The following is a 144,179-nucleotide window of genomic DNA, read 5'->3' on the forward strand; positions in this document are numbered from 1 at the left end:
AGTTTTGAGTGAAATACAATCGCTAGAAGTATGGAATACACCAACCACTCCAATTCGGAACGAACTGTCGTTGAACTTGAATTGTCGAATTTCTCACACCTATTGATTTCGGATGGAACTCCAAACTTGTGCAACATCATAATATGGTGGGAGGAGTCATTTGGAGAGTTTTGAGTGAAATCCAATCGCTAGAAGTATGGAATACACCAACAACTCCAATTAGGAACGAACTGCCGTTGAACTTAAATTGTCCAATTTCTCCCAAATATTGTGTTCGGATCGAGCCCAAAACTTGGGCAACATCATAATATGGTGGGAGGAGTCATTTGGTGAGTTTTGAGTGAAATCCAATCGCTAGAAGTATGGAATACACCAACCACTCCATTTAGGAATGAACTGCCGTTGAACTTGAATTGTCCAATTTGGAACACCTATTGATTTCGGATCGAGCCCAAAACTTGGTCAACATCATAATATGGTGGGAGGAGTCATTTGGTGAGTTTTGAGTGAAATCCAATCACTAGAAGTATGGAATACAACAACCACTCCAATTAGGAATGAACTGCCGTTGAACTTGAATTGTCCAATTTGGAACACCTATTGATTTCGGATCGAGCCCAAAACTTGGGCAACATCATAATGTGGTGGGAGGAGTCATTTGGTGAGTTTTGAGTGAAATCCAATCGCTAGAAGTATGGAATACACCAACCACTCCAATTAGGAACGAACTGCCGTTGAACTTGAATTGTCCAATTTCTCACACCTATTGATTTCGGATCCAGCGCAAAACTTGGGCAACATCATAATATGGTGGGAGGAGTCATTTGGTGAGTTTTGAGTGAAATCCAATCGCCAGAAGTATGGAATACACCAACCACTCCAATTAGGAACGAACTGCCATTGAACTTGAATTGTCCAATTTCTCACACCTATTGATTACGGATCGAGCCCAAAACTTGGGCAACATCATAATATGGTGGGAGGACTCATTTGGTGAGTTTTGAGTGAAATCCAATCGCTAGAAGTACAGAATACACCAACCACTCCAATTAGGAACGAACTGCCGTTGAACTTGAATTGTCCAATTTCTCACACCTATTGATTTCGGATCGAGCGCAAAACTTGGGCAACATCATAATATGGTGGGAGGAGTCATTTGGTGAGTTTTGAGTGAAATCCAATCGCTAGAAGTATGGAATACATCAACCACTCGAATTAGGAACGAACTGCCGTTGAACTTGAATTGTCCAATTTCTCACACCTATTGATTTCGGATCGAGCCCAAAACTTGGGCAACATCATAATATGGTGGGAGGAGTCATTTGGTGAGTTTTGAGTGAAATCCAATCGCTAGAAGTATGGAATACACCAACAACTCCAATTAGGAACGAACTGCCGTTGAACTTAAATTGTCCAATTTGGAACACCTATTGAGTTCGGATCGAGCCCAAAACTTGGGCAACATCATAATATGGTGGGAGGAATCATTTGGTGAGTTTTGAGTGAAATCCAATCGCTAGAAGTATGGAATACACCAACCACTCCAATTAGGAACGAACTGCCGTTGAACATGAATTGTCTAATTTGGAACACCTATTGATTTCGGATCGAGCCCCAAACTTGGGCAACAACATAATATGGTGGGAGGAGTCATTTGGTGAGTTTTGAGTGAAATCCAATCGCTAGAAGTACGGAATACACCAACCACTCCAATTAGGAACGAACTGCCGTTGAACTTGAATTGTCCAATTTCTCACACCTATTGATTTCGGATCGACACCAAAACTTGGGAAACATCATAATATGGTGGGAGGAGTCATTTGGTGAGTTTTGAGTGAAATCCAATCGCTAGAAGTATGGAACACACCAACCACTCCAATTAGGAACGAACTGCCGTTGAACTTAAATTGTCCAATTTGGAACACCTATTGAGTTCGGATCGAGCCCAAAACTTGGGCAACATCATAATATGGTGGGAGGAGTCATTTGGTGAGTTTTGATTGAAATCCAATCGCTAGAAGTATGGAATACACCAACCACTCCAATTAGGAACGAACTGCCGTTGAACTTGAATTGTCCAATTTCTCACACCTATTGATTTCGGATCGAGACCAAAACTTGGGAAACATCATAATATGGTGGGAGGAGTCATTTGGTGAGTTTTGAGTGAAATCGAATCGCTAGAAGTATGGAATACACCAACCACTCCAATTAGGAACGAAGTGCCGTTGAACTTGAATTGTCCAATTTCTTACACCTATTGATTTCGGATGGAACCCCAAACTTGTGCAACATCATAATATGGTGGGAGGAGTCATTTGGTGAGTTTTCAGTGAAATCCAATCGCTAGAAGTATGGAATACCCCAACCACTCCAATTAGGAACTAACTGTCGTTGAACTTGAATTGTCTAATTTGGAACACCTATTGATTTCGGATCGAGGCCAAAACTTGGGCAACATCATAATGTGGTGGGAGTAGTCATTTGGTGAGTTTTAAGTGAAATCCAATAGCGAGAAGTATGGAATACACCAACCACTCCAATTAGGAACGAACTGTCGTTGAACTTGAATTGTCTAATTTGGAACACCTATTGATTTCGGTTCGAGACCAAAACTTGGGCAACATCATAATATGGTGGGAGGGGTCACTTGGTGAGTTTTGAGTGAAATCGAATCGCTAGAAGTATGGAATACACCAACCACTCCAATTAGGAACGAACTGCCGTTGAACTTGAATTGTCCAATTTCTCACACCTATTGATTTCGGATCGAGCCGAAAACTTGGGCAACATCATAATATGTTGGGAGGCGTCATTTGGTGAGTTTTGAGTGAAATCCAATCGCTAGAAGTATGGAACACACCAACCACTCCAATTAGGAACGAAGTGCCGTTGAACTTGAATTGTCCAATTTCTTACACCTATTGATTTCTGATGGAACCCCAAACTTGTGCAACATCATAATATGGTGGGAGGAGTCATTTGGTGAGTTTTCAGTGAAATCCAATCGCTAGAAGTATGGAATACCCCAACCACTCCAATTAGGAACTAACTGTCGTTGAACTTGAATTGTCTAATTTGGAACACCTATTGATTTCGGATCGAGACCAAAACTTGGGCAACATCATAATATGGTGGGAGGAATTATTTAGTGAGTTTTGAGTGAAATCCAATCGCTAGAAGTATGGAATACACCAACCACTCCAATTAGGAACGAACTACCGTTGAACTTGAATTGTCTAATTTGGAACACCTATTGATTTCGGTTCGAGACCAAAACTTGGGCAACATCATAATATGGTGGGAGGAGTCACTTGGTGAGTTTTGAGTGAAATCCAATCGCTAGAAGTATTGAATACACCAACCACTCCAATTAGGAACGAACTTCCGTTGAACTTCAATTGTCCAATTTTTCACACCTATTGATTTCGGATCGAGGCCAAAACTTGGGCAACACCATAATATGGGTGGGAGGAGTCATTTGGTGAGTTTTGAGTGAAATCCAATCGCTAGAAGTATGGAATACACCAACCACTCCAATTAGGAACGAACTGCCGTTGAACTTGAATTGTCCAATTTCTCACACCTATTGATTTCGGATCGAGCCCAAAACTTGGGCAACATCATAATATGGTGGGAGGAGTCATTTGGTGAGTTTTGAGTGAAATCCAATCGCTAGAAGTATGGAATACACCAACCACTCCAATTAGGAACGAACTGCCATTGAACTTGAATTGTCCAATTTCTCACACCTATTGAGTTCGGATCGAGCCCAAAACTTGGGCAACATCATAATATGGTGGGAGGAGTCATTTGGTGAGTTTTGATTGAAATCCAATCGGTAGAAGTATGGAATACACCAACCACTCCAATTAGGAACGAACTGCCGTTGAACTTGAATTGTCCAATTTGGAACACCTATTGATTTCGGATCGAACCCAAAACTTGGGCAACATCACAATATGGTGGGAGGAGTCATTTGGTGAGTTTTGAGTGAAATCCAATCGCTAGAAGTATGGAATACACCAACAACTCCAATTAGGAACGAACTGCCGTTGAACTTAAATTGTCCAATTTGGAACACCTATTGAGTTCGGATCGAGCCCAAAACTTGGGCAACATCATGATATGGTGGGAGGAATCATTTGGAGAGTTTTGAGTGAAATCCAATCGCTAGAAGTATGGAATACACCAACCACTCCAATTAGGAACGAACTGCCGTTGAACATGAATTGTCTAATTTGGAACACCTAATGATTTCGGATCGAGCCCCAAACTTGGGCAACAACATAATATGGTGGGAGGAGTCATTTAGTGAGTTTTGAGTGAAATCCAAGCGCTAGAAGTATGGAATACACCAACCACTCGAATTAGGAAAGAACTGCCGTTGAACATGAATTGTCCAATTTCTCACACCTATTGATTTCGGATCGAGCCCCAAACTTGGGCAACATCATAATATGGTGGGAGGGGTCACTTGGTGAGTTTTGAGTGAAATCGAATCGCTAGAAGTATGGAATACACCAACCACTCCAATTAGGAACGAACTGCCGTTGAACTTGAATTGTCTAATTTGGAACACCTATTGATTTCGGTTCGAGACCAAAACTTGGGCAACATCATAATATGGTGGGAGGAGTCACTTGGTGAGTTTTGAGTGAAATCCAATCGCTAGAAGTATGGAATACACCAACCACTCCAATTAGGAACGAACTGCCGTTGAACTTCAATTGTCCAATTTCTCACACCTATTGATTTCGGATCGAGCCCAAAACTTGGGCAACACCATAATATGGTGGGAGGAGTCATTTGGTTAGTTTTGAGTGAAATCCAATCGCTAGAAGTATGGAATACACCAACCACTCCAATTAGGAACGAACTGCCGTTGAACTTGAATTGTCCAATTTCTCACACCTATTGATTTCGGATCGAGCCCAAAACTTGGGCAACATCCTAATATGGTGGGAGGAGTCATTTGGTGAGTTTTGAGTGAAATCCAATCGCTAGAAGTATGGAATACACCAACCACTCCAATTAGGAACGAACTGCCGTTGAACTTGAATTGTCCAATTTCTCACACCTATTGATTTCGGATCGAGCCCAAAACTTGGGCAACATCATAATATGGTGGGAGGAGTCATTTGGTGAGTTTTGAGTGAAATCGAATCGCTAGAAGTATGGAATACACCAACCACTCCAACTAGGAACGAACTGCCGTTGAACTTGAATTGTCCAATTTCTCACATCTATTGATTTCGGATCGAGCCCCAAACTTGGGCAACATCATAATATGGCGGGAGGAGTCATTTGGTGAGTTTTGAGTGAAATCCAATCGCTAGAAGTATGGAATACACCGACCACTCCAATTAGGAACGAACTGCCGTTGAACTTGAATTGTCCAATTTCGCACACCTATTCATTTCATATCGAGCCCAAAACTTGGGCAACATCATAGTATGGTGGGAGGAGTCATTTGGTGAGTTTTCAGTGAAATCCAATCGCTAGAAGTATGGAATACACCAATCACTCCAATTAGGAACGAACTGTCGTTGAACTTGAATTGTCTAATTTGGAACACCTATTGATTTCGGATCGAGACCAAAACTTGGGCAACATCATAATATGGTGGGAGGAGTCATTCAGTGAGTTTTGAGTGAAATCGAATCGCTAGAAGTATGGAATACACCAACCACTCCAACTAGGAACGAACTGCCGTTGAACTTGAATTGTCCAATTTCTCACCCCTATTGATTTCGGATCGAGCCCCAAACTTGGGCAACGTCATAATATGGTGGGCGGAGTCATTTGGTGAGTTTTGAGTGAAATCCAATCGCTAGAAGTATGGAATACACCAACCACTCCAATTAGGAACGAACTGCCGTTGAACTTGAATTGTCCAATTTGGAACACCTATTGATTTCGGATCGAGCCGAAAACTTGGTTAACATCATAATATGGTGGGAGGAGTCATTTGGTGAGTTTTGGGTGAAATCCAATCGCTAGAAGTATGGCATACACCAACCAGTCCAATTTGGAACGAACTGCCGTTGAACTTGAATTGTCCAATTTGGAACACCTATTGATTTCGGATCGAGCCGAAAACTTGGTTAACATCATAATATGGTGGGAGGAGTCATTTGGTGAGTTTTGGGTGAAATCCAATCGCTAGAAGTATGGAATACACCAACCACTCCAATTAGGAACGAAATGCCGTTGAACTTGAATTGTCCAATTTGGAACACCTATTGATTTCGGATCGAACCCAAACTTGGGCCACATCATAATATGGTGGGAGGACTCATTTGGTGAGTTTTGAGGGAAATCCAATCGCTAGAGGTATGGAATACACCAACCACTCCCATTAGGAACGAACTCCCGCTGAACTTGAATTGTCCAATTTCTCACACCTGTTGATTTCGGATCGAACCCCAAACTTGTGCAACATCATAATATGGTGGGAGGAGTCATTTGGTGAGTTTTGAGTGAAATCCAATCGCTAGAAGTATGGATACCAACCACTCCAATTAGGAACGAACTGCCGTTGAACTTGAATTGTCCAATTTGGAACACCTATTGATTTCGGATCGAGCCCAAACCTTGGGCAACATGATAATATGGTGGGAGGAGTCATTTGGTGAGTTTTGAGTGAAATCCAATCGCTAGAAGTATGGAATACACCAACCACTCCAATTAGGAACGAACTGCCGTTGAACTTGAATTGTCCAATTTGGAACACCTATTGATTTCGGATCGAGCCCAAAACTTGGGCAACATCATAATATGGTGGGAGGAGTCATTTGGTGAGTTTTGAGTGAAATCCAATCGCTAGAAGTATGGAATACACTAACCAATCCCATTAGGAACGAACTGCCGTTGAACTTGAATTGTGCAATTTCTCACACCTACTGATATCGGATCGAACCCCAAACTTGTGCAACATCATAATATGGTGGGAGGAGTCATTTGGTGAGTTTTGAGTGAAATCCAATCGCTAGAAGTATGGAATACACCAACCACTCCAATTAGGAACGAACTGCCGTTGAACTTGAATTGTCCAATTTGGAACACCTATTGATTTGGATCGAGCCCAAAACTTGGGCAACATCATAATATGGTGGGAGGAGTCATTGGGTGATTTTTGAGTGAAATCCAATCGCTAGAAGTATGGAATACACCAACCAGTCCAATTAGGAACGAACTGCCGTTGAAATTGAATTGTCCAATTTCTCACACCTATTGATTTCGGATCGAGCCCAAAACTTGGGCAACATGATAGTATGGTGGGAGGAGTCATTTGGTGAGTTTTGAGTGAAATCCAATCGCAAGAAGTATGGAATACACCAACCACTCCAATTAGGACCAAAATGCCGTTGAACTTTAATTGTCCAATTTCTCACACCTATTGATTTCGGATCGAGCCCAAAACTTGGGCAACAACATAATATGGTGGGAGGAGTCATTTGGTGAGTTTTGAGTGAAATCCAATCGCTATAAGTATGGAATACACCAACCACTCCAATTAGGAACGAACTGCCGTTGAACTTGAATTGTCCAATTTATCACACCTATTGATTTCGGATCGATCCCAAAACTTGGGCAACATCATAATATGCTGGGAGGACTCATTTGGTGAGTTTTGAGGGAAATCCAATGGCTAGAGGTATGGAATACACCAACCACTCCCATTAGGAACGAACTGCCGTTGAACTTGAATTGTCCAATTTGGAAGACCTATTGATTTCGGATCGAGCCCAAAACTTGGGCAACGTGGTAATATGGTGGGAGGAGTCATTTGGTGAGTTTTGAGCGAAATCCAATCGCTAGAAGTATGGAATACACCAACCACTCCAATTAGGAACGACATGCTGTTGAACTTGAATTGTCCAATTTGGAACACCTATTGATTTCGGATTGAGCCCAAAACTTGGGCAACATCATAATATGTTGGGAGGAGTCATTTGGTGAGTTTTGAGTGACATCCAATCGATAGAAGTATGGAATACACCCACCACTCCAATTAGGAACGAACTGCCGTTGAACTTGAATTGTCCAATTTCTCACACCTGTTGATTTCGGATCGAACCCCAAACTTGTGCAACATCATAATATGGTGGGTGGAGTCATTTGGTGAGTTTTGAGTGAAATCCAATCGCTAGAAGTATGGAATACACCAACCACTCCAATTAGGAACGAACTGCCGTTGAACTTGAATTGTCCAATTTCTCACACCTATTGATTTCGGATCGAGCCCAAAACGTGGGGAACATTATAATATGGTGGGACGAGTCATTTGGTGAGTTTTGAGTGAAATTCATTCGCTAGAAGTATGGAATACACCAACCACTCCAATTAGGAACGAACTGCCGTTGAACTTGAATTGTCCAATTTGGAACACCTATTGATTTCGGATCGAGACCAAAACTTGGGCAACATCATAATATGGGGGGAGGAGTCATTTAGTGAGTTTTGAGTGAAATCCAATCGCTAGAAGTATGGAATATACCAACCACTCCAATTAGGAACGAACTGCCGTTGAACTTGAATTGTCCAATTTGGAACACCTATTGATTTCGGATCGAGACCAAAACTTGGGCAACAACATAATATGGTGGGAGGAGTCATTTAGTGAGTTTTGAGTGAATTCCAATCGCTAGAAGTATGGAATACACCAACCACTCCAATTAGGAACGAACTGCCGTTGAACTTGAATTGTCCAATTTGGAACACCTATTGATTTCGGATAGCGCCCAAAACGTGGGCTGTATAATATGTTGGGAGGAGTCATTTGGTGAGTTTTGAGTGAAATCGAATCGCTAGAAGTATGGAATACACCAACCACTCCAACTAGGAACGAACTGCCGTTGAACTTGAATTGTCCAATTTCTCACATCTATTGATTTCGGATCGAGCCCCAAACTTGGGCAACATCATAATATGGCGGGAGGAGTCATTTGGTGAGTTTTGAGTGAAATCCGATCGCTAGAAGTATGGAATACACCGACCACTCCAATTAGGAACGAACTGCCGTTGAACTTGAATTGTCCAATTTCGCACACCTATTCATTTCATATCGAGCCCAAAACTTGGGCAACATCATAGTATGGTGGGAGGAGTCATTTGGTGAGTTTTCAGTGAAATCCAATCGCTAGAAGTATGGAATACACCAATCACTCCAATTAGGAACGAACTGTCGTTGAACTTGAATTGTCTAATTTGGAACACCTATTGATTTCGGATCGAGACCAAAACTTGGGCAACATCATAATATGGTGGGAGGAGTCATTCAGTGAGTTTTGAGTGAAATCGAATCGCTAGAAGTATGGAATACACCAACCACTCCAACTAGGAACGAACTGCCGTTGAACTTGAATTGTCCAATTTCTCACCCCTATTGATTTCGGATCGAGCCCCAAACTTGGGCAACGTCATAATATGGTGGGCGGAGTCATTTGGTGAGTTTTGAGTGAAATCCAATCGCTAGAAGTATGGAATACACCAACCACTCCAATTAGGAACGAAATGCCGTTGAACTTGAATTGTCCAATTTCTCACACCTATTGATTTCGGATCGAGCCCCAAACTTGGGCAACATCATAATATGGTGGGAGGAGTCATTTGGTGAGTTGTGAGTGAAATCCAATCGCTAGAAGTATGGAATACACCAACCACTCCAATTAGGAACGAACTGCCGTTGAACTTGAATTGTCCAATTTGGAACACCTATTGATTTCGGATCGAGCCGAAAACTTGGTTAACATCATAATATGGTGGGAGGAGTCATTTGGTGAGTTTTGAGAGAAATCCAATCGCTAGAAGTATGGCATACACCAACCACTCCAATTAGGAACGAAATGCCGTTGAACTTGAATTGTCCAATTTGGAACACCTATTGATTTCGGATCGAACCCAAACTTGGGCCACATCATAATATGGTGGGAGGACTCATTTGGTGAGTTTTGAGGGAAATCCAATCGCTAGAGGTATGGAATACACCAACCACTCCCATTAGGAACGAACTCCCGCTGAACTTGAATTGTCCAATTTCTCACACCTGTTGATTTCGGATCGAACCCCAAACTTGTGCAACATCATAATATGGTGGGAGGAGTCATTTGGTGAGTTTTGAGTGAAATCCAATCGCTAGAAGTATGGATACCAACCACTCCAATTAGGAACGAACTGCCGTTGAACTTGAATTGTCCAATTTGGAACACCTATTGATTTCGGATCGAGCCCAAAACTTGGGCAACATGATAATATGGTGGGAGGAGTCATTTGGTGAGTTTTGAGTGAAATCCAATCGCTAGAAGTATGGAATACACCAACCACTCCAATTAGGAACGAACTGCCGTTGAACTTGAATTGTCCAATTTGGAACACCTATTGATTTCGGATCGAGCCCAAAACTTGGGCAACATCATAATATGGTGGGAGGAGTCATTTGGTGAGTTTTGAGTGAAATCCAATCGCTAGAAGTATGGAATACACTAACCAATCCCATTAGGAACGAACTGCCGTTGAACTTGAATTGTGCAATTTCTCACACCTATTGATATCGGATCGAACCCCAAACTTGTGCAACATCATAATATGGTGGGAGGAGTCATTTGGTGAGTTTTGAGTGAAATCCAATCGCTAGAAGTATGGAATACACCAACCACTCCAATTAGGAACGAACTGCCGTTGAACTTGAATTGTCCAATTTGGAACACCTATTGATTTGGATCGAGCCCAAAACTTGGGCAACATCATAATATGGTGGGAGGAGTCATTGGGTGATTTTTGAGTGAAATCCAATCGCTAGAAGTATGGAATACACCTACCAGTCCAATTAGGAACGAACTGCCGTTGAAATTGAATTGTCCAATTTCTCACACCTATTGATTTCGGATCGAGCCCAAAACTTGGGCAACATGATAGTATGGTGGGAGGAGTCATTTGGTGAGTTTTGAGTGAAATCCAATCGCAAGAAGTATGGAATACACCAACCACTCCAATTAGGACCAAAATGCCGTTGAACTTTAATTGTCCAATTTCTCACACCTATTGATTTCGGATCGAGCCCAAAACTTGGGCAACAACATAATATGGTGGGAGGAGTCATTTGGTGAGTTTTGAGTGAAATCCAATCGCTATAAGTATGGAATACACCAACCACTCCAATTAGGAACGAACTGCCGTTGAACTTGAATTGTCCAATTTATCACACCTATTGATTTCGGATCGATCCCAAAACTTGGGCAACATCATAATATGCTGGGAGGACTCATTTGGTGAGTTTTGAGGGAAATCCAATGGCTAGAGGTATGGAATACACCAACCACTCCCATTTGGAACGAACTGCCGTTGAACTTGAATTGTCCAATTTGGAAGACCTATTGATTTCGGATCGAGCCCAAAACTTGGGCAACGTGGTAATATGGTGGGAGGAGTCATTTGGTGAGTTTTGAGCGAAATCCAATCGCTAGAAGTATGGAATACACCAACCACTCCAATTAGGAACGACATGCTGTTGAACTTGAATTGTCCAATTTGGAACACCTATTGATTTCGGATTGAGCCCAAAACTAGGGCAACATCATAATATGTTGGGAGGAGTCATTTGGTGAGTTTTGAGTGACATCCAATCGATAGAAGTATGGAATACACCAACCACTCCAATTAGGAACGAACTGCCGTTGAACTTGAATTGTCCAATTTCTCACACCTGTTGATTTCCGATCGAACCCCAAACTTGTGCAACATCATAATATGGTGGGTGGAGTCATTTGGTGAGTTTTGAGTGAAATCCAATCGCTAGAAGTATGGAATACACCAACCACTCCAATTAGGAACGAACTGCCGTTGAACTTGAATTGTCCAATTTCTCACACCTATTGATTTCGGATCGAGCCCAAAACGTGGGGAACATTATAATATGGTGGGACGAGTCATTTGGTGAGTTTTGAGTGAAATTCATTCGCTAGAAGTATGGAATACACCAACCACTCCAATTAGGAACGAACTGCCGTTGAACTTGAATTGTCCAATTTGGAACACCTATTGATTTCGGATCGAGACCAAAACTTGGGCAACATCATAATATGGGGGGAGGAGTCATTTAGTGAGTTTTGAGTGAAATCCAATCGCTAGAAGTATGGAATATACCAACCACTCCAATTAGGAACGAACTGCCGTTGAACTTGAATTGTCCAATTTGGAACACCTATTGATTTCGGATCGAGACCAAAACTTGGGCAACAACATAATATGGTGGGAGGAGTCATTTAGTGAGTTTTGAGTGAATTCCAATCGCTAGAAGTATGGAATACACCAACCACTCCAATTAGGAACGAACTGCCGTTGAACTTGAATTGTCCAATTTGGAACACCTATTGATTTCGGATAGCGCCCAAAACGTGGGCTGTATAATATGTTGGGAGGAGTCATTTGGTGAGTTTTGAGTGAAATCTAATCGCTAAAAGTATGGAATACACCAACCACTCCAATTAGGAACGAACTGCCGTTGAACTTGAATTGTCCAATTTCTCACACCTATTGAGTTCGGATCGAGCCCAAAACTTGGGCAACATCATAATATGGGGGGAGGAGTCATTTGGTGAGTTTTGAGTGAAATCCAATTGCTAGAAGTACGGAATACACCAACCACCCCAATTAGGAACGAACTGCCGTTGAACTTGAATTGTCCAATTTGGAACACCTATTGATTTCGGATCGAAACCAAAACTTGGGCAACATCATAATATGGGGGGAGGTGTCATTTAGTGAGTTTTGAGTGAAATCCAATCGCTAGAAGTATGGAATACACCAACCACTCCAATTAGGAACGAACTGCCGTTGAACTTGAATTGTCTAATTTGGAACACCTATTGATTTCGGATCGAGACCAAAACTTGGGCAACATCATAATATAATGGGAGGGGTCATGCAGTGAGTTTTGAGTGAAATCCAATCGCTAGAAGTATGGAATACACCAACCACTCCAATTAGGAACGAGCTGCCGTTGAACTTAAATTGTCCAATTTCTCACACCTATTGATTTCGGATCGAGCCCAAAACTTGGGCAACATCATAATATGGTGGGAGGAGTCATTTGGATAGTTTAGAGTGAAATCCAATCGCTAGAAGTATGGAATACACCAACCACTCCAATTAGGAACGAACTGCCGTTGAACTTGAATTGTCCAATTTCTCACACCTATTGATTTCGGATCGAGCCCAAAACTTGGGCAACATCATAATATGGTGGGAGGAGTCATTTGGTGAGTTTTGAGAGAAATCCAATCGCTAGAAGTATGGAATACACCAACCACTCCAATTAGGAACGAACTGCCGTTGAACTTGAATTGTCCAATTTGAAACACCTATTGATTTCGGATCGAGCCCAAAACTTGGGCAACATCATAATATGGTGGGAGGAGTCATTTGGTGAGTTTTGAGTGAAATCCAATCGCTAGAAGTATGGAATACACCAACCACTCCAATTAGGAACGAACTGCCGTTGAACTTGAATTGTCTAATTTGGAACACCTATTGATTTCGGATCGAGACCAAAACTTGGGCAACATCATAATATAGTGGGAGGGGTCATGCAGTGAGTTTTGAGTGAAATCCAATCGCTAGAAGTATGGAATACACCAACCACTCCAATTAGGAACGAGCTGCCGTTGAACTTAAATTGTCCAATTTCTCACACCTATTGATTTCGGATCGAGCCCAAAACTTGGGCAACATCATAATATGGTGGGAGGAGTCATTTGGATAGTTTAGAGTGAAATCCAAACGCTAGAAGTATGGAATACACCAACCACTCCAATTAGGAACGAACTGCCGTTGAACTTGAATTGTCCAATTTCTCACACCTATTGATTTCGGATCGAGCCCAAAACTTGGGTAACATCATAATATGGTGGGAGGAGTCATTTGGTGAGTTTTGAGAGAAATCCAATCGCTAGAAGTATGGAATACACCAACCACTCCAATTAGGAACGAACTGCCGTTGAACTTGAATTGTCCAATTTGAAACACCTATTGATTTCGGATCGAGCCCAAAACTTGGGCAACATCATAATATGGTGGGAGGAGTCATTTGGTGAGTTTTGAGTGAAATCCAATCGCTAGAAGTATGGAATACACCAACCACTCCAATTAGGAACGAACTGCCGTTGAACTTGAATTGTCTAATTTGGAACACCTATTGATTTCGGATCGAGACCAAAGTTGGGCAACATCATAATATGGTGGGAGGAGTCAGGTAGTGAGTTTTGAGTGAAATCCAATCGCTAGAAGTATGGAATACACCAACCACTCCAACTAGGAACGAACTGCCGTTGAACTTGAATTGTCCAATTTCTCACACCTATTGATTTCGGATCGAGCCGAAAACTTGGGCAACATCATAATATGGTGGGAGGAGTCATTTGGTGACATTTGAGTGAAATCCAATCGCTAGAAGTATGGAATACACCAACCACTCCAATTAGGAACGAACTGCCGTTGAACTGGAATTGTCCAATTTCTCACACCTATTGATTTCGGATAGAGCCCAAAACTTGGGCAACATCATAATATGGTGGGAGGAGTCATTTGGTGAGTTTTGAGTGAAATCCAATCGCTAGAAGTGTGGAATACACCAACCACTCCAATTAGGAACGAACTGCCGTTGAACTTGAATTGTCCAATTTGAAACACCTATTCATTTCGGATCGAGACCAAAACTTGGGCAACATCATAATATGGTGGGAGGAGTCATATAGTTAGTTTTGAGTGGAATCCAATCGCTAGAAGTATGTTATACACCAACCACTCCAATTAGGATAGAACTGCCGTTGAACTTAAATTGTCCAATTTCTCACACCTATTGAGTTCGGATCGAGCCCAAAACCTGGGCAACATCATAATATGGTGGGAGGAGTCATGCAGTGAGTTTTGAGTGAAATCCAATCGCTAGAAGTATGGAATACACCAACCACTCCAATTAAGAACGAACTGCCGTTGAACTTGAATTGTCCAATTTGGAACACCTATTGATTTCGGATCGAGCCCAAAACTTGGGCAACATCATAATATGGTGGGAGGAGTCATTTGGTGAGTTTTGAGTGAAATCCAATCGCTAGAAGTATGTAATACACCAACCACTCCAATTAGGAACGAACTGCCGTTGAACTTGAATTGTCCAATTTCTCACACCTATTGATTTCGGATCATGCCCCTAACTTGGGCAACATCATAATATGGTGGGAGGAGTCATTTGGTGAGTTTTGAGTGAAATCCAATCGCTACTAGTGTGGAATAAAACAACCACTTCAATTAGGAAGGAACTGCCGTTGCACTTGAATTGTCCAATTTCTCACACCTATTGATTTCGAATCGAGCCCAAAACTTGGGCAACATCATAATATGGTGGGAGGAGTCATTTGGTGAGTTTTGAGTGAAATCCAATCGCTAGAAGTATGGAATACACCAACCACTCCAATTAGGAACGAACTGCCGTTGAACCTGAATTGTCCAATTCCTCACACCTATTGATTTCGTATGGAACCCCAAACTTGTGCAACATCATAATATGATGGGAGGAGTCATTTCGTGAGTTTTGAGTGAAATCCAATCGCTAGAAGTATGGAATACACCAACCAATACAATTAGCAACGAACTGCCGTTGAACTTAAATTGTCCAATTTCTCACACCTATTGATTTCGGATCGAGCCGAAAACATGAGCAACATCATAATATGGTGGGAGGAGTCATTTGGTGAGTTTTGAGTGAAATCCAATCTCTAGAAGTATGGAATACACCAACCACTCCAATTAGGAACGAACTGCCGTTGAACTTGAATTGTCCAATTTCTCACACCTATTGATTTCGGATTAAGCCCAAAACTTGGGCAACATCATAATATGGTGGGAGGAGTGATTTGGTGAGTTTTGAGTGAAATCCAATCGCTAGAAGTTTGAAATACACCAACCACTCCAATTAGGAACGAACTGCCGTTGAACTTGAATTGTCCAATTTCTCACACCTATTGATTTCGGATCGAGCCCAAAACTTGGGCAACATCTTAATATGGTGGCAGGAGTCATTTGGTGAGTTTTGAGTGAAATCCAATCGCTAGAAGTATGTAATACACCAACCACTCCAATTAGGAACGAACTGCCGTTCAACTTGAATTGTCCAATTTCTCACACCTATTGATTTCGGATCGAGCCCAAAACTTGGGCAACATCATAATATGGTGGGAGGAGTCATTTGGTGAGTTTTGAGTGAAATCCAATTGCTAGAAGTGTGGAATACTCCAACCACTCCAATTAGGAATGAACTGCCGTTGAACTTGAATTGTCTAATTTGGAACACCTATTGATATCGGATCGAGCCCAAAACTTGGGAAACATCATAATATGGTGGGAGGAGTCATTTGGTGGGTTTTGAGTGAAATCCAATCGCTAGAAGTATAGAATACACAAACCACTCTAATTAGGAACGAACTGCCGTTGAACTTGAATTGTCCAATTTCTCACACCTATTGATTTCGGATCGAGCCCAAAACTTGGGCAACATCATAATATGGTGGGAGGAGTCATTTGGTGAGTTTTGAGTGAAATCCAATCGCTAGAAGTATGGAATACACCAACCACTCCAATTAGGAACGAACTGCCGTTGAACTTGAATTGTCCAATTTCTCACTCCTATTGATTTCGGATCGAGCCCAAAACTTGGGCAACATCATAATATGGTGGGAGGAGTCATTTGGTGAGTTTTGAGTGAAATCCAATCACTAGAAGTATGGAACAAACCAACCACTCCAATTAGGAACGAACTGCCGTTGAACTTGAATTGTCCAATTTGGAACACATATTGATTTCGGATCGAGCCCAAAACTTGGGCAACATCATAATGTGGTGGGAGGAGTCATTTGGTGAGTTTTGAGTGAAATCCAGTCGCTAGAAGTATGGAATACACCAACCACTCCAATTAGGAACGAACTGCCGTTGAACTTGAATTGTCCAATTTCTCACACCTATTGATTTCGGATCGAACCCCTAACTTGGGCAACATCATAATATGGTGGGAGGAGTCATTTGGTGAGTTTTGAGTGAAATCCAATTGCTAGAAGTATGGAATACACCAAATACTCCAATTAGGAACGAACTGCCGTTGAACTTGAATTGTCCAATTTGGAACACCTATTGATTTCGGATCGAGCCCAAAACTTGGGCAACATCATAATATGGTGGGAGGAGTCATTTGGTGAGTTTTGAGTGAAATCCAATCGCTAGAAGTATGGAATACACCAACCACTCCAATTAGGAACGAACTGCCGTTGAACCTGAATTGTCCAATTCCTCACACCTATTGATTTCGTATGGAACCCCAAACTTGTGCAACATCATAATATGATGGGAGGAGTCATTTCGTGAGTTTTGAGTGAAATCCAATCGCTAGAAGTATGGAATACACCAACCAATACAATTAGCAACGAACTGCCGTTGAACTTAAATTGTCCAATTTCTCACACCTATTGATTTCGGATCGAGCCGAAAACATGAGCAACATCATAATATGGTGGGAGGAGTCATTTGGTGAGTTTTGAGTGAAATCCAATCTCTAGAAGTATGGAATACACCAACCACTCCAATTAGGAACGAACTGCCGTTGAACTTGAATTGTCCAATTTCTCACACCTATTGATTTCGGATTAAGCCCAAAACTTGGGCAACATCATAATATGGTGGGAGGAGTGATTTGGTGAGTTTTGAGTGAAATCCAATCGCTAGAAGTTTGAAATACACCAACCACTCCAATTAGGAACGAACTGCCGTTGAACTTGAATTGTCCAATTTCTCACACCTATTGATTTCGGATCGAGCCCAAAACTTGGGCAACATCTTAATATGGTGGCAGGAGTCATTTGGTGAGTTTTGAGTGAAATCCAATCGCTAGAATGGAATACACCAACCACTCCAATTAGGAACGAACTGCCGTTGAACTTGAATTCTCCAATTTGGAACACGTATTGATTTCGGATCGAGCCCAAAACTTGGGCAACATCATAATATGGTGGGAGGAGTCATGTGGTGAGTTTTGAGTGAAATCCAATCGCTAGAAGTATGGAATACACCAACCACTCCAATTAGGAACGAACTGCCGTTGAACTTGAATTCTCAAATTTGGAACACCTATTGATTTCGGATCGAGCCCAAAACTTGGGCAACATCATAATATGGTGGGAGGAGTCATTTGGTGAGTTTTGAGTGAAATCCAATCGCTAGAAGTATGGAATACACCAACCACTCCCCAATTAGGAACGAACTGCCGTTGAACTTGAATTGTCCAATTTCTCACACCTATTGATTTCGGATCGAACCCAAAACTTGGGCAACATCATAATATGGTGGGAGGAGTCATTTGGTGAGTTTTGAGTGAAATCCAATCGCTAGAAGTATGTAATACACCAACCACTCCAATTAGGAACGAACTGCCGTTGAACTTGAATTGTCCAATTTCTCACACCTATTGATTTCGGATCGAGCCCAAAACTTGGGCAACATCATAATATGGTGGGAGGAGTCATTTGGTGAATTTTGAGTGAAATCCAATCTCTAGAAGTATGGAATACACCAACCACTCCAATTTGGAACGAACTGCCGTTGAACTTGAATTGTCCAATTTCTCACACCTATTGATTTCGGATCGAGCCCAAAACTTGGGCAACACCATAATATGGTGGGAGGAGTCATTTGGTGAGTTTTGAGTGAAATCCAATCACTAGAAGTATGGAATACACCAACCACTCCAATTAGGAACGAACTGCCATTGAACTTGAATTGTCCAATTTCTCACACCTATTGATTTCGGATCGAGCCCAAAACTTGGGCAACATCATAATATGGTGGGAGGAGTCATTTGGTGAGTTTTGAGTGAAATCCAATCGCTAGAATTATGGAATACATAAACAACTCCAATTAGGAACGAACTGCCGTTGAACTTAAATTGTCCAATTTCTCACACCTATTGTGTTCGGATCGAGCCCAAAACCTGGGCAACAACATAATCTGGTGGGAGGAGTCATTTGGTGAGTTTTGAGTGAAATCCAATCGCTAGAAGTATGGAATACAACAACCACTCCAATTAGGAACGAACTGCCGTTGAACTTGAATTGTCCAATTTGGAACACCTATTGATTTTGGATCGAGCCCAAAACTTGGGCAACATCATATATGGTGGGAGGAGTCATTTGGTGAGTTTTGAGTGAAATCCAATCACTAGAAGTATGTAATACACGAACCACTCCAATTAGGAACGAACTGCCGTTGAACTTGAATTGTCCAATTTGGAACACCTATTGATTTCGGATCGAGCCCAAAACTTGGGCAACATCGTAATATGGTGGGAGGAGTCATTTGGTGAGTTTTGAGTGAAATCCAATCGCTAGAAGTATGGAATACACCAACCACTCCAATTAGGAACGAACTGCCGTTGAACTTGAATTGTTCAATTTCTCACACCTATTGATTTCGGATCGAGCCCAAAACTTGGGCAACATCATAATATGGTGGGAGGAGTCATTTGGTGAGTTTTTAGTGAAATCCAATCGCTAGAAGTATGGAATACACCCACCACTCCAATTAGGAACGAACTGCCGTAGAACTTAAATTGTCCGATTTCCCACACCTATTGAGTTCGGATCGAGCCCAAAACTTGTGCAACATCATAATATGATGGGAGGAGTCATTTGGTGAGTTTTGAGTGAAATCCAATCGCTAGAAGTATGGAATACACCAACCACTCCAATTAGGAACGAACTGCCGTTGAACTTGAATTGTCCAATTTGGAACACCTATTGATTTCGTATCGAGCCCAAAACTTGGGCAACATCATAATATGGTGGGAGGAGTCATTTGGTGAGTTTTGAGTGAAATCCAATCGCTAGAAGTATGTAATACACGAACCACTCCAATTAGGAACGAACTGCCGTTGAACTTGAATTGTCCAATTTGGAACACCTATGGATTTCGGATCGAGCCCAAAACTTGGGCAACATCATAATGTGGCGGGAGGAGTCATTTGGTGAGTTTTAAGTGAAATCCAATGGCGAGAAGTATTGAATACACCAACCACTCCAATTTGGAACGAACTGCCGTTGAACTTGAATTGTCCAATTTGGAACACCTATTGATTTCGGATCGAGCCCAAAACTTGGGCAACATCGTAATATGGTGGGAGGAGTCATTTGGTGAGTTTTGAGTGAAATCCAATCGCTAGAAGTATGGAATACACCAACCACTCCAATTAGGAACGAACTGCCGTTGAACTTGAATTGTCTAATTTGGAACACCTACTGATTTCGGATCGAGACCAAAACTTGGGCAACATCATAATATGGTGGGAGGAGTCATGCAGTGAGTTTTGAGTGAAATCCAATCGCTAGAAGTATGGAATACACCAACCACTCCAATTAGGAACGAACTGCCGTTGAACTTGAATTGTCTAATTTGAAACACCTACTGATTTCGGATCGAGACCAAACCTTGGGCAACATCATAATATGGTGGGAGGAGTCTTGCAGTGAGTTTTGAGTGAAATCCAATCGCTAGAAGTATGGAATACACCAACCACTCCAATTAGGAACGAACTGCCGTTGAACTTCAATTGTCCAATTTCTCACACCTATTGATTTCGGATCGAGCCCAAAACTTGGGCAACATCATAATATGGTGGGAGGAGTCATTTGGTGAGTTTTGAGTGAAATCCAATCTTTAGAAGTATGGAATACACCAACCACTCCAATTAGGAACGAACTGCCGTTGAACTTGAATTGTCCAATTTGGAACACCTATTGATTTCGGATGGAACCCAAAACTTGGGCAACATCATAATATGGTGGGAGGAGTCATTTGGTGAGTTTTGAGTGAAATCCAATTGCTAGAAGTATGGAATACACCAACCACTCCAATTAGGAACGAACTGCCGTTGAACTTGAATTGTCCAATTTCTCGCACCTATTGATTTCAGATCGAGCCCAAAACTTGGGCAACATCATAATATGTTGGGAGGAGTCATTTGGTGAGTTTTGAGTGAAATCCAATCGCTAGAAGTATGGAATACACCAACCACTCCAATTAGGAACGAACTGCCGTTGAACTGGAATTGTCCAATTTCTCACACCTATTGATTTCGGATCGAGCCCAAAACTTGGGCAACATCATAATATGGTTGGAGGAGTCATTTGGTGAGTTTTGAGTGAAATCCAATCGCTAGAACTATGGAATACACCAACCACTCCAATTAGGAACGAACTGCCGTTGAACTTGAATTGTCCAATTTGGAACACCTATTGATTTCGGATCGAGCCCAAAACTTGGGCAACATCATAATATGGTGGGAGGAGTCATTTGGTGAGTTTTGAGTGAAATCCAATTGCTAGAAGTGTGGAATACTCCAACCACTCCAATTAGGAATGAACTGCCGTTGAACTTGAATTGTCTAATTTGGAACACCTATTGATATCGGATCGAGCCCAAAACTTGGGAAACATCATAATATGGTGGGAGGAGTCATTTGGTGGGTTTTGAGTGAAATCCAATCGCTAGAAGTATAGAATACACAAACCACTCCAATTAGGAACGAACTGCCGTTGAACTTGAATTGTCCAATTTCTCACACCTATTGATTTCGGATCGAGCCCCAAACTTGGGCAACATCATAATATGGTGGGAGAAGTCATTTGGTGAGTTTTGAGTGAAATCCAATCACTAGAAGTATGGAATACACCAACCACTCCAATTGGGAAAGACCTGCCATTGAACTTGAATTGTCCAATTTGGAACACCTATTCATTTCGGATCGAGCCCAAAACTTGGGCAACATCATAATATGGTGGGAGGAGTCATTTGGTGAGTTTTGAGTGAAATCCAATCGCTAGAAGTATGGAATACACCAATCACTCCAATTAGGAACGAACTGCAGTTGAACTTGAATTGTCCAATTTCCCACACCTATTGATTTCGGATCAAACCCCAAACCGGTTCAACATCATAATACTGTGGGAGGAGTCATTTGGTGAGTTTTGAGTGAAATCCAATTGCTAGAAGTGTGGAATACACAACCCCTCCAATTAGGAACGAACTGCCGTTGAACTTGAATTGTCCAATTTCGAACAACTATTGATTTCGTATCGAGACCAAAACTTGGGCAACATCATAATATGGTGGGAGGAGTCATTTGGTGAGTTTTGAGTGAAATCCAATTGTTAGAAGTATGGAATACACCAACCACTCCAATTAGGAACGAACTGCCGTTGAACTTGAATTGTCCAATTTCTCACACCTATTGAGTTCGAATCGAAGCCAAAACTTGGGCAACATCATAATATGGTGGGAGGAGTCATTTGGAGAGTTTTGAGTGAAATCCAATAGCTAGAAGTATGGAATACACGAACCACTCCAATTAGGAACGAACTGCCGTTGAACTTGAATTGTCCAATTTCTCACACTTATTGATTTCGGATCGAGCCCCAAACATGGGCAACATCATAATATGGTGGGAGGAGTCATTTGGTGAGTTTTGAGTGCAATCCAATCGCTAGAAGTATGGAATACACCAACCACTCCAATTAGGAATGAACTGCCGTTGAACTTAAATTGTCCAATTTCTCACACCTATTGAGTTCGGATCGAACCCAAAATTTGGGCAACATCGTAATATGGTGGGAGGAGTCATGTGGTGAGTTTTGAGTGAAATCCAATTGCTAGAAGTATGGAATACACCAACCACTCCAATTAGGAACGAACTGCCGTTGAACTTGAATTGTCCAATTTCTCACACCTATTGATTTCGGATGGAACCCCAAATTTGTGCAACATCATAATACGGTGGGAGGAGTCATTTGGTGAGTTTTGAGTGAAATCCAATCGCTAGAAGTATGGAATACACCAACCACTCCAATTAGGAACGAACTGCAGTTGAACTTGAATTGTCCAATTTCCCACACCTATTGATTTCGGATCAAACCCCAAACCGGTGCAACATCATAATACTGTGGGAGGAGTCATTTGGTGAGTTTTGAGTGAAACCCAATTGCTAGAAGTGTGGAATACACCAACCACTCCAATTAGGAACGAACTGCCGTTGAACTTGAATTGTCCAATTTGGAACACCTATTAATTTCGGATCGAGCGCCCAAAACTTGGGCAACATCATAATAAGGTGGGAGGAGTCATTTGGTGAGTTTTGAGTGAAATCCAATTGTTAGAAGTATGGAATACACCAACCACTCCAATTAGGAACGAACTGCCGTTGAACTTGAATTGTCCAATTTCTCACACCTATTGATTACGGATGGAACCCCAAACTTGTGCAACATCATAATATGGTGGGAGGAGTCATTTGGTGAGTTTTGAGTGAAATCCAATCGTTAGAAGTATGGAATACACCAACCACTCCAATTAGGAACGAACTGCCGTTGAACTTAAATTGTTCAATTTCTGACACCTATTGAGTTGGGATCGAGCCCAAACCTTGGGCAACATCATAATATGGTGGGAGGAGTCATTTGTTGAGTTTTGAGTGAAATCCAGTCGCTAGAAGTATGGAATACACCAACCACTCCACTTAGGAACGAACTGCCGTTGAACTTGAATTGTCCAATTTCTCACACCTATTGATTTCGGATGGAAACCCAAACTTTGGCAACATCATAATACGGTGGGAGGAGTCATTTGGTGAGTTTTGAGTGAAATCCAATCGCTAGAAGTATGGAATACACCAACCACTCCAATTAGGAACGAACTGCAGTTGAACTTGAATTGTCCAATTTCCCACACCTATTGATTTCGGATCAAACCCCAAACCGGTGCAACATCATAATACTGTGGGAGGAGTCATTTGGTGAGTTTTGAGTGAAATCCAATTGCTAGAAGTATGGAATACACCAACCACTCCAATTAGGAACGAACTGCCGTTGAACTTGAATTGTCCAATTTCTCACACCTATTGATTTCGGATGGAACCCCAAATTTGTGCAACATCATAATACGGTGGGAGGAGTCATTTGGTGAGTTTTGAGTGAAATCCAATCGCTAGAAGTATGGAATACACCAACCACTCCAATTAGGAACGAACTGCAGTTGAACTTGAATTGTCCAATTTCCCACATCTATTGATTTCGGATGGAACCCCAAATTTGTGCAACATCATAATACGGTGGGAGGAGTCATTTGGTGAGTTTTGAGTGAAATCCAATCGCTAGAAGTATGGAATACACCAACCACTCCAATTAGGAACGAACTGCAGTTGAACTTGAATTGTCCAATTTCCCACACCTATTGATTTCGGATCAAACCCCAAACCGGTGCAACATCATAATACTGTGGGAGGAGTCATTTGGTGAGTTTTGAGTGAAATCCAATTGCTAGAAGTGTGGAATACACAACCACTCCAATTAGGAACGAACTGCCGTTGAACTTGAATTGTCCAATTTCGAACAACTATTGATTTCGTATCGAGACCAAAACTTGGGCAACATCATAATATGGTGGGAGGAGTCATTTGGTGGGTTTTGAGTGAAATCCAATCGCTAGAAGTATGGAATACACCAACCACTCCAATTATGAACGAACTGCCGGTGAACTTGAATTGTCCAATTTGGAACACCTATTGATTTCGGATCGAGACCAAAACTTGGGCAACATCATAATATGGTGGGAGGAGTCAATTGGGGAGTTTTGAGTGAAATCCGATCGCTAGAAGTGTGGAATACACAAACCACTCCAATTAGGAACGAACTGCCGTTGAACTTGAATTGTCCAATTTCTCACACCTAGTGATTTCGGATCGAGCCCCAAACTTGGGCAACATCATAATATGGTGGGAGGAGTCATTTGGAGAGTTTTGAGTGAAATCCAATCGCTAGAAGTATGGAATACACCAACCACTCCAATTAGGAACGAACTGCCGTTGAACTTGAATTGTCCACTTTGGAACACCTATTGATTTCGGATCGAGCCCAAAACTTGGGCAACATCATAATATGGTGGGAGGAGTCATTTGGTGAGTTTTGAGTGAAATCCAATCGCTAGAAGTATGGAATACACCAACCACTCCAATTAGGAACGAACTGCCGTTGAACTTGAATTGTCCAATTTGGAACACCTATTGATTTCGGATCGAGCCCAAAACTTGGGCAACATCATAATATGGTGGGAGGAGTCATTTGGAGAATTTTGAGTGGAATCCAATCGCTAGAAGTATGGAATACACCAACCACTCCAATTAGGAACGAACTGCCGTTGAACTTGAATTGTCCAATGTCTCACACCTATTGATTTCGGATCGAGCCGAAAACTTGGGCAACATCATAATATGGTGGGAGGAGTCATTTGGTGAGTTTTGCGTGAAATCCAATCGCTAGAAGTATGGAATACACCAACCACTCCAATTAGGAACGAACTGTCGTTGAACTTGAATTGTCCAATTTCTAACACCTATTGATTTCGGATCGAGCCCAAAACTTGCTCAACATCATAATATGGTGGGAGGAGTCATTTGGTGAGTTTTGAGTGAAATCCAATCGTTAGAAGTATGGAATACACCAACCACTCCAATTAGGAACGAACTGCCGTTGAACTTGAATTGTCCAATTTGGAACACCTATTGATTTCGGATGGAACCCCAAACTTGTGCAACATCGTAATATGATGGGAGGAGTCATTTGGTGAGTTTTGAGTGAAATCCAATCACTACAAGTATGGAATACACCAACCACTCCAATTAGGAACGAACTGCCGTTGAACTTAAATTGTCCAATTTCTGACACCTATTGAGTTTGGATAGAGCCCAAAACTTGGGCAACATCATAATATGTTGGGAGGAGTCATTTGGTGAGTTTTGAGTGAAATCCAGTCGCTAGAAGTATGGAATACACCAACCACTCCACTTAGGAACGAACTGCCGTTGAACTTGAATTGTCCAATTTCTCACACCTATTGATTTCGGATGGAACCCCAAACTTGGGCAACATCATAATACGGTGGGAGGAGTCAATTGGGGAGTTTTGAGTGAAATCCAATTGCTAGAAGTATGGAATACACCAACCACTCCAATTAGGAACGAACTGCCGTGGAACTTGAATTGTCCAATTTCTCACACCTTTTGAGTTCGGATCGAGCCCAAAACTTGGGCAACATCATAATATGGTGGGAGGAGTCATTTGGTGAGTTTTGAGTGAAATCCAATCGCTAGAAGTATGGAATACACCAACCACTCCAATTAGGAACGAACTGCCGTTAAACTTGAATTGTCCAATTTCTCACACGTATTGATTTCGGATCGAGCCCAAAACTTGGGCAACATCATAATATGGTGGGAGGAGTCATTTGGTGAGTTTTGAGAGAAATCCAATCGCTAGAAGTATGGAATACACCAACCACTCCAATTAGGAACGAACTGCCGTTGAACTTGAATTGTCCAATTTCTCACAACTATTGATTTCGGATCGAGCCCAAAACTTGGGCAACATCATAATATGGTGGGAGGAGTGATTTGGTGAGTTTTGAGTGAAATCCAATCGCTAGAAGTATGAAATACACCAACCACACCAATTAGGAACGAACTGTCGTTGAAATTGAATTGACCAATTTCTCACACCAATTGATTTCGGATCGAGCCCAAAACTTGGGCAACATCATAATATGGTGGGCGGAGTCATTTGGTGAGTTTTGAGTGGAGTCCAATCGCTAGAAGTATGGAATGCACCAAGCACTCGAATTAGGAACGAACTGCCGTTGAACTTGAATCGTCCAATTTCGAACACCTATTGATTTCGGATTGAGCCCAAAACTTGGGCAACATGATAATATGGTGGGAGGAGTCATTTGGTGAGTTTTGAGTGAAATCCAATCGCTAGAAGTATGGAATACACCAACCACTCCAATTAGGAACGAACTGCCGTTGAACTTGAATTGTCCAATTTGGAACACCTATTGATTTCGGATCGAGCCCAAAACTTGGGCAACATCATAATATGGTGGGAGGAGTCCTTTGGTGAGTTTTGAGTGAAATCCAATCGCTAGAAGTATGGAATACACCAACCACTCCAATTAGGAACGAACTGCCGTTGAACTTGAATTGTCCAATTTCGAACACGTATTGATTTCGGATCGAGCCCCAAACATGGGCAACATCATAATATGGTGGGAGGTATCATTTGGTGAGTTTTGAGTGAAATCCAATCGCTAGAAGTATGGAGTACACCAACCACTCCAATTAGGAACGAACTGCCGTTGAACTTCAATTGTCCAATTTCTCACACCTATTGATTTCGGATCGAGCCCAAAACTTGGGCAACTTCATAATATGGTGGGAGAAGTCATTTGGTGAGTTTTGAGTGAAATCCAATCGCTAGAAGTATGGAATACACCAACCACTCCAATTAGGAACGAACTGCCGTTGAACTTGAATTGTCCAATTTGGAACACCTATTGATTTCGGATCGAGCCCAAAACTTGGGCAACATCATAATATTGTGGAAGGAGTCATTTGCTGAGTTTTGAGAGAAATACAATCGCTAGAAATATGGAATACACGAACCACTCCAATAAGTTACGAACTGCCGTTGAACTTAAATTACTCAATTTTTCACACCTATTGATTTCGGATCGAGCCCAAAACTTGGGCAACATTATAATATGTTGGGAGGAGTCATTTGGTGAGTTTTGACTGAAATCCAATCGCTAGAAGTATGGAATACACCAACCACTCCAATTAGGAACGAACTGCCGTCGAACTTGAATTCCCAAATTGCTCACACCTATTGATTTCGGATGGAACCCCAAACTTGTGCAACATCATAAAATGGTGGGCGGAGTCATTTGGTGAGTTTTGAGTGAAATCCAATCGCTAGAAGTATGGAATACACCAACCACTTCAATTAGGAACGAACTGCCGTTGAACTTAAATTGTCTAATTTCTCACACCTATTGATTTCGGATCGAGCCCAAAACTTGGGCAATATCATAATATCTTGGGAGGAGTCATTCGGTGAGTTTTCAGTGAAATCAAATCGCTAGAAGTATGGAATACGCCAACCACTCCAATTAGGAACGAACTACAGTTGAACTTGAATTGTAAAATTTCTCACACCTGTTGATTTTGGATCGAGCCCAAAACTTGGGCAACATCATAATATGGTGGGAGGAGTCATTTGGTGAGTTTTGAGTGAAATCCAATCGCTAGAAGTATGGAATACACCAACCACTCCAATTAGGAACGAACTGCAGTTGAACTTGAATTGTCCAATTTGGAACACCTATTGATTTCGGATCAAGCCCAAAACTTGGGCAACATCATAATATGGTGGGGGAAGTCATTTGGTGGGTTTTGAGTGAAATCCAATTGCTAGAAGTATGAAATACACCAACCACTCGAATTAGGAACGAACTGCCGTTGAACTTGAATTGTCCAATTTGGAACACCTATTGATTTCGGATCGAGCCCCAAACTTGGGCAACATCATAATATGGTGGGAGGAGTCATTTGGTGAGTTTTGAGTGAAATCCAATCGCTAGAAGTGTGGAATACACCAACCACTCCAATTAGGAACGAATTGCCGTTGAACTTGAATTGTCCAATTTCTCACACCTATTGATTTCGGATCGAGCCCAAAACTTGGGCAACATCATAATATGGTGGGAGGAGTCATTGGGTGAGTTTTGAGTGAAATCCAATCGCTAGTAGTATGGAATACACCAACCACTCCAATTAGGAACGAACTGCCGTTGAAATTGAATTGTCAAATTTCTCACACCTATTGATTTTGGATCGAGCCCAAAACTTGGGCAACATCATAATATGGTGGGAGGAGTCATTTGGTGAGTTTTGATTGAAATCCAATCGCTAGAAGTATGGAATACACTAACCACTCCCATTGGGAACGAACTGCCGTTGAACTTGAATTGTGTAATTCTCACACCTATTGATTTCGGATCGAACCCCAAACTTGTGCAACAACATAATGTGGTGGGAGGAGGCATTTGGTGAGTTTTGAGTGAAATCCAATCGCTAGAAGTATGGAATACACCAACCACTCCAATTAGGAACGAACTGCCGTTGAACTTGAATTGTCCAATTTGGAACACCTATGGATTTCGGATCGAGCCCAAAACTTGGGTAACATCATAATATGGTGGGAGGAGTCATTTGGTGAGTTTTGAGTGAAATCCAATCGCTAGAAGTATGGAATAGACCAACCACTCCAATTAGGAACGAACTGCCGTTGAACTTGAATTGTCCAATTTCTCACACCTATTGATTTCGGATCGAGCCCAAAACTTGGGCAACATCATAATATGGTGTGAGGAGTCATTTGGTTAGTTTTGAGTGAAATCCAATCGCTAGAAGTATGGAATACACCAACCACTCCAATTAGAAACGAACTGCCGTTGAACTTGAATTGTCCAATTTCTCACACCTATTGATTTCGGATCGACCCCAAAACTTGGGCAACATCATAATATGGTGGGAGGTGTCATTTGGTGAGTTTTGAGTGAAATCCAATCGCTAGAAGTATGGAATACACCAACCACTCCAATTAGGAACGAACTGCCGTTGAACTTGAATTCCCAAATTGCTCACACCTATTGATTTCGGATGGAACCCCAAACTTGTGCAACATCATAAAATGGTGGGCGGAGTCATTTGGTGAGTTTTGAGTGAAATCCAATCGCTAGAAGTATGGAATACACCAACCACTTCAATTAGGAACGAACTGCCGTTGAACTTAAATTGTCTAATTTCTCACACCTATTGATTTCGGATCGAGCCCAAAACTTGGGCAACATCATAATATCTTGGGAGGAGTCATTCGGTGAGTTTTCAGTGAAATCAAATCGCTAGAAGTATGGAATACGCCAACCACTCCAATTACGAACGAACTACCGTTGAACTTGAATTGTAAAATTTCTCACACCTGTTGATTTTGGATCGAGCCCAAAACTTGGGCAACATCATAATATGGTGGGAGGAGTCATTTGGTGAGTTTTGAGTGAAATCCAATCGCTAGAAGTATGGAATACACCAACCACTCCAATTAGGAACGAACTGCCGTTGAACTTGAATTGTCCAATTTCTCACACCTTTTGATTTCGGATCGAGCCCAAAACTTGGGCAACATCATAATATGGTGTGAGGAGTCATTTGGTGAGTTTTGAGTGAAATCCAATCGCTAGAAGTATGGAATACACCAACCACTCCAATTAGGAACGAACTGCCGTTGAAATTGAATTGTCCAATTTCTCACACCTATTGATTTCGGATCGAGCCCAAAACTTGGGCAACATCATAATATGGTGGGAGGAGTCATTTGGTCAGTTTTGAGTGAAATCCAATCGCTAGAAGTATGGAATACACCAACCACTCCAATTAGGAACGAACTGCCGTGGAACTTGAATTGTCAAATTTGGAACACCTATTGATTTCTGATCGAGCCCAAAACTTGGGCAACATCATAATATGGTGGGAGGAGTCATTTGGTGAGTTTTGAGTGAAATCCAATCGCTAGAAGTATGGAATACTCCAACCACTCCAATTAGGAACGAACTGCCGTTGAACTTGAATTGTCCAATTTGGAACACCTATTGGTTTCGGATCGAGCCCCAAACTTGGGCAACATCATCATATGGTGGCAGGAGTCATTTGGTGAGTTTTGAGTGAAATCCAATCGCTAGAAGTATGGAATACACCAACCGCTCCAATTAGGAACGAACTGCCGTTGAACTCGAATTGTCCAATTTCTCACACCTATTGATTTCGGATCGAGCCCAAAACTTGGGCAACATCATAATATGGTGGGAGTAGTCATTTGGTGAGTTTTGAGTGAAATCCAATCGCTAGAGGTATGGAATACACCAACCACACCAATTTGGAACGAACTGCCGTTGAACTTGAATTGTCCAATTTCTCACACCAATTGATTTCGGACCAAGCCCAAAACTTGGGCAACATCATAACAAGGTTTGAGGAGTCATTTGGTGAGTTTTGAGTGAAATCCAATCGCTAGACGTATGGAATACACCAACCACTCCAATTTGGAACGAATTGTCGTTGAACTTGAATTGTCCAAATTCTCACAACTATTGATTTCGGATCGAGCCCAAAACTTTGGCAACATCATAATATGGTGGGAGGAGTCATATGGTGAGTTTTGTGTGAAATCCAACCGCTAGAAGTATGGAATACACCAACAACTCCAATTAGGAAAGAACTGCCGTTCAACTTGAATTGTCCAATTTCTCACACCTATTGATTTCGGATCGAGCCCAAAACTTGGGCAACAACATAATATGGTGGGAGGAGTCATTTGGTGAGTTTTGAGTGAAATCCAATCGCTAGAAGTATGGAATACACCAACAACTCCAATTAGGAACGAACTGTCGTTGAACTTGAATTGTCCAATTTCTAACACCTATTGATTTCGGATCGAGCCCAAAACTTGGGCAACATCATAATATGGTGGGAGGAGTCATTTGGTGAGTTTTGAGTGAAATCCAATCGCTAGAAGTATGGAATACACCAACCACTCCAATGAGGAACGAACTGCCGTTGAACTTGAATTGTCCATTTTGGAACACCTATTCATTTCGGATCGAGCCCAAAACTTGGGCAACATCATAATATGGTGGGAGGAGTCAATGGTGAGTTTTGTGTGAAATCCAATCCCTAGAAGTATGGAATACACCAACCACCGCAAGTAGGAACGAATTGCCGTTGAAATTGAATTGTCCAATTTGGAACACCTATTGATTTTGGATCGAGCCCAAAAGTTGTGCAACATTAGAATACGGTGGACGGAGTCATTTGGTGAGTTTTGAGTGAAATCCAATCGCTAGAAGTATGGAATACACCAACCACTCCCATTGGGAACGAACTGCCGTTGAACTTGTATTGTCCAATTTCTCACACCTATTGATTTCGGATCGAGCCCAAAACTTGGGCAACATCATAATATGATGGGAGGAGTCATTGGTGAGTTTTGAGTGAAATCCAATCGCTAGAAGTATGGAATACACCAACCACTCCAAGTAGGAACGAGCCGCCGTTGAACTTGTATTGTCCAATTTCAAACACCTATTGAGTTCGGATCGGGCCCAAAACTTGGGCAACATCATAACATGGTGGGTGGAGTCCTTTGGTGAGTTTTGAGTGAAATCCAATCGCTGGAAGTATGGAATACACCAACCACTCCAATTAGGAACGAACTGCCGTTGAACTTGAATTGTCCAATTTCGAACACCTATTAATTTCGGATCGAGCCCAAAACTTGGGCAACATCATAATATGGTGTGAGGAGTCATTTGGTGAGTTTTGAGTGAAATCCAATCGCTAGAAGTATGGAATACACCAACCACTCCAATAAGGAACGAACTACCGTTGAGCTTGAATTGTCCAATTTGGAACACCTATTGATTTCGGATCGAGCCCAAAACATGGGCAACATCATAATATGGTGGGAGGAGTCATTTGGTGAGTTTTGAGTGAAATCCAATCGCCACACCAACCACACCAATTAGGAACGAACTGCCGTCGAACTTGAATTGTCCAATTTCTCACACCTATTGATTTCGGATCGAGCCCAAAACTTGGGCAACATCATAATATGGTTGGAGGAGTCATTGTGTGAGTTTTGAGTGAAATCCAATCGCTAGAAGTATGGAATACACCAACCACTCCAATTAGGAGCGAACTGCCGTTGAACTTGAATTGTCCAATTTCTCACACCTATTGATTTCGGATCGAGCCCAAAACTTGGGCAACATCATAATATGGTGGGAGGAGTCGTTTGGTGAGTTTTGAGTGACATCCAATCGCTAGAAGTATGGAATACACCAACCACTCCAATTAGGAACGAACTGCCGTTGAACTTGAATTGTCCAATTTGGAACACCTATTGATTTCAGATCGAGCCCAAAACTTGGGCAACAGCATAATATGGTGGGAGGAGTCATTGGGTGAGTTTTGAGTGAAATCCAATCGCTAGAAGTATGGAATACACCAACCACTCCAATTAGGAACGAACTGCCGTTGAAATTGTATTGTCCAATTTCTCAAACCTATTGATTTCGGATCGAGCCCAAAACTTGGGCAACATCATAATATGGTGGGAGGAGTCGTTTGGTGAGTTTTGAGTGACATCCAATCGCTAGAAGTATGGAATACACCAACCACTCCAATTAGGAACGAACTGCCGTTGAACTTGAATTGTCCAATTTGGAAGACCTATTGATTTCGGATCGAGCCCAAAACTTGGGCAACAAGATAATATGGTGGGAGGAGTCATTTGGTGAGTTTTGAGTGAAATCCAATCGCTAGAAGTATGGAATACACTAACCACTCCCATTAGGAACGAACTGCCGTTGAACTTGAATTGTGCAATTTCTCACACCTATTGATTTCGGATCGAACCCCAAACTTGTGCAACACCGTAATATGGTGGGAGGAGTCATTTGGTGAGTTTTGAGTGAAATCCAATCGCTAGAAGTATGGAATACACCAACCACTCCAATTAGGAACGAACTGCCGTTGAACTTGAATTGTCCAATTTCTCACACCTATTGATTTTGGATCGAGACCAAAACTTGGGCAACATCATAATATGGTGGGAGGAGTCATTTGGTGAGTTTTGAGTGAAATCCAATCGCAAGAAGTATGGAATACACCAACCACACCACTTAGGAACGAACTGCCGTTGAACTTGAATTGTGCAATTTCTCACACCTATTGATTTCGGATCGAGCCCAAACTTGGGCAACATCATAATATGGTGGGAGGACTCATTTGGTGAGTTTTGAGGGAAATCCAATCGCTAGAGGTATGGAATACACCAACCACTCCCATTAGGAACGAACTGCCGTTGAACTTGAATTGTCCAATTTCTCACACCTATTGATTTCGGATTGAGCTCAAAACTTGGGCAACATCATAATATGGTGTGAGGAGTCATTTGGTGAGTTTTGAGTGAAATCCAATAGCTAGAAGTATGGAATACACCAACCACTCCAATTAGGAACGAACTGCCGTTGAACTTGAATTGTCCAATTTCTCACACCTATTGATTTCGGATCGAGCCCAAAACTTGGGCAACATCATAATATGGTGGGAGGAGTCATTTGGTGAGTTTTGAGTGAAATCCAATAGCTAGAAGTATGGAATACACCAACCACTCCAATTAGGAACGAACTGCCATTGAACTTGAATTGTCCAATTTCTCACACCTATTGATTTCGGATCGAGCCCAAAACTTGGGCAACATAATAATATGGCGGGAGGACTCATTTGGTGAGTTTTGAGGGAAATCCAATCGGTAGAGGTATGGAATACACCAACCTCTCCAATTTGGAACGAAATGCCGTTGAACTTGAATTGTCCAATTTGGTACACCTATTGATTTCGGATCGAGCCCAAAACTTGGGCAACATCATAATATGGTGGGAGGAGTCATTTGGTGAGTTTTGAGTGAAATCCAGTAGGTAGAAGTATGGAATACACCAACCACTCCGATTAGGAACGAACTGCCGTTGAACTTGAATTGTGCAATTTCTCACACCTATTGATTTTGGATCGAACCCCAAACTTGTGCAACATCATAATATGGTTGGAGGAGTCATTTGGTGAGTTTTGAGTGAAATCCAATCGCTAGAAGTATGGAATAAACCAACCCCTCCAATTAGGAACGAACTGCCGTTGAACTTGAATTGTCCAATTTCTCACACCTATTGACTTCGGATCGAGCCCAAAACTTGGGCAACATCATAATATGGTGGGAGGAGTCATTTGGTGAGTTTTGAGTGAAATCCAATCGCTAGAAGTATGGAATACACCAACCACTCCAATTAGGAACGAACTGCCGTTGAACTTGAATTGTCCAATTTGGAACACCTATTGATTTCGGATCGAGCCCAAAACTTGGGCAACATCATAATATGGCCGGAGGAGTCATTTGGTGAGTTTTGAGTGAAATCCAATCGCTAGAAGTATGGAAAACACCCACCACTCCAATTAAGAACGAACTGCCGTTGAACCTGAATTGTCCAATTTCTCACACCTATTGATTTCGTATGGAACCCCAAACTTGTGCAACATCATTATATGATGGGAGGAGTCATTTGGTGAGTTTTGAGTGAAATCCAATCGCTAGAAGTATGGAATACACCAACCATTCCAATTAGGAACGAACTGCCGTTGAACCTGAATTGTCCAATTTCTCATACCTATGGATTTCGTATGGAACCCCAAACTTGTGCAACATCATAATATGATGGGAGGAGTCATTTCGTGAGTTTTGAGTTTAATCCAATCGCTAGAAGTATGGAATACACCCACCACTCCAATTAGGAACGAACTGCCGTTGAACTTGAATTGTCCAATTTCACACACCTATTGATTTCGCATCGAACCCAAAACTTGGGCAACATCATAATATGGTGGGAGGAGTCATTTGGTGAGTTTTGAGTGAAATCCAATCGCTAGAAGTATGGAATACACCAACCACTCCAATTAGGAACGAACTGCCGTTGAACTTGAATTGTCCAATTTGGAACACCTATTGATTTCGGATCGAGCCCAAAACTTGGGCAACATCATAATATGGCGGGAGGAGTCATTTGGTGAGTTTTGAGTGAAATCCAATCGCTAGAAGTATGGAATACACCAACCACTCCAATTAGGAACGAACTGCCGTTGAACTTGAATTGTCCAATTTCTCACACCTATTGATTCCAGATCGAGCCCAAAATTTGGGCAACAACATAATATGGTGGGAGGAGTCATTTGGTGAGTTTTGAGTGAAATCCAATCGCTAGAAGTATGGAATACATCAACCCTTCCAATTAGGAACGAACTGCCGTCGAACTTGAATTGTCCAATTTGGAACACCTATTGATTTCGGATCGAGCCCAAAACTTGGGCAACATCATAATATGGTGGGAGGAGTCATTCGGTGAGTTTTGAGTGAAATCCAATCGCTAGAAGTATGGGATACACCAACTACTCCATTTAGGAACGAACTCCCGTTGAACTTGAATTGTCCAATTTCTCACACCTATTGATTTCGGATCGATCCCAAAACTTGGGCAACAACATAATATGGTGGGAGGAGTCATTTGGTGAGTTTTGAGTGAAATCCAATCGCTAGAAGTATGGAGTACACCAACCCTTCCAATTAGGAACGAACTGCCGTTGAACTTGAATTGTCCAATTTGGAACAACTATTGATTTCGGATCGAGCCCAAAACTTGGGAAACAACATAATATGGTGGGAGGAGTCATTTGGTGAGTTTTGAATGAAATCCAATCGCTAGAAGTATGGAATACACCAACCACTCCAATTAGGAGCGAACTGCCGTTGAACTTGAATTGTCCAATTTCTCACACCTATTGATTTCGGATCGAGCCCAAAACTTGGGCAACATCATAATATGGTGGGAGGAGTCATTTGGTGAGTTTTGACTGAAATTCAATCGCTAGAAGTATGGAATACACCAACCACTCCAATTAGGAACGAACTGCCGTTGAACTTGAATTGTCCAATTTGGAACACCTATTGATTTTGGATCGAGACCAAAACTTGGGCAACATCATAATATGGTGGGAGGAGTCATTTAGTGAGTTTTGAGTGAAATCCAATCGCTAGAAGTATGGAATACACCAACCACTCCAATTAGGAACGAACTGCCGTTGAACTTGAATTGTCCAATTTCTCACACCTATTGATTTCGGATCGAGCCCCTAACTTGGGCAACATCATAATATGGTGGGAGGAGTCATTTGGTGAGTTTTGAGTGAAATCCAATCGTTAGAAGTATGGAATACACCAACCACTCCAATTAGGAACGAACTGCCGTTGAACTTGAATTGTCCAATTTGGAACACCTATTGATTTCGGATCGAGCCCAAAACTTGGGCAACATCATAATATGGTGGGAGGAGTCATTCGGTGAGTTTTGAGTGAAATCCAATCGCTAGAAGTATGGAATACACCAACCACTCCAATTAGGAACGAACTGCCGTTGAACCTGAATTGTCCAATTTCTCACACCTATTGATTTCGGATCGAGCCCCTAACTTGGGCAACATCATAATATGGTGGGAGGAGTCATTTGGTGAGTTTTGAGTGAAATCCAATCGCTAGAAGTATGGAATACACCAACCACTCCAATTAGGAACGAACTGCCGTTGAACTTGAATTGTCCAATTTGGAACACCTATTGATTTCGGATCGAGCCCAAAACTTGGGCAACATCATAATATGGCGGGAGGAGTCATTTCGTGAGTTTTGAGTGAAATCCGATCGCTAGAAGTATGGAAAACACCCACCACTCCAATTAAGAACGAACTGCCGTTGAACCTGAATTGTCCAATTTCTCACACCTATTGATTTCGTGTGGAACCCCAAACTTGTGCAACATCATTATATGATGGGAGGAGTCATTTGGTGAGTTTTGAGTGAAATCCAATCGCTAGAAGTATGGAATACACCAACCATTCCAATTAGGAACGAACTGCCGTTGAACCTGAATTGTCCAATTTCTCATACCTATGGATTTCGTATGGAACCCCAAACTTGTGCAACATCATAATATGACGGGAGGAGTCATTTCTTGAGTTTTGAGTGAAATCCAATCGCTAGAAATATGGAATACACCCACCACTCCAATTAGGAACGAACTGCCGTTGAACTTGAATTGTCCAATTTCACACACCTATTGATTTCGCATCGAGCCCAAAACTTGGGCAACATCATAATATGGTGGGAGGAGTCATTCGGTGAGTTTTGAGTGAAATCCAATCGCTAGAAGTATGGAGTACACCAACCCTTCCAATTAGGAACGAACTGCCGTTGAACTTGAATTGTCCAATTTGGAACAACTATTGATTTCGGATCGAGCCCAAAACTTGGGAAACAACATAATATGGTGGGAGGAGTCATTTGGTGAGTTTTGAGTGAAATCCAATCGCTAGAAGTATGGAATACACCAACCACTCCAATTAGGAACAAACTGCCGTTGAACTTGAATTGCCCAATTTGGAACACCTATTGATTTCGGATCGAGCCCAAAACTTGGGCAACATCATAATATGGTGGGAGGAGTCATTTGGTGAGTTTTGAGTGAAATCCAATCGCTAGAAGTAGGGGATACACCAACTACTCCAATTAGGAACGAACTGCCGTTGAACTTGAATTCTCCAATTTCTCACACCTATTGATTTCGGATCGAGCCCAAAACTTGGGCAACATCATAATATGGTGGGAGGAGTCATTTGGAGAGTTTTGAGTGAAATCCAATCGCTAGAAGTATGGAATACACCAACCACTCCAATTAGGAACGAACTGCCGTTGAACTTGAATTGTCCAATTTCTCACACCTATTGATTTTCGGATCGAGCCCAAAACTTGGGCAACATCATAATATGGTGGGAGGAGTCATTTGGTGAGTTTTGAGTGAAATCCAATCGCTAGAAGTACGGAATACACCAACCACTCAAATTAGGAACGAACTGCCGTTGAACTTGAATTGTGCAATTTGGAACACCTATTGATTTCGGATCGAGCCCAAACCTTGGGCAACATCATAATATGGTGGTCGGAGTCATTTGGTGAGTTTTGAGTGAAATCCAATCGCTAGAAGAATGGAATACACCTACCACTCCAATGAGGAACGAACTGCCGTTGAACTTGAATTGTCCAATTTCTCACACCTATTGATTTCGGATCGAGCCCAAAACTTGGGCAACAACATAATTTGGTGGAAGGAGTCATTTGGTGAGTTTTGAGTGAAATCCAATCACTAGAAGTATGGAATACACCAACCACTCCCATTAGGAACGAACTGCCGTTGAACTTGAATTGTCCAATTTCTCACACCTATTGATTTCGGATCGAACCCCAAACTTGTGCAACATCATATTATGGTGGGAGGAGTCGTTTGGTGAGTTTTGAGTGAAATCCAATCGCTAGAAGTATGGAATACACCAACCACTCCAATTAGGAACGAACTGCCGTTGAACTTGAATTGTCCAATTTCTCACACCTATTGACTTCGGATCGAGCCCCAAACTTGGGCAACATCATAATATGGTGGGAGGAGTCGTTTGGTGAGTTTTGAGTGAAATCCAATCGCTAGAAGTATGGAATACACCAACCACTCCAATTAGGAACGAACTGCCGTTGAACTTGAATTGTCCAATTTCTCACACCTATTGACTTCGGATCGAGCCCCAAACTTGGGCAACATCATAATATGGTGGGAGGAGTCATTTGGTGAGTTTTGAGTGAAATCCAATCGCTAGAAGTATGGAATACACCAACCACTCCAATTAGGAACGAACTGCCGTTGAACTTGAATTGTCCAATTTCTCACACCTATTGATTTCGGATGGAACCCCAAACTTGTGCAACATCATAATATGGTGGGAGGAGTCATTTGGTGAGTTTTGAGTGAAATCCAATCGCTAGAAGTATGGAATACACCAACCCTTCCAATTAGGAACGAACTGCCGTTGAACTTAAATTGTCCAATTTCTCACACCTAATCGCTAGAAGTATGCATCCATGCTCGACCTAATCGCTTCAAGGGGGAGCATTTCAATCCTTTCTCTTCTTTGAATTCTGTTTATTTCTGTTTGTTTTTTTTGCCTTTTGGTCCGCGTTGGGTTCTTTGTTTTTCTGTGCTGAATCCAACCATAAAGAACGTGAAATTTGGACTTGCGGTTGGAAAGTTATGGCCTAAAAACTGAACACAGGTCGAAGCTGAAAAACAGAGAAACGAATCTGTCCAAATGGTGATAAATAGGTGATAGAAAGTGTTGTTTGTGTTTTTCTTTGGTTTCTTGGTTTGTTTCTTTTAGTACAACAATTTATTTCGTTTGTTTGAGTTTGTTTAGAGTACTTAGTTCATTTTCATTTATGGTTTGTTGTTTCATTTTATCTTAATTTGTTTTTGTTTTTTTTTTATCTTAAAAATTTAAAAAAGATTTTTCATATGAGCTGACTTATGGTAACCCCAGTGAGCACTTCTGTCAATACAGTGTCTAGGAGTTCTTTAGGCAACACCTTCGGTGTCTAAGAAGTTTGGGTTTTAAGCGGGACCATTGTGACCCCTCCAACCTTCCCGGATCCCCTGGCTGTGTTTTCTGAGGCCCTTAACTGGTCATCCGTGAGTTGCTTGTATATTCGTGTGTTTTTAAATTAAGTTTTTTTTATATTTTCTTTGTTATCTTTTCTGTTGAGTATTTGTTTTTGTTTTTGTTTTGTTAAGTTAGTTTATGTATTTTATTTACGTGGTATGGTTAGTTAGTTTATTTCTGAGTGTTAAAACACATTTTTATTTTATTTCAAACTCTGCATTAAAAACAAAAAAACAAAAAACAAAAAACAAAAAACAAAAAAAAAAAAACAAAAAAAAAAAAAAAAAACTTCTTCTTCTTCTTCATCTTCTTTATCTTCATCTTCATCATCATCATGGCTTGCCTCTATTGTCTCGCACTTGTAGAATCTGCAGCAGCTCTACATGGTCCTCATTCTTTCTCTGCAGTGCTTCCACATGCTGATTGGCACAGTAAAGCTGCTTCTGCAAATCTGCCACCATAGCCTTCAAGGAAGCCACTTCCTCGTTCAGCGCTGTGCACTCCCGCATCCTCGCCAGTAATCGCATGCCCAAATTGGTAGCCGAGACCGCATGGAGCACAGATAAAGAGTGGGACTCATCCACTGCCATCTTGTCAGACCTACGTGCCACATGCAGATGATCTGCCGGTGTGAGTATACTGCCAATCATGCCACCCAACAGCACTGCTCTGTTCGGCATTGCCTCAGCAAAGTTCGGTATTGCCTCAGCAAAGTTTGAGGCCGTGCCGTGATGATATGTGGAGTTTGGGAAGACAGGAGTTGGAGGAGCCCTTATTTGGGCATTCGGTGGTGCAAGTGAGAGCTCAAGGTTTAGATCATCAAGGTGAGTACATGAGGATGCCATTTGTTTTGCTTCTGAATTTTTTGATGTTTTTCCTTGAGTTTGCAGGAAGAAATGCTGGGTATCATCCGCTTGCAGAGGTGTGGTTTAAATAGACATATGCTGATGAGAGAGAGCCAACACCATTTCGGATTTCCCGGGCATGCTCGACCTAATCGCTTCAAGGGGGAGCACATTAACTTTCACTTTACTTTTCTTTTTTCCGTGTTTTCTGGTGTTTTGTGTTTTTGCCCATTACTTTCATTTTATAGAGCTTTGTGTTTTTGCTTTTCCCTTTCGGCTATCATCTTTATTTTATTTTAGTTAGGGAACTGTGCTTTCTTTTCCGTTTTCTTTTTCCTTCTGCAACTTTACTTTTATTTCCAAAATAAAATAACGAAATTACAAAAACAACAAAATAAAATAAAAACAACAATAATGCAGTAGGAAATCATTTCTTCACAGTGCTCGGTGTCTCGACCATTGGAGCTTTGAGTTTGGCCCTCTGGCTGTCCTCTTCCTGGGCTTCATGCACAGCCTCTTGGGGCTCACCACTTGAGCTCCCAAAGATCGCAATCTTAGCTTGAGCGTAACTACTCTCACGATCTGCTTGCTTGCGTTTACCCGGTCGGTCTAGGTCCTCCAGCTGTTTTCGCATGTCGCGAGAGTACAACTCTACCATTTTTGATAGGTTTTTATTCTCGTCCCGCAATACTTCTAGCTGGTGTCGATTCACCTCCACTATTCTTGCCCTCTCCCTTTTCAAGCTTTTTATAGCACTCTGGCACTCTTCAACCATACTTCGCTCCGCCGCCAACTGACCTTTTAGCACCTCTACCTCATGGGACTTCGCAAGTAGGCGATGACCCAAACTTGCCACTGTTGCCGTACTCTGCACGCTCAGTGCCAGGGCATCGCTCACGACCCGGTTGTCATCTCTTGTCCTAAACACACGTATATCTTTAGGAGTCACCAGATTTCTGCCCACTCCAATGGCAACATCGTTGTCCAGGAGTATTGAGTCAGTTACTGTCACAGGCCCCCGTGCGGAAGCAAAGTAGGGCATCCATACTGGTGCTGCTGCTTGGCCCCGTGTCTGAGTCGGTGGAGCTAGGTTGAGATCCAACGAAAAAGGGTAGGAAGAGGCCATTTGATTTCTCACTCTTTGTTCTTCTTTCTTTTCTGTTTTGTGTGTTTCTGAGTTTGTGTTTTTCACCCGTTCTTTTTACCTTTTTATAGACTTAGTCTGCTAAACCCTAGCCGTTGCAGTTCTGAGTTCTGTGCGGCCCTTACGGCTTATCTCTACATATCGCCGCACCCGTTTCCCAACCCCCCTTAATTGCTTTTTCACCTTTCACAACCTTCAAAGTGAAAAAGTCATCCCGCTTCACCCAAGAGGCCAATAATTCTGGCTTGGGGGATGTGAAAGCGGCCTCTGCGCGCCGACACGTCCCTCACCTCTTTTGCCCGTGACCTCACAGGAGCCGAGACATCATGGACCACATTCTCTCTTTTCAAAAATCCCGTCTTTGCACTCCCAATTCACGTTTCATTAAATTAAAAATAAATAAAATAATAATAAAAAACGTGTGGACTTCGGATTTCATTGTGGGTCGGGTTTTCACCGTTCTTTAGGTTTCAAAGTGGGCTAACTTTCTTTTGGGTTGAGCTTTCAATCGTTTGGGTTCTTGTTTGCGTAAGACTGTCTGTTTAGGGCTTACTGTTTTGAGTGTTTTCATTTCTTTTTATTTGTTTGTTTGTTTTGTAATTTTTATTTTGTAATTATTTTCTTTTATTTTATTTTTGTATTTTGTTATTTTTATTTGCTTTAATACCTTCATTTGTTGTTATGACATTACTTGTGGCTAATTTTTAAACATTGAGGACAATGTTCATTTCTAGGTTTGGGGGTATTGGAGTTTAGCATGTAAATTTGGTTTTTCCTTAATTTAATTTAATTTTTTTATTTGCTTGTTTTTTTTTTTTTTTAATTTTATTTTGTTTGAGTCTTGCTTTGATTTTGATTTTATTTTGATTTTTATTTTATTTCACTTTCCGAACACATTTGATGAGATTGTGATAAATGTTTGCATGACTTAAATGAAATTGAATTTTTTTATTATTATTTATTTATTTATTTGTAAATTTTTATTGTAAAAAAAAAAAACTTAAAAATTTTAATTAAAATAAATAAAAAAATTTGGCATCGTTCTAGCATGATATGTTCAAAACCTTCTTTGCACTTGCCATTTGTTTCATAATTTTCCAATTAAAGGATTTGCATGACCCAAAGAATTGTATCAAGCATAAATTAGACTTATATAACCATATAATGTGAGCTTTTGAGCCTTGTTCTTCATTTCATCAGTGTTATACACATACTCTTATTTTCTTGTCATCAAAGTTGTTGTTTGATCTCATTATTCATTGATTTGGTTGAACACTTAAAAGTCATTCATTCTTTTGCAATTTGATTTCATGACATTTAAGAAATGATATTAAGGCCCTCTTTGGATCGTTTGTGCCTTTCAAGCTAACCTTATGCATGCTTAAGCATGATTTTCCATTGTTAACCATTTTGAGCCTACATGTAAACCTTTTCTTTCATTTTACCAATTATATTTCCTCACCTTAGCCCGAAAAACAAATATTTACCTTTCTAAGGAACTCATGAGCTCTAATTCGGATGTGTTTTTCATGCTAAGTTTGGGAAGGGATATTACATAAAGAAAAAAAAAAGAAAAAAAAAAAGAAGGGAAATTCACACAATTGGTGAAAGAAAAGAAGAAAAAAAAAAGTTGTGATTAAGTGGTGGTTGATTGAAAATTCATTTTTGGGCCTTCAAAAATAATTGTTGTTTGGAAAGGAGTGTAAACCATTGTAAATGAAGGTATAAGGAGTTTTGATCATGTAAAAGAAAAAATCTAATCGTGATGATTCGAAGTCTTGTAAACTATTATTTTATGCTCTTACATTTTGAGTTCCTTGGACTTTGTATTATCCATACCTTTCATTTCTTACTCACCTTACACCCTTGGCCCCATTACAACCTATAATAAAGACCTAAATTGATCTTAAATGTCATATGGTTGAATTGCATTCATTTTTCTACTTTTAAGTGTTTGGCATCCTTCTTGAGATCATATTAATGCAAGTTCTTCATCTTCCTATTTTTGAGTTAAGTCCCTTATGATTTAACTCTAATCTCATGTTTATAATTGAGTGTTGCATTGTAGCCCTCTTCTGAGTGATTCATTTGTGAGAGGACAACTTTGGTGAGATTTGAAGTTGCATTTGTGTTTGGTATGATTTTTGAAATTGTGTAAAAACTAAGATTGGGGAATTTGTTGCATTTGGCTATCACACTACTACACTTTGAGCATGTTGTGTTTTGAACTTTGCCACCTTGTAAATATTGTCTAAAAACTGAGCTTTTATTTTTGAGTCATGCGCATGAGTCATCTCTCTTCAGAAAATGTTTGGAAAGATTGTTTTGAGTTTACTTTTTACATTATTTATTTATTTATTTATTTATTTTGGTTTTGTAATTATTTTTATTTTGGTTTTTGTGTTTATTTTATTTTGCTTAAGGACTAACAAATCTAATAAGTTTTCTAACCACCTTGTTTTGTAGAGTTAGTAAAACGTTTGTGGGTATCGTTTCTGTTAAACCCTCAGGAGACACAACTCCTCCTACTAGGGATGCCTAGAGGTTTAAAGGCTTGTTGCAAATGCTCAATGCAATCGAGTTACCTGCGGAAGTGGTTTACTTAACTTCTTGTTTTGTTTTTATCTTTGTTTTCCTTTTGTTTTGCTCGAGGACTAGCAAAATCTAGGTTTGGGGGTATTTGATCGGTTCATAATTGTATATCATTTTGTACCCTTTTAGCTTATGATTTGGTTATGTTATTGAGTTAAACTTGTGCTTTTAATCCATTTTCTGTTTTGATAAGTCCATAATTTCATACACTTGCTTGCCTTCTTTACTTAGTGATTTTGCTTAGTTTCTCTTTATTTTGAGTCACTTACCTCTATTTGTGTGTTTTGTAGGTTAACATATGTGGAGTCCTTAGCCCGTCCAACACTGAACCATGCTCAGGAGGATTTGCAACTGCCAGCTTTGAGCCTTGTCTCCTCCTTTAAGCCATGTGCCTCACCCATGCTGCAACTGACTTTGGATCCAACATAATGAGTGAAGTGGGGAGGCATTCCAGCTATGAAATTCTAAAGGAGCAAGTTGGTACATGCTGGAGCTATTATAGAGAAAGCATGTGCATGCATGTAAAGCAAAGAAATGAAATGAAGTCAATTCCAGTCTCTGTTCGGCTGCCAACTTGCAAGGCCCAAAACGCACACTTCTACTGCTCCGATGGGAATACTTTCTTCATAGAAGTTGTTCCAATGGGTGTCTAGTATAACATATCCAAATTTGAGCACCATTGGATACGTTTTGAAACCTCTGGCCTTCCTACACCAAGACTGGTTCAGAAAACTCGTTTTTCAGCAACCAAAAGGCAACCACATGGGTTGGCAACCAAAAGGCAACCACATGGGTTGGCAGCAAAGGCAGCCACAACTGATCACCTTTGAACCCATGTGAAGATGCTTGAGGTGCAGCAAAAGATGAAGGATGGTGTGGGAGTTCATCATGATGTTCCTCCCTCTTAGCCCTATAAATAGAGAAGCCTTCAAGCTTCAAAACACACCCCAAGGGGGGAGCTCTCAAACACTTCTCTAGAGCTCCCTTCCCTTCTCTCCCTCAAATTCTCTTAGTTTCTCTTTCTAAGTTTTCAATTGTTGTAATGAAATTCTGAAATTCTGATTAAGTTTTTCTTAGTTTCACTTTACTTTTCATTGTAATGTACATTCTTTCTTAAGTTTCAAGTTTAATTAGTTTCCAAGTTTCAATTATGGTTTTTGTTCTTATTCATTATGCTTATAAGTTAATAGGCTAGTTTGAATGATTGATCACCATTTAGGCTTGCATGTTAGCTATCTTGGTTTGAATTAAGAGTAGACACCATGCTTTAATTCGAATTGAACTATGAATAAGAAGAGTATGTATGGACATTCCACAACAGGGATTAGATACATGCTTGGTTGTTTAAATTGTTCTTCTATGCTTAATGGGTTCCTAATGCTTATTTTTAGGTTAGACAACAAATGATCAAATTAGGGAATTAGGAACACAAGGTTATGACCACACACCATGGCTTAATCATACTTTAGCTAGAATCAATCCATTAATCTAATTGAGCTTGGGAACTTATTTGCTTGAGTCATTTCCTTTGTTCTTGTTTTATTTATTTTCTTTTTCATTTCTGTTTTGTGTAGGAGAAATGAATTGGATCATTCAATCACCAATCCTCGTGGGATCGACCTCGCACTTACATATGCTATACTACCAAACGGCTCGTGCACTTGCGAGTATCACAAGTTGAGGATGCAGCTGAATCCATTTTGATGCAGCTGAATCGAAGCAACATCCAATTTCTCACACCTATTGATTTCGTATCGAGCCCCTAACTTGGGCAACATCATAATATGGTGGGAGGAGTCATTTGGTGAGTTTTGAGTGAAATCCAATCGCTAGAAGTACGGAATACACCAACCACTCCAATTAGAAACGAACTGCCGTTGAACTTGAGTTGTCCAATTTGGAACACCTATTGATTTCGGATCAAGCCCAAAACTTGGGCAACATCATAATATGGTGGGAGGAGTCATTTAGTGAGTTTTGAGTGAAATCCAATCGCTAGAAGTATGGAATACACCAACCACTCCAATTAGGAACGAACTGCCGTTGAACTTGAATTGTTCAATTTGGAACACCTATTGATTTCGGATCGAGCCCAAAACTTGGGCAACATCATAATATGGTGGGAGGAGTCATTTGGTGAGTTTTGAGTGAAATCCAATCGCTTGAAGTATGGAATACACCAACCACTCCAATTAGGAACGAACTGCCATTGAACCTGAATTGTCCAATTTCTCACACCTATTGATTTCGTATGGAACCGCAAACTTGTGCAACATCATAATATGATGGGAGGAGTCATTTCGTGAGTTTTGAGTGAAATCCAATCGCTAGAAGTATGGAATACACCAACCACTCCAATTAGGAACGAACGGTCGTTGAACTTGAATTGTCCAATTTGGAACACCTATTGATTTCGGATCGAGCCCAAAACTTGGGCAACATCGTAATATGGTGGGAGGAGTCATTTGGTGAGTTTTGAGTGAAATCCAATCGCTAGAAGTATGGAATACATCAACCACTACAATTAGGAACGAACTGCCGTTGAACTTGAGTTGTTCAATTTCTCACACCTATTGATTTCGGATCGAGCCCAAAACTTGTGCAACATCGTAATATGTTGGGAGGAGTCATTTGGTGAGTTTTGAGTGAAATCCAATCGCGAGAAGTATGGAATACACCAACCACTCCAATTAGGAACGAACTACCGTTGAACTTGAATTGTCCAATTTGGAACACCTATTGATTTCGGATCGAGCCCAAAACTTGGGCAACATCGTAATATGGTGGGAGGAGTCATTTGGTGAGTTTTGAGTGAAATCCAATCGCTAGAAGTATGGAATACACCAACCACTACAATTAGGAACGAACTGCCGTTGAACTTGAATTGTTCAACTTCTCACACCTATTGATTTCGGATCGGGCCCAAAACTTGGGCAACAACATAATATGTTGGGAGGAGTCATTTGGTGAGTTTTGAGTGAAATCCAATCGCTAGAAGTATGGAATTGACCCACCACTCCAATTAGGAACGAACTGCCGTTGAACTTGAATTGTCCAATTTCTCACACCTATTGATTTCGGATCGAGCCCAAAACTTGGGCAACATCATAATATGGTGGGAAGAGTCATTTGGTGAGTTTTGAGTGAAATCCAATCGCTAGAAGTATGGAATACACCAACCACTCCAATTAGGAACGAACTGCCGTTGAACTTGAATTGTTCAATTTCACACACCTATTGATTTCGGATCGAGCCCAAAACTTGGGCAACATCGTAATATGTTGGGAGGAGTCATTTGGTGAGTTTTGAGTGAAATCCAATCGCGAGAAGTATGGAATACACCAACCACTCCAATTAGGAACGAACTGCCGTTGAACTTGAGTTGTCCAATTTCTCACACCTATTGATTTCGGATCGAGACCAAAACTTGGTCAACATCATAATATGGTGGGAGGAGTCATTTAGTGAGTTTTGAGTGAAATCCAATCGCTAGAAGTATGGAATACACCAACCACTCCAATTAGGAACGAACTGCCGTTGAACTTGAATTGTCCAATTTGGAACACCTATTGATTTCGGATCGAGACCAAAACTTGGGCAATATCATAATATGGTGGGAGGAGTCATTTAGTGAGTTTTGAGTGAAATCCAATCGCTAGAAGTGTGGAATACACCAACCACTCCAATTAGGAACGAACTGCCGTTGATTTTGAATTGTCCAATTTCTCACACCTATTGATTTCGGATCGAGCCCCTAACTTGGGCAACATCATAATATGGTGGGAGGAGTCATTTGGGGAGTTTTGAGTGAAATCCAATCGCTAGAAGTATGGAATACACCAACCACTCCAATTAGGAACGAACTGCCGTTGAACCTGAATTGTCCAATTTGGAACACCTATTGATTTCGTATGGAACCCCAAACTTGTGCAACATCATAATATGATGGGAGGAGTCATTTCGTGAGCTTTGAGTGAAATCCAATCGCTAGAAGTATGGAATACACCAACCACTCCAATTAGGAACGAACTGCCGTTGAACTTGAATTGTCCAATTTCTCACACCTATTGATTTCGTATCGAGCCCCTAACTTGGGCAACATCATAATATGGTGGGAGGAGTCATTTGGTGAGTTTTGAGTGAAATCCAATCGCTAGAAGTATGGAATACACCAACCACTCCAATTAGGAACGAACTGCCGTTGAACTTGAATTGTCCAATTTGGAACACCTATTGATTTCGGATCGAGCCCCAAACTTGGGCAACATCATAATATAGTGGGAGTAGTCATTTGGTGAGGTTTGAGTGAAATCCAATCGGTAGAAGTATGGAATATACCAACCATCCCAATTAGGAACGAACTGCCGTTGAACTTGAATTGTCCAATTTCTCACAATTATTGATTTCAGATCGAGCCCAAAACTTGGGCAACATCATAATATGGTGGGCGGAGTCATTTGGTGAGTTTTGAGTGAAATCCAATCGCTTGACGTATGGAATACACCAACCACTCCAATTAGGAACGAACTGCCATTGAACTTGAATTGTCCAATTTCTCACACCTATTGATTTCGTATCGAGCCCCTAACTTGGGCAACATCATAATATGGTGGGAGGAGTCATTTGGTGAGTTTTGAGTGAAATCCAATCGCTAGAAGTATGGAATACACCAACCACTCCAATTAGGAACGAACTGCCGTTGAACTTGAATTGTCCAATTTGGAACACCTATTGATTTCGGATCAAGCCCAAAACTTGGGCAACACCATAATATGGTGGTAGGAGTCATTTGGTGAGTTTTAAGTGAAATCCAATCGCGAGAAGTATGGAATACACCAACCACTCCAATTAGGAACGAACTGCCGTTGAACTTGAATTGTCCAATTTGGAACACCTATTGATTTCGGATCGAGCCCAAAACTTGGGCAACATCATAATATGATGGGAGGAGTCATTTGGTGAGTTTTGAGTGAAATCCAATCGCTAGAAGTAAGGAATTCACCAACCACTCCAATTAGGAACGAACTGCCGTTGAACTTGAATTGTTCAATTTCTCACACCTATTGATTTCGTATCGAGCCCAAAACTTGGGCAACATCATAATATGTTCGGAGGAGTCATTCGGTGAGTTTTGAGTGAAATCCAATCGTTAGAAGTGTGGAATACACCAACCATTCCAATTAGGAACGAACTGCCGTTGAACTTGAATTGTACAATTTCTCACACCTATTGATTTCGGATCGAGCCCCTAACTTGGGCAACATCATAATATGGTGGGAGGAGTCATTTGGTGAGTTTTGAGAGAAATCCAATCGCTAGAAGTATGGAATACACCAACCACTCCAATTAGGAACGAACTGCCGTTGAACTTGAATTGTCCAATTTCTCACACCTATTGATTTCGTATCGAGCCCCTAACTTGGGCAACATCATAATATGGTGGGAGGAGTCATTTGGTGAGTTTTGGGTGAAATCCAATCGCTAGAAGTACGGAATACACCAACCACTCCAATTAGGAACGAACTGCCGTTGAACTTGAATTGTCCAATTTGGAACACCTATTGATTTCGGATCAAGCCCAAAACTTGGGCAACACCATAATATGGTGGTAGGAGTCATTTGGTGAGTTTGAAGTGAAATCCAATCGCGAGAAGTATGGAATACACCAACCACTCCAATTAGGAACGAACTGCCGTTGAACTTGAATTGTCCAATTTGGAACACCTATTGATTTCGGATCGAGCCCAAAACTTGGGCAACATCATAATATGATGGGAGGAGTCATTTGGTGAGTTTTGAGTGAAATCCAATCGCTAGAAGTAAGGAATACACCAACCACTCCAATTAGGAACGAACTGCCGTTGAACTTGAATTGTTCAATTTCTCACACCTATTGATTTCGTATCGAGCCCAAAACTTGGGCAACATCATAATATGTTGGGAGGAGTCATTTGGTGAGTTTTGAGTGAAATCCAATCGTTAGAAGTGTGGAATACACCAACCATTCCAATTAGGAACGAACTGCCGTTGAACTTGTATTGTCAAATTTCTCACACCTATTGATTTCGGATCGAGCCCAAAACTTGGGCAACATCATAATATGGTGGGAGGAGTCATTTGGTGAGTTTTGAGTGATATCCAATCGCTAGAAGTATGGAATTCACCAACCACTCCAATTAGGAACGAACTGCCGTTGAACTTGAATTGTCCAATTTGGAACACCTATTGATTTCGGATCGAGACCAAAACTTGGGCAACATCATAATATGGTGGGAGGAGTCATTTAGTGAGTTTTGAGTGAAATCCAATCGCTAGAAGTATGGAATACACCAACCACTCCAATTAGGAACGAACTGCCGTTGAACTTGAATTGTCCAATTTCTCACACCTATTGATTTTGGGTCGAGGCCAAAACTTGGGCAACATCATAATTTGGTGGGAGGAGTCATTTGGTGAGTTTTGAGTGAAATCCAATCGCTAGAAGTATGGAATACACCAACCACTCCAATTAGGAACGAACTGCCGTTGAACTTGAATTGTTCAATTTCTCACACCTATTGATTTCGGATCGAGCCCAAAACTTGGAAAACATCATAATATTTGGGGAGGAGTCATTTGGTGAGTTTTGAGTGAAACCCAATCGCTAGAAGTGTGGAATACACCAACCATTTCAATTAGGAACGAACTGCCGTTGAACTTGAATTGTCCAATTTCCCACACCTATTGATTTCGGATCGAGCCCAAAACTTGGGCAACATCATAATATGGTGGGAGGAGTCATTTGGTGAGTTTTGAGTGAAATCCAATCGCTAGAAGTATGGAATACACCAACCACTCCAATTAGGAACGAACTGCCGTTGAACTTGAATTGTCCAATTTGGAACACCTATTGATTTCGGATCAAGCCCAAAACTTGGGCAACACCATAATATGGTGGTAGGAGTCATTTGGTGAGTTTTAAGTGAAATCCAATCGCGAGAAGTATGGAATACACCAACCACACCAATTAGGAACGAACTGCCGTTGAACTTGAATTGTCCAATTTGGAACACCTATTGATTTCGGATCGAGCCCAAAACTTGGGCAACATCATAATATGATGGGAGGAGTCATTTGGTGAGTTTTGAGTGAAATCCAATCGCTAGAAGTAAGGAATTCACCAACCACTCCAATTAGGAACGAACTGCCGTTGAACTTGAATTGTTCAATTTCTCACACCTATTGATTTCGTATCGAGCCCAAAACTTGGGCAACATCATAATATGTTCGGAGGAGTCATTCGGTGAGTTTTGAGTGAAATCCAATCGTTAGAAGTGTGGAATACACCAACCATTCCAATTAGGAACGAACTGCCGTTGAACTTGAATTGTCCAATTTCTCACACCTATTGATTTCGGATCGAGCCCCTAACTTGGGCAACATCATAATATGGTGGGAGGAGTCATTTGGTGAGTTTTGAGAGAAATCCAATCGCTAGAAGTATGGAATACACCAACCACTCCAATTAGGAACGAACTGCCGTTGAACTTGAATTGTCCAATTTCTCACACCTATTGATTTCGTATCGAGCCCCTAACTTGGGCAACATCATAATATGGTGGGAGGAGTCATTTGGTGAGTTTTGGGTGAAATCCAATCGCTAGAAGTACGGAATACACCAACCACTCCAATTAGGAACGAACTGCCGTTGAACTTGAATTGTCCTATTTGGAACACCTATTGATTTCGGATCAAGCCCAAAACTTGGGCAACACCATAATATGGTGGTAGGAGTCATTTGGTGAGTTTGAAGTGAAATCCAATCGCGAGAAGTATGGAATACACCAACCACTCCAATTAGGAACGAACTGCCGTTGAACTTGAATTGTCCAATTTCTCACACCTATTGATTTCGGATCGAGCCCAAAACTTGGGCAACATCATAATATGGTGGGAGGAGTCATTTGGTGAGTTTTGAGTGAAATCCAATCGCTAGAAGTATGGAATACACCAACCACTCCAATTAGGAACGAACTGCCGTTGAACTTGAATTGTTCAATTTCTCACACCTATTGATTTCGGATCGAGCCCAAAACTTGGAAAACATCATAATATTTGGGGAGGAGTCATTTGGTGAGTTTTGAGTGAAACCCAATCGCTAGAAGTGTGGAATACACCAACCATTTCAATTAGGAACGAACTGCCGTTGAACTTGAATTGTCCAATTTCCCACACCTATTGATTTCGGATCGAGCCCAAAACTTGGGCAACATCATAATATGGTGGGAGGAGTCATTTGGTGAGTTTTGAGTGAAATCCAATCGCTAGAAGTATGGAATACACCAACCACTCCAATTAGGAACGAACTGCCGTTGAACTTGAATTGTCCAATTTGGAACACCTATTGATTTCGGATCAAGCCCAAAACTTGGGCAACACCATAATATGGTGGTAGGAGTCATTTGGTGAGTTTTAAGTGAAATCCAATCGCGAGAAGTATGGAATACACCAACCACACCAATTAGGAACGAACTTCCGTTGAACTTGAATTGTCCAATTTGGAACACCTATTGATTTCGGATCGAGCCCAAAACTTGGGCAACATCATAATATGATGGGAGGAGTCATTTGGTGAGTTTTGAGTGAAATCCAATCGCTAGAAGTAAGGAATTCACCAACCACTCCAATTAGGAACGAACTGCCGTTGAACTTGAATTGTTCAATTTCTCACACCTATTGATTTCGTATCGAGCCCAAAACTTGGGCAACATCATAATATGTTCGGAGGAGTCATTCGGTGAGTTTTGAGTGAAATCCAATCGTTAGAAGTGTGGAATACACCAACCATTCCAATTAGGAACGAACTGCCGTTGAACTTGAATTGTCCAATTTCTCACACCTATTGATTTCGGATCGAGCCCCTAACTTGGGCAACATCATAATATGGTGGGAGGAGTCATTTGGTGAGTTTTGAGAGAAATCCAATCGCTAGAAGTATGGAATACACCAACCACTCCAATTAGGAACGAACTGCCGTTGAACTTGAATTGTCCAATTTCTCACACCTATTGATTTCGTATCGAGCCCCTAACTTGGGCAACATCATAATATGGTGGGAGGAGTCATTTGGTGAGTTTTGGGTGAAATCCAATCGCTAGAAGTACGGAATACACCAACCACTCCAATTAGGAACGAACTGCCGTTGAACTTGAATTGTCCAATTTGGAACACCTATTGATTTCGGATCAAGCCCAAAACTTGGGCAACACCATAATATGGTGGTAGGAGTCATTTGGTGAGTTTGAAGTGAAATCCAATCGCGAGAAGTATGGAATACACCAACCACTCCAATTAGGAACGAACTGCCGTTGAACTTGAATTGTCCAATTTGGAACACCTATTGATTTCGGATCGAGCCCAAAACTTGGGCAACATCATAATATGATGGGAGGAGTCATTTGGTGAGTTTTGAGTGAAATCCAATCGCTAGAAGTATGGAATACACCAACCACTCCAATTAGGAACGAACTGCCGTTGAACTTGAATTGTTCAATTTCTCACACCTATTGATTTCGTATCGAGCCCAAAACTTGGGCAACATCATAATATGTTGGGAGGAGTCATTTGGTGAGTTTTGAGTGAAATCCAATCGTTAGAAGTGTGGAATACACCAACCATTCCAATTAGGAACGAACTGCCGTTGAACTTGTATTGTCAAATTTCTCACACCTATTGATTTCGGATCGAGCCCAAAACTTGGGCAACATCATAATATGGTGGGAGGAGTCATTTGGTGAGTTTTGAGTGATATCCAATCGCTAGAAGTATGGAATTCACCAACCACTCCAATTAGGAACGAACTGCCGTTGAACTTGAATTGTCCAATTTGGAACACCTATTGATTTCGGATCGAGACCAAAACTTGGGCAACATCATAATATGGTGGGAGGAGTCATTTAGTGAGTTTTGAGTGAAATCCAATCGCTAGAAGTATGGAATACACCAACCACTCCAATTAGGAACGAACTGCCCTTGAACTTGAATTGTCCAATTTCTCACACCTATTGATTTTGGGTCGAGGCCAAAACTTGGGCAACATCATAATTTGGTGGGAGGAGTCATTTGGTGAGTTTTGAGTGAAATCCAATCGCTAGAAGTATGGAATACACCAACCACTCCAATTAGGAACGAACTGCCGTTGAACTTGAATTGTTCAATTTCTCACACCTATTGATTTCGGATCGAGCCCAAAACTTGGGCAACATCATAATATTTGGGGAGGAGTCATTTGGTGAGTTTTGAGTGAAACCCAATCGCTAGAAGTGTGGAATACACCAACCATTTCAATTAGGAACGAACTGCCGTTGAACTTGAATTGTCCAATTTCCCACACCTATTGATTTCGGATCGAGCCCAAAACTTGGGCAACATCATAATATGGTGGGAGGAGTCATTTGGTGAGTTTTGAGTGAAATCCAATCGCTAGAAGTATGGAATACACCAACCACTCCAATTAGGAACGAACTGCCGTTGAACTTGAATTGTCCAATTTCTCACACCTATTGATTTCGGATCGAGCCCAAAACTTGGGCAACATCATAATATGGTGGGAGGAGTCATTTGGTGAGTTTTGAGTGAAATCCAATCGCTAGAAGTATGGAATACACCAACCACTCCAATTAGGAACGAACTGCCGTTGAACTTGAATTGTCCAATTTGGAACACCAATTGATTTCGGATCGAGACCAAAACTTGGGCAACATCATAATAATGTGGGAGGAGTCATTTCGTGAGTTTTGAGTGAAATCCAATCGCTAGAAGTATGGAATACACAAACCACTCCAATTAGGAACGAACTGCCGTTGAACTTGAATTGTCCAATTTGGAACACCTATTGATTTCGGATCGAGCCCAAAACTTGGGCAACATTATAATATGGTGGGAGGAGTCATTTCGTGAGTTTTGAGTGAAATCCAATCGCTAGAAGTATGGAATACACCAACCACTCCAATTAGGAACGAACTGCCGTTGAACTTGAATTGTCCAATTTCTCACACCTATTGATTTCGGATCGAGCCCAAAACTTGGGCAACATCATAATATGGTGGGAGGAGTCATTTGGTGAGTTTTGAGTGAAATCCAATCGCTAGAAGTATGGAATACACCAACCACTCCAATTAGGAACGAGCTGCCGTTGAACTTGAATTGTCCAATTTGGAACACCTACTGATTTCGGATCGAGCCCAAATCTGGTTAACATCATAATATGGTGGGAGGAGTCATTTGGTGAGTTTTGAGTGAAATCCGATCGCTAGAAGTATGGAATACACCACCCACTCCAATTAGGAACGAACTGCCGTTGAACTTGAATTGTCCAATTTGGATCACCTATTGATTTCGGATCGAGACCAAAACTTGGTCAACATCATAATATGGTGGGAGGATTCATTTAGTGAGTTTTGAGTGAAATCCAATCGCTAGAAGTATGGAATACACCAACCACTCCAATTAGGAACGAACTGCCGTTGAACTTGAATTGTCCAATTTGGAACACCTATTGATTTAGGATCGAGACCAAAACTTGGGCAACATCATAATAATGTGGGAGGAGTCATTTCGTGAGTTTTGAGTGAAATCCAATCGCTAGAAGTATGGAATACACAAACCACTCCAATTAGGAACGAACTGCCGTTGAACTTGAATTGTCCAATTTTGAACACCTATTGATTTCGGATCGAGCCCAAAACTTGGGCAACATTATAATATGGTGGGAGGAGTCATTTCGTGAGTTTTGAGTGAAATCCAATCGCTAGAAGTATGGAATACACCAACCACTCCAATTAGGAACGAACTGCCGTTGAACTTGAATTGTCCAATTTCTCACACCTATTGATTTCGGATCGAGCCCAAAACTTGGGCAACATCATAATATGGTGGGAGGAGTCATTTGGTGAGTTTTGAGTGAAATCCAATCGCTAGAAGTATGGAATACACCAACCACTCCAATTAGGAACGAGCTGCCGTTGAACTTGAATTGTCCAATTTGGAACACCTACTGATTTCGGATCGAGCCCAAATCTGGTTAACATCATAATATGGTGGGAGGAGTCATTTGGTGAGTTTTGAGTGAAATCCGATCGCTAGAAGTATGGAATACACCACCCACTCCAATTAGGAACGAACTGCCGTTGAACTTGAATTGTCCAATTTGGAACACCTATTGATTTCGGATCGAGACCAAAACTTGGTCAACATCATAATATGGTGGGAGGATTCATTTAGTGAGTTTTGAGTGAAATCCAATCGCTAGAAGTATGGAATACACCAACCACTCCAATTCGGAACGAACTGCCGTTGAACTTGAATTGTCCAATTTCTCACACCTATTGATTTCGGATCGAGCCCCTAACTTGGGCAACATCATAATATATTGGGAGGAGTCATTTGGCGAGTTTTGAGTGAAATCCAATCGCTAGAAGTATGGAATACACCAACCACTCCAATTAGGAACGAACTGCCGTCGAACCTGAATTGTCCAATTTGGAACACCTATTGATTTCGTACGGAACCCCAAACTTGTGCAACATCATAATTTGATGGGAGGAGTCATTTCGTGAGTTTTGAGTGAAATCCAATCGCTAGAAGTATGGAATACACCAACCACTCCAATTAGGAACGAACTGCCGTTGAACTTGAATTGTCCAATTTGGAACACCTATTGATTTCGGATCGAGCCCAAAACTTGGGCAACATCATAATATGGTGGGAGGAGTCATTTGGTGAGTTTTGAGGGAAATCCAATCGCTAGAAGTATGGAATACACCAACCACTCCAATTAGGAACGAACTGCCGTTGAACTTGAATTGTCCAATTTGGAACACCTATTGATTTCGGATTGAGCCCAAAACTTGGGCAACATCATAACATGGTGGGAGGAGTCATTTGGTGAGTGTTGAGTGAAATCCAATCGCTAGAAGTATAGAATACACCAACCACTCCAATTAGGAACGAACTGCCGTTGAACTTGAATTGTCTAATTTGGAACACCTATTGATTTCGGATCGAGACCAAAACTTGGGCAACATCATAATATGGTGGGAGGAGTCATGCAGTGAGTTTTCAGTGAAATCCAATCGCTAGAAGTATGGAATACACCAACCACTCTAATTTGGAACGAACTGCCGTTGAACTTGAATTGTCCAATTTCTCAAACCTATTGATTTCGGATCGAGCCCAAAACTTGGGCAACATCATAATACGGTGGGAGGAGTCATTTGGTGAGTTTTGAGTGAAATCCAATCGCTAGAAGTACGGAATACACCAACAACTCCAATTAGGAACGAACTGCCATTGAACTTAAATTGTCCAATTTCTCACACCTATTGAGTTCGGATCGAGCCCAAAACTTGGGCAACATCATAATATGGTGGGAGGAGTCATTTGGTGAGTTTTGAGTCAAATCCAATCGCTAGAAGTATGGAATACACCAACCACTCCAATTAGGAACGAACTGCCATTGAACTTAAATTGTCCAATTTCTCACACCTATTGAGTTCGGATCGAGCCCAAAACTTGGGCAACATCATAATATGGTGCGAGGAGTCATTTGGTGAGTTTTGAGTGAAATCCAATCACTAGAAGTATGGAATACACCAACCACTCCAATTAGGAACGAACTGCCGTTGAACTTGAATTGAATAATATCTCACACCTATTGATTTCGGATCGAGCCCAAAACTTGGGCAACATCATAATATGATGGGAGGAGTCATTTCGTGAGTTTTGAGTGAAATCCAATCGCTAGAAGTACGGAATACACCAACCACTCCAATTAGGAACGAACTGCCGTTGAACTTGAATTGTTCAATATCTCACACCTATTGAGTTCGGATCGAGCCCAAAACTTGGGCAACGTCGTAATATGGTGGGAGGAGTCATTTGGTGAGTTTTGAGTGAAATCCAATCGCTAGAAGTACGGAATACACCAACAACTCCAATTAGGAACGAACTGCCATTGAACTGAAATTGTCCAATTTCTCAAACCTATTGAGTTCGGATCGATCCCAAAACTTGGGCAACATCATAATATGGTGGGAGGAGTCGTTTGGTGAGTTTTGAGTGAAATCCAATCGCTAGAAGTATGGAATACACCAACCACTCCAATTAGGAACGAACTGCCGTTGAACTTGAATTGTCCAATTTGGAACACCTATTGATTTCGGATCGTGACCAAAACTTGGGCAACATCATAATATGGTGGGAGGAGTCATTTAGTGAGTTTTGAGTGAAATCCAATCGCTAGAAGTATGGAATACACCAACCACTCCAATTAGGAACGAACTGCCGTTGAACTTGAATTGTCCAATTTCTCACACCTATTGATTTCGGATCGAGCCCAAAACTTGGGCAACATCATAATATGGTGGGAGGAGTCATTTGGTGAGTTTTGAGTGAAATCCAATCGCTAGAAGTATGGAATACACGAACCACTCCAATTAGGAACGAACTGCCGTTGAACTTGAATTGTCCAATTTGGAACACCTATTGATTTCGGATCGCGACCAAAACTTGGGCAACATCATAATATGGTGGGAGGAGTCATTTAGTGAGTTTTGAGTGAAATCCAATCGCTAGAAGTATGGAATACACCAACCACTCCAATTAGGAACGAACTGCCGTTGAACTTGAATTGTCCAATTTCTCACACCTATTGATTTCGGATCGAGCCCAAAACTTGGGCAACATCATAATATGGTGGGAGGAGTCATTTGGTTAGTTTTGAGTGAAATCCAATCGCTAGAAGTATGGAATACACGAACCACTCCAATTAGGAACGAACTGCCGTTGAACTTGAATTGTCCAATTTCTCAAACCTATTGATTTTGTTTCGAGCCCAAAACTTGGGCAACATCATAATATGGTGGGAGGAGTCATTTGGGGAGTTTTGAGTGAAATCCAATCGCTAGAAGTGTGGAATACACCAACCACCCCAATTAGGAACGAACTGCCGTTGAACTTGAATTGTCCAATTTGGAACACCTATTGATTTCGGATCGCGACCAAAACTTGGGAAACATCATAATATCGTGGGAGGAGTCATTTAGTGAGTTTTGAGTGAAATCCAATCGCTAGAAGTATGGAATACACCAACCACTCCAATTAGGAACGAACTGCCGTTGAACTTGAATTGTCCAATTTCTCACACCTATTCATTTCGGATCGAGCCCAAAACTTGGGCAACATCATAATATGGTGGGAGGAGTCATTTGGTGAGTTTTGAGTGAAATCCAATCGCTAGAAGTATGGAATACACCAACCACTCTAATTAGGAACGAACTGCCGTTGAACTTGAATTTTCCAATTTCTCACACCTATTGATTTCGGATCGAGCCCAAAACTTGGGCAACATCATAATATGGTGGGAGGAGTCATTTGGTGAGTTTTGAGTGAAATCCAATCGCTAGAAGTATGGAATACACCAACCACTCCAATTAGGAACGAACTGCCGTTGAACTTGAATTGTCCAATTTCTCACTCCTATTTATTTCAGATCGAGCCCAAAACTTGGGCAACATCATAATATGGTGGGAGGAGTCATTTGGTGAGTTTTGAGTGAAATCCAAATGCTAGAAGTATGGAATACACCAACCACTCCAATTAGGAACGAACTGCCTTTGAACTTGAGTTGTCCAATTTGGAACACCTATTGATTTCGGATCGAGCCCAAAACTTGGGCAACATCATAATGTGGTGGGAGGAGTCATTTGGGGAGTTTTAAGTGAAATCCAATCGCGAGAAGTATGGAATACACCAACCACTCCAATTAGGAACGAACTGCCGTTGAACTTGAATTGTCCAATTTGGAACACCTATTGATTTCGGATCGAGCCCAAAACTTGGGCAACATCGTAATATGGTGGGAGGACTCATTTGGTGAGTTTTGAGTGAAATCCAATCGCTAGAAGTACGGAATACACCAACCACTCCAATTAGGAACGAGCTGCCGTTGAACTTGAATTGTTCAATTTCTCACACCTATTGATTTCGGATCGAGCCCAAAACTTGGGAAACATCATAATATGGTGGGAGGAGTCATTTGGTGAGTTTTGAGTGAAATCCAATCGATAGAAGTATGGAATACACCAACCACTCCAATTAGGAACGAACTGCCGTTGAACTTGAATTGTCCAATTTCTCACTCCTATTGATTTCAGATCGAACCCCTAACTTTGGCAACATCATAATATGGTGGGAGGAGTCATTTGGTGAGTTTTGAGTGAAATCCAAACGCTAGAAGTATGGAATACACCAAACGCTCCAATTAGGAACGAACTGCCATTGAACTTAAATTGTTCAATTTCTCACACCTATTGAGTTCGGATCGAGCCCAAAACTTGGGCAACATCATAATATGGTGGGAGGAGTCATTTGGTGAGTTTTGAGTGAAATCCAATCGCTAGAAGTATGGAATACACCAACCACTCCAATTAGGAACGAACTGCCGTTGAACTTGAATTGTCCAATTTGGAACACCTATTGCTTTCGGATCGCGACCAAAACTTGGGCAACATCATAATATGGTGGGAGGAGTCATTTAGTGAGTTTTGAGTGAAATCCAGTCGCTAGAAGTATGGAATACACCAACCACTCCAATTAGGAACGAACTGCCGTTGAACTTGAATTGTCCAATTTCTCACACCTATTCATTTCGGATCGAGCCCAAAACTTGGGCAACATCATAATATGGTGGGAGGAGTCATTTGGTGAGTTTTGAGTGAAATCCAATCGCTAGAAGTATGGAATACACCAACCACTCCAATTAGGAACGAACTGCCGTTGAACTTGAATTGTCCAATTTCTCACACCTATTGATTTCGGATCGAGCCCAAAACTTGGGCAACATCATAATATGGTGGGAGGAGTCATTTGGTTAGTTTTGAGTGAAATCCAATCGCTAGAAGTATGGAATACACGAACCACTCCAATTAGGAACGAACTGCCGTTGAACTTGAATTGTCCAATTTCTCAAACCTATTGATTTCGTTTCGAGCCCAAAACTTGGGCAACATCATAATATGGTGGGAGGAGTCATTTGGTGAGTTTTGAGTGAATTCCAATCGCTAGAAGTATGGAATACACCAACCACTCCAATTAGGAACGAACTGCCATTGAACTTGAATTGTCCAATTTGGAACACCTATTGATTTCGGATCGAGACCAAAACTTGGGCAACATCATAATATGGTGGGAGGAGTCATTTGGTGAGTTTTGAGTGAAATCCAATCGCTACAAGTATGGAATACACCAACCACTCCAATTAGGAACGAACTGCCTTTGAATTTGAGTTGTCCAATTTGGAACACCTATTGATTTCGGATCGAGCCCAAAACTTGGGCAACATCATAATGTGGTGGGAGGAGTCATTTGGTGAGTTTTGAGTGAAATCCAATCGCGAGAAGTATGGAATACACCAACCACTCCAATTAGGAACGAACTGCCGTTGAACTTGAACTGTCCAATTTGGAACACCTATTGATTTCGGATCGAGCCCAAAACTTGGGCAACATCGTAATATGGTGGGAGGACTCATTTGGTGAGTTTTGAGTGAAATCCAATCGCTAGAAGTATGGAATACACCAACCACTCCAATTAGGAACGAACTGCCGTTGAACTTGAATTGTTTAATTTCTCACACCTATTGATTTCGGATCGAGCCCAAAACTTGGGAAACATCATAATATGGTGGGAGGAGTCATTTGGTGAGTTTTGAGTGAAATCCAATCGCTAGAAGTATGGAATACACCAACCACTCCAATTAGGAACGAACTGCCGTTGAACTTGAATTGTCCAATTTCTCACTCCTATTGATTTCAGATCGAACCCCTAACTTTGGCAACATCATAATATGGTGGGAGGAGTCATTTGGTGAGTTTTGAGTGAAATCCAATCGCTAGAAGTATGGAATACACCAAACGCTCCAATTAGGAACGAACTGCCATTGAACTTAAATTGTTCAATTTCTCACACCTATTGAGTTCGGATCGAGCCCAAAACTTGGGCAACATCATAATATGGTGGGAGGAGTCATTTGGTGAGTTTTGAGTGAAATCCAATCGCTAGAAGTATGGAATACACCAACCACTCCAATTAGGAACGAACTGCCGTTGAACTTGAATTGTCCAATTTGGAACACCTATTGCTTTCGGATCGCGACCAAAACTTGGGCAACATCATAATATGGTGGGAGGAGTCATTTAGTGAGTTTTGAGTGAAATCCAATCGCTAGAAGTATGGAATACACCAACCACTCCAATTAGGAACGAACTGCTATTGAACTTGAATTGTCCAATTTCTCACACCTATTGATTTCGGATCGAGCCCAAAACTTGGGCAACATCATAATATGGTGGGAGGAGTCATTTGGTGAGTTTTGAGTGAAATCCAATCGCTAGAAGTATGGAATACACCAACCACTCCAATTAGGAACGAACTGCCGGTGAACTTGAATGGTCCAATTTGGAACACCTATTGATTTTGGATCGAGCCCAAAACTTGGGCAACATCATAATAAGGTGGGAGGAGTCATTTGGTGAGTTTTGAGTGAAATCCAATCGCTAGAAGTATGTAATACACCAACCACTCCAATTCGGAACGAACTGCCGTTGAACTTGAATTATCCAATTTCTCACACCTATTGATTTCGGATGGAACCCCAAACTTGTGCAACATCATAATATGGTGGGAGGAGTCATTTGGTGAGTTTTGAGTGAAATCCAATCGCTAGAAGTATGGAATACACCAACAACTCCAATTAGGAACAAACTGCCGTTGAACTTAAATTGTCCAATTTCTCACACCTATTGTGTTCGGATCGAGCCCAAAACTTGGGCAACATCATAATATGGTGGGAGGAGTCATTTGGGGAGTTTTGAGTGAAATCCAATCGCTAGAAGTATGGAATACACCAACCACTCCAATTAGGAACGAACTGCCGTTGAACTTGAATTGTCCAATTTGGAAGACCTATTGATTTCGGATCGCGACCAAAACTTGGGCAACATCATAATATGGTGGGAGGAGTCATTTAGTGAGTTTTGAGTGAAATCCAATCGCTAGAAGTATGGAATACACCAACCACTCCAATTAGGAACGAACTGCCGTTGAACTTGAATTGTCCAATTTCTCACACCTATTGATTTCGGATCAAGCCCAAAACTTGGGCAACATCATAATATGGTGGGAGGAGTCATTTGGTGATTTTTGAGTGAAATCCAATCGCTAGAAGTATGGAATACACCAACCACTCCAATTAGGAACGAACTGCCGTTGAACTTGAATTGTCCAATTTCTCACACCTATTGATTTCGTTTCGAGCCCAAAACTTGGGCAACAACATAATATGGTGGGAGGAGTCATTTGGTGAGTTTTGAGTGAAATCCAATCGCTAGAAGTATGGAATACACCAACCACTCCAATTAGGAACGAACTGCCGTTGAACTTGAATTGTCCAATTTGGAACACCTATTGATTTCGGATCGAGCCCAAAACTTGGGCAACATCATAATATGGTGGGAGGAGTCATTTGGTGAGTTTTGAGTGAAATCCAATCGCTAGAAGTATGGAATACACCAACCACTCCAATTAGGAACGAACTGCCGTTGAACTTGAGTTGTCCAATTTGGAACACCTATTGATTTCGGATCGAGCCCAAAACTTGGGCAACATCATAATGTGGTGGGAGGAGTCATTTGGTGAGTTTTGAGTGAAATCCAATCGCTAGAAGTATGGAATACACCAACCACTCCAATTAGGAACGAACTGCCGTTGAACTTGAATTGTCCAATTTGGAACACCTATTGCTTTCGGATCGCGACCAAAACTTGGGCAACATCATAATATGGTGGGAGGAGTCATTTAGTGAGTTTTGAGTGAAATCCAATCGCTAGAAGTATGGAATACACCAACCACTCCAATTAGGAACGAACTGCTGTTGAACTTGAATTGTCCAATTTCTCACACCTATTGATTTCGGATCGAGCCCAAAACTTGGGCAACATCATAATATGGTGGGAGGAGTCATTTGGTGAGTTTTGAGTGAAATCCAATCGCTAGAAGTATGGAATACACCAACCACTCCAATTAGGAACGAACTGCCGTTGAACTTGAATTGTCCAATTTCGAACACCTATTGAATTCGGATCGAGCCCAAAACTTGGGCAACATAATAATATGGTGGGAGGAGTCATTTGGTGAGTTTTGAGTGAAATCCAATCGGTAGAAGTATGGAATACACCAACCACTCCAATTAGGAACGAACTTCCGTTGAACTTCAATTGTCCAATTTCTCACACCTATTGATTTCGGGTCGAGCCCAAAACTTGGGCAACATCATAATATGGTGGGAGGAGTCATTTGGTGAGTTTTGAGTGAAATCCAATCAATAGAAGTATGGAATACACCAACCACTCCAATTAGGAACGAACTGTTGTTGAACTTGAATTGTCCAATTTCTCACACCTATTGATTTCGCATCTAGCCCAAAACTTGGGCAACATCATAATATGGTGGGAGGAGTCATTTGGTTAGTTTTGAGTGAAATCCAATCAATAGAAGTATGGAATACACCAACCACTCCAATTAGGAACGAACTGTTGTTGAACTTGAATTATCCAATTTCTCACACCTATTGAATTCGGATCGAGCCCAAAACTTGGGCAACATCATAATATGGTTGGAGGAGTCATTTGGGGAGTTTTGAGAGAAATCCAATCGCTAGAAGAATGGAATACACCAACCACCCCAATTTGGAACGAACTTCCGCTGAACTTCAATTGTCCAATTTCTCACACCTATTGATTTCGGATCGAGCCCAAAACTTGGGCAACATCATAATATGGTGGGAGGCGTCATTTGGTGAGTTTTGAGTGAAATCCAATCGCTAGAAGTATGGAATACACCAACCACTCCAATTAGGAACGAATTGCCGTTGAACTTGAATTGTCCAATTTCTCACACCTATTGAATTCGGATCGAGCCCAAAACTTGGGCAACATCATAATATGGTGGGAGGAGTCATTTGGTGAGTTTTGAGTGAAATCCAATCGCTGGAAGTATGGAAAACACCAACCACTCCAATTAGGAACGAACTTCCGCTGAACTTCAATTGTCCAATTTCTCACACCTACTGATTTCGGATCGAGCCCAAAACTTGGGCAACATCATAATATGGTGGGAGGAGTCATTTGGTGAGTTTTGAGTGAAATCCAATCGCTAGAAGTACGGAATACACCAACCACTCCAAGTAGGAACGAACTGCCGTTGAACTTGAATTGTCCAATTTCTCACACCTATTGATTTCGCATCTAGCCCAAAACTTGGGCAACATCATAATATGGTGGGAGGAGTCATTTGGTTAGTTTTGAGTGAAATCCAATCGCTAGAAGTGTGGAATACACCAACCACTCCAATTAGGAACGAACTGCCGTTGAACTTGAATTATCCAATTTCTCACACCTATTGAATTCGGATCGAGCCCAAAACTTGGGCAACATCATAATATGGTGGGAGGAGTCATTTGGGGAGTTTTGAGAGAAATCCAATCGCTAGAAGAATGGAATACACTAACCACTCCAATTTGGAACGAACTTCCGCTGAACTTCAATTGTCCAATTTCTCACACCTATTGATTTCGGATCGAGCCCAAAACTTGGGCAACATCATAATATGGTGGGAGGCGTCATTTGGTGAGTTTTGAGTGAAATCCAATCGCTAGAAGTATGGAATATACCAACCACTCCAATTAGGAACGAACTGCCGTTGAACTTGAATTGTCCAATTTGGAACACCTATTGATTTCGGATCGAGCCCAAAACTTGGGCAACACCATAATATGGTGGGAGGAGTCATTTGGTGAGTTTTGAGTGAAATCCAATCGCTGGAAGTATGGAAAACACCAACCACTCCAATTAGGAACGAACTTCCGCTGAACTTCAATTGTCCAATTTCTCACACCTACTGATTTCGGATCGAGCCCAAAACTTGGGAAACATCATAATATGGTGGGAGGAGTCATTTGGTGAGTTTTGAGTGAAATCCAATCGCTAGAAGTATGGAATACACCAACCACACCAATTAGGAACGAACTGTCGTTGAAATTGAATTGACCAATTTCTCACACCAATTGATTTCGGATCGAGCCCAAAACTTGGGCAACATCATAATATGGTGGGAGGAGTCATTTGGTGAGTTTTTGAGTGGAATCCAATCGCTAGAAGTATGGAATGCACCAAGCACTCGATTTAGGAACGAAGTGCCGTTGAACTTGAATTGTCCAATTTGGAACACCTATTGATTTCGGATCGAGACAAAAACTTGGGCAACATCATAATATGGTGGGAGGAGTCATTTAGTGAGTTTTGAGCGAAATCCAATCGCTAGAAGTAAGGAATACACCAACCACTCCAATTAGGAACGAACTGCCGTTGAACTTGAATTGTCCAATTTCTCACACCTATTGATTTCGGATCGAGCCCAAAACTTGGGCAACATCATAATATGATGGGAGGAGTCATTTGATGTGTTTTGAGTGAAATCCAATCGCTAGAAGTATGGAATACACCAACCACTCCAATTAGGAACGAACTGCCGTTGAAATTGAATTGTCCAATTTGGAACACCTATTGATTTCGGATTGAGCTCAAAACTTCGGCAACATCATAATATGGTGGGAGGAGTCATTTGGTGAGTTTTGAGGGACATCCAATCGCTAGAAGTATGGAATACACCAACCACTTCAATTAGGAAGGAACTGCCGTTGAACTTGAATTGTCCAATTTGGAACGAGCCCAAAACTTGGGCAACATCATAATATGGTGGGAGGACTCATTTGGTGAGTTTTGAGTGAAATCGAATCGCTAGAAGTATGGAATACACCAACCACTCCAATTACGAACGAACTGCCGTTGAACTTGAATTGTCCAATTTCGAACACCTATTGATTTCGGATCGACCCCAAAACTTGGGCAACATCATAATATGGTGGGAGGAGTCATTTGGTGAGTTTTTGGGTGGAATCCAATCGCTAGAAGGATGGAATGCACCAAGCACTCGAATTTGGAACGAAGTGCCGTTGAACTTGAATTGTCCAATTTGGAACACCTATTGATTTCGGATCGAGACGAAAACTTGGGCAACATCATAATATGGTGGGAGGTGTCATTTAGTGAGTTTTGAGAGAAATCCAATCGCTAGAAGTAAGGAATACACCAACCACTCCAATTAGGAACGAACTGCCGTTGAACTTGAATTGTCCAATTTGGAACACCTATTGATTTCGTATCCAGACCAAAACTTGGGCAACATCATAATATGGTGGGAGGAGTCATTTGGGAAGTTTTGAGTCAAATCCAATCGCTAGAAGTATGGAATACACCAACCACTCCAATTAGGAACGAACTGCCGTTGAACTTGAATTGTCCAATTTGGAACACCTATTTATTTCGGATCGAGCCCAAAACTTGGGCAACATCATAATATGGTGGGAGGAGTCATTTGATGAGTTTTGAGTGAAATCCAATCGCTAGAAGTATGGAATACACCAACCACTCCAATTAGGAACGAACTGCCGTTGAAATTGAATTGTCCAATTTGGAACACCTATTGATTTCGGATTGAGCTCAAAACTTCGGCAACATCATAATATGGTGGGAGGAGTCATTTGGTGAGTTTTGAGTGAAATCGAATCGCTAGAAGTATGGAATACACCAACCACTCCAATTAGGAACGAACAGTCGTTGAAATTGAATTGACCAATTTCTCACACCTATTGATTTCGGATCGAGCCCAAAACTTGGACAACATCATAACATGGTGAAAGGAGTCATTTGGAGAGTTTTGAGTGAAATCCAATCGCTAGAAGTGTGGAATACACCGACAACTCCAATTAGGAACGAACTGCCGTTGAACTTGAATTGTCCAATTTCGAACACCTATTGATGTCGGATCGAGCCCAAAACTTGGGCAACACCATAATATGGTGGGAGGAGTCATTTGGTTAGTTTTGAGCGAAATCCAATCGCTAGAAGTATGGAATACACCAACCACTCCAATTACGAACGAACTGCCGTTGAACTTGAATTGTCCAATTTCGAACACCTATTGATTTCGGATCGAGCCCAAAACTTGGGCAACATCATAATATGGTGGGAGGAGTCATTTGGTGTGTTTTGAGTGAAATCCAATCGCTAGAAGTATGGAATACACCAACCACTCCAATTACGAACGAACTGCCGTTGAACTTGAATTGTCCAATTTCGAACACCTATTGATTTCGGATCGAGCCCAAAACTTGGGCAACATCATAATATGGTGGGAGGAGTCATTTGGTGAGTTTTGAGTGAAATGCAATCGATAGAAGTATGGAATACACCAACCACTCCAATTAGGAACGAACTGCCGTTGAACTTGAATTGTCCAATTTCTCATACCTATTGACTTCGGATCGAACCCCAAACTTGGGCAACATCATAATATGGTGGGAGGAGTCATTTGGTGAGTTTTGAGTGAAATCCAATCGGTAGAAGTATGGAATACACCAAACACTTCAATTAGGAACGAACTGCCGTTGAACTTGAATTGTCCAATTTGGAACACCTATTGATTTCGGATCGAGCCCAAAACTTGGGCAACATCATAATATGGTGGGAGGAGTCATTTGGTAACTTTTGAGTGAAATCCAATCGCTAGAAGTATGGAATACACCAACCACTCCAATTAGGAACGAATTGCCGTTGAACTTGAATTGTCCAATTTCTCACACCTATTGATTTCGGATCGAGCCCAAAACTTGGGAAACATCGTAATATGGTGGGAGGAGTCATTTAGTGAGTTTTGAGTGAAATCCAATCGCTAGAAGTATGGAATACACCTACCACTCCCATTAGGAACGAACTGCCGTTGAACTTGAATTGTCCAATTTCTCACACCTGTTGATTTCGGATCGAACCCCAAACTTGTGCAACATCATATTATGGTGGGAGGAGTCATTTGGTGAGTTTAGAGTGAAATCCAATCGCTAGAAGTATGGAATACACCAACCACTCCAATTAGGAACGAACTGCCGTTGAACTTGAATTGTCCAATTTCTCATACCTATTGACTTCGGATCGAGCCCCAAACTTGGGCAACATCATAATATGGTGGGAGGAGTCATTCGGTGAGTTTTGAGTGAAATCCAATCGCTAGAAGTATGGAATACACCAATCACTCCAATAAGGAATGAACTGCCGTTGAACTTGAATTGTCCAATTTGGAACACCTATTGATTTCGGATTGAGCCCAAAACTTGGGCAACATCATAATATGGTGGGAGGAGTCATTTGGTGAGTTTTGAGTGAAATCCAATCGCTAGAAGTATGGAATATACCAACCACTCAATTTTGGAACGAAATGCCGTTGAAATTGAATTGCCCAATTTCTCACACCTATTGATTTCGGATCGACCCCAAAACTTGGGCAACATCATAATATGGTGGAAGGAGTGATTTGGTGAGTTTTGAGTGAAATCCAATCGCTAGAAGTATGGAATACACCAACCACTCCAATTAGGAATGAACTGCCGTTGAACTTGAATTGTCCAATTTCTCACACCTATTAACTTCAGATCGTGCCCCAAACTTGTGCAACATCATATTATGGTGGGAGGAGTCATTTAGTGAGTTTTGGGTGAAATCCAATCGCTAGAAGTATGGAATACACCAACCACTCCAATTAGGAATGAACTGCCGTTGAACTTGAATTGTCCAATTTCTCACACCTATTGACTTCAGATCGAGCCCCAAACTTGGGCAACATCATAATATGGTGGGAGGAGTCATTTGGTGAGTTTTGAGTGAAATCCAATCGCTAGAAGCATGGAATACACCAACCACTCCAATTAGGAACGAACTCCCGTTGAACTTGAATTGTCCAATTTGGAACACCTATTGATTTCGGATCGAGCCCAAAACTTGGGCAACATCATAATATGGTGGGAGGAGTCATTTGGTGCGTTTTGAGTGAAATCCAATCGCTAGAAGTATGGAATACACCAACCACTCCAATTAGGAACAAACTATCGTTGAAATTGAATTGACTAATTTCTCACACCTATTGATTTCAGATCGAGCCCAAAACTTGTGCAACATCATAATACGGTGGGAGGAGTCATTTGGTGAGTTTTGAGTGAAATCCAATCGCTAGAAGTATGGAATACACCAACCACTCCAATTAGGAACGAACTGCCGTTGAACTGGAATTGTCCAATTTCCCACACCTATTGATTTCGGATCGAGCCCCAACCTTGGGCAACATCGTAATATGGTGGGAGGAGTCATTTGGCGAGTTTTGAGTGAAATCCAATCACTAGAAGTACGGAATACACCAACCACTCCAATTAGGAACGAACTGCCGTTGAACTTCAATTGTCCAATTTCTCACACCTATTGATTTCGGATCGAGCCCCAAACTTGGGCAACATCGTAATATGGTGGGAGGTGTCATTTGGTGAGTTTTGAGTGAAATCCACCCGCTAGAAGTATGGAATACACCAACCACTCCAATTAGGAACGAACTGCCGTTGAACTTGAATTGTCCAATTTCGAACACCTATTGATTTCGGATCGAGCCCAAAACTTGGGCAACATCATAATATGGTGGGAGGAGTCATTTGGTGGGTTTAGAGTGAAATCCAATCGCTCGAAGTATGGAATACACCAACCACTCCATTTTGGAACGAACTGCCGTTGAAATTGAATTGCCCAATTTCTCACACCTATTGATTTCGGATCGAGCCCAAAACTTGGGCAACATCATAATATGGTGGGAGGAGTCATTTGGTGAGTTTTGAGTGAAATCCAATCGCTTGAAGTATGGAATACACCAACCACTCCAATTAGGAACGAACTGCGGTTGAACCTGAATTGTCCAATTTCTCACACCTATTGATTTCGTATGGAACCCCAAACTTGTGCAGCATCATAATATGATGGGAGGAGTCATTTCGTGAGTTTTGAGTGAAATCCAATCGCTAGAAGTATGGAATACCCCAACCACTCCAATTAGGAACGAACTGCCGTTGAACTTGAATTGTCCAATTTGGAACACCTATTGATGTCGGATCGAGCCCAAAACTTGGGCAACACCATAATATGGTGGGAGGACTCATTTGGTTAGTTTTGAGCGAAATCCACTCGCTAGAAGTATGGAATACACCAACCACTCCCATTTGGAACGAACTGCCGTTGAACTTAAATTGTCCAATTTATCACACCTATTGATTTCGGATCGAGTCCAAAACTTGGGTAACATCATAATATGGTGGGAGGAGTCATTTGGTGAGTTTTGAGTGAAATCCAATCGCAAGAAGTATGGAATACACCAACCACTCCAATAAGGAATGAACTTTCGTTGAACTTGAATTGTCCAATTTGGAACACCTATTGATTTCGGATCGAGCCCCAAACTTGGGCAACGTCATAATATGGTGGGAGGAGTCATTTGTTGAGTTTTGAGTGAAATCCAATCGCTAGAAGTATGGAATACACCAACCACTCCAATTAGGAATGAACTGCCGTTGAACTTGAATTGTCCAATTTCTCACACCTATTGATTTCGGATCGAGCCCAATACCTGGGCAACATCATAATATGGTGGGAGGAGTCATTTGGTGAGTTTTGAGTGAAATCCAATCGCTAGAAGTATGGAATACACCAACCACTCCATTTAGGAACGAACTGCCGTTGAACTTGAATTGCAAAATTTCTCACACCCATGGATTTCGGATCGAGCCCAAAACTTGGGCAACATCATCATATGTTGGGAGCAGTCATTTGGTGAGTTTTCAGTGAAATCGATTCGCTAGAAGTATGGAATACACCAACCACTACAATTAGGAACGAACTGCCGTTGAACTTGAATTGCTCAATTTCTCACACCTATTGACTTCGGATCGAGCCCAAAACTTGGGCAACATCATAATATGTTGGGAGGAGTCAATTGGTGAGTTTTGAGTGAAATCCAATCGCTAGAAGTATGGACTACACCAACCACTCCAACTAGGAATGAACTGCCATTGAACATGAATTGTCCAATTTCTCACACCTATTGATTTCGGATCGAGCCCAAAACATGGGCAACATCATAATATGGTGGGAGGAGTCATTTGGTGATTTTTGAATGAAATCCAGTCGGTAGAAATATGGAATATACCAACCACTCCAATTAGGATCGTACTGCCGTTGAACTTGAATTGTCCAATTTCTCACACCTATTGATTTCAGATCTAGCCCCAAACTTGGGCAACATCATAATATGGTGGGAGGAGTCATTTGGTGAGTTTTGAGTGAAATCCAGTCGGTAGAAGTATGGAATACACCAACCACTCCAATTAGGAGCGAACTGCCGTTGAACATGAATTGTCCAATTTCTCACCCCTATTGATTTCGGATTGAGCCCAAAACTTGGGAAACATCATAATATGGTGGGAGAAGTCATTTGGTGAGTTTTGACTAAAATTCAATCGCTAGAAGTATGGAATACACCAACCACTCCAATTAGGAACGAACTGCCGTTGAACTTGAATTGTCCAATTTGGAACACCTATTGATTTCGGATCGAGACCAAAACTTGGGCAACGTCATAATATGGTGGGAGGAGTCATTTTGTGAGTTTTGAGTGAAATCCAATCGCTAGAAGTATGGAATATACCAACCACTCCAATTAGGAACGAACTGCCGTTGAACTTGAATTGTCCAATTTCTCACACCTATTGATTTCGGATCGAGCCGAAAACTTGGGCAACATCATAATATGGTCGGAGGAGTCATTTGGTGAGTTTTGAGCGAAATCCAATCGCTAGAAGTATGGAATACACCCACCACTCCAATTAGGAACGAACTGCCGTTGAACTTGAATTGTTCAATTTCTCAAACATATTGATTTCGGATCGAGCCCAAAACTTGGGCAACATCGTAATATGTTGGGAGGAGTCATTTGGTGAGTTTTGAGTGAAATCCAATCGCGAGAAGTATGGAATACACCAACCACTCCAATTAGGAACGAACTGCCGTTGAACTTGAATGGTCCAATTTGGAACACCTATTGATTTCGGATCGAGCCCAAAACTTGGGCAACATCGTAATATGGTGGGAGGAGTCATTTGGTGAGTTTTGAGTGAAATCCAATCGCTAGAAGTATGGAATACACCAACCAGTACAATTAGGAACGAACTGCCGTTGAACTTGAATTGTTCAATTTCTCACACCTATTGATTACGGATCGAGCCCAAAACTTGGGCAACAACATAATATGTTGGGAGGAGTCATTTGGTGAGTTTTGAGTGAAATCCAATCGCTAGAAGTATGGAATAGACCCACCACTCCAATTAGGAACGAATTGCCATTGAACTTGAATTGTCCAATTTCTCACACCTGTTGATTTCGGATCGAGCCCAAAACTTGGGCAACATCATAATATGGTGGGAAGAGTCATTTGGTGAGTTTTGAGTGAAATCCAATCGCTAGAAGTATGGAATACACCAACAACTCCAATTAGGAACGAACTGCCGTTGAACTTGAATTGTCCAATTTGGAACACCTATTGATTTCGGATCGAGACCAAAACTTGGGCAACATCATAATATGGTGGGAGGAGTCATTTAGTGAGTTTTGAGTGAAATCCAATCGCTAGAAGTATGGAATACACCGACCACTCCAATTAGGAACGAACTGCCGTTGAACTTGAATTGTCCAATTTGGAACACCTATTTATTTCGGATCGAGCCCAAAACTTGGGCAACATCATAATATGGTGGGAGGAGTCATTTGGTGAGTTTTGAGTGAAATCCAATCGCTTGAAGTATGGAATACACCAACCACTCCAATTAGGAACGAACTGCGGTTGAACCTGAATTGTCCAATTTCTCACACCTATTGATTTCGTATGGAACCCCAAACTTGTGCAGCATCATAATATGATGGGAGGAGTCATTTCGTGAGTTTTGAGTGAAATCCAATCGCTAGAAGTATGGAATACCCCAACCACTCCAATTAGGAACGAACTGCCGTTGAACTTGAATTGTCCAATTTGGAACACCTATTGATTTCGGATCGAGCCAAAAACTTGGGCAACATCATACTATGGTGGGAGGAGTGATTTGGTGAGTTTTGAGTGAAATCCAATCGCTTGAAGTATGGAATACACCAACCACTCCAATTAGGAACGAACTGCCGTTGAACCTGAATTGTCCAATTTCTCACACCTATTGATTTCGTATGGAACCCCAAACTTGTGCAACGTCATAATATGATGGGAGGAGTCATTTCGTGAGTTTTGAGTGAAATCCAATCGCTAGAAGTATGGAATACACCAACCACTCCAATTAGGAACGAACTGCCGTTGAACTTGAATTGTCCAATTTGGAACACCTATTGATTTCGGATCGACCCCAAAACTTGGGCAACATCGTAATATGGTGGCAGGAGTCATTTGGTGAGTTTTGAGTGAAATCCAATCGCTAGAAGTATGGAATACACCAACCACTCCAATTAGGAACGAACTGCCGTTGAACTTGAATTGTCCAATTTCTCACACCTATTGATTTCGGATCGAGCCCAAAACGTGGGCAACATTATAATATGGTGGGACTAGTCATTTGGTGAGTTTTGAGTGAAATTCAATCGCTAGAAGTATGGAATATACCAACCACTCCAATTAGGAACGAACTGCCGTTGATTTTGAATTGTCCAATTTCTCACACCTATTGATTTCGGATCGAGCCCCTAACTTGGGCAACATCATAATATGGTGGGAGGAGTCATCTGGGGAGTTTTGAGTGAAATCCAATCGCTAGAAGTATGGAATACACCAACCACTCCAATTAGGAACGAACTGCCGTTGAACCTGAATTGTCCAATTTGGAACACCTATTGATTCCGTATGGAACCCCAAACTTGTGCAACATCATAATATGATGGGAGGAGTCATTTGGTGAGTTTTGAGTGAAATCCAATCGCTAGAAGTATGGAATACACCAACCACTCCAATTAGGAATGAACTGTCGTTGAACTTGAATTGCCCAATTTCTCACACCTATTGATTTCGTATCGAGCCCCTAACTTGGGCAACATCATAATATGGTGGGAGGAGTCATCTGGGGAGTTTTGAGTGAAATCGAATCGCTAGAAGTATGGAATACACCAACCACTCCAATTAGGAACGAACTGCCGTTGAACCTGAATTGTCCAATTTGGAACACCTATTGATTCCGTATGGAACCCCAAACTTGTGCAACATCATAATATGGTGGGAGGAGTCATTTGGTCAGTTTTGAGTGAAATCCAATCGCTAGAAGTATGGAATACACCAACCACTCCAATTAGGAACGAACTGCCGTTGAACTTGAATTGTCCAATTTGGAACACCTATTGATTTCGGATCGAACCCCAAACTTTTGCAACACCATATTATGGTGGGAGGAGTCATTTGGTGAGTTTTGAGTGAAATCCAATCGGTAGAAGTATGGAATATACCAACCATTCCAATTAGGAACGAACTGCCGTTGAACTTGAATTGTCCAATTTCTCACACCTATTGATTTCGGATCGATCCCAAAACTTGGGCGACATCATAATATGGTGGGAGGAGTCATTTGGTGATTTTTGAGTGAAATCCAATCGCTAGAAGTATGGAATACACCAACCACTCCAATTAGGAACGAACTGTCGTTGAACTTGAATTGTCCAATTTGGAACACCTATTGATTTCGGATCGAGACCAAAACTTGGGCAACATCATAATATGGTGGGAGTAGTCATTTGGTGAGTTTTGAGTGAAATCCAATCGCTAGAAGTATGGAATACACCAACCACTCCAATTAGGAACGACCTGCCGTTGAACTTGAATTGTCTAATTTGGGACACCTATTGATTTCGGATCGAGACCAAAACTTGGGCAACATCATAATATGGTGGGAGGAGTCATGCAGGGAGTTTTGAGTGAAATCCAATCGCTAGAAGTATGGAATACACCAACCACTCCAATTAGGAACGAACTGCCGTTGAACTTGAATTGTCCAATTTCTCACACCTATTGATTTCGGATCGAGCCCAAAACTTGGGTAACATCATAATATGGTGGGAGGAGTCATTTGGTGAATTTTGAGTGAAATCCAATCGCTAGAAGTATTGAATACACCAACCACTCCAATTAGGAACGAACGGCCGTTGAACTTGAATTGTCCAATTTGGAACACCTATTGATTTCGGATCGAGCCCAAAACTTGGGCAACATCATAATATGGTGGGCGGAGTCATTTGGTGAGTTTTGAGTGAAATCCAATCGCTAGAAGTATGGAATACACCAACCACTCCAATTAGGAACGAACTGCCGTTGAACTTGAATTGTCCAATTTCTCACACCTATTGATTTCGGATCGAGCCCAAAACTTGGGCAACATCATAATATGGTGGGAGGAGTCATTTGGTGAGTTTTGAGTGAAATCCAATCGCTAGAGGTATGGAATACACCAACCACTCCAATTAGGAACGAACTGCCGTTGAACTTGAATTGTCCAATTTGGAACACCTATTGATTTCGGATCGAGCCCAAAACTTGGGCAACATCATAATATGGTGGGAGGAGTCATTTGGTGAGTGTTGAGTGAAATCCAATCGCTAGAAGTATGGAATACACCAACCACTCCAATTAGGAACGAACTGCCGTTGAACTTGAATTGTCTAATTTGGAACACCTATTGATTTCGGATCGAGACCAAAACTTGTGCAACATCATAATATGGTGGGAGGAGTCATGCAGTGAGTTTTGAGTGAAATCCAATCGCTAGAAGTATGGAATACACCAACCACTCCAATTAGGAACGAACTGCCGTTGAACATGAATTGTCCAATTTCTCACACCTATTGATTTCGGATCTAGCCCAAAACTTGGGCAACATCATAATATGGTGGGAGGAGTCATTTGGTGAGTTTTGAGTGAAGTCCAATCGCTAGAAGTATGGAATACACCAACCACTCCAATTAGGAACGAACTGCCGTTGAACTGGAATTGTCCAATTTCTCGCACCTATTGATTTCGGATAGAGCCCAAAACTTGGGCAACATCATAATATGGTGGGAGGAGTCATTTGGTGAGTTTTGAGTGAAATCCAATCGCTAGAAGTATGTTATACACCAACCACTCCAATTAGGAACGAACTGCCGTTGAGCTTAAATTGTCCAATTTCTCACACCTATTGAGTTCGGATCGAGCCCAAAACCTGGGCAACATCGTAATATAGTGGGAGGAGTCATGCAGTGAGTTTGGAGTGAAATCCAATCGCTAGAAGTATGGAATACACCAAACACTTCAATTAGGAACGAACTGCCGTTGCACTTGAATTGTCCAATTTCTCACACCTATTGATTTCGGATCGAGCTCAAAACTTGGGCAACATCATAATATGGTGGGAGGAGTCACTTGGTGAGTTTTGAGTGAAATCCAATCGCTAGAAGTATGGAATACACCAACCACTCCAATTAGGAACGAACTGCCGTTGAACTTGAATTGACCAATTTGGAACACCTATTGATTTCGGATCGAGCCGAAAACTTGGGCAACATCATAATATGGTGGGAGGAGTCATTTGGTGAGTTTTGAGTGAAATCCAATCGCTAGAAGTATGGAATACACCCACCACTCCAATTAGGAACGAACTGCCGTTGAACTTGAATTGTAAAATTTGTCACACCTATTGATTTCGGATCGAGCCCAAAACTTGGGCAACATCGTAATATGGTGGGAGGAGTCATTTGGTGAGTTTTGAGTGAAATCCAATCGCTAGAAGTACGGAATACACCAACCACTCCAATTAGGAACGAACTGCCGTTGAACTTGAATTGACCAATTTGGAACACCTATTGAATTCGGATCGAGCCCAAAACTTGGGCAACGTCATAATATGGTGGGAGGGGTCATTTGGTGAGTTTTGAGTGAAATTCAATCGCTAGAAGTATGGAATACACCAACCTCTCCATTTAGGAACGTACTGCCGTTGAACTTGAATTGTCCAATTTGGAACACCTATTGATTTCGGATCGAGCCCAAAACATGGGCAACATCATAATATGGTGCGAGGAGTCATTTGGTGAGTTTTGAGTGAAATCCAATCGCTAGAAGTATGGAATACACCAACCAATCTATTTAGGAACGAACTTCCGTTGTACTTGAATTGTCCAATTTCTCACACCTATTGATTTCGGATCGAGCCCCAAACTTGGGCAACATCATAATATGGTGGGAGGAGTCATTTGGGGAGTTTTGAGTGAAATCCAATCGCTAGAAGTATGGAATACACCAACCACTCCAATTTGGAACGAACTGCCGTTGAATTTGAATTGTCCAATTTCTCACACCTATTGATTTCGGATCGAGCCCAAAACTTAGGCAACATCATAATATGGTGGGTGGAGTCATTTGGTGAGTTTTGAGTGAAATCCAATCGCTCGAAGTATGGAATACACCAACCACTCGAATTAGGAACGCACTGCCGTTGAACTTGAATTGTCCAATTTGGAACACCTATTGACTTCGGATCGAGCCCAAAACTTGGGCAACATCATAATATCGTGGGAGGAGTCATTTGGTGAGTTTTCAGTGAAATCCAATCGCTCGAAGTACGGAATACACCAACCACTCCAATTAGGAACTAACTGCCGTTGAACTTGAATTGTCCAATTTCGAACACCTATTGATTTCGGATCGAGCCCAAAACTTGGGCAACATCATAACATGGTGGGAGGAGTCATTTGGTGGGTTTTCAGTGAAATCCAAGAGCTAGAAGTGTGGAATACTCCAACCACTCCAATTTGAAACGAACTGCCGTTGAACTTGAATTGTCCAATTTCGAACACCTATTGATTTCGGATCGAGCCCAAAACTTGGACAACATCATAATATGGTGGGAGGAGTCGTTTGGTGAGTTTTGAGTGCAATCCAATTGCTAGAAGTATGGAATACACCAACCACTCCCATTAGGAATGCACTGTTGTTGAACTTGAATTGTCCAATTTCTCACACCAATTGATTTCGGATCAAACCCTAAACTTGTGCAACATCATAATATGGTCGGAGGATTCATTTGGTGAGTTTTGAGTGAAATCCAATCGCTAGAAGTATGGAATACACCAACCACTCCAATTAGGAACGAACTGTTGTTGAACTTGAATTGTCCAATTTCTCACACCTATTGATTTCGGATCGACCCCAAAACTTGGGCAACATCATAATATGGTGGGAGGGGTCATTTGGTGAGTTTCGAGTGAAATCCAATCGCTAGAAGTATGGAATACACCAACCACTCCATTTAGGAACGAACTGCGGTTGAACTTGAATTGTCCAATTTCTCACAATTATTGATTTCGTATAGACCCCCAAACATAGGCAACATCATAATATGGTGGGAGGAGTCATTTGGTGAGTTTTGAGTGAAATCCAATCGCTAGAAGTATGGAATACACCCACCACTCCAATTAGGAACGAACTGCCGTTGAACTTGAATTGTCCAATTTCTCACACCTATTGACTTCGGATTGTGCCCAAAACTTGGCCAACATCATAATATGGTGGGAGGAGTCATTTGGTGAGTTTTGAGTGAAATCCAATCGCTAGAAGTATGGAATACACCAACCACTCCCATTATGAATGCACTGTTGTTGAACTTGAATTGTCCAATTTCTCACACCAATTGATTTCGGATCGAACCCTAAACTTGTGCAACATCATAATATGGTCGGAGGATTCATTTGGTGAGTTTTGAGTGAAATCCAATCGCTAGAAGTATGGAATACACCAACCACTCCAATTAGGAACGAACTGCCGTTGAACTTGAATTGTCCAATTTGGAACACCTATTGATTTCGGATCGAGCCCAAAACTTGGGCAACATCATAATATGGTGGGAGGAGTCATTTGGTGAGTTTTGAGTGAAATCCAATCGCTAGAAGTATGGAATACACCAACCACTCCAATTAGGAACGAACTGCCATTGAACTTGAATTGTCCAATTTCGAACACCTCTTGATTTCGGATCGAGCCCAAAACTTGGGCAACATCATAATATGGTGGGAGGAGTCCTTTGGTGAGTTTTGAGTGAAATCCAATCGCTACAAGTATGGAATACACCAACCACTCCAATTAGGAACGAACTGCCGTTGAACTTGAATTGTCCAATTTCTCACACCTATTGATTTCGGATCGAGCCCAAAACTTGGGCAACATCATAGTACGGTGGAACAGTCCTTTGGTGAGTTTTGAGTGAAACCCAATTGCTAAAAGTATGGAATACACCCACCACTCCAATTAGGAACGAACTGCCGTTGAACTTGAATTGTAAAATCTGTCACACCTATTGATTTCGGATCGAGCCCAAAACTTGGGCAACATCATAATATGGTGGGAGGAGTCATTTGGTGAGTTTTGAGTGAAATCCAATCGCTAGAAGTATGGAATACACCAACCACTCCAATTAGGAACGAACTGCCGTCGAACTTGAATTATCCAATTTCGAACACCTATTGACTTCGGATCGAGCCCAAAACTTGGGCAACATCATAATATGGTGGGAGGAGTCATTTGGTGAGTTTTGAGTGAAATCCAATCGCTAGAAGTATGGAATACACCAACCACTCCAATTAGGAACGAACTGCCGTTGAACGTGAATTGTCGAATTTCTCACACCTATTGATTTCGGATCGAACCCAAAACTTGGGCAACATCATAATATGGTGGGAGGAGTCATTTGGTGAGTTTTGAGTGAAATCCAATCGCTAGAAGTATGGAATACACCAACCACTCCCATTAGGAACGAACTGTTGTTGAACTTGAATTGTCCAATTTCTCACACCTATTCATTTCGGATCGAGCCCAAAACTTGGGCAACATCATAATATGGTGGGAGGAGTCCTTTGGTGAGTTTTCAGTGAAATCCAATCATTAGAAGTATGGAATACACCAACCACTCCAATTAGGAACGAACTGCTGTTGAACTTGAATTGTCCAATTTGAAACACCTATTGATTTCGGTTCGAGACCAAAACTTGGGCAACATCATAATATGGTGGGAGGAGTCATTTGGTGAGTTTTGAGTGAAATCCAAACGCTAGAAGTATGGAATACACCAACCACTCCAATTAGGAACGAACTGCCGTTGAACTTGAATTGTCCAATTTGGAACCCCTATTGATTTCGGATCGAGCCCAAAACTTGGGCAACATCATAATATGGTGGGAGGAGTCATTTGGTGAGTTTTGAGGGAAATCCAATCGGTAGATGTATGGAATACACCAACCACTCCAATTAGGAACGAACTGCCGTTGAACTTGAATTGTCCAATTTCTCACATCTATTGATTTCGGATCGAGCCCAAAACTTGGGCAACATCATACTATGGTGGGAGGAGTCATTTGGTTAGTTTTGAGTGAAACCCAATCGCTACAAGTATGGAATACACCAACCACTCCAATTAGGAAAGAACTGTCGTTGAAATTAATTTGACCAACTTCTCACACCTATTGATTTCGGACCGAGCCCAAAACTTGGGCAACATCATAATATGGTGGGAGGAGTCATTTGGTGAGTTTTGAGTGAAATCCAATCGCCAGAAGTCTGGAATACACCAACCACTCCAATTAGGAACGAACTGCCGTTGAACTTGAATTGTCCAATTTCTCACACCTATTGATTTCGGATCGAGCCCAAAACTTGGGCAACATCATAATATGGTGGGAGCAGTCCTTTGGTGAGTTTTGAGTGAAACCCAATTGCTAAAAGTATGGAATACACCCACCACTCCAATTAGGAACGAACTGCCGTTGAACTTGAATTGTCAAATTTGTCACACCTATTGATTTCGGACCGAGCCCAAAACTTGGGAAACATCGTAATATGGTGGGAGGAGTCATTTGGTGAGTTTTGAGTGAAATCCAATCGCTAGATGTATGGAATACACCAACCACTCCAATTAGGAACGAACTGCCGTTGAACTTGAATTGTCCAATTTCGAACACCTATTGATTTCGGATGGAGCCCAAAACTTGGGCAACATCATAATATGGTGGGAGGAGTCATTTGGTGAGTTTTGAGTGAAATCCAATCGCTAGAAGTATGGAATACACCAACCACTCCAATTAGGAACGAATTGTCGTTGAAATTGAATTGACCAATTTCTCACACCTATTGATTTCAGATCGAGCCCAAAACTTGGGCAACAACATAATATGGTGGGAGGAGTCATTTCGTGGGTTTTGAGTGGAATCAAATCGCTAGAAGTGTGGAATACACCCACCACTCGAATTAGGAACGAACTTCCGTTGAACTTGATTTGTCCAATTTCTCACACCTATTGACTTCAGACTGAGCCCAAAACTTGGGCAACATCATGACATAGTGGGAGGAGTCATTTGGTGAGTTTTGAGTGAAATCCAATCGCTAGAAGTATGGAATACACCAACCACACCAATTAGGAACGAACTGCCGTTGAACTTGAATTGTCCAATTTCTCACACCTATTGATTTCGGATGGAGCCCAAAACTTTGGCAACATCATAATATGGTGGGAGGAGTCATTTGGTGAGTTTTGAGTGGAGTCCAATCGCTAGAAGTATGGAATGCACCAAGCACTCGAATTAGGAACGAACTGCCGTTGAACTAGAATTGTCCAATTTCGAACACCTATTGATTTCGGATTGAGCCCAAAACTTGGGCAACATCATAATATGGTGGGAGGAGTCATTTGGTGAGTTTTGAGTGAAATCCAATCGCTAGAAGTACGGAATACACCAACCACTCCAATTTGGAACGAACTGCCGTTGAACTTGAATTGTCCAATTTCGAACACCTATTGATTTCGGATCGAGCCCAAAACTTGGGCAACATCATAATATGGTGGGAGGAGTCATTTGGTGAGTTTTGAGTGAAATCCAATCGCTAGAAGTATGGAATACACCAACCACTCCAATTGGGAACGAAGTGCCGTTGAACTTGAATTGTCCAATTTGGAACACCTATTGATTTCGGATCGAGACGAAAACTTGGGAAACATCATAATATGGTGGGAGGAGTCATTTGGTGAGTTTTGAGTGAAATCCAATCGCTAGAAGTGTGGAATACACCAACCACTCCAATTAGGAACGAACTGCCGTTGAACTTGAATTGTCCAATTTCGAACACCTATTGATTTCGGATGGAGCCCAAAACTTGGGCAACACCATAATATGGTGGGAGGATTCATTTGGTGAGTTTTGAGAGAAATCCAATCGCTAGAAGTATGGAATACACCAACCACTCCAATTTGGAACGAACTGCCTTTGAACTTGAATTGTCCAATTTCTCACACCTATTGATTTCGGACCGAGCCCAAAACTTGGGAAACATCGTAATATGGTGGGAGGAGTCATTTGGTGAGTTTTGAGTGAAATCCAATCGCTAGAAGTATGGAATACACCAACCACTCCAATTAGGAACGAACTGTCGTTGAACTTGAATTGTCCAATTTCGAACACCTATTGATTTCGGATGGAGCCCAAAACTTGGGCAACATCATAATATGGTGGGAGGAGTCATTTGGTGAGTTTTGAGTGAAATCCAATCGCTAGAAGTATGGAATACACCAACCACTCCAATTAGGAACGAATTGTCGTTGAAATTGAATTGACCAATTTCTCACACCTATTGATTTCAGATCGAGCCCAAAACTTGGGCAACAACATAATATGGTGGGAGGAGTCATTTCGTGAGTTTTGAGTGGAATCAAATCGCTAGAAGTGTGGAATACACCCACCACTCTAATTAGGAACGAACTTCCGTTGAACTTGAATTGTCCAATTTCTCACACCTATTGACTTCAGACTGAGCCCAAAACTTGGGCAACATCATGACATAGTGGGAGGAGTCATTTGGTGAGTTTTGAGTGAAATCCAATCGCTAGAAGTATGGAATACACCAACCACACCAATTAGGAACGAACTGCCGTTGAACTTGAATTGTCCAATTTCTCACACCTATTGATTTCGGATGGAGCCCAAAACTTTGGCAACATCATAATATGGTGGGAGGAGTCATTTGGTGAGTTTTGAGTGGAGTCCAATCGCTAGAAGTATGGAATGCACCAAGCACTCGAATTAGGAACGAACTGCCGTTGAACTAGAATTGTCCAATTTCGAACACCTATTGATTTCGGATTGAGCCCAAAACTTGGGCAACAAGATAATATGGTGGGAGGAGTCATTTGGTGAGTTTTGAGTGAAATCCAATCGCTAGAAGTACGGAATACACCAACCACTCCAATTTGGAACGAACTGCCGTTGAACTTGAATTGTCGAATTTCGAACACCTATTGATTTCGGATCGAGCCCAAAACTTGGGCAACATCATAATATTGTGGGAGGAGTCATTTGGTGAGTTTTGAGTGAAATCCAATCGCTAGAAGTATGGAATACACCAACCACTCCAATTGGGAACGAAGTGCCGTTGAACTTGAATTGTCCAATTTGGAACACCTATTGATTTCGGATCGAGACGACAACTTGGGAAACATCATAATATGGTGGGAGGAGTCATTTGGTGAGTTTTGAGTGAAATCCAATCGCTAGAAGTGTGGAATACACCAACCACTCCAATTAGGAACGAACTGCCGTTGAACTTGAATTGTCCAATTTCGAACACCTATTGATTTCGGATGGAGCCCAAAACTTGGGCAACACCATAATATGGTGGGAGGATTCATTTGGTGAGTTTTGAGTGAAATCCAATCGCTAGAAGTATGGAATACACCAACCACTCCAATTTGGAACGAACTGCCGTTGAACTTGAATTGTCCAATTTCGAACACCTATTGATTTCGGATCGAGCCCAAAACTTGGGCAACATCATAATATGGTGGGAGGAGTCATTTGGTGAGTTTTGAGTGAAATCCAATCGCTAGAAGTATGGAATACACCAACCACTCCAATTAGGAACGAACTGCCGCTGAACTTTAATTGTCCAATTTGGAACACCTGTTGATTTCGGATCGAGCCCAAAACTTGGGCAACATCATAATATGGTGGGAGGAGTCATTTGGTGAGTTTTAAGTGAAATCCAATCGCTAGAAGTATGGAATACACCAACCACTCCAATTAGGAACGAACTGCCGTTGAACTTGAATTGTCCAATTTGGAACACCTATTGATTTCGGATCGAGCCCAAATCTTGGGTAACATCATAATATGGTGGGAGGAGTGATTTGGTGAGTTTTGAGTGAAATCCAATCGCCAGAAGTTCGGAATACACCTACCACTCCATTTAGGAACGAACTGCCGTTGAACTTGAATTGTTCATTTTCTCACACCTATTGATTTCGGATCGAGCCCCAAACTTTGGCAACATCATAATATGGTGGGAGGAGTCATTTGGTAAGTTTTGAGTGAAATCCAATCGCTAGAAGTATGGAATAAACCAACCACTCAAATTAGGAACGAACTGCCGTTGAACTTGAATTGTCCAATTTGGAACACCTATTGATTTCGGATCGAGCCCAAAACTTGGGCAACATCATAATATGGTGGGAGGAGTCATTTGGTGAGTTTTGAGTGAAATCCAATCGCTAGAAGTATGGAATCCACCAACCACTCCAATTAGGAACGAACTGCCGCTGAACTTGAATTGTCCAATTTGGAACACCTATTGATTTCGGATCGAGCCCAAAACTTGGGCAACATCATAATATGGTGGGAGGAGTCATTTGGTGAGTTTTGAGTAAAATCCAATCGCTAGAAGTATGGAATACACCAACCACTCCCATTAGGAACGAACTGCCTTTGAACTTGAATTGTCCAATTTCTCACACCTATTGATTTCGGATCGAGCCCAAAACTTGGCAACATCATAATATGGTGGGAGCAGTCATTTGGGGTGTTTTGAGTGAAATCCAATCGCAAGAAGTATGGAATACACCAACCACTCCAATTAGGAACGAACTGCCGTTGAACTTCAATTGTCCAATTTCTCACACCTATTGACTTCGGATGGAACCCCAAACTTGTGCAACATCATAATATGGTGGGAGGAGTCATTTGGTGAATTTTAAGTGAAATCCAATCGCTAGAAGTATGGAATACACCAACCACTCCAATTAGGAACGAACTGCCGTTGAACTTGAATTGTCCAATTTGGAACACGTATTGATTTCGGATCGAGCCCAAATCTTGGGTAACATCATAATATGGTGGGAGGAGTGATTTGGTGAGTTTTGAGTGAAATCCAATCGCCAGAAGTACGGAATACACCTACCACTCCATTTAGGAACGAACTGCCGTTGAACTTGAATTTTTCAATTTCTCACACCTATTGATTTCGGATCGAGCCCCAAACTTTGGCAACATCATAATATGGTGGGAGGAGTCATTTGGTGAGTTTTGAGTGAAATCCAATCGCTAGAAGTATGGAATAAACCAACCACTCAAATTAGGAACGAACTGCCGTTGAACTTGAATTGTCCAATTTGGAACACCTATTGATTTCGGATCGAGCCCAAAACTTGGTCAACATCATAATATGGTGGGAGGAGTCATTTGGTGAGTTTTGAGTGAAATCCAATCGCTAGAAGTATGGAATCCACCAACCACTCCAATTAGGAACGAACTGCCGCTGAACTTGAATTGTCCAATTTGGAACACCTATTGATTTCGGATCGAGCCCAAAACTTGGGCAACATCATAATATGGTGGGAGGAGTCATTTGGTGAGTTTTGAGTAAAATCCAATCGCTAGAAGTATGGAATACACCAACCACTCCCATTAGGAACGAACTGCCGTTGAACTTGAATTGTCCAATTTCTCACACCTATTGATTTCGGATCGAGCGCAAAACTTGGGCAACATCATAATATGGTGGGAGGAGTCATTTGGTGTGTTTTGAGTGAAATCCAATCGCTAGAAGTATGGAATACACCAACCACTCCAATTAGGAACGAACTGCCGTTGAACTTCAATTGTCCAATTTCTCACACCTATTGACTTCGGATGGAACCCCAAACTTGTGCAACATCATAATATGGTGGGAGGAGTCATTTGGTGAGTTTTGAGTGAAACCCAATCGCTACAAGTATGGAATACACCAACCACTCCAATTAGGAACGAACTGTCGTTGAAATTAATTTGACCAACTTCTCACACCTATTGATTTCGGACCGAGCCCAAAACTTGGGCAACATCATAATATGGTGGGAGGAGTCATTTGGTGAGTTTTGAGTGAATTCCAATCGCCAGAAGTCTGGAATACACCAACCACTCCAATTAGGAACGAACTGCCGTTGAACTTGAATTGTCCAATTTCTCACACCTATTGATTTCGGATCGAGCCCAAAACTTGGGCAACATCATAATATGGTGGGAGCAGTCCTTTGGTGAGTTTTGAGTGAAACCCAATTGCTAAAAGTATGGAATACACCCACCACTCCAATTAGGAACGAACTGCCGTTGAACTTGAATTGTCAAATTTGTCACACCTATTGATTTCGGATCGAGCCCAAAACTTGGGCAACATCATAATATGGTGGGAGGAGTCATTTGGTGAGTTTTGAGTGAAATCCAATCGCTAGAAGTATGGAATACACCAACCACTCCAATTAGGAACGAATTGTCGTTGAAATTGATTTGACCAATTTCTCACACCTATTGATTTCGGATCGAGCCCCAAACTTGGGCAACATCATAATATGGTGGGAGGAGTCATTTGGTGAGTTTTGAGTGAAATCAAATCGCTAGAAGTACGGAATACACCAACCACTCCAATTAGGAATTAACTGCCGTTGAACTTGAATTGTCCAATTTCTCACACCTATTGATTTCGGATCGAGCCCAAAACTTGGGCAACATCATAATATGGTGGGAGGAGTCATTTGGTGAGTTTTGAGTGAAATCCAATCGCTAGAAGTACGGAATACACCAACCACTCCAATTAGGAACGAACTGCCGTTGAACTTGAATTGTCCAATTTCGAACACCTATTGATTTCGGATCGAGCCCAAAACTTGGGCAACATCATAATATGGTGGGAGGAGTCCTTTGGTGAGTTTTCAGTGAAATCCAATCATTAGAAGTATGGAATACACCAACCACTCCAATTAGGAACGAACTGCTGTTGAACTTGAATTGTCCAATTTGAAACACCTATTGATTTCGGTTCGAGACCAAAACTTGGGCAACATCATAATATGGTGGGAGGAGTCATATAGTGAGTTTTGAGTGAAATCCAATCGCTAGAAGTATGTTATACACCAACCACTCCAATTAGGAACGAACTGCCGTTGAACTTGAATTGTCCAATTTCTCACACCTATTGATTTCGGATCGAGCCCCAAACTTGGGCAACATCATAATATGGTGGGAGGAGTCATTTGGTGAGTTTTGAGTGAAATCCAATCGCTAGAAGTATGGTATACACCAACCAGTCCAATTAGGAACGAACTGCCGTTGAACTTGAATTATCCAATTTCTCACACCTATTGATTTCAGATCGAGCCCAAAACGTGGGCAACATCATAATATGGTGGGAGGAGTCATTTGGTGAGTTTTTAGTGAAATCCAATCGCTAGAAGTATGGAATACAGCAACCACTCCAATTAGGAACGAACTGCCGTTGAACTTGAATTTTCCAATTTGGAACACCTATTGATTTCGGATCGAACCCAAAACTTGGGCAACATCACAATATGGTGGGAGGAGTCATTTGGTGAGTTTTGAGTGAAATCCAATCGCTAGAAGTATGGAATACACCAACCACTCCAATTAGGAACAAACTGCCGTTGAACTTGAATTGTCCAATTTGGAACAACTATTGATTTCGGATCGAGCCCAAAACTTGGGCAACATCATAATATGGTGGGAGGAGTCATTTGGTGAGTTTTGAGTGAAATCCAATCGCTAGAAGTATGGAATACACCAACCACTCCAATTAGGAACGAACTGCCGTTGAACTTGAATTGTCCAATTTCGAACACCTATTGATTTCGGATCGAGCCCAAAACTCGGGCAACATCATAATATGGTGGGAGGAGTCATTTGGTGAGTTTTGAGTGAAATGCAATCGATAGAAGTATGGAATACACCAACCACTCCAATTAGGAACGAACTGCCGTTGAACTTGAATTGTCCAATTTCTCACACCTATTGATTTCAGATCGAGCCCAAAACTCGGGCAACATCATAATATGGTGGGAGGAGTCATTTGGTGAGTTTTGAGTGAAATGCAATCGATAGAAGTATGGAATACACCAACCACTCCAATTAGGAACGAACTGCCGTTGAACTTGAATTGTCCAATTTCTCACACCTATTGATTTCGGATCGAGCCCCAAACTTGGGCAACCTCATAATATGGTGGGAGGAGTCATTTGGTGAGTTTTGAGTGAAATCCAATCGTTAGAAGTATGGAATACACCAACCACACCAATTGGGAACGAACTGCCGTTGAACTTGAATTGTCCAATTTGGAACACCTATTGATTTCGGATCGAGCCCAAAACTTGGGCAACATCATAATATGGAGGGAGGAGTCATTTGGTGAGTTTTGAGTGAAATCCAATCGCTAGAAGTATGGAATACACCAACCACTCCAATTAGGAACGAACTGCCGTTGAACTTGAATTGTCCAATTTGGAACAACTATTGATTTCGGATCGAGCCCAAAACTTGGGCAACATCATAATATGGTGGGAGGAGTCATTTGGTGAGTTTTGAGTGAAATCCAATCGCTAGAAGTATGGAATACACCAACCACTCCAATTAGGAACGAACTGCCGTTGAACTTGAATTGTCCAATTTCGAACACCTATTGATTTCGGATCGAGCCCAAAACTTGGGCAACATCATAATATGGTGGGAGGAGTCCTTTGGTGAGTTTTCAGTGAAATCCAATCATTAGAAGTATGGAATACACCAACCACTCCAATTAGGAACGAACTGCTGTTGAACTTGAATTGTCCAATTTGAAACACCTATTGATTTCGGTTCGAGACCAAAACTTGGGCAACATCATAATATGGTGGGAGGAGTCATATAGTGAGTTTTGAGTGAAATCCAATCGCTAGAAGTATGTTATACACCAACCACTCCAATTAGGAACGAACTGCCGTTGAACTTAAATTGTCCAATTTGGAACACCTATTGAGTTCGGATCGAGCCCAAAACTTGGGCAACATCGTAATATGGTGGGAGAAGTCATTTGGTGAGTTTTGAGTGAAATCCAATCGCTAGAAGTATGGAATACACCAACAACTCCAATTAGGAACGAACTGCCATTGAACTTAAATTGTCCAATTTCTCACACCTATTGAGTTCGGATCGAGCCCAAAACTTGGGCAAAATCATAATATGGTGGGAGGAGTCATTTGGTGAGTTTTGAGTGAAATCCAATCGCTAGAAGTACGGAATACACCAACCACTCCAATTAGGAACGAACTGCCGTTGAACTTGAATTGTCCAATTTGGAACACCTATTGATTTCGGATCGAGCCAAAAACTTGGGCAACATCATAATATGGTGGGAGGAGTCATTTGGTGAGTTTTCAGTGAAATCCAATCGCTAGAAGTATGGAATAACCCAACCACTCCAATTAGGAACGAACTGCCGTTGAACTTGAATTGTCCAATTTGGAACACCTATTGATTTCGGATCGAGCCCCAAACTTGGGCAACATCATAATATGGTGGGAGGAGTTATTTGGTGAGTTTTGAGTGAAATCCAATCGCTAGAAGTATGGAATACACCAACCACTCCAATTAGGAACGAACTGCCGTTGAACTTGAATTGTCCACTTTGGAACACCTATTGATTTCGGATCGAGCCCAAAACTTGAGCAACATCATAATACGGTGGGAGGGGTCATTTGGTGAGTTTTGAGTGAAATCCAATCGCTAGAAGTATGGAATACACCAACCACTCCAATTAGGAACGAACTGCCGTTGAACTTGAATTGTTTTGGAACACCTATTGATTTCGGATCGAGACCAAAACTTGGGCAACATCATAATATTTTGGGAGGAGACATTTAGTGAGTTTTGAGTGAAATCCAGTCGCTAGAAGTATGGAATACACCAACCACTCCAATTAGGAACGAACTGCCGTTGAACTTGAATTGTCCAATTTCGCAAACCTATTCATTTCAGATCGAGCCCAAAACTTGGGCAACATCATAATATCGTGGGTGGAGTCACTTGGTGAGTTTCCAGTGAAATCGAATCGCTAGAAGTATGGAATACACCAACCACTCCAGTTTGGAACGAACTTCCGTTGAACTTGAATTGTCTAATTTGGAACACCTATTGATTTCGGATCGAGACCAAAACTTGGGCAACATCATAATATGGTGGGAGGAGTCATTTAGTGAGTTTTGAGTGAAATCCAATCGCTAGAAGTATGGAATACACCAACCACTCCAATTAGGAACGAACTGCCGTTGAACTTGAATTGTCCAATTTCTCACACCTGTTGATTTCGGATCGAGCCCAAAACATAGGCAACATCAAAATATGGTGGGAGGACTCATTTGGTGAGTTTTGAGGGAAATCCAATCGCTACAGGTATGGAATACACCAACCACTCCAATTAGGAACGAACTGCCGTTGAAGTTGAATTGTCCAATTTCTCACACCTATTGATTTCGTATGGAACCCCAAACTTGTGCAATATCATAATATGATGGGAGGAGTCATTTGGTGAGTTTTGAGTGAAATCCAATCGCTAGAAGTATGGAATACACCAACAACACCAGTGAGGAACGAACTGCCGTTGAACTTAAATTGTCCAATTTCTCACACCTATTGAGTTCAGATCGATCCCAAAACTTGGGCAACATCATAATATGGTGGGAGGAGTCATTTGGTGAGTTTTTAGTGAAATCCAATTGCTAGAAGTATGTAATACACCAATCACTCCAATTAGGAACGAACTGCCGTTGAACTTGAATTGTCCACTTTGGAACACCTATTGATTTCGGATCGAGCCCAAAACTTGGGCAACATCATAATATGGTGGGTGGAGTCATTTGGTGAGTTTTGAGTGAAATCCAATCGCTAGAAGTATGGAATACACCAACCACTCCAATTAGGAACGAACTGCCGTTGAACTTGAATTGTCCAATTTGGAACTCCTTTTGATTTCGGATCGAGCCCAAAATTTGGGCAACATCATAATATGGTGGGAGGAGTCATTTGGTGAGTTTAGAGTGAAATCCAATCGCTAGAAGTATGGAATACACCAACCACTCCAATTAGGAACGAACTGCCGTTGAACTTGAATTGTCCAATTTGGAACACCTATTGATTTCCGATCGAGCCCAAAATTTGGGCAACATCATAATATGGTGGGAGGAGTCACTTGGTGAGTTTTAAGTGAAATCCAATCTCTAGAAGTATGGAATACACCAACCACTCCAATTAGGAACGAACTGCCGTTCAACTTGAATTGTCCAATTTCTCACACCTATTGATTTCGGATCGATCCCCAAACTTGGGTAACATCATAATATGGTGGGAGGAGTCATTTGATGAGTTTTGAGTGAAATCCAATCGCTGGAAGTATGGAATACACCAACCACTCCAATTAGGAACGAACTGCCGTTGAACTTGAATTGTCCACTTTGGAACACCTATTGATATCGGATCGAGCCTAAAATTTGGGCAACATCATAATATGGTGGGATGAGTCATTTGGTGAGTTTTGAGTGAAATCCAATCACTAGAAGTATGGAATACATCAACCACTCCAATTAGGAACGAACTGCCGTTGAACTTGAATTGTCCAATTTCGAACACCTATTGATTTCGGATCGTGCCCAAAACTTGGGCAACATCATAATATGGTGGGAGGAGTCATTTGGTGAGTTTTGAGTGTAATCCAATCGCTAGAAGTATGGAATACACCAACCACTCCAATGAGGAACGAACAGCCGTTGAAGTTGAATTGTCCAATTTCTCACACGTATTGATTTCGGATCGAACCCCAAACTTGTACAACATCATAATATGGTGGGAGGAGTCATTTTGTGAGTTTTGAGTGAAATCCAATCGCTAGGGTAATGGAATACACCAACCATTCGAATTAGGAACGAACTGCCGTTGAACTTGAATTGTCCAATTTGGAACACCTATTGATTTCGGATCGTGCCCAAAACTTGGGCAACATCATAATATGGTGGGAGGAGTCATTTGGTGAGTTTTGAGTGAAATCCAATCGCTGGAAGTATGGAATACACCAACTACTCCAATTAGGAACGAACTGCCGTTGAACTTGAATTGTCCAATTTCGAACACCTATTGATTTCGGATCGTGCCCAAAACTTGGGCAACATCATAATATGGTGGGAGGAGTCATTTGGTGAGTTTTGAGTGAAATCGAATCGCTAGAAGTACGGAATACACCATCCACTCCAATTAGGAACGAACTGCCGTTGAACTTGAATTGTCCAATTTGGAACACCTATTGATTTCGGATCGAGCCCAAAACTTGGGCAACATCATAATATGGTGGGAGGAGTCATTTGGTGAGTTTTGAGTGAAATCCAATAGCTAGAATTATGGAATACACCAACCACTCCCATTAGGAACGAACTGCCGTTGAACTTGAATTGTCCAATTTGGAACACCTATTGATTTCGGATCGAGCCCAAAACTTGGGCAACATCATAATATGGTGGGCGGAGTCATTTGGTGAGTTTTGAGTGAAATCCAATCGCTAGAAGTACGGAATACACCAACCACTCTATTTAGGAACGAACTGCCGTTGAACTTGAATTTTCCAATGTCTCACACCTATTGATTTCGGATCGAGCCCAAAACTTGGGCAACATCATAATATGGTGGAAGGAGTCATTTGTTGAGTTTTGAGGGAAATCCAATCGCTAGAAGTATGGAATACACCAACCACTCCAATTAGGAACGAACTGCCGTTGAACTTGAATTGTCCAATTTGGAACACCTATTGATTTCGGATCGAGCCCAAAACTTGGACAACATCATAATATGGTGGGAGGAGTCATTGATCGGTTCATAATTGTATATCATTTTGTACCCTTCTAGCTTATGATTTGGTTATGTTATTGAGTTAAACTTGTGCTTTTATTCCATTTTCTGTTTTGATAAGTCCATAATTTCATACACTTGCATGCCTTCTTTACTTAGTGATTTTGCTTAGTTTCTCTTTATTTTGAGTCACTTACCTCTATTTGTGTGTTTTGTAGGTTAAGATAGCAAGAGATCACATTTGATGCAATCCATGCATGTTAAGGGCTGATTCGCAAAGAGCAAGAGCTTAAAGACAAAACCAAAGTTGGGCCACACTTCTTGTCAGTCCAGTTTCGTAAGTCACCTTGCAGGTCTCATTTCAGCAATCTGGACAACTCGGATGAGGAGACATTATTCATAGAAGTTGTTCAATTGGGTGTCTAGTATAACATATCCAAAATTCAGCCCAATTGAACATATGTGGAGTCCTTAGCCCGTCCAACACTGAACCATGCTCAGGAGGATTTGCAGCTGCCAGCTTTGAGCCTTGTCTCCTCCTTTGAGCCATGTGCCTCACCCATGCTGCAACTGACTTTGGATCCAACATAATGAGTGAAGTGGGGAGACATTCCAGCTATGAAATTCTAAAGGATCAAGTTGGTACATGCTGGAGTTATTATAGAGAAAGCATGTGCATGCATGTAAAGCATAAATGAAATGAAGTCAACTCCAGTCTCTGTTCGGCAGCCAAATTGTAAGGCCCAAAACGCATACTTCGACTGCTCCGATGGGAATACTTTCTTCATAGAAGTTGTTCCAATGGGTGTCTACTATAACATATCCAAATTTGAGCCCCATTGGATAAGTTTTGAAACCTCTGGCCTTCCTACACCAAGTCTGGTTCAGAAGACTCGTTTTTGTTCAACAACCAAAAGAAGACCACATGGGTTGGCAGCAAAAGGCAGCCACAATTGATCACCTTTGATCCCATGTGAAGAAAGCTTGAGGTGCAGCAAAAGAAGTATGGGATGGGATTGATTCCAACCACACTAACATAGACAAGATGAAGTGGGAGTTATGGGTTGTATTAAATGAGGAATGGTGGTGTTGGATTTCATCATGATGTTCCTCCCTCTTAGCCCTATAAATAGAGGAGTCTTCAAGCTACAAAATTCACTTCAGCCATCCTCCACACTTCCGTCATCCAGAAATCATCCTCATACATTCCCACAACCCCAAACACTCAAGCAATCAACCCAATACTCTAAACTGCCCCAAAATCACCAAAACAGCTCCAGAAAACCTCCCTTCCATTTCCCTACGAATTTCCTCTTTCTCAGCCATCACCACTCACTCAAGCTCATCTCAAATCACCTCCATATCCTTCATACATCCTTCTAGACGTGGAGAAGCTCTTGGAGAAGCATTGGACACTACAAGAACTTCAGAAAAGGGTTTTTCTACTCTTATGGCATTCATTATGTTTTCCCATTTCTATTTTAGTTTCTTTTCCATTATGAGTAGCTAAATCCATAACTAGGGCTTCGATGTAACCTAACATGAATATTCTGGGTTTATAAGTTTGGAGTTTCAAGTTTGATTCATGATTCATGTTCTTATTCATTATGCTTATAAGTTAACATGCTTGTTTGAATGATTGATCACCATTAGAACTTGTTTGTTAACTATATTGGTTTGAATTAAGAGTAGACACCATGCTTTAATTCGAATTTAACTATGAATAGGAAGAGTATGTATGGACATTCGACAACAGGGATTAGATACATGCTTGGTTGTTTAAATTGTTCTTCTATGCTTAATGGGTTCCTAATGCTTAATTTTAGGTTAGACAACAAATGATCAAATTAGGGAATTAGGAACACAAGGTTAGGACCAAACACCATGGCCTAATCATACTTTAGCTAGAATCAATCTTTGAATTTGAATTAGACTTGTTACTTGACTCCATATAACCCAGAATTGAATTGTTATGGTGATTCGAATGCCCTAGTCTCCAAATCTGTTTTCCAACTCTTAAAACCACTCTTTGTTACACTTGTTTATTTGCTTTCATTTGCAATTTCAGTTTGCTCACTTCCTTTCACAATCACAATCACTCTCACTTTAATTTCTGTTTTAGACTTAACTTCCTAACTTCTTGAATTCGGTAATCTACGTACATAACTAATTTGAACTTCTCAGTCTTCGTGGGTACGACCTCGTAATTGTCTTGCTATACTACTAATTGCCCCGTACAATTGCGAGTTAACATAATAATTAACAACAGTCATTTGGTGCGTTTTGAGTGAAATCCAATCGCTAGAAGTATGGAATACACCAACCACTCCAATTAGGAACAAACTTTCGTTGAAATTGAATTGACCAATTTCTCACACCAAATGATTTCAGATCGAGCCCAAACCTTGTGCAACATCATAATATGGTGGGAGGAGTCATTTGGTGAGTTTTGAGTGAAATCCAATCGCTAGAAGTATGGAATACACTAACCACTCCCATTAGGAACGAACTGCCGTTGAACTTGAATTGTGCAATTTCTCACACCTATTGATTTCGGATCGAACCCCAAACTTGTGCAACATCATAATATGGTGGGAGGAGGCATTTGGTGAGTTTTGAGTGAAATCCAATCGCTCGAAGTATGGAATACACCAACCACTCCAATTAGGAACGAACTGCCGTTGAACTTAAATTGTCCAATTTCTCACACCTTTTGAGTTCGGATCCAGCCCAAAACTTGGGCAACATAATAATATGGTGGGGGTGAGTTTTGAGTGAAATGCAATCGCTAGAAGTGTGGAATACACCAACCACTCCAATTAGGAACGAACCGCCGTTGAACTTGAATTGTCCAATTTCTCACACCTACTGATTTCGGATTGAGCCCAAAACTTGGGCAACATCATAATATGGTGGGAGGAGTCATTTGGTGAGTTTTGAGTGAAATCCAATCGCTAGAAGTATGAAATACACCAACCACTCCAATTAGGAACGAACTGCCGTTGAACTTGAATTGTCCAATTTCTCACACCTATTGATTTCGGATCGTGCCCCAAACTTGGGCAACATCATAATATGGTGGGAGGAGTCATCTGGTGAGTTTTGAGTGAAATCCAATCGCCCGAAGTATGGAATACACCAACCACTCCAATTAGGAACGAACTGCCATTGAACATGAATTGTCCAATTTCTCACACCTATTGATTTCGGACCGAGCCCCAAACTTGGACAACATCATAATATGGTGGGAGGAGTCATTTGGTGAGTTTTGAGTGAAATCCAAGATCTAGAAGTATGGAATACACCAACCACGCCAATTAGGAACGAACTGCCGGTGAACTTAAATTGTTCAATTTCTCACACCTATTGAGTTCGGATGGAACCACAAACTTGTGCAACATCATAATATGGTGGGAGGAGTCATTTGGTGAGTTTTGAGTGAAATCCAATCGCTAGAAGTGTGGAATACACCAACCACTCCAATTAGGAACGAACTGCCGTTGAACTTGAATTGTTCAATTTCTCACACCTATTGATTTCGGATCGAGCCCAAAACTTGGGCAACATCATAATATGGTGGGATGAGTCATTGGGTGACTTTTGAGTGAAATCCAATCGCTAGAAGTATGGAATACACCAACCAGTCCAATTAGGAACGAACTGCCGTTGAAATTGAATTGTTCAATTTCTCACACCTATTGATTTCGGATCGAACCACAAAACTTGGGCAACATCATAATATGGTGGGAGAAGTCATTTGGTGAGTTTTGAGTGAAATCCAATCGCTAGAAGTATGGAATACACCAACCACTCCAATTAGGAACGAACTGCCGTTGAACTTTAATTGTCCAACTTCTCACACCTATTGATTTCGGATGGAGCCCAAAACTTGGGCAACAACATAATACGGTGGGAGGAGTCATTTGGTGAGTTCTGAGTGAAATCCAATCGCTATAAGTATGGAATACACCAACCACTCCAATTAGGAACGAACTGCCGTTGAACTTGAATTGTCCAATTTACAAGACCTATTGATATCGGATCGAGCCCAAAACTTGGGCAACATGATAATATGGGGGGAGGAGTCATTTGGTGAGTTTTGAGTGAAATCCAATCGCTAGAAGTATGGAATACACCAACCACTCCAATTAGGAACGAACTGCCGTTGAACTTGAATTGTCCAATTTGGATCACCTATTGATTTCGGATCGAGCCCAAAACTTGGGCAACATCATAATATGGTGGGAGGAGTCATTTGGTGAGTTTTGAGTGAAATCCAATCGCTAGAAGTATGGAATACACTAACCACTCCCATTAGGAACGAACTGCCGTTGAACTTGAATTATGCAATTTCTCACACCTATTGATTTCGGATCGAACCCCAAACTTGTGCAACATCATAATATGTTGGGAGGAGTCATTTGGTGAGTTTTGAGTGAAATCCAATCGCTAGAAGTGTGGAATACACCAACCATTCCAATTAGGAACGAACTGCCGTTGAAGTTGAATTGTCCAATTTGGAACACCTATTGATTTGGATCGAGCCCAAAACTTGGGCAACATCATAATATGGTGGGATGAGTCATTGGGTGACTTTTGAGTGAAATCCAATCGCTAGAAGTATGGAATACACCAACCAGTCCAATTAGGAACGAACTGCCGTTGAAATTGAATTGTCCAATTTCTCACACCTATTGATTTCGGATCGAGCCCAAAACTTGGGCAACATCATAATATGGTGGGAGAAGTCATTTGGTGAGTTTTGAGTGAAATCCAATCGCTAGAAGTATGGAATACACCAACCACTCCAATTAGGAACGAACTGCCGTTGAACTTTAATTGTCCAACTTCTCACACCTATTGATTTCGGATCGAGCCCAAAACTTGGGCAACATCATAATATCGTGGGAGGACTCATTTGGTGAGTTTTGAGGGGAATCCAATGGCTAGAGGTATGGAATACACCAACCACTCCTATTAGGAAAGAACTGCCGTTGAACTTGAATTGTCCAATTTCTCACACCTGTTGATTTTGGATCGAACCCCAAACTTGTGCAACATCATAATATGGTGGGAGGAGTCATTTGGTGAGTTTTGAGTGAAATGCAATCGGTACAAGTATGGAATACACCAATCACTCCAATTAGGAACGAAATGCCGTTGAACTTGAATTGTCCAATTTGGAACACCTATTGATTTCGGATCGAGCCCAAAACTTGGGCAATATCATAATATGGTGGGAGGAGTCATTTGGTGAGTTTTGAGTGAAATTCAATCGCTAGAAGTATGGAATACACCAACCACTCCAATTAGGAACGAACTGCCGTTGAAATTGAATTGTCCAATTTCTCACACCTATTGATTTCGGATCGAGCCCAAAACTTGGGCAATATCATAATATGGTGGGAGGAGTCATTTGGTGAGTTTTGAGTAAAATCCAATTGCTAGAAGTATGGAATACACCAACCACTCCAATTAGGAACGAACTGCCGTTGAACTTGAATTGTCCAATTTGGAACACCTATTGATTTCGGATCGAGCCCAAAACTTGGGCAACATCATAATACGGTGGGAGGAGTCATTTCGTGAGTTTTGAGTGAAATCCAGTCGGTAGAAGTACGGAATACACCAACCACTCCAATTAGGAATGAACTGCCGTTGAACTTGAATTGTCCAATTTCTCACACCTATTGATTTCGGATCGAGCCCAAAACTTGGGCAACATCATAATATGGTGGCAGAAGTCATTTGGTGAGTTTTGAGTGAAATCCAATCGCTAGAAGTATGGAATACACCAACCACTCCAATTAGGAACGAACTACCGTTGAACTTGAATTGTCCAATTTCTCACACCTATTGATTTGGGATCGAGCCCCAAACTTGGCCAACATGATAATATGGGGGGAGGAGTCATTTGGTGAGTTTTGAGTGAAATCCAATTGCTAGAAGTATGGAATACACCAACCACTCCAATTAGGAACGAACTGCCGTTGAACTTGAATTGTCCAATTTGGAACACCTATTGATTTCGGATCGAGCCCAAAACTTGGGCAACATCATAATATGGTTTGAGGAGTCATTTGGTGAGTTTTGAGTGAAATCCAATCGCTACTAGTGTGGAATAAACCAACCACTCCAATTAGGAACGAACTGCCGTTGAAATTGAATTGTCCAATTTCTCACACCTATTGAGTTCGGATAGAGCCCAAAACTTGGGCAACATCATAATAAGGGGGGAGGAGTCATTTGGTGAGTTTTGAGTGAAATCCAATCGCTAGAAGTATGGAATACACCAACCACTCCAATTAGGAACGAACTGCCGTTGAAATTGAATTGTCCAATTTCTCACACCTATCGAGTTCGGATCGAGCCCAAAACTTGGGCAACATCATAATATGGGGCGAGGAGTCATTTGGTGAGTTTTGAGTGAAATCCAATCGCTGAAGCATGGAATACACCAACCACTCCAGTTAGGAACGAATTGCCGTTGAACTTGAATTGTCCAATTTGGAACACCTATTGATTTCGAATCGAGCCCAAAACTTGGGCAACATCATAATATGGTGGGAGGAGTCATTTCGTGAGTTTTGAGTGAAATCCAGTCGGTAGAAGTATGGAATACACCAACCACTCCAATTAGGAACGAAATGCCGTTGAACTTGAATTGTCCAATTTCTCACACCTATTGATTTCGGATCGAGCCCAAAACTTGGGCAACATCATAATATGGTGGGAGGAGTCATTTGATGATTTTTGAATGAAATCCAGTCGGTAGAAGTATGGAATATACCAACCACTCCAATTAGGATCGTACTGCCGTTGAACTTGAATTGTCCAATTTCTCACACCTATTGATTTCAGATCGAGCCCCAAACTTGGGCAACATCATAATATGGTGGGAGGAGTCATTTGGTGAGTTTTGAGTGAAATCCAGTCGGTAGAAGTATGGAATACACCAACCACTCCAATTAGGAGCGAACTGCCATTGAACTTGAATTGTCCAATTTCTCACACCTATTGATTTCGGATCGAGCCGAAAACTTGGGAAACATCATAATATGGTGGGAGAAGTCATTTGGTGAGTTTTGACTAAAATTCAATCAGCAGAAGTATGGAATACACCAACCACTCCAATTAGGAACGAACTGCCGTTGAACTTGAATTGTCCAATTTGGAACACCTATCGATTTCGGATCGAGACCAAAACTTGGGCAACAACATAATATGGTGGGAGGAGTCATTTAGTGAGTTTTGAGTGAAATCCAATCGCAAGAAGTATGGAATACACCAACCACTCCAATTAGGAACGAACTGCCGTTGAACTTGAATTGTCCAATTTCTCACACCTATTGATTTCGGATCGAGCCCCTAACTTGGGCAACATCATAATATGGTGGGAGGAGTCATTTGGTGAGTTTTGAGTGAAATCCAATCGCTAGAAGTATGGAATAAACCAACCACTCCAATTAGGAATGAACTGCCGTTGAACTTAATTTGTCCAATTTGGAACACCTATTGATTTCGGATCGAGCCCAAAACTTGGGCAACATCATAATATGGGGGGAGGAGTCATTTGGTGAGTTTTGGGTGAAATCCAATCGCTAGAAGTATGGAATACACCAACCACTCCAATTAGGAACGAACTGCCGTTGAACTTGAATTGTCCAATTTGGAACACCTATTGATTTCGGATCGAGACCAAAACATGGGCAACGTCATAATATGGTGGGAGGAGTCATTTAGTGAGTTTTGAGTGAAATCCAATCGCTAGAAGTATGGAATATACCAACCACTCCAATTAGGAACGAACTGCCGTTGAACTTGAATTGTCCAATTTCTCACACCTATTGATTTCGGATCGAGCCGAAAACTTGGGCAATATCATAATATGGTCGGAGGAGTCATTTGGTGAGTTTTGAGTGAAATCCAATCGCTAGAAGTATGGAATACACCCACCACTCCAATTAGGAACGAACTGCCGTTGAACTTGAATTGTCCAATTTCTCACACCTATTGATTTCGGATCGAGCCCAAAACTTGGGCAACATCATAATATGGTGGGAGGAGTCATTTGGTGAGTTTTGTGTGAAATCCAATCGCTAGAAGTATGGAATACACCAACCACTCTAATTAGGAACGAACTGCCGTTGAACTTGAATTGTCCAATTTGGAACACCTATTGATTTCGGATCGAGACCAAAACTTGGGCAAAATCATAATATGGTGGGAGGAGTCATTTCGTGAGTTTTGAGTGAAATCCAATCGCTAGAAGTATGGAATACACCAACCACTCCAATTAGGAACGAACTGCCGTTGAACTTGAATTGTCCAATTTGGAACACCTATTGATTTCGGATCGAGCCCAAAACTTGGGCAACATCGTAATATGGTGGGAGGAGTCGTTTGGTGAGTTTTGAGTGAAATCCAATCGCTAGAAGTATGGAATACACCAACCACTACAATTTGGAACGAACTGCCGTTGAACTTGAATTGTTCAATTTCTCACACCTATTGATTTCGGATCGAGCCCAAAACTTGGGCAACATCATAATATGGTGGGAGGAGTCATTTGGTGAGTTTTGAGTGAAATCCAATCGCTAGACTTATGGAATACACCAACCACTCCAATTAGGAACGAACTGCCGTTGAACCTGAATTGTCCAATTTCTCACACCTATTGATTTCGTATGGAACCCCAAACTTGGGAAACATCATAATATGGTGGGAGAAGTCATTTGGTGAGTTTTGACTAAAATTCAATCGGCAGAAGTATGGAATACACCAACCACTCCAATTAGGAACGAACTGCCGTTGAACTTGAATTGTCCAATTTGGAACACCTATTGATTTCGGATCGAGACCAAAACTTGGGCAACATCATAATATGGTCGGAGGAGTCATTTGGTGAGTTTTGAGTGAAATCCAATCGCTAGAAGTATGGAATACACCAACCACTCCAATTAGGAACGAACTGCCGTTGAACTTGAATTGTCCAATTTCTCACACCTATTGATTTCGGATCGAACAAAAAACTTGGGCAACATCATAATATGGTGGGAGGAGTCATTTGGTGAGTTTTGAGTGAAATCCAATCGCTAGAAGTATGTAATACACCAACCACTCCAATTAGGAACGAACTGCCGTTGAACCTGAATTGTCCAATTTCTCACACCTATTGATTTCGTATGGAACCCCAAACTTGTGCAACATCATAATATGATGGGAGAAGTCATTTCATGAGTTTTGAGTGAAATCCAATCGCTAGAAGTATGGAATACACCAACCACTACAATTAGGAACGAACTGCCGTTGAACTTGAATTGTCCAATTTGGAACACCTATTGATTTCGGATCGAGCCCAAAACTTGGGCAACATCATAATGTGGTGGGAGGAGTCATTTGGTGAGTTTTAAGTAAAATCCAATCGCGAGAAGTATGGAATACACCAACCACTCCAATTAGGAACGAACTGCCGTTGAACTTGAATTGTCCAATTTGGAACACCTATTGATTTCGGATCGAGCCCAAAACTTGGGCAACATCGTAATATGGTGGGAGGAGTCATTTGGTGAGTTTTAAGTGAAATCCAGTCGCGAGAAGTATGGAATACACGAACCACTCCAATTAGGAACGAACTGCCGTTGAACTTGAATTGTCCAATTTGGAACACCTATTGATTTCGGATCGAGCCCAAAACTTGGGCAACATCGTAATATGGTGGGAGGAGTCATTTGGTGAGTTTTGAGTGAAATCCAATCGCTAGAAGTATGGAATACACCAAACGCTCCAATTAGGAACGAACTGCCATCGAACTTAAATTGTTCAATTTCTCACACCTATTGAGTTCGGATCGAGCCCAAAACTTGGGCAACATCATAATATGGTGGGAGGAGTCATTTGGTGAGTTTTGAGTGAAATCCAATCGCTAGAAGTATGGAATACACCAACCACTCCAATTAGGAACGAACTGCCGTTGAACTTGAATTCTCCAAAATGGAACACCTATTGCTTTCGGATCGCGACCAAAACTTGGGCAACATCATAATATGGTGGGAGGAGTCATTTAGTGAGTTTTGAGTGAAATCCAATCGCTAGAAGTATGGAATACACCAACCACTCCAATTAGGAACGAACTGCCGTTGAACCTAAATTGTCCAATTTCTCACACCTATTGATTTCGTATGGATCCCCAAACTTGTGCAACATCATAATATGATGGGAGGAGTCATTTCGTGAGTTTTGAGTGAAATCCAATCGCTAGAAGTATGGAATACACCAACCACTACAATTAGGAACGAACTGCCGTTAAACTTAAATTGTGCAATTTCTCACACCTATTGATTTCGGATCGAGCCCAAAACTTGGGCAACATTATAATATGGTGGGAGGAGTCATTTGGTTAGTTTTGAGTGAAATCCAATTGCTAGAAGTATGGAATACACCAACCACTCCAATTAGGAACGAACTGCCGTTGAACTTGAATTGTCCAATTTCTCGCACCTATTGATTTCAGATCGAGCCCAAAACTTGGGCAACATCATAATATGTTGGGAGGAGTCATTCGGCAAGTTTTGAGTGAAATCCAATCGCTAGAAGTATGGAATACACCAACCACTCCAATTAGGAACGAACTGCCGTTGAACTGGAATTGTCCAATTTCTCACTCCTATTGATTTCGGATCGAGCCCAAAACATGGGCAACATCATAATATGGTGGGGGGAGTCATTTGGTGAGTTTTGAGTGAAATCCAATCGCTGGAAGTATGGAATACACCAACCATTCCAATTAGGAACGAACTGCCGTTGAACTTGAATTGTCCAATTTGGAACACCTGTTGATTTCGGATCGAGCCCAAAACTTCGGCAACATCATAATGTGGTGGGAGGAGTCATTTGGTGAGTTTTAAGTGAAATCCAATCGCGAGAAGTATGGAATACACCAACCACTCCAATTAGGAACGAACTGCCGTTGAACTTGAATTGTCCAATTTGGAACACCTATTGATTTCGGATCGAGCCCAAAACTTGGTTAACATCGTAATATGGTGGGAGGAGTCATTTGGTGAGTTTTGAGTGAAATCCAATCGCTAGAAGTATGGAATACACCAACCACTCCAATTAGGAACGAACTGCCGTTGAACTTGAATTGTTCAATTTCTCACACCTATTGATTTCGGATCGGGCCCAAAACATGGGCAACATCAAAATATGGTGGGAGGAGTCATTTGGTGAGTTTTGAGGGAAATCCAATCGCTAGAAGTATGGAATACACCAACCACTCCAATTAGGAACGAACTGCCGTTGAACTTGAATTGTCCAATTTCTCACACCTATTGATTTCGGATCGAACCCCTAACTTGGGCAACATCATAATATGGTGGGAGGAGTCATTTGGTGAGTTTTGAGTGAAATCCAATCGCTAGAAGTATGGAATACACCAAACACTCCAATTAGGAACGAACTGCCGTTGAACTTGAATTGTCCAATTTGGAACACCTATTGATTTCGGATCGAGCCCAAAACTTGGGCAACATCATAATATGGTGGGAGGAGTCATTTGGTGAGTTTTGAGTGAAATCCAATCGCTAGAAGTATGGAATACACCAACCACTCCAATTAGGAACGAACTGCCGTTGAACCTAAATTGTCCAATTTCTCACACCTATTGATTTCGTATGGATCCCCAAACTTGTGCAACATCATAATATGATGGGAGGAGTCATTTCGTGAGTTTTGAGTGAAATCCAATCGCTAGAAGTATGGAATACACCAACCACTACAATTAGGAACGAACTGCCGTTAAACTTAAATTGTGCAATTTCTCACACCTATTGATTTCGGATCGAGCCCAAAACTAGGGCAACATCATAATATGGTGGGAGGAGTCATTTGGTGAGTTTTGAGTGAAATCCAATCGCTAGAAGTATGGAATACACCAACCACTCCAATTAGGAACGAACTGCCGTTGAACTTGAATTGTCCAATTTGGAACACCTATTGATTTCGGATCGAGCCCAAAACTTGGGCGTCATCATAATATGGTGGGAGGAGTCATTTGGTGAGTTTTGAGTGAAATCCAATCACTAGAAGTATGGAATACACCAACCACTCGAATTAGGAACGAATTGCCGTTGAACTTGAATTGTCCAATTTCTCACACCTATTGATTTAGGATCGAGCCCAAAACTTGGGCAACATCGTAATATGGTGGGAGGAGTCATTTGGTGAGTTTTGAGTGAAATCCAATCGCTAGATGTATGGAATACACCAACCACTCCAATTAGGAACGAACTGCCGTTGAACTTGAATTGTCCAATTTCTCACACCTATTGATTTCGGATCGAGCCCAAAACTTGGGCAACATCATAATATGGTGGGAGGAGTCATTTGGTGAGTTTTGAGTGAAATCCAATCGCTAGAAGTATGGAATACACCAACCACTCCAATTAGGAACGAACTGCCGTTGAACTTGAATTGTCCAATTTCTCACACCTGTTGATTTCAGATCGAGCCCAAAACTTGGGCAACATCATAATATGGTGGGAGGAGTCATTTGGTGAGTTTTGAGTGAAATCCAATTGCTAGAAGTACGGAGTACACCAACCACTCCAATTAGGAACGAACTGCCGTTGAACTTGAATTGTCCAATTTCTCACACCTATTGATTTCGGATCGAGCCCAAAACTTGGGCAACATCATAATATGGTGGGAGGAGTCATTTGGTGAGATTTGAGTGAAATCCAATCCCCAGAAGTACGGAATACACCAACAACTCCAATTAGGAACGAACTGCCATTGAACTTGAATTGTCCAATTTCTCACACCTATTGAGTTCGGATCGAGCCCAAAACTTGGGCAACATCATAATACGGTGGGAGGGGTCATTTGGTGAGTTTTGAGTGAAATCCAATCGCTACAAGTATGGAATACACCAACCACTCCAATTAGGAACGAACTGCCGTTGAACTTGAATTGTCCAATTTCTCACACCTATTGATTTCGGATCGATCCCCAAACTTGGGCAACATCATAATATGGTGGGAGGAGTCATTTGGTGAGTTTTGAGTGAAATCCAATCGCTACAAGTATGGAATACACCAACCACACCAATTGGGAACGAACTGCCATTGAACTTGAATTGTCCAATTTGGAACACCTATTGATTTCGGATCGAACCCAAAACTTGGGCAACATCACAATATGGTGGGAGGAGTCATTTGGTGAGTTTTGAGTGAAATCCAATCGCTAGAAGTACGGAATACACCAACCACTCCAATTAGGAAAGAATTGCCGTTGAACTTAAATTGTCCAATTTGGAACACCTATTGAGTTCGGATCGAGCCCCAAACTTGGGCAACATCATAATATGGTGGCAGGAGTCATTTGGTGAGGTTTGAGTGAAATCCAATCGCTAGAAGTATGGAATACACCAACCACTCCAATTAGAAACGAACTGCCGTTGAACTTGAATTGTCTAATTTGGAACACCTATTGATTTCGGTTCGAGACCAAAACTTGGGCAACATCATAATATGGTGGGAGGAGTCATTTGGTGAGTTTTGAGTGAAATCCAATCGCTAGAAGTATGGAATACACCAACCACTCCAATTAGGAACGAACTGCCGTTGAACTTGAATTGTCCAATTTCTCACACCTATTGATTTCAGATCGAGCCCAAAACTTGGGCAACATCATAATATGGTGGGAGGAGTCATTTGGTGAGTTTTGAGTGAAATCCAATCGCTAGAAGTACGGAGTACACCAACCACTCCAATTAGGAACGAACTGCCGTTGAACTTGAATTGTCCAATTTCTCACACCTATTGATTTCGGATCGAGCCCAAAACTTGGGCAACATCATAATATGGTGGGAGGAGTCATTTGGTGAGATTTGAGTGAAATCCAATCCCCAGAAGTACGGAATACACCAACAACTCCAATTAGGAACGAACTGCCATTGAACTTGAATTGTCCAATTTCTCACACCTATTGAGTTCGGATCGAGCCCAAAACTTGGGCAACATCATAATACGGTGGGAGGAGTCATTTGGTGAGTTTTGAGTGAAATCCAATCTCTACAAGTATGGAATACACCAACCACTCCAATTAGGAACGAACTGCCGTTGAACTTGAATTGTCCAATTTCTCACACCTATTGATTTCGGATCGAGCCCCAAACTTGGGCAACATCATAATATGGTGGGAGGAGTCATTTGGTGAGTTTTGAGTGAAATCCAATCGCTACAAGTATGGAATACACCAACCACACCAATTGGGAACGAACTGCCGTTGAACTTGAATTGTCCAATTTGGAACACCTATTGAGTTCGGATCGAGCCGCAAACTTGGGCAACATCATAATATGGTGGCAGGAGTCATTTGGGGAGGTTTGAGTGAAATCCAATCGCTAGAAGTATGGAATACACCAACCACTCCAATTAGAAACGAACTGCCGTTGAACTTGAATTGTCTAATTTGGAACACCTATTGATTTCGGTTCGAGACCAAAACTTGGGCAACATCATAATATGGTGGGAGGAGTCCCTTGGTGAGTTTTGAGTGAAATCCAATCGCTACAAGTATGGAATACACCAACCACTCCAATTAGGAACGAACTTCCGTTGAACTTCAATTGTCCAATTTCTCACACCTATTGATTTCGGATCGAGCCCAAAACTTGGGCAACACCATAATATGGTGGCAGGAGTCATTTGGTGAGTTTTGAGTGAAATCCAATCGCTAGAAGTATGGAATACACCAACCACTCCAATTAGGAACGAACTGCCGTTGAAATTGAATTGTCCAATTTCGAACACCTAATGATTTCGGATCGTGCCCATAACTTGGGCAACATCATAATATCGTGATAGGAGTCATTTGGTGAGTTTTGAGTGAAATCCAATCGCTAGAAGTATGGAATACCCCAACCACTCCAATTAGGAACGAACTGCCGTTGAACTTGAATTGTCCAATTTCGAACACCTATTGATTTCGGATCGTGCCCAAAACTTGGGCAACATCATAATATGGTGGGAGGAGTCATTTGGTGAGTTTTGAGTGAAATCCAATCGCTAGAAGTATGGAATACACCAACCACTCCAATTAGGAACGAACTGCCGTTGAAATTGAATTGTACAATTTCGAACACCTATTGATTTCGGATCGAGCCCAAAACTTGGGCAACAACATAATATGGTGAGAGGAGTTATTTGGTGAGTTTTGGGTGAAATCCAATCGCTAGAAGTATGGAATACACCAACCACTCCAATTAGGAACGAACTGCCGTTGAACTTGAATTGTCCAATTTGGAACACCTATTGATTTCGGATCGAGCCCAAAACTTGGGCAACATCATAATATGGTGGGAGGAGTCATTTGGTGAGTTTTGAGTGAAATCCAATCGCTGGAAGTTTGGAATACACCAACCAATCCAATTAGGAACGAACTGTCGTTGAACTTGAATTGTCCAATTTGGAACACCTATTGATTTTGGATCGAGCCCAAAACTTGGGCAACATCATAACATGGTGGGAGGAGTCATTTGGTGAGTTTTGAGTGAAATCCAATCGCTAGAAGTATGGAATACACCAACTGTTAAGCTCATAATTTCATACATATACATGCCCAATTTACTTACTTCTTTTGCTTAGTTCCTATAATTCTAAGTTATTTCCCTCCCTTTGTGTGTTTTGTAGGCCAATAGAGCAAGAGAGCATAATTCATGCAATTCAAGCATGTTAAGGCCTAATTTGGATGAATGGAAGAAGAGCTTAAAAGACAAACTCATTTTGGGCCAATCCAAGGTCGGAGGAGGAAGTTAAGGCCAAAACATATTGCTAACTCATTTTGCGCGCTGATAAAATCCATCCTGAGCATGGCTCTGTGTTTGCTAGGTAACAGACTCCATATTTATCCAATGGGCCTGAATTTTGGATATGTTATAGTACACACCCATTGGAACAATTTTCATGCAAAATGCGGCCTCATCCGAGCTGTGCAGGTTGCTGAAACAAATATTGCAATGTGACCTACGGAAATGGACTGGCAAGGGGCTGTAGCCAAAATGAGTTTGTCTTTAAGCTCTTCATCCATTCATCCAAATTAGGCCTTAACATGCTTGAATTGCATGAATTATGCTCTCTTGCTCTATTTGCCTACAAAACACACAAAGGGAGGCAAATAACTCAGAATTAAAGGAAACTAAGCAAAAGAAGTAAGTAAATAGGGCATGTATATGTATGATATTATGAGCTTAACATACACCAACCACTCCAATGAGGAACGAACGGCCGTTGAACTTGAATTGTCCAATTTCTCACACCTATTGAATTCGGATCGAGCCCAAAACTTGGGCCACATCATAATATGGTGGGAGGAGTCATTTGGTGAGTTTTGAGTGAAATCCAATCGCTAGAAGTATGGAATACACCAACCACTCCAATTGGGAACGAACTGTGTTGAACATGAATTGTCCAATTTCGAACACCTATTGATTTCGGATCAAGCCCAAAACTTGGGCAACATCATAATATGGTGGGGGGAGTCATTTGGGGAGTTTTGAGTGAAATCCAATATGGTGGGGGGAGTCATTTGGGGAGTTTTGAGTGAAATCCAATCGCTAGAAGTATGGAATACACCAACCACTCCAATTAGGAACGTACTGCCGTTGAACTTGAATTGTCCAATTGCTCACACCTATTGACTTCCGATCGAGCCCAAAACTTGGGCAACTTCATAATATGGTGGGAGGAGTCATTTGGTTAGTTTTGAGTGAAATCCAATCGCTAGAAGTATGGAATACACCAACCACTCCAATTAGGAACGAACTGCCGTTGAACTTGAATTGTCCAATTTCGAACACCTATTGATTTCGGATCGAGCCCAAAACTTGGGCAACATCTTAATATGGTGGGGGAAGTCATTTGGTGAGTTTTGAGGGAAATCCAATCGCTAGAAGTATGGAATACACCAACCACTCCAATTAGGAACGAACTGCCGTTGAACTTGAATTGTCCAATTTCTCACACCTATTGATTTCGGATCGAGCCCAAAACTTGGGCAACATCATAAAATGGTGGGAGGACTCATTTGGTTAGTTTTGACTGAAATCCAATCGCTAGAAGTATGGAATACACCAACCACTCCAATTAGGAACGAACTGCCGTTGAACTTAAATTGTCCAATTTCTCACACCTATTGATTTCGGATCGAGCCGAAAACTTGGGCAACAACATAATATGGTGGGAGGAGTCATTTGGTGAGTTTTGAGTGAAATCCAAACGCTAGAAGTATGGAATACACCAACTGTTAAGCTCATAATTTCATACATATACATGCCCAATTTACTTACTTCTTTTGCTTAGTTCCTATAATTCTAAGTTATTTCCCTCCCTTTGTGTGTTTTGTAGGCCAATAGAGCAAGAGAGCATAATTCATGCAATTCAAGCATGTTAAGGCCTAATTTGGATGAATGGAAGAAGAGCTTAAAAGACAAACTCATTTTGGCTACAGCCCCCTGCCAGTCCAGTTCCGTAGGTCATATTACAAGCTTTGTTTCAGCAACCTACACAGCTCGGATGAGGCAGAATTCTTCATGAAAGTTGTTCCAATGGGTGTGTACTATAACATATCCAACAGTCAGCCCCATTGGATAAATATGGAGTCTGTTACCTAGCAAACACAGAGCCATGCTCAGGATGGATTTTATCAGCGCGCAAAATGAGTTAGCAATTTGTTTTGGCCTTAACTTCCTCCTCCGACCTTGGATTGGCCCAAATGACATTTGGCTGGAAAGAAGACATTCTGAACTTCAATTTCGAGTGCTTAAAGTCCTAATTTGATTAAGAGAAGCCCAAGTTGTAAGCCCTTGAAGTTGCTAGTTATGCTGACCTCAGCATGTGCTGGTTGGATGCTTGGTCATGGTGAGCTAGGTATGAGCTATCATTTCTGGTTGGAAGCTTGGTCATGGTGACATGAAGATGAGCTAGGGCTGCTGGTGGGATCTATTGGTGAAGTGCATCAACCAATTCAGATTTTATAATGCAAGTGTTGTATGCATTAGTGAAGTGCATCAACCAATTCATCTTTTATAATGCAAGTGTTGTATGCATTAGCCATATTGAATTCAGATTTGTCACTCCCCTCTCCCTATAAATACCACATCCATTCCACATTCAAGACACAACAAATCCTGAGATTCACAACCCCCACAATTCACTCCAACCATCCTCAAACACTCTCAAAATCCCAAACACTCCAACAATCACCAAAACAACTCCAGCAAACCTCTCTTCCATTTCCCTACGAATTTCATCTTCCTTAGCCATCACCACTCACTCAAACTCATCCCAAATCACCTCCATATCCTTCATACATCTTTCTAGAAGTGGGGAAGCTCTTGGAGAAGCATTAGAAGTGGAGAAGCACTTGGAGAAGCCTTGGACACCACAAGAACTTCAGAAAAAGGGTTTTTCTACTCTTATTGTATTCATTATGTTTTCTCATTTCTGTTCAAGTCTCTTTTCCATTATGAGTAGCTAAATCCATAACTAGGGCTTCGATGTAACCTAACATGAATATTCTGGGTTTATAAGTTTGGAGTTTCAAGTTTGATTCATGATTCATGTTCTTATTCATTATGCTTATAAGTTAACATGCTTGTTTGAATGATTGATCACCATTAGAACTTGTTTGTTAACTATCTTGGTTTGAATTAAGAGTATACACCATGCTTTAATTCGAATTGAACTATGAATAGGAAGAGTATGTATGGACATTCGACAACAGGGATTAGATACATACTTGGTTGTTTAAAATGTTCTTCTATGCTTAATGGGTTCCTAATGCTTAATTTTAGGTTAGACAACAAATGATCAAATTAGGGAATTAGGAACACAAGGTTAGGACCAAACACCATGGCCTAATCATACTTTAGCTAGAATCAATCTTTGAATCTGAATTAGACTTGTTACTTGAATCTTTATAACCCAGAATTGAATTGTTATGGTGATTCGAATGCCCTAGTCTCAAAATCTGTTTTCCAACTCTTAAAACCACTCTTTGTTACATTTGTTTACTTGTTTTTGTTTGCAATTTCATTTTGCTTCTTTTGTTCAACAATCACAACCACTCTTGTTTTAAATTCTGTTTTTAGACATAACCTCCTACTTTCTTGAATTTGGTAATCTAAGTACATAACTAGTTTTAACTTCTCAGTCTTCGTGGGTACGACCTCGTACTTGTCTTGCTATACTACTAATTGCCCCGTACAATTGCGAGTTAACATAATATTAACAACACCAACCACTCCAATTAGGAACGAACTGTTGTTGAACTTGAATTGTCCAATTTCGAACACCTATTGATTTCGGATCGATCCCAAAACTTGGGCAACATCATAATATGGTGGGGGGAGTCATTTGAGGAGTTTTGAGTGAAATCCAATATGGTGGGGGGAGTCATTTGGGGAGTTTTGAGTGAAATCCAATCGCTAGAAGTATGGAATACACCAACCACTCCAATTAGGAACGTACTGCCGTTGAACTTGAATTGTCCAATTGCTCACACCTATTGACTTCCGATCGAGCCCAAAACTTGGGCAACTTCATAATATGGTGGGAGGAGTCATTTGGGGAGTTTTGAGTGAAATCCAATCGCTAGAGGTTTGGAATACACCAACCACTCCAATTAGGAACGAACTTCCGTTGAACTTCAGTTGTCCAATTTCTCACACCTATTGATTTCGGATATAGCCCAAAACTTGGGCAACATCATAATATGGTGGGAGGAGTCATTTGGTTAGTTTTGAGTGACATCCAATCGCTAGAAGTACGGAATACACCAACAACTCCAATTAGGAACGAACTGCCATTGAACTTAAATTGTCCAATTTCTCACACCTATTGAGTTCGGATCGAGCCCAAAACTTGGGCAACCTCATAATATGGTGGGAGGAGTCATTTGGTGAGTTTTTAGTGAAATAAAATCGCTAGAAGTATGGAATACACCAACCACCCCAATTAGGAACGAACTGTCGTTGAACTTGAATTGTCCAATTTCTCACACCTATTGAATTCGGATCGAGCCCAAAACTTGGGCAACATCATAATATGGTGGGAGGTGTCATTTGGTGAGTTATGAGTGAAATCCAATCGCTAGAAGTACGGAATACACCAACCACTCCAATTAGGAACGAACTACCGTTGAACTTGAATTGTCCAATTTCTCACACCTATTGATTTCGGATCGAGCCCAAAACTTGGGCAACATCATAGTATGGTGGGCGGACTCATTTGGTGAGTTTTGAGTGAAATCCAATCGCTAGAAGTACGGAATACACCAACAACTCCAATTAGGAACGAACTGCCATTGAACTTAAATTGTCCAATTTCTCACACCTATTGAGTTCGGATCGAGCCCAAAACTTGGGCAACATCATAATATGGTGGGAGGAGTCATTTGGTGAGTTTTTAGTGAAATCCAATCGCTAGAAGTATGGAATACACCAACCACTCCAATTAGGAACGAACTGCCGTTGAACTTGAATTGTCCAATTTGGAACACCTATTGATTTCGGATCGAGACCAAAACTTAGGCAACATCGTAATATGGTGGGAGGAGTCATTTAGTGAGTTTTGAGTGAAATCCAATCGCTAGAAGTATGGAATACACCAACCACTCCAATTTGGAACGAACTGCCATTGAACTTGAATTGTCCAATTTCTCACACCTATTGATTTCAGATCGAGCCCAAAACTTGGGCAACATCATAATATGGTGGGAGGAGTCCTTTGGTGAGTTTTGAGTGAAATCCAATCGCTAGAAGTATGGAATACACCAACCACTCTAATTAGGAACGAACTGCCGTTGAGCTTGAATTGTCCAATTTCTCACACCTATTGATTTCGGATCGAGCCCCAAACTTGGGCAACTTCATAATATGGTGGGAGGAGTCATTTGGTGAGTTTTGAGTGAAATCCAATCGCTAGAAGTATGGAATACACCAACCACTCCAATTAGGAACGAACTGCCGTTGAACTTGTATTGTCCAATTTTTCACACCTATTGATTTCGGATAGAGCCCAAAACTTGGGCAACATCGTAATATGGTGGGAGGAGTCATTTAGTGAGTTTTGAGTGAAATCCAATCGCTAGAAGTATGGAATACACCAACCACTCCAATTTGGAACGAACTGCCATTGAACTTGAATTGTCCAATTTCTCACACCTATTGATTTCAGATCGAGCCCAAAACTTGGGCAACATCATAATATGGTGGGAGGAGTCCTTTGGTGAGTTTTGAGTGAAATCCAATCGCTAGAAGTATGGAATACACCAACCACTCCAATTAGGAACGAACTGCCGTTGAGCTTGAATTGTCCAATTTCTCACACCTATTGATTTCGGATCGAGCCCCAAACTTGGGCAACATCATAATATGGTGGGAGGAGTCATTTGGTGAGTTTTGAGTGAAATCCAATCGCTAGAAGTATGGAATACACCAACCACTCCAATTAGGAACGAACTGCCGTTGAACTTGAATTGTCCAATTTTTTACACCTATTGATTTCGGATAGAGCCCAAAACTTGGGCAACATCATAATATGGTGGGAGGAGTCATTTGGTGAATTTTGAGTGAAATCCAATTGCTAGAAGTGTGGAATACACCAACCACTCCAATTAGGAACCAACTGCCGTTGAACTTGAATTGTCCAATTTGGAACAACTATTGATTTCGGATCGAGCCCAAAAGTTGGGCAACATCATAATATGGTGGGAGGAGTCATTTGGTGAGTTTTGAGTGAAATCCAATCGCTAGAAGTATGGAATACACCAACCACTCCAATTAGGAACGAACTGCCGTTGAACTTGAATTGTCCAATTTGGAACACCTATTGATTTCGGATCGAGACCAAAACTTGGGCAACATCATAATATGGTGGGAGGAGTCATTTAGTGAGTTTTGAGTGAAATCCAATCCCTAGAAGTATGGAATACACAAACCACTCCAATTAGGAACGAACTGCCGTTGAACTTGAATTGTCCAATTTCTCACACCTATTGATTTCGGATAGAGCCCAAAACTTGGGCAACCTCATAATATGGTGGGAGGAGTCATTTGGAGACTTTTGAGTGAAATCCAATCGCTAGAAGTATGGAATACACCAACCACTCCAATTAGGAACGAACTGCCGTTGAACTTGAATTGTCCAATTTCTCACACCTATTGATTTCGGATCGAGCCCAAAACATGGGCAACATCATAATATGGTGGGAGGAGTCATTTGGTGAGTTTTGAGTGAAATCCAATCGCTAGAAGTATGGAATACACCAAGAACTCCAATTTGGAACGAACTGCCATTGAACTTGAATTGTCCAATTTCTCACACCTATTCATTTCGGATAGAGCCCAAAACTTGGGCAACCTCATAATATGGTGGGAGGAGTCATTTGGAGACTTTTGAGTGAAATCCAATCGCTAGAAGTATGGAATACACCAACCACTCCAATTAGGAACGAACTGCCGTTGAACTTGAATTGTCCAATTTCTCACACCTATTGATTTCGGATCGAGCCCAAAACATGGGCAACATCATAATATGGTGGGAGGAGTCATTTGGTGAGTTTTGATTGAAATTCAATCGCTAGAAGTATGGAATACACCAACAACTCCAATTAGGAACGAACTCCCATTAAACTTAAATTGTCCAATATCTCACACCTATTGAGTTCGGATCGAGCCCAAAACTTGGGCAAAATCATAATATGGTGGGAGGAGTCATTTGGTGAGTTTTGAGTGAAATCCAATCGCTAGAAGTATGGAATACACCAACCACTCCAATTAGGAACCAACTGCCGTTGAACTTGAATTGTCCAATTTGGAATACCTATTGATTTCGGATCGAGCCCAAAACTTGGGCAACATCATAATATGGTGGAAGGAGTCATTTGGTGAGTTTTGAGTGAAATCCAATCGCTAGAAGTATGGAATACACCAACCACTCCAATTAGGAACGAACTGCCGTTGAACTTGAATTGTCCAATTTTTCACACCTATTGATTTCGGATCGAGCCAAAAACTTGGGCAACAACATAATATGGTGGGAGGAGTCATTTGGTGAATTTTGAGTGAAATCCAATTGCTAGAAGTATGGAATACACCAACCACTCCAATTAGGAACGAACTGCCGTTGAACTTGAATTGTCCAATTTGGAACACCTATTGATTTCGGATCGAGACCAAAACTTGGGCAACATCGTAATATGGTGGGAGGAGTCATTTAGTGAGTTTTGAGTGAAATCCAATTGCTAGAAGTATGGAATACACCAACCACTCCAATTAGGAACGAACTGCCGTTGAACTTGAATTGTCTAATTTCTCACACCTATTGATTTCGGATCGAGCCCCAAACTTGGGCAACATCATAATATGGTGGGAGGAGTCATTTGGTGAGTTTTGAGTGAAATCCAATCGCTAGAAGTATGGAATACACCAACCACTCCAATTAGGAACGAACTGCCGTTGAACTTGAATTGTCCAATTTCTCACACCTATTGATTTCGGATCGAGCCCAAAACTTTGGCAACAACATAATATGGTGGGAGGAGTCATTTGGTGAGTTTTGAGTGAAATCCAATCGCTAGAAGTATGGAATACACCAACCACTCCAATTAGGAACGAACTGCCGTTGAACATGAATTGTCCAATTTGGAACACCTACTGATTTCGGATCGAGCCCAAAACTTGGGCAACATCATAATATGGTGGGAGGAGTCATTTGGTGAGTTTTGAGTGAAATCCAATCGCTAGAAGTATGGAATACACCAAGAACTCCAATTTGGAACGAACTGCCGTTGAACTTAAATTGTCCAATTTCTCACACCTCTTGAGTTCGGATCGAGCCCAAAACTTTGGCAACATCATAATATGGTGGGAGGAGTCATTTGGTCAGTTATGAGTGAAATCCAATCGCTAGAAGTATGGAATACACCAACCACTCCAATTAGGAACGAACTGCCGTTGAACTAGAATTGTCCAATTTCTCACACCTAATGATTTCGGATCGAGCCAAAAACTTGGGCAACATCATAATATGGTGGGAGGAGTCATTTGGTGAGTTTTGAGTGAAATCCAATCGCTAGAAGTATGGAATACACCAACCACTCCAATTAGGATTGAACTGCCGTTGAACTTGAATTGTCCAATTTGGAACACCTATTGATTCCGGATCGAGACCAAAACTTGGGCAACGTCATAGTATGGTGGGAGGAGTCATTTAGTGAGTTTTGAGTGACATCCATTCGCTAGAAGTATGGAATACACCAACCACTCGAATTAGGAACGAACTGCCGTTGAACTTGAATTGTGCAATTTGGAACACCTATTGATTTCGGATGGAGCCCAAAACTTGGGCAACATCATAATATGGTGGGAGGAGTCATTTGGTGAGTTTTGAGTGAAATCCAATCGCTAGAAGTATGGAATACACCAACCACTCCCATTAGGAACGAACTGCCATTGAACTTGAATTGTCCAATTTCCCAAACCTATTGATTTCGGATCGTGCCCAAAACGTGGGCAACATCGTAATATGGTGGAAGGAGTCATTTGGTGAGTTTTGAGTGAAATCCAATCGCTGGAAGTATGGAATACACCAACCACTCCCATTTGGAACGAACTGCCGTTGAACTTGAATTGTCCAATTTCTCACACCTATTGATTTCGGATCGAGTCCAAAACTTGGGTAACATCATAATATGGTGGGAGGAGTCATTTGGTGAGTTTTCAGTGAAATCCAATCGCTAGAAGTATGGAATACACCAACCACTCCAATAAGGAATGAACTGCCGTTGAACTTTAATTGTCTAATTTGGAACACCTATTGATTTCGGATCGAGCCCCAAACTTGGGCAACGTCATAATATGGTGGGAGGAGTCATTTGTTGAGTTTTGAGTGAAATCCAATCGCTAGAAGTATGGAATACACCAACCACTCCAATTAGGAACGAACTGCCGTTGAACTTGAATTGTCCAATTTCTCACACCTATTGATTTCGGATCGAGCCCAAAACTTGGGCAACATCATAATATGGTGGGAGGAGTCATTTGGTTAGTTTTAAGTGAAATCCAATCGCTAGAGGTATGGAATACACCAACCACTCCCATTAGGAACTTACTGCCGTTGAACTTGAATTGTCCAATTTCGAACACCTATTGACTTCAGACCGAGCCCCAAACTTGGCCAACATCGTAATATGGTGGGAGGTGTCATTTGGTGAGTTTTGAGTGAAATCCAACCGCTAGAAGTATGGAATACACCAACCACTCCAATTAGGAACGAACTGCCGTTGAACTTGAATTGTCCAATTTGGAACACCTACTGATTTCGGATCGAGCCCAAAACATGGGCAACATCATAGTATTTTTGGAGTAGTCTCTTGGTGAGTTTTGAGTGAAATCCAATCGCTAGAAGTATGGAATACACCAACCACTCCCATTAGGAACGAACTGCCGTTGAACTTGAATTGTCCAATTTCTCACACCTATTGATTTCGGATCGAACCCCAACTTTTGCAACATCATATTATGGTGGGAGGAGTCATTTGGTGAGTTTTGAGTAAAATCCAATCGCTAGAAGTACGGAATACACCAACCACTCCAATTAGGAACGAACTGCCGTTGAACTTGAATTGTCCAATTTCTCACACCTATTGATTTTGGATCGAGCCCAAAACTTGGGCAACATCATAATATGGTGGGAGGAGTCATTTGGGGAGTTTTGAGTGAAATCCAATCGCTAGAAGTATGAAATACACCAACCACTCCAATGAGGAACGAACTGCCGTTGAACTTGAATTGTCTAATTTCTCACACCTACTGATTTCGGATCGAGCCCAAAACTTGGGGAACATCATAATATGGTGGGAGGAGTCATTTGGTGAGTTTTGAGTGAAATCCAATCGCTAGAAGTATGGAAAACACCAACCGCTCCAATTAGGAACGAACTGCCGTTGAACTTGAATTGTCCAATTTCTCACACCTATTGATTTCGGATCGAGCCCCAAACTTGGGGAACATCATAATATGGTGGGAGGTGTCATTCGGTGAGTTTTGAGTGAAATCCAATCGCTAGAAGTATGGAATACACCAACCACTCCCATTAGGAATGAACTGCCGTTGAACTTGAATTGTCCAATTTCTCTCACCTATTGATTTCGGATCGAGCCCAAAACTTGGGAAACATCATAATATGGTGGGAGGAGTCATTTGGTGAGTTTTGAGTGAAATCCAATCGCTAGAAGTATGGAATACACCAACCACTCCAATTAGGAACGAACAACCGTTGAACTTGAATTTTCCAATTTGGAACACCTATTGATTTCGGATGGAGCCCAAAACTTGGGCAACATCATAATATGGTGGGAGGAGTCATTTGGTGAGTTTTGAGTGAAATCCAATCGCTAGAAGTATGGAATACACCAACCACTTCAATTAGGAACGAACTGCCGTTGAAATTGAATTGTCCAATTTCACATACCTATTGATTTCGGATCGAGCCCCAAACTTGGGCAACATCGTAATATGGTGGGAGGAGTCATTTGGTGAGTTTTGAGTGAAATCCAATCGCTAGAAGTACGGAATACACCAACCACTCCAATTAGGAACGAACTGCCGTTGAACTTGAATTGTCCAATTTCTCACACCTATTGAGTTCGGATCGAGCCCAAAACTTGGGCAACATCATAATATGGTGGGAGGAGTCATTTGGTGAGTTTTGAGTGAAATCCAAGATCTAGAAGTATGGAATACACCAACCACACCAATTAGGAACGAACTGCCGGTGAACTTAAATTGTCCAATTTTTCACACCTATTGAGTTCGGATGGAACCCCAAACTTGTGCAACATCATAATATCGTGGGAGGAGTCATTTGGTGAGTTTTGAGTGAAATCCAATCGCTAGAAGTGTGGAATACACCAACCACTCCAATTAGGAACGAACTGCCGTTGAACTTGAATTGTTCAATTTCTCACACCTATTGATTTCGGATCGAACCCAAAACTTGGGCAACATCATAATATGGTGGGAGGAGTCATTTGGTGAGTTTTGAGTGAAATCCAATCGCTAGAAGTATGGAATACACCAACCACTCCAATTAGGAACGAACTGCCGTTGAACTTGAATTGTCCAAGTTGGAACACGTATTGATTTCAGATCGAGCCCAAAACTTGGGCAACATCATAGTATTGTTGGAGTAGTCATTTGGTGAGTTTTGAGTGAAATCCAATCGGTAGAAGTATGGAATACACCAACCACTCCAACTAGGAACGAACTGCCATTGAACTTGAATTTTCCAATTTCTCACACCTATTGATTTCGGATCGAGCCCAAAACTTTGGCAACATCATAATATGGTGGGAGGAGTCATTTGGTGAGTTTTGAGTGAAATCCAATCGCTAGAAGTATGGAATACACCAACCACTCCAATTAGGAACGAACTGCCGTTGAACTTGAATTGTCCAATTTCTCACACCTATTGATTTCGGATCGAGCCCAAAACTTGGGCAACATCATAATATGTTGGGAGGAGTCATTTGGACAGTTTTGAGTGAAATCCAATCGCTAGAAGTATGGAAAACACCAACCACTCCAATTAGGAACGAACTGCCGTTGAACTTGAATTGTCCAATTTCTCACACCTATTGAGTTCGGATCGAGCCCAAAACTTGGGCAACATCATAATATGGTGGGAGGAGTCATTTGGTGAGTTTTGAGTGAAATCCAAGATCTAGAAGTATGGAATACACCAACCACACCAATTAGGAACGAACTGCCGGTGAACTTAAATTGTCCAATTTCTCACACCTATTGAGTTCGGATGGAACCCCAAACTTGTGCAACATCATGATATCGTGGGAGGAGTCATTTGGTGAGTTTTGAGTGAAATCCAATCGCTAGAAGTGTGGAATACACCAACCACTCCAATTAGGAACGAACTGCCGTTGAACTTGAATTGTTCAATTTCTCACACCTATTGATTTCGGATCGAACCCAAAACTTGGGCAACATCATAATATGGTGGGAGGAGTCATTTGGTGAGTTTTGAGTGAAATCCAATCGCTAGAAGTATGGAATACACCAACCACTCCAATTAGGAACGAACTGCCGTTGAACTTGAATTGTCCAAGTTGGAACACGTATTGATTTCAGATCGAGCCCAAAACTTGGGCAACATCATAGTATTGTTGGAGTAGTCATTTGGTGAGTTATGAGTGAAATCCAATCGGTAGAAGTATGGAATACACCAACCACTCCAACTAGGAACGAACTGCCATTGAACTTGAATTGTCCAATTTCTCACACCTATTGATTTCGGATTGAGCCCTAAACTTTGGCAACATCATAATATGGTGGGAGGAGTCATTTGGTGAGTTTTGAGTGAAATCCAATTGCTAGAAGTATGGAATACACCAACCACTCCAATTAGGAACGAACTGCCGTTGAACTTGAATTGTCCAATTTCTCACACCTATTGATTTCGGATCGAGCCCAAAACTTGGGCAACATCATAATATGTTGGGAGGAGTCATTTGGTGAGTTTTGAGTGAAATCCAATCGCTAGAAGTATGGAAAACACCAACCACTCCAATTAGGAACGAACTGCCGTTGAACTTGAATTGTCCAATTTCTCACACCTATTGATTTCGTATCGAGCCCCTAACTTGGGCAACATCATAATATGGTGGGAGGAGTCATTTGGTGAGTTTTGAGTGAAATCCAATCGCTAGAAGTATGGAATACACCAACCACTCCAATTAGGAACGAACTGCTGTTGAACTTGAATTGTCCAATTTCTCACACCTATTGATTTCGGATCGAGCCCAAAACTTGGGCAACATCATAATATGTTGGGAGGAGTCATTTGGTGAGTTTTGAGTGAAATCCAATCGCTAGAAGTGTGGAATACACCAACCACTCCAATTAGGAACGAACTGCCGTTGAACTTGAATTGTTCAATTTCTCACACCTATTGATTTCGGATCGAGCCCAAAACTTGGGCAACATCATAATATGGTGGGAGGAGTCATTTGGTGAGTTTTGAGTGAAATCCAAGATCTAGAAGTATGGAATACACCAACCACACCAATTAGGAACGAACTGCCGGTGAACTTGAATTGTCCAATTTCTCACACCTATTGATTTCGGATCGAACCCCAAACTTGTGCAACATCATAATATGGTGGGAGGAGGCATTTGGTGAGTTTTGAGTGAAATCCAATCGCTAGAAGTATGGAATACACCAACCACTCCAATTAGGAATGAACTGCCGTTGAACTTAAATTGTCCAATTTCTCACACCTATTGAGTTCGGATCGAGCCCAAAACTTGGGCAACATAATAATATGGTGGGGGTGAGTTTTGAGTGAAATGCAATCGCTAGAAGTGTGGAATACACCAACCACTCCAATTAGGAACGAACTGCCGTTGAACTTGAATTGTCGAATTTCTCACACCTACTGATTTCGGATCGAGCCCAAAACTTGGGCAACATCATAATATGGTGGGAGGAGTCATTTGGTGAGTTTTGAGAGAAATCCAATCGCTAGAAGTATGGAATACACCAACCACTCCAATTAGGAACGAACTGCCGTTGAACATGAATTGTCCAATTTGGAACACCTATTGATTTCGGATCGAGCCCAAAACTTGGGCAACATCGTAATATGGCGGGAGGAGTCATTTGGTGAGTTTTGAGTGAAATCCAGTCGCTAGAAGTATGGAATACACCAACCACTACAATTAGGAACGAACTGCCGTTGAACTTGAATTGTTCAATTTCTCACACCTATTGAGTTCGGATCGAGCCCAAAACTTGGGCAACATCGTAATATGTTGGGAGGAGTCATTTGGTGAGTTTTGAGTGAAATCCAATCGCGAGAAGTATGGAATACACCAACCACTCCAATTAGGAACGAACTGCCGTTGAACTTGAATTGTCCAATTTGGAACACCTATTGATTTCGGATCGAGCCCAAAACTTGGGCAACATCATAATATGGTGGGAGGAGTCATTTGGTGAGTTTTGAGTGAAATCCAATCGCTTGAAGTATGGAATACACCAACCACTCCAATTAGGAACGAACTGCCGTTGAACCTGAATTGTCCAATTTCTCACACCTATTGATTTCGTATGGAACCCCAAACTTGTGCAACATCATAATATGATGGGAGGAGTCATTTCGTGAGTTTTGAGTGTAATCCAATCGCTAGAAGTATGGAATACACCAACCACTCCAATTAGGAATGAACTGCCGTTGAACTTGAATTGTCCAATTTCTCACACCTATTGATTTCGTATCGAGCCCCTAACTTGGGCAACATCATAATATGGTGGGAGGAGTCATTTGGTGAGTTTTGAGTGAAATCCAATCGCTAGAAGTATGGAATACACCAACCACTCCAATTAGGAACGAACTGCCGTTGAACTTGAATTGTCCAATTTGGAACACCTATTGATTTCGGATCAAGCCCAAAACTTGGGCAACATCATAATATGGTGGGAGGAGTCATTTATTGAGTTTTGAGTGAAATCCAATCGCTAGAAGTATGGAATACACCAACCACTCCAATTAGGAACGAACTGCCGTTGAACTTGAATTGTCCAATTTGGAACACCTATTGATTTTTGATCGAGCCCAAAACTTGGGCAACATCATAAAATGGTGGGAGGAGTCATTTGGTGAGTTTTGAGTGAAATTCAATCGCTTGAAGTATGGAATACACCAACCACTCCAATTAGGAACGAACTGCCGTTGAACCTGAATTGTCCAATTTCTCACACCTATTGATTTCGTATGGAACCCCAAACTTGTGCAACATCATAATATGATGGGAGGAGTCATTTCGTGAGTTTTGAGTGAAATCCAATCGCTAGAAGTATGGAATACACCAACCACTACAATTAGGAACGAACAGCCGTTGAACTTGAATTGTCCAATTTGGAACACCTATTGATTTCGGATCGAGCCCAAAACTTGGGCAACATTATAATATGGTGGGATGAGTCATTTGGTGAGTTTTGAGTGAAATCCAATCGCTAGAAGTATGGAATACACCACCCACTCCAATTAGGAACGAACTGCCGTTGAACTTGAATTGTCCAATTTCTCACACCTATTGATTTCGGATCGAGCCCAAAACTTGGACAACATCATAATATGGTGGGAGGAGTCATTTGGTGAGTTTTGAGTGAAATCAAATTGCTAGAAGTATGTAATACACCAACCACTCCAATTAGGAACGAACTGCCGTTGAACTTGAATTGTCCAATTTGGAACACCTATTGATTTCGGATCGAGCCCAAAACTTGGGCAACATCATAATATGGTGGGATGATTCATTTGGTGAGTTTTGATTGAAATCTAATCGCGAGAAGTATGGAATACACCAACCACTCCAATTAGGAACGAACTGCAGTTGAACTTGAATTGTCTAATTTGGAACACCTATTGATTTCGGATCGAGACCAAAACTTGGGCAACATCATAATATGGTGGGAGGAGTCATTTGGTGAGTTTTGAATGAAATCCAATTGCTAGAAGTATGGAATACACCAACCACTCCAATTAGGAACGAACTGCCGTTGAACTTGAATTGTCCAATTTCTCGCACCTATTGATTTCAGATCGAGCCCAAAACTTGGGCAACGTCATAATATGTTGGGAGGAGTCATTTGGTGAGTTTTGAGTGAAATCCAATCGCTAGAAGTATGGAATACACCAACCACTCCAATTAGGAACGAACTGCCGTTGAACTGGAATTGTCCAATTTCTCACACCTATTGATTTTCTGATCGAGCCCAAAACTTGGGCAACATCATAATATGGTGGGAGGAGTCATTTGGTGAGTTTTGAGTGAAATCCAATCGCTAGAAGTATGGAATACACCAACCACTCCAATTAGGAACGAACTGCCGTTGAACTTGAATTGTCCAATTTGGAACACCTATTGATTTCGGATCGAGCCCAAAACTTGGGCAACATCCTAATATGGTGGGAGGAGTCATTTGGTGAGTTTTAAGTGAAATCCAGTCGCGAGAAGTATGGAATACACCAACCACTCCAATTAGGAACGAACTGCCGTTGAACTTGAATTGTCCAATTTGGAACACCTATAGATTTCGGATCGAGCCCAAAACTTGGGCAACATCGTAATATGGTGGGAGGAGTCATTTGGTGAGTTTTGAGTGAAATCCAATCACTAGAAGTATGGAATACACCAACCACTCCAATTAGGAACGAACTGCCGTTGAACTTGAATTGTTCAATTTCTCACACCTATTGATTTCGGATCGAGCCCAAAACTTGGGCAACATCATAATATGGTGGGAGGAGTCATTTGGTGAGTTTTGAGTGAAATCCAAACGCTAGAAGTATGGAATACACCAACCACTCCAATTAGGAACGAACTGCCGTTGAACTTGAATTGTCCAATTTGGAACACCTATTGATTTCGGATCGAGCCCAAAACTTGGGCAACATCATAATATGGTGGGATGATTCATTTGGTGAGTTTTGATTGAAATCTAATCGCGAGAAGTATGGAATACACCAACCACTCCAATTAGGAACGAACTGCCGTTGAACTTGAATTGTCTAATTTGGAACACCTATTGATTTCGGATCGAGACCAAAACTTGGGCAACATCATAATATGGTGGGAGGAGTCATTTGGTGAGTTTTGAATGAAATCCAATTGCTAGAAGTATGGAATACACCAACCACTCCAATTAGGAACGAACTGCCGTTGAACTTGAATTGTCCAATTTCTCGCACCTATTGATTTCAGATCGAGCCCAAAACTTGGGCAACATCATAATATGTTGGGAGGAGTCATTTGGTGAGTTTTGAGTGAAATCCAATCGCTAGAAGTATGGAATACACCAACCACTCCAATTAGGAACGAACTGCCGTTGAACTGGAATTGTCCAATTTCTCACACCTATTGATTTTCTGATCGAGCCCAAAACTTGGGCAACATCATAATATGGTGGGAGGAGTCATTTGGTGAGTTTTGAGTGAAATCCAATCGCTAGAAGTATGGAATACACCAACCACTCCAATTAGGAACGAACTGCCGTTGAACTTGAATTGTCCAATTCGAAACACCAATTGATTTCGGATCGAGACCAAAACTTGGGCAACATCATAACATGGTGGGAGGAGTCATATAGTGAGTTTTGAGTGAAATCCAATCGCTAGAAGTATGTTATACACCAACCACTCCAATTAGGAACGAACTGCCGTTGAACTTAAATTGTCCAATTTCTCACACCTATTGAGTTATGATCGAGCCCAAAACTTGGGCAACATCATAATATGGTGGGAGGGGTCATGCAGTGAGTTTTGAGTGAAATCCAATCGCTAGAAGTATGGAATACACCAACCACTCCAATTAGGAACGAACTGCCGTTGAACTTGAATTGTCCAATTTCTCACACCTATTGATTTCGGATCGGGCCCAAAACTTGGGCAACATCATAATATGGTGGGAGGAGTCATTTGGTGAGTTTTGAGTGAAATCCAATCTTTAGAAGTATGGAATACACCAACCAACTCCAATTAGGAACGAACTGCCGTTGAACTGGAATTGTCCAATTTCTCACACCTATTGAGTTATGATTGTTGCGTCGATTCAGCTGCATCAAAATGGATTCAGCTGCATCCTCAACTTGTGATACTCGCAAGTGCACGAGCCGTTTGGTAGTATAGCATATGTAAGTGCGAGGTCGATCCCACGAGGATTGGTGATTGAATAATCCAATTCAGTTTTCCTACACAAAACAGAAGAACAAGAAAGAAAATAAATAAAACAAGAAAGAAAGAAAAGAAAATAACTCAAGTAGATAAGTTCCCAAGTTCAATTAGATTAACGGATTGATTCTAGCTAAAGTATGATTAAGCCATGGTGTTTGGTCATAACCTTGTGTTCCTAATTCCCTAATTTGATCATTTGTTGTCTAACCTAAAACTAAGCATTAGGAACCCATTAAGCATAGAAGAACAATTTAAACAACCAAGCATGTATCTAATCCCTGTTGCCGAATGTCCATACATACTCTTCTTATTCATAGTTCAATTCGAATTAAAGCATGGTGTCTACTCTTAATTCAAACCAAGATAGCTAACATGCAAGCCTAAATGGTGATCAATCATTCAAACTAGCCTATTAACTTATAAGCATAATGAATAAGAACAAAAACCATAATTAAAACTTGGAAACTAATTAAACTTGAATACTTAAGAAAGAATGTACATTACAAATAAAAGTAAAGTGAAACTAAGAAAAACTTGAAGGAAAATTAAGTAAACTCATTTTACTACAACAATTGACAACTTGAAAGGAAACTAAGAGAATTTGAGGGAGAGAAGGGAAGGGAGCTCTAGAGAAGTGTTTGAGAGCTCCCCCCCTTGGGGTGTGATTTATGAAGCTTGAAGGCTTCTCTATTTATAGGGCTAAGAGGGAGGAACAACATGATGAAATCCAACACCACAATTCCTCTTTTAATACAACCCATAACTCACACTTCATCTTGTCTATGTTAGTGTGGTTGGAATCAATCTCATCCCATACTTCTTTTGCTGCACCTCAAGCTTTCTTCACATGGGATCAAAGGTGATCAATTGTGGCTGCCTTTTGCTGCCAACCCATGTGGTCTTCTTTTGGTTGTTGAACAAAAACGAGTCTTCTGAACCAGACTTGGTGTAGGAAGGCCAGAGGTTTCAAAACTTATCCAATGGGGCTCAGATTTGGATATGTTATACTAGACACCCATTGGAACAACTTCTATGAAGAAAGTATTCCCATCGGAGCAGTAGAAGTGTGCGTTTTGGGCCTTGCAAGTTGGCTGCCGAATAGAGACTGGAATTGACTTCATTTCATTTCTTTGCTTTACATGCATGCACATGCTTTCTCTATAATAACTCCAGCATGTACCAACTTTCTCCTTTAGAATTTCATAGCTGGAATGCCTCCCCACTTCACTCATTATGTTGGATCCAAAGTCAGTTGCAGCATGGGTGAGGCACATGGCTTAAAGGAGGAGACAAGGCTCAAAGCTGGCAGCTGCAAATCCTCCTGGATATGTTATACTAGACACCCAATTGAACAACTTCTATGAAGAATGTCTCCTCATCCGAGCCCTAGAGAATGCTGATCCAAGGCCAAGAAGTTGACCTACGAAACTGGGCTGGAAATGGGCTGTAGCCAAAATTAGTTTGTCTTTAAGCTCATATTCCTCATATGCCAATCAGCCCTTAACATGCATGGATTGCAACAAATGTTATCTCTTGCTATCTTAACCTACAAAACACACAAACAGAAGTAAGTGACTCAAAATAAAGAGAAACTAAGCAAAATCACTAAGTAAAGAAGGCATGCAAGTGTATGAAATTATGGACTTATCAAAACAGAAAATGGATTAAAAGCACAAGTTTAACTCAATAACATAACCAAATCATAAGCTAGAAGGGTACAAAATGATATACAATTATGAACCGATCAATGATCGAGCCCAAAACTTGGGCAACATCATAATATGGTGGGAGGAGTCAAGCAGTGAGTTTTGAGTGAAATCCAATCGCTAGAAGTATGGAATACACCAACCACTCCAATTAGGAAAGAACTGCCGTTGAACTTGAATTGTTCAATTTCTCACACCTATTGATTTCGGATCGAGCCCAAAACTTGGGCAACATCATAATATGGTGGGAGGAGTCATTTGGTGAGTTTTGAGTGAAATCCAATCGCTAGAAGTATGGAATACACCAACCACTCCAATTAGGAACGAACTGCCGTTGAACTGGAATTGTCCAATTTCTCACTCCTATTGATTTCGGAACGAGCCCAAAACATGGGCAACATCATAATATGGTGGGGGGAGTCATTTGGTGAGTTTTGAGTGAAATCCAATCGCTAGAAGTATGGAATACACCAACCACTCCAATTAGGAACGAACTGCCGTTGAACTTGAATTGTCCAATTTCTCACACCTATTGATTTCGGATCGGGCCCAAAACTTGGGCAACATCATAATATGGTGGGAGGAGTCATTTGGTGAGTTTTGAGTGAAATCCAATAGCTAGAAGTATGGAATACACCAACCACTCCAATTAGGAACGAACTGCCATTGAACTTGAATTGTCCCATTTGGAACACCTATTGATTTCGGATCGAGCCCAAAACTTGGGCAACATCATAACATGGTGGGAGGAGTCATTTGGTGAGTTTTGAGTGAAATCCAATCGCTAGAAGTATGGAATGCACCAACCACTCCAATTAGGAACGAACTGCCGTTGAACTTGAATTGTCCAATTTCGAACACCTTTTGATTTTGGATCGAGCCCAAAACTTGGGCAACATCATAATATGGTGGGAGGAGTCATTTGGTGAGTTTTGAGTGAAATCCAATCGCTAGAAGTATGGAATACACCAACCACTCCAATTACGAACGAACTGCCGTTGAACCTGTATTGTCCAATTTCGAACACCTATTGATTTCGGATCGAGCCCAAAACTTGGGCAACATCATAATATGGTGGGGGGAGTCATTTGGTGAGTTTTGAGTGAAATCCAATCGCTAGAAGTATGGAATACACCAACCACTCCAATTAGGAACGAACTGCCGTTGAACTTCAATTGTCCAATTTCCCACACCTATTGATTTCAGATCGAGCCCAAAACTTGGGCAACAACATAATATGGTGGGAGGAGTCATTTGGTGAGTTTTGAGTGAAATCCAACCGCTAGAAGTACGGAGTACACCAACCACTCCAATTAGGAACGAACTGCCGTTGAACTTGAATTGTCCAATTTCTCACACCTATTGATTTCGGATCGAGCCCAAAACTTGGGCAACATCATAATATGGTGGGAGGAGTCATTTGGTGAGATTTGAGTGAAATCCAATCCCCAGAAGTACGGAATACACCAACAACTCCAATTAGGAAAGAACTGCCATTGAACTTGAATTGTCCAATTTCTCACACCTATTAAGTTCGGATCGAGCCCAAAACTTGGGCAACATCATAATACGGTGGGAGGAGTCATTTGGTGAGTTTTGAGTGAAATCCAATCGCTACAAGTATGGAATACACCAACCACTCCAATTAGGAACGAACTGCCGTTGAACTTGAATTGTCCAATTTCTCACACCTATTGATTTCGGATCGAGCCCCAAACTTGGGCAACATCATAATATGGTGGGAGGAGTCATTTGGTGAGTTTTGAGTGAAATCCAATCGCTACAAGTATGGAATACACCAACCACACCAATTGGGAACGAACTGCCGTTGAACTTGAATTGTCCAATTTGGAACACCTATTGATTTCGGATCGAACCCAAAACTTGGGCAACATCACAATATGGTGGGAGGAGTCATTTGGTGAGTTTTGAGTGAAATCCAATCGCTAGAAGTATGGAATACACCAACCACTCCAATTAGGAAAGAATTGCCGTTGAACTTAAATTGTCCAATTTGGAACACCTATTGAGTTCGGATCGAGCCCCAAACTTGGGCAACGTCATAATATGGTGGCAGGAGTCATTTGGTGAGGTTTGAGTGAAATCCAATCGCTAGAAGAATGGAATACACCAACCACTCCAATTAGAAACGAACTGCCGTTGAACTTGAATTGTCTAATTTGGAACACCTATTGATTTCGGTTCGAGACCAAACTTGGGCAACATCATAATATGGTGGGAGGAGTCCCTTGGTGAGTTTTGAGTGAAATCCAATCGCTAGAAGTATGGAATACACCAACCACTCCAATTAGGAACGAACTTCCGTTGAACTTCAATTGTCCAATTTCTCACACCTATTGATTTCGGATCGAGCCCAAAACTTGGGCAACACCATAATATGGTGGCAGGAGTCATTTGGTTAGTTTTGAGTGAAATCCAATCGCAAGAAGTATGGAATACACCAACCACTCCAATTAGGAACGAACTGCCGTTGAAATTGAATTGTCCAATTTCGAACACCTAATGATTTCGGATCGAGCCCAAAACTTGGGCAACATCATAATATCGTGATAGGAGTCATTGGTGAGTTTTGAGTGAAATCCAATCGCTAGAAGTATGGAATACACCAACCACTCGAATTAGGAACGAACTGCTGTTGAACTTGAATTGTCCAATTTCTCACACCTATTGATTTAGGATCGAGCCCAAAACTTGGGCAACATCGTAATATGGTGGGAGGAGTCATTTGGTGAGTTTTGAGTGAAATCCAATCGCTAGAAGTATGGAATACACCAACCACTCCAATTAGGAACGAACTGCCGTTGAACTTGAATTGTCCAATTTCGAACACCTATTGATTTCGGATCGAGCCCAAAACTTGGGCAACATCATAATATGGTGGGGGAAGTCATTTGGTGAGTTTTGAGTGAAATCCAATCGCTAGAAGTATGGAATACACCAACCACTCCAATTAGGAACGAACTGTCGTTGAACTTGAATTGTCCAATTTGGAACACCTATTGATTTCAGATCGAGCCCAAAACTTGGGCAACATCATAATATGGTGGGAGGAGTCATTTGGTGAGTTCTGAGTGAAATCCAATCGCTAGAAGTACGGAGTACACCAACCACTCCAATTAGGAACGAACTGCCGTTGAACTTGAATTGTCCATTTTCTCACACCTATTGATTTCGGATCGAGCCCAAAACTTGGGCAACATCATAATATGGTGGGAGGAGTCATTTGGTGAGATTTGAGTGAAATCCAATCCCCAGAAGTACGGAATACACCAACAACTCCAATTAGGAACGAACTGCCATTGAACTTGAATTGTCCAATTTCTCACACCTACTGAGTTCGGATCGAGCCCAAAACTTGGGCAACATCATAATACGGTGGGGGGAGTCATTTGGTGAGTTTTGATTGAAATCCAATCGCTACAAGTATGGAATACACCAACCACTCCAATTAGGAACGAACTGCCGTTGAACTTGAATTGTCCAATTTCTCACACCTATTGATTTCGGATCGAGCCCCAAACTTGGGCAACATCATAATATGGTGGGAGGAGTCATTTGGTGAGTTTTGAGTGAAATCCAATCGCTAGAAGTATGGAATACACCAACCACTCCAATTAGGAACGAACTGCCGTTGAAATTGAATTGTACAATTTCGAACACCTATTGATTTCGGATCGAGCCCAAAACTTGGGCAACAACATAATATGGTGGGAGGAGTCATTTGGTGAGTTTTGGGTGAAATCCAATCGCTAGAAGTATGGAATACACCAACCACTCCAATTAGGAACGAACTGCCGTTGAACTTGAATTGTCCAATTTGGAACACCTATTGATTTCGGATCGAGCCCAAAACTTGGGCAACATCATAATATGGTGGGAGGAGTCATTTGGTGAGTTTTGAGTGAAATCCAATCGCTGGAAGTTTGGAATACACCAACCACTCCAATTAGGAACGAACTGCCGTTGAACTTGAATTGTCCAATTTGGAACCCCTATTGATTTCGGATCGAGCCCAAAACTTGGGCAACATCATAACATGGTGGGAGGAGTCATTTGGTGAGTTTTGAGTGAAATCCAATCGCTAGAAGTATGGAATACACCAACCACTCCAATTAGGAACGAACTGCCGTTGAACTTGAATTGTCCAATTTCGAACACCTTTTGATTTTGGATCGAGCCCAAAACTTGGGCAACATCAAAATATGGTGGGAGGAGTCATTTGGTGAGTTTTGAGTGAAATCCAATCGCTAGAAGTATGGAATACACCAACCACTCGAATTAGGACCGAACTGCCGTTGAACTTGAATTGTCCAATTTCTCACACCTATTGAGTTCGGATCGAGCCCCAAACTTGGGCAACGTCATAATATGGTGGCAGGAGTCATTTGGTGAGGTTTGAGTGAAATCCAATCGCTAGAAGAATGGAATACACCAACCACTCCAATTAGAAACGAACTGCCGTTGAACTTGAATTGTCTAATTTGGAACACCTATTGATTTCGGTTCGAGACCAAAACTTGGGCAACATCATAATATGGTGGGAGGAGTCCCTTGGTGAGTTTTGAGTGAAATCCAATCGCTAGAAGTATGGAATACACCAACCACTCCAATTAGGAACGAACTGCCGTTGAACTTGAATTGTCGAATTTCTCACACCTATTGATTTCTGATCAAGCCCAAAACTTGGGCAACTTCATAATATGGTGGGAGGAGTCATTTGGGGAGTTTTGAGTGAAATCCAATCGCTACAGGTTTGGAATACACCAACCACCCCAATTTGGAACGAACTGCCGTTGAACTTGAATTGTCCAATTTGGAACACCTATTGATTTCGGATCGAGCCCAAAACTTGGGCAACATCATAATATGGTGGGAGGAGTTGTTTGGTGAGTTTTGAGTGAAATCCAATTGCTAGAAGTATGGAGTACACCAAGCACTCCAATTAGGAACGAACTGCCGTTGAACTTGAATTGTCCAATTTCGAACACCTATTGATTTCGGATCGAGCCCAAAACTTGGGCGACATCATATTATGGTGGGAGGAGTCGTTTGGTGAGTTTTGAGTGAAATCCAGTCGCTAGAAGTATGGAATACCCCAACCACTCCAATTAGGAACGAACTGCCGTTGAACTTGAATTGTCCAATTTCTCACACCTATTGATTTCGGATCGAGCCCCTAACTTGGACAACATCATAATATGGTGGGAGGAGTCATTTGGTGAGTTTTGAGTGAAATCCAATCGCTAGAAGTATGGAATAGACCAACCACTCTAATTAGGAACGAACTTCCGTTGAACTTGAATTGTCCAATTTGGAACACCTATTGATTTCGGATCGAGCCCAAAACTTGGGCAACATCCTAATATGGTGGGAGGAGTCATTTGGTGAGTTTTGAGTGAAATCCTATCGCTAGAAGTATGGAATACACCAACCACTCCAATTATGAACGAACTTCCGCTGAACTTGAATTGTCCAATTTCTCACACCTATTGAGTTCGGATCGAGCCCAAAACTTGGACAACATCATAATATGGTGGGAGGAGTCATTTGGTGAGTTTTGAGTGAAATCCAATCGCTAGAAGTATGGAATAGACCAACCACTCTAATTAGGAACGAACTTCCGTTGAACTTGAATTGTCCAATTTGGAACACCTATTGATTTCGGATCGAGCCCAAAACTTGGGCAACATCCTAATATGGTGGGAGGAGTCATTTGGTGAGTTTTGAGTGAAATCCTATCGCTAGAAGTATGGAATACACCAACCACTCCAATTATGAACGAACTTCCGCTGAACTTGAATTGTCCAATTTCTCACACCTATTGATTTCGGATCGAGCCCAAAACTTGGGCAACATCATAATATGGTGGGAGGAGTCATTTGGTGAGTTTTGAGTGAAATCCAATCGCTAGAAGTATGGAATACACCAACCATTCCAACTAGGAACGAACTGCCGTTGAACTTGAATTGTCCAATTTGGAACACCTATTGATTTCGGATCGAGCCCAAAACTTGGGCAACATCATAATATGGTGGGCGGAGTCATTAGGTGAGTTTTGAGTGAAATCCAATCCCTAGAAGGAGGGAATACACCAACCACTCCAATTAGGAACGAACTGCCGTTGACCTTGAATTGTCCAATTTGTCACACCTATTGATTTCGTATCGAGCCCAAAACTTGGGTAACATCATAATATGGTGGGACGAGTCATTTGGTGAGTTTTGAGTGAAATCCAATCGCTAGAAGTATGGAGTACACCAACCACTCCAATTAGGAACGTACTACCGTTGAACTTGAATTGTCCCATTTCTCACACCTATTGATTTCGGATCGAGCCCAAAACTTGGGCAACATCATAATATGGTGGGAGGAGTCATTTGGTGAGTTTTGAGTGAAATCCAATCGCTAGAAGTATGGAATACACCAACCACTCCAATTAGGAACGAACTTCCGGTGAACTTGAATTGTCCAATTTCTCACACCTATTGATTTCGGATCGAGCCCAAAACTTAGGCAACATCATAATATGGTGGGAGGAGTCATTTGGATAGTTTTGAGTGAAATCCAATCGCTAGAAGTACGGAATACACCAACCACTCCAATTAGGAACGAACTACCGTTGAACTTGAATTGTCCAATTTCTCACACCTATTGATTTCGGATCGAGCCCAAAAGTTGGGCGACATCATAATATGGTGGGTGGAGTCATTTGGTGAGTTTTGAGTGAAATCCAATCGCTAGAAGTATGGAATACACCAACCACTCCAATTAGGAACGAACTGCCGTTGAACTTGAATTGTCCAATTTGGAACACCTATCGATTTCGTATCGAGCCCAAAACTTGGGCAACATCATAATATGGTGGGAGGAGTTATTTGGAGAGTTTTGAGTGAAATCCAATCGCTAGAAGTATGGATACACCAACCACTCCAATTAGGAACGAACTGCCGTTGAACTTGAATTGTCCAATTTCAAACACCTTTTGATTTTGGATCGAGCCCAAAACTTGGGCAACATCATATTATGGTGGGAGGAGTTATTTGGTGAGTTCTGAGTGAAATCCAATCGCTAGAAGTATGGAATACACCAACCACTCCAATTAGGAACGAACTGCCGTTGAACTTGAATTGTCCAATTTCGAACACCTATTGATTTTGGATCGAGCCCAAAACTTGGGCAACATCATAATATGGTGGGAGGAGTTATTTGGTGAGTTTTGTGTGAAATCAAATCGCTAGAAGTATGGAATACACCAACCACTCCAATTAGGAACGAACTGCCGTTGAACTTGAATTGTCTAATTTGGAACACCTATTGATTTCGGATCGAGACCAAAACTTGGGCAACATCATAATATGGTGGGAGGAGTCATTTGGTGAGTTTTGAGTGAAATCAAATTGCTAGAAGTATGGAATACACCTACCACTCCAATTAGGAACGAACTGCCGTTGAACTTGAATTGTCCAATTTGGAACACCTATTGATTTCGGATCGAGCCCAAAACTTGGGCAACAACATAATATGGTGGGAGGAGTCATTTGGTGAGTTTTGAGTGAAATCCAATCGGTAGATGAATGGAATACACCAACCACTCCAATTAGGAACGAACTGCCGTTGAACTTGAATTGTCCAATTTCTCACACCTATTGATTTCGGATTGAACCCCAAACTTGTGCAACATCATAATATGGTGGGAGGAGTCATTTGGTGAGTTTTGAGTGAAATCCAATCGCTAGAAGTATGGAATACACCAACCACTCCAATTAGGAACGAACTGCCGTTGAATTTGAATTGTCCAATTTTTCACACCTATTGATTTCGGATCGAGCCCAAAACTTGGGCAACATCATAATATGGTGGGAGGAGTCATTTGGTTAGTTTTGAGTGAAACCCAATCGCTAGAAGTGTGGAATACACCAACCACTCCAATTAGGAACGAACTGCTGTTGAACTTGAATTGTCCAATTTCGAACACCTATTGATTTTGGATCGAGCCCAAAACTTGCGCAACATCATATTATGGTGGGAGGAGTCGTTTGGTGAGTTTTAAGTGAAATCCAATCGCTAGAAGTATGGAATACACCAACCACTCCAATTAGGAACGAACTGCCGTTGAACTTGAATTGTCCAATTTCTCACACCTATTGATTTGGGTTCGAGCCCAAAACTTGGGCAACATCAAAATATGGTGGGACGAGTCATTTGGGGAGTTTTGAGTGAAATCCAATCGCTAGAAGTATGGAATACACCAACCACTCCAATTAGGAACGAACTGCCGTTGAACTTGAATTGTCCAATTTCTCACACCTATTGATTTCGGATCGAACCCCAAACTTTTGCAACATCATAATATGGTGGGAGGATTCATTTGGTGAGTTTTGAGTGAAATCCAATCGCTAGAAGTATGGAATACACCAACCACTCCAATTAGGAACGAACTGCCGTTGAACTTGAATTGTCTAATTTGGAACACCTATTGATTTCGGATCGAGCCCAAAACTTGGGCAACATCATATTATGGTGGGAGGAGTTATTTGGTGAGTTCTGAGTGAAATCCAATCGCTAGAAGTATGGAATACACCAACCACTCCAATTAGGAACGAACTGCCGTTGAACTTGAATTGTCCAATTTCGAACACCTATTGATTTTGGATCGAGCCCAAAACTTGGGCAACATCATAATATGGTGGGAGGAGTTATTTGGTGAGTTTTGGGTGAAATCAAATCGCTAGAAGTATGGAATACACCAACCACTCCAATTAGGAACGAACTGCCGTTGAACTTGAATTGTCTAATTTGGAACACCTATTGATTTCGGATCGAGACCAAAACTTGGGCAACATCATAATATGGTGGGAGGAGTCATTTGGTGAGTTTTGAGTGAAATCCAATTGTTAGAAGTATGGAATACACCAACCACTCCAATTAGGAACGAACTGCCGTTGAACTTGAATTGTCCAATTTGGAACAACTATTGATTTCGGATCGAGCCCTAAACTTGGGCAACATCATAATACGGTGGGAGGAGTCATTTGGTGAGTTTTGAGTGAAATCCAATCGGTAGATGAATGGAATACACCAACCACTCCAATTAGGAACGAACTGCCGTTGAACTTGAATTGTCCAATTTCTCACACCTATTGATTTCGGATTGAACCCCAAACTTGTGCAACATCATAATATGGTGGGAGGAGTCATTTGGTGAGTTTTGAGTGAAATCCAATCGCTAGAAGTATGGAATACACCAACCACTCCAATTAGGAACGAACTGCCGTTGAATTTGAATTGTCCAATTTTTCACACCTATTGATTTCGGATCGAGCCCAAAACTTGGGCAACATCATAATATGGTGGGAGGAGTCATTTGGTTAGTTTTGAGTGAAACCCAATCGCTAGAAGTGTGGAATACACCAACCACTCCAATTAGGAACGAACTGCTGTTGAACTTGAATTGTCCAATTTCGAACACCTATTGATTTTGGATCGAGCCCAAAACTTGGGCAACATCATAATATGGTGGGAGGAGTCATTTGGTTAGTTTTGAGTGAAACCCAATCGCTAGAAGTGTGGAATACACCAACCACTCCAATTAGGAACGAACTGCCGTTGAACTTGAATTGTCCAATTTCGAACACCTATTGATTTCGGATCGAGGACAAAACTTGGGCAACATCATAATATGGTGGGAGGAGTCATTTGGTGAGTTTTGAGTGAAATCCAATCGCTAGAAGTAAGGAATACACCAACCACTCCAATTAGGAACGAACTGCCGTTGAATTTGAATTGTCCAATTTCTCACACCTATTGATTTCGGATCGAACCCCAAACTTTTGCAACATCATAATATGGTGGGAGGATTCATTTGGTGAGTTTTGAGTGAAATCCAATCGCTAGAAGTATGGAATACACCAACCACTCCAATTAGGAACGAACTGCCGTTGAACTTGAATTGTCCAATTTCGAACACCTATTGATTTCGGATCGAGGACAAAACTTGGGCAACATCATAATATGGTGGGAGGAGTCATTTGGTGAGTTTTGAGTGAAATCCAATCGCTAGAAGTAAGGAATACACCAACCACTCCAATTAGGAACGAACTGCCGTTGAACTTGAATTGTCCAATTTCTCACACCTATTGATTTCGGATGGAGCCGAAAACTTGGCCAACAACATAATATGGTGGGAGGAGTCTTTTGGTGAGTTTTGGGTGAAATCCAATCGCTAGAAGTATGGAATACACCAACCACTCCAATTAGGAACGAACTGCCGTTGAACTTGAATTGTCCAATTTCTCACACCTATTGATTTCGGATCGAGCCCAAAACTTGGCCAACATCATAATATGGTGGGAGGAGTCATTTGGTGAGTTTTGAGTGAAATCCAATCGTTAGAAGTATGGAATACACCAACCACTCTAATTTGAACGAACTGCCGCTGAACTTGAATTGTCCAATTTCACACACCTGTTGATTTCGGATCGAGCCCAAAACTTGGGCAACATCATAATATGGTGGGAGGAGTCATTTGGTGAGTTTTGAGTGAAATCCAATCGCTAGAAGTATGGAATACACCAACAACTCCAATTAGGAACGTACTGCCGTTGAACTTAAATTGTCCAATTTCTCACACCTATTGAGTTCGGATCGAGCCCAAAACTTGGGCAACATCATAATATGGTGGGAGGAGTCATTTGGTGAGTTTTGAGTGAAATCCAATCGCTAGGAGTATGGAATACACCAACCACTCCAATTAGGAACGAACTGCCGTTGAACTTGAATTGTCCAATTTCTCACACCTATTGATTTCGGATCGAGCCCAAAACTTGGGCAACATCATAATATGGTGGGAGGAGTCCTTTGGCGAGTTTTGATTGAAATCCAATCGCTAGAAGTATGGAATACACCAACCACTCCAATTAGGAACGAACTGCCGTTGAACTTGAATTGTCCAATTTCGAACACCTATTGATTTCGGATCGAGCCCCAAACAAGGGCAACATCATAATATGGTTGGAGGAGTCATTTGGTGAGTTTTGAGTGAAATCCAATCGCTAGAAGTAAGGAATACACCAACCACTCCAATTAGGAACGAATTGCCGTTGAACTTGAATTGTCCAATTTCTCACACCTATTGATTTCGGATCGAGCCCAAAACTTGGCCAACATCATAATATGGTGGGAGGAGTCATTTGGTGAGTTTTGAGTGAAATCCAATCGCTAGAAGTATGGAATACACCAACCACTCCAATTAGGAACGAACTGCCGTTGAATTTGAATTGTCCAATTTTTCACACCTATTGATTTCGGATCGAGCCCAAAACTTGGGCAACATCATAATATGGTGGGAGGAGTCATTTGGTGAGTTTTTAGTGAAATACAATCGCTAGAAGTATGGAATACACCAACCACTCGAATTAGGAACGAACTGTCGTTGAACTTGAATTGTTCAATTTGGAACACCTATTGATTTCGGATCGAGCCCAAAACTAGGGCGTCATCATAATATGGTGGGAGGAGTCATTTGGTGAGTTTTGAGTGAAATCCAATCGCTAGAAGTATGGAATACACCAACCACTCCAATTAGGAACGAACTGCCGTTGAACTTGAATTGTCCAATTTGGAACACCTATTGATTTCGGATCGATCCCAAAACTTGGGCAACATCGTAATATGGTGGGAGGAGTCATTTGGTGAGTTTTGAGTGAAATCCAATCTCTAGAAGTAAGGAATACCCCAACCACTCCAATTAGGAACGAACTGCCGTTGAACTTGAATTGTCCAATTTCTCACACCTATTGATTTCGGATCGAGCCCAAAACTTGGGCAACATCATAATATGGAGGGAGGAGGCATTTGGTGAGTTTTGAGTCAAATCCAATCGCAAGAAGTATGGAATACACCAACCACACCAATTAGGAACGAACTGTCGTTGAAATTGAATTGACCAATTTCTCACACCAATTGATTTCGGATCGAGCCCAAAACTTGGGCAACATCATAATATGGTGGGAGGAGTCATTTGGTGAGTTTTGAGTGGAATCCAATCGCTAGAAGTATGGAATGCACCAAGCACTCGAATTAGGAACGAACTGCCGTTGAACTTGAATTGTCCAATTTCTCACACCTATTGATTTCGGATCGAGCCCAAAACTTGGGCAACATCATAATATGGTGGGAGGAGTCATTTGGTGAGTTTTGAGTGAAATCCAATCGCTAGAAGTATGGAATACACCAACCACTCCAATTAGGAACGAACTGCCGTTGAACTTGAATTGTCCAATTTCTCACACCTATTGACTTCGGATCGAGCCCAAAACTTGGGCAACATCATAATATGGTGGGAGGACTCATTTGGTGAGTTTTGAGTGAAATCCAATCGCTAGAAGTATGGAATACACCAACCACTCCAATTTGAACGAACTGCTGTTGAACTTGAATTGTCCAATTTCTCTCACCTGTTGATTTCGGATCGACCCCAAAACTTGGGCAACATCATAATATGGTGGGAGGAGTCATTTGGTGGGTTTTGAGTGGAATCCAATCGCTAGAAGTATGAAATGCACCAAGCACTCGAATTAGGAACGAACTGCCGTTGAACTTGAATTGTCCAATTTCGAACACCTATTGATTTCGGATCGAGCCCAAAACTTGGGCAACATCATAATATGGTGGGAGGAGTCATTTGGTGAGTTTTGAGTGAAATCCAATCGCTAGAAGTATGGAATACACCAACCACTCCAATTGGGAACGAAGTGCCGTTGAACTTGAATTGTCCAATTTGGAACACCTATTGATTTCGGATCGAGACGAAAACTTGGGCAACAACATAATATGGTGGGAGGAGTCATTTAGTGAGTTTTGAGCGAAATCCAATCGCTAGAAGTAAGGAAAACACTAACCACTCCAATTAGGAACGAACTGCCGTTGAACTTGAATTGTCCAATTTGGAACACCTATTGATCTCGGATCCAGACCAAAACTTGGGCAACATCATAATATGGTGGGAGGAGTCATTTGGGAAGTTTTGAGTCAAATCCAATCGCAAGAAGTATGGAATACACCAACCAATCCAATTAGGAACGAACTGCCGTTGAACTTGAATTGTCCAATTTGGAACACCTATTTATTTCGGATCGAGCCCAAAACTTGGACAACATCATAATACGGTTTGAGGAGTCAGTTGATGAGTTTTGAGTGAAATCCAATCGCTAGAACTATGGAATACACCAACCACTCCAATTAGGAACGAACTGCCGTTGAACTTGAATTGTCCAATTTGGAACACCTTTTGATTTCGGATCGAGCTCAAAACTTCGGCAACATCATAATATGGTGGGAGGAGTCATTTGGTGAGTTTTGAGTGACATCCAATGGCTAGAAGTATGGAATACACCAACCACTCCAATTAGGAACGAACTGTCGTTGAACTTGAATTGTCCAATTTGGAACACCTATGGATTTCGGATCGAGCCCAAAACTTGGGCAACATCATAATATGGTGGGAGGAGTCATTTGGTGAGTTTTGAGTGAAATCGAATCGCTAGAAGTATGGAACACACCAACCACTCCAATTAGGAACGAACAGTCGTTGAAATTGAATTGACCAATTTCTCACACCTATTGATTTCGGATCGATCCCAAAACTTGGACAACATCATAACATGGTGGAAGGCGTCATTTGGGGAGTTTTGAGTGAAATCCAATCGCTAGAAGTGTGGAATACACCAACCACTCCAATTAGGAACGAACTGCCGTTGAACTTGAATTGTCCAATTTCGAACACCTATTGATGTCGGATCGAGCCCAAAATTTGGGCAA

Source organism: Prunus avium, chromosome 8, assembly GCF_965620075.1.
Source record: "Prunus avium chromosome 8, drPruAviu1.hap1.1, whole genome shotgun sequence".
Classification (NCBI taxonomy): domain Eukaryota; kingdom Viridiplantae; phylum Streptophyta; class Magnoliopsida; order Rosales; family Rosaceae; genus Prunus; species Prunus avium.